Source organism: Tiliqua scincoides, chromosome 4 (genome assembly GCF_035046505.1).
Source record: "Tiliqua scincoides isolate rTilSci1 chromosome 4, rTilSci1.hap2, whole genome shotgun sequence".
Lineage (NCBI taxonomy): Eukaryota > Metazoa > Chordata > Lepidosauria > Squamata > Scincidae > Tiliqua > Tiliqua scincoides.
Genome location: NC_089824.1, coordinates 190,246,726 through 190,390,904, shown reverse-complemented (window position 1 = coordinate 190,390,904; position 144,179 = coordinate 190,246,726). Strand labels below are relative to the sequence as shown.

The 144,179-nt window shown below is 43.1% G+C and overlaps 3 protein-coding genes and 1 long non-coding RNA gene across 6 annotated transcripts; 1 reads left to right on the top strand and 3 right to left on the bottom strand.

Annotated features, from left to right (window-relative positions):
- Window positions 1–14,550: 14,550 nt before the first annotated feature.
- Window positions 14,551–20,596, bottom strand: LOC136649753 (uncharacterized). Its single transcript, XR_010794436.1, has 3 exons — window positions 20,511–20,596; window positions 18,263–18,459; window positions 14,551–14,800 (listed from the first exon to the last, which is right to left on the bottom strand). It is a non-coding gene; the product is annotated as an uncharacterized lncRNA (long non-coding RNA).
- An 8,245-nt stretch (window positions 20,597–28,841) lies between these two features.
- TLDC2 (TBC/LysM-associated domain containing 2) lies at window positions 28,842–45,413 on the top strand. Of its 2 annotated transcripts, none has more exons than XM_066626141.1 (6): window positions 28,842–28,990; window positions 35,791–35,955; window positions 36,458–36,610; window positions 38,748–38,843; window positions 40,937–41,010; window positions 43,340–45,413. In XM_066626141.1, exons 1-6 carry the CDS (start codon window positions 28,958–28,960, stop codon window positions 43,473–43,475), a joined length of 657 nt encoding a protein of 218 aa, XP_066482238.1. In that variant the 5' UTR covers window positions 28,842–28,957; the 3' UTR covers window positions 43,476–45,413. The 2 variants fall into 2 exon arrangements, with proteins under 2 accessions (XP_066482238.1, XP_066482239.1); XM_066626142.1 differs by lacking the exon at window positions 28,842–28,990 and adding an exon at window positions 29,090–29,141.
- A 2,759-nt stretch (window positions 45,414–48,172) lies between these two features.
- On the bottom strand, window positions 48,173–88,964 carry SAMHD1 (SAM and HD domain containing deoxynucleoside triphosphate triphosphohydrolase 1). Of its 2 annotated transcripts, none has more exons than XM_066626138.1 (16): window positions 88,685–88,964; window positions 73,830–73,896; window positions 73,198–73,270; window positions 71,162–71,322; window positions 66,545–66,660; window positions 63,740–63,810; window positions 61,795–61,950; window positions 60,179–60,279; window positions 59,653–59,761; window positions 58,777–58,868; window positions 56,608–56,723; window positions 54,156–54,292; window positions 51,880–51,975; window positions 51,692–51,796; window positions 51,252–51,389; window positions 48,173–50,332 (listed from the first exon to the last, which is right to left on the bottom strand). In XM_066626138.1, exons 1-16 carry the CDS (start codon window positions 88,890–88,892, stop codon window positions 50,201–50,203), a joined length of 1,878 nt encoding a protein of 625 aa, XP_066482235.1. In that variant the 5' UTR covers window positions 88,893–88,964; the 3' UTR covers window positions 48,173–50,200. The 2 variants fall into 2 exon arrangements, with proteins under 2 accessions (XP_066482235.1, XP_066482237.1); XM_066626140.1 differs by lacking the exon at window positions 88,685–88,964 and adding an exon at window positions 74,577–74,598.
- A 17,141-nt stretch (window positions 88,965–106,105) lies between these two features.
- Window positions 106,106–142,602, bottom strand: RBL1 (RB transcriptional corepressor like 1). Its single transcript, XM_066623235.1, has 21 exons — window positions 142,475–142,602; window positions 140,375–140,575; window positions 139,355–139,419; window positions 139,142–139,270; window positions 138,873–139,033; window positions 137,638–137,687; window positions 136,840–137,026; window positions 134,998–135,164; window positions 133,066–133,178; window positions 131,260–131,363; window positions 129,317–129,454; window positions 128,718–128,882; window positions 128,373–128,505; window positions 122,720–122,998; window positions 121,172–121,389; window positions 119,492–119,668; window positions 114,273–114,344; window positions 114,027–114,105; window positions 111,324–111,490; window positions 109,166–109,330; window positions 106,106–108,800 (listed from the first exon to the last, which is right to left on the bottom strand). The coding sequence occupies exons 1-21, from the start codon at window positions 142,525–142,527 to the stop codon at window positions 108,630–108,632; spliced, it is 2,994 nt and encodes a 997-aa protein (XP_066479332.1). The 5' UTR covers window positions 142,528–142,602; the 3' UTR covers window positions 106,106–108,629.
- Between the last annotated feature and the right edge of the window lie 1,577 nt (window positions 142,603–144,179).

Here is a 144,179-nt window from a genome sequence, read left to right as displayed (position 1 = left end):
TATTCCCCCTCCATTCACTGTCTTGTGGGGTGGAAGGCGCCACTGTCACCCATTGCCTGTCCCCCCCTAAACGTGGGAGAGCCGTGCATGGCTTTGATCCATCAGCCTGGCACTGAGAAGGCCTCTTTACAAAGGCATCCTTAAATTAGTGGTGGTCAACCACTGGGTGATCATCAACTCTAGGACATGAAGGATTTAAATAGTTTTGCAATAGCATTGTCACAGAGCAGGGATTTGATTCAAATTCTACTTTTCTTCAGCTGAGATAGGCCATGAATGGTGTAGCTCCCTCAACCACTAATGGATTAAAGAGGTTTACTCCACACCTAACAATAATAGCCCAGTTATTGGTGTGGGGGGGGGAGGGGAGAAAACTGTGCGTGTGTGGGGGGGAATTAACAGAGACCAACTTCATGGTTGACAGATCAGGTAGCAGAATGGTAAAGACTGCTCTTCATTCATGAGATGCATCATTTCCAGGGCAGCGTTCTCTTTTGGCAACATGACAGAACAGCAGCATGCCAGTTGGCAGCTCTCTCTGTACAGCAAGATTCTTCGAGAGCCAAACTTCAATCAAGTTCCTCAGAAGCAGGTGACGGGGAGAGGGAGAGCTTTGAAACCAGCAGGAGTGTATAGGATTTGAGGGAAATGATCTATCATTCGTAGAGACAAAAAGTTCTTTTAAAACTGCCTCAACTTCCTCAGAATGGAATTGAAGAAAAGGGACTCTCAGAAGTTGCCATTGAGCTGAAGAATTATAAGGCAGTTTGTGGAGAATAATCAGGAAAAGTGGATTACAACTGCAATAAGATAACTGAGCAGTAGACTTCAAAGTGTGAATACGGATTTCCGTCCTCCACTTCTCATAACTCTCTCAGACATTGAGAAGATTAAAATATTTGCTGATTCCTTAGTTATACTACATACTATATGCCTAGGGTGCCCATGTGCATATAGCACAGCATTCCCATTCAAAAGCATATGCACATAGTTCTGTTGGCAACCTTCAGTCTTGAAAGACTATGGTATCGTGCTCTGAATGGTAGTTCTGGAACAGAGTCTAGTGTGGCTGAAAAGGCCGATTCAGGAATGACAATCCCTTCCACACTGGGAGCAAGTGCAGTCTGTCCCTGGTCTGTCTCCCTGGCTATGGGCCTTCCCTCTTTGCCTCTTTGCCTCAGACTGTTGGCAAAGTGTCTCTTCAAACTGGGAAAGGCCATGCTGCACAGCCTGCCTCCAAGCGGGCCGCCCAGAGGCCAGGGTTTCCCAACTGTTGAGGTCTACTCCTAAGGCCTTCAGATCCCTCTTGCAGATGTCCTCGTATCGCAGCTGTGGTCTACCTGTAGGGCGCTTTCCTTGCACGAGTTCTCCATAGAGGAGATCCTTTGGGATCCGGCCATCATCCATTCTCACAACATGACCGAGCCAATGCAGGCGTCTCTGTTCAGCAGTGCATACATGCTAGGGATTCCAGCTTGTTCCAGGACTGTGTTGTTTGGAACTTTGTCCTGCCAGGTGATGCTGAGGATGCATCGGAGGCAGCGCATGTGGAAAGCGCTCAGTTTCCTCTCCTGTTGTGAGCAAAGAGTCCATGACTCGCTGCAGTACAGAAGTGTACTCAGGACGAAAGCTCTGTAGACCTGGATCTTGGTATGTTCCATCAGCTCCTTGTTGGACCAGACTCTCTTTGTGAGTCTGGAAAACGTGGTAGCTGCTTTACCGATGCGCTTGTTTAGTTCGGTATCAAGAGAAAGAGTGAAAGAGAAAGAGAAAGTGAAAGTGAAAGGTATCGGTAAAGAGAGAAAGAGGGAGAGCAAGGAGGAGGCAAATGGAAGTTTGTAGAGGGGGAGGGGGACAGGGAGTTGTGGGTATTGATGCACATAGTAACCATAAAATAAATTATATGGAGCCCTCCTTGCATTATTTTGAAGGAAAAACCCATAATTTATATAGATGGGCATCCTTCATGCAGCAGACATGATTTTGTTCTTGGAAATTGGTTCCAAAGTAGGAGGAACTTTTGTGAGGAGCTCCAGAAGGATCTCTCCAGACTGGCAGAATGGGCAGCAAAATGGCAGATGCGCTTCAATGTTAGTAAGTGTAAGGTCATGCACATTGGGGCAAAAAATCAAAACTTTACATATAAGCTGATGGGTTCTGAGCTGTCTGTGACAGATCAGGAGAGAGATCTTGGGGTGGTGGTGGACAGGTCGATGAAAGTGTCGACCCAATGTGCGGCGGCAGTAAAGAAGGTCAATTCTATGCTTGGGATCATTAGAAAAGATGTTGAGAACAAAACAGCTAATATTATAATGCCATTGTACAAATCGATGGTAAGGCCACACCTGGAGTATTTTGTCCAGTTCTGGTCGCCGCATCTCAAAAAAGACATAGTGGAAATGGAAAAGGTGCAAAAGAGAGCAACTAAGATGATTACGGGGCTGGGGCACCTTCCTTATGAGGAAAGGCTATGGTGTTTGGGCCTCTTCAGACTAGAAAAGAGGCGCCTGAGGGGGGACATGATTGAGACATACAAAATTATGCAGGGGATGGACAGAGTGGACAGAGAGATGCTCTTTACACTCTCACACAACACCAGAACCAGGGGACATCCACTAAAATTGAGTGTTTGGAGAGTTAGAACAGACAAGATAAAATATTTCTTTACTCAGCATGTGGTTAGTCTGTGGAACTCCTTGCCACAGGATGTGGTGCTGGCATCTGGCCTGGATGCCTTTAAAAGGGGATTGGACAAGTTTGTGGAGGAAAAATCCATTATGGGTTACAAGCCATGATGTGCATGTGCAACCTCTTGATTTTAGAAATGGGCTACATAGGAATGCCAGATGCAAGGGAGGGCACCAGGATGCAGGTCTCTTGTTATCTGGTTTGCTCCCTGGGGCATTTGGTGGGCCACTGTGAGATACAGGAAGCTGGACTAGATGGGCCTATGGCCTGAACCAGTGGGGCTGTTCTTATGTTCTTAAGTACCGTACATATTTGTAGAATGGCTCTCATTGTATTCAAAATCCAAAATCTGCAATAAGCATTCTGCTGAGGACTTTGTACTTCACATCCAGTGGTGTAGCAAGAGGGGGTGCAAAGCACTAAGTTTTTGCAGGGAGTCTCATCCCAGCATGCAAGCGGCCCCTCCCCCTTAACTTCGGAGCCATTCAGGGCAGAGGGAGCAAAATGGAGGCGATGGTGAAAACTTATTGCTTTGCACCCTCTCTAGCTACGCCACTATTCACATCTATTCATCATTTAAAACAGAGGTTCAGAGGTGTGATTTTTCAGTGATGATGAAATAAAATGCATAATGCTTTCTGCACTTCTCATTTTTGTAAAAAAAACAAAAACACCCCAAAATCTGCAAAAAAAACCACAACATTTTCTATTTTCTAACATCTAACTGACTGTAATGATTGTGTCTGAATCTGCTGGCACTATCCCAGCTGTATCACCTACCTACTACACTTTTAAAGCTATTATAATTCATAATACCCTTGGAATAAAACACATAATACTTCTACACTTTTGCCTTTTGGAATAAAACAAAATCTGTGAAAAAATAAAAGTGTTTCAGAACACATCTACTGGGGTTCAATCTTTCGGTTGGTATACATGGCATATGTGTGTGATGATATCCAAGCTTAAGAACAAACACATGCACATAGTCAGTTTGAGTCAATGCATCATTGGTGCAATATCAGATTTATTATCATATATTTTCTGGTCAGGAAGGGAGTAAGCAGTTGGAAGATTTGTATTGTTCCCCCTTTTGAGCATGCAGAGGGCCCCAGATTGTCCAGGATTAAACAGTGAAGGAAGATGGGGGAGCACTGAAAATGGAAAGCTCATTTTCACTTCCATATGGCTGGCATATCCCCACAACCCCCTTGGCCCCTCCTAACATGCAATAATTGTCTCTTTGAATCTCATTTAAACACCTATTGGGATCTATGCAGGGAGGTGTCAGTGATAGGTTGGGGCCGATGGAAAGATTTGTAGATGCTTGAGTAGCCAAGAGAGAAAGTCAGCATCCAGGTGAAGGAGGGAGAAGGAACAGTCCTACACAGACCATTTAACAGACAGAAAATCTATATATCAATTCCACAGAAAAATCCCAGTGAGAACTGATTAGAGGTTAGACATGCTTGAGTGGCACCCTGAACCAAAGGGGGACTCTTGTCACTGCAGAAGCAGGGAACACTTGGTGTTCTTTCAGTTATCCTTACAGTTATCACAATATCTGCAAAAAAAAGCAGGGAGGCAAAGTCTAGGACAACCAAACAAAGCAGAGCCAAGTAGGGAAAGAGGCCTTGCAGCAAGCAGCACTTGCAAACCTCTTTCTTTCCTTTCCTCATTTTAGTGGCCCATTTTGAAAGAGCTGCTCCTTGGAGTGCTGTTCAATAAACCCAAGTTTAAATGCAGGCGGCCAGCTTTCAAGGGAGTCTGATGAAAAGCAATGAACTTAACTACTTCCACTGAGCCCACTGGAAGTTTGGAAAACATCCAGACTAAAGGTTGGGGTAGACTTGCTAAAGCTTGCCGGCAGCTGCTGGAGAGTACCCTAAGGTTACAGTGAGTGGAACACAATTCAGCAGAGCAGTCCCATCTCACTGAATCAGAGAGCTCAGCATTCTCTTCTCCTCCACACATCTTCTTCAGCCCTCTCTTCTTTGTCCAATCCAGGGAGCGCCTGGCACATTACCATCTAAAGAGGGGCAGCACTTGGCGAGCTGCCTCACTCACCTGAAGGTCTTGGGCCAGGCCTAAAGCCCAGTCCTTAGAGCTCTGCATTGATTACCAGTTCATTTCCAAGCCTGTTTCAAAGTGCTGGTTTTGACCTTTGAAATCCTAAATACTCTTGGTCCAGAGTACCTGAAGGAGTATCTTCTCACATACACATCCCTATGCCTTGAGATAATCTGGGGAGGCCTTGTTTAGAGTGCTCCTACCCACGACCAGGCTAAGACCTTCTGACAACTGAGGCAGCATTTCAAATGTTGCTCCCCTTCCCTGGTGATGTGCCAGACTCTGCTCCTCTCCCTCTCCCTCTCCAATGTTCTAACTCAGTACTCTCCTTCCCTCCACAATTCCTCTTCCTCTTTATCCTTCTCTTCCTTTTCCAATCCAGGGAGTGGTGGGAGAAGAAGGAGCAGTGGCGACGACAAGTAGGCAGACAGATATGGGCGCCCTCCCCATCAATGTGCTGCCTGAGGCAACTGCTTGAGGACCCAATCCTATCCAATTTTCCAGGATTGGTGTGGCCATGCCAACGAGGCATGCACTGCATCCTGTGGTGGGGAGGCAGAGGCCTCCTCAAGGTATGGGAACATTTGTTCCCTTACCTCAGGACTGCATTTCGGTTGCACCAGAGCTGGAAAGTTGAATAGGATTGGGCCCTCAGTTGGCTTCCTGGACGGCCCTGCTCCTGTTCTGCTCCCCCTACCATCTGAAGGGGCAACAGGACTAGGTACTTCTCAGCACTGATGCCCTTATTATGGAACTACCTGCTTCAGGAAGTCCATCAGGCCAACTCTCTTTTATCCTTCAGTCAATAACATCATTTTTGTTCAGAAAAGTCTATGGCAGCTGAGTGTGAGAAAATTTTTTCCCAAGTGCTGATTGGTCTGTATTTATTCTTATTTTAGAAACCTTTGTGTGAACGCTTTGGCTTCATAAGCAGGGTATTAAATTTTAGAAATATATTCCTGTTCTCTCTCTCTTTCTCTGTCTCTCTGTACTCCCTCCCAGCTCTTCTTTATTATGATTAGCTGAAAGCAGAATTGGAGGGTCCTTCTTCCAATCCTATTATTGTTCCACAGTGACACAATGACTCCAACTTGGGTGCACTAAATCCCCTTTTTCCTACCCAGGATGCTTATTACCAGGCTGGCCTGCTTCTCCACATAGAGCCATTGCCATGGAAACCATCAGAGGCTCAAGGGTGCTGGGCTGAGGCAATAAATGATTTAACTATTGCACTGTGTGATGCTGGGACAAAGGTAGAGAATATGCTTTGTCTGAGGGTCTTCCCTTATTGTTTGTTCCCTGGCATGCTTTAAGGCTGGGATGTGAGATGTGATTTAATGATGTTATGTAACACCTGGGATTTGCTGCAACCCACATTGTACTGACACCTGGATCCTCCCCATTGCATCAATCCTCGCACCCTGGTCAGTAGGTCACTGCCATGACCACCACCATCAGGAAACTCTAGCAGTGATGAGACTCCCTGTGATGGGAGCTGAGTTGAAAGGCAAGTTGATCTGTGCATCACAGCCACTGCTGCATGGAAACAGATGCTGTACAGGGGCTATTTCAAGCAGCTGATTTGTCCCTCAGCACAAACATGAACAAAGGTACCAAAGGCACATACAATACAGCATCAGTCTGGAACTACAGCCTTTTCTCAATTCTCAGCACTATGTTTGCACAGTGAAAACAGACCTAGGGCCCAATCCTATCCAGCTTTCCAGCACTGATGCAGCCCTGCCAATGGAGCATGCACAGCATCATGCAGGGGGGGGGGGTGTCAGTCACAGAGGCCTCCTCAGGGTAAGGAAACATTTGATCCCTTGCCTTGGGGCTGCATTGTAGCTGTGGCCATGCTGGAAATTTGGATAGGATTGGTCCTTCAGTGATTTTGCCATTGCATCTATGCATATTATGTGCATTTGCACTTTCCTAATTATGGTATTTGGCATGCAGCATGGAATCTGGAATTCTGAATCTCTTAAGCTCTTTGAAAAGCAAAGCAGCACAGGAAGTTTCTATCCCTTAGAACGGGGGGGGGGGCAGTGGAGGTAGAAGACACTCATATGCATTGTCTGGTAAAATCACAGAAGCAACAGCAGGATCAGAGTTGCAGCCCTTTTCTTCCTCTTAGATACAAATGTCTGCCCCTGTTCCTACAGCCCTTTAATTTCTATGGCACTCCTCCTTTCATTCTCCAGTGTGATGATGCAACAAAATGCATTCAGTACTGAATGACTCAGTATTTACAACTCCTGTATTCTACATAATTATCAAAGAACTGTCATAGTTGATATTTCCAGATGAAAGCCTACATAGCTAATATAACTAAATTAGTCTTTCATTCATCACATGCCTTTGTTCTGCTTGCCTTCTCCATGCTATTAACAGCCATCTGTAGAGTTAGTTTTGTAACTAACAGAGTTTTGTAACAACAGAACTCTAGAGATGTCCACACCATCCAAGATAGATTATCACTGAGCTCTACTGCTTATTTTTCACATTTTTATACCACCCTTCCTCCAAAGAGCTCAGGGTGGTGCACTTCTTTTGTCCTTACAACAACCCTGTGAGGTAGGTGAGGCTGAGAGCTAGGGTCACCCAGGAAGCTTCATGGTTGAGCGGAGATATGAACCTGGATTTTTGAACCTGGAACTTGAGTCTTGGAGGTCTAAGATAAACTCCCAAACCAATACGCCACATATGCTATATCCTCCTAGAATTGGAAGTATGCTTTTTGCTTAAAAAGTAACTCATACCCCCTAGCCTGTATTGACATGAAGCCATTCTCCACAAGTTAGGCAGAACTGCAGAGTTAAAGTCAGACTTTAGAATCAGAACTCAGAATCAGAGAGATAAGCCAAGTCTAAAAACTGTAAGATTCTGGGAAGCTATGGGATAAGGGCCCAAAGAAGCAGACAAAAGTATACATTATCAAAAATGGGTGGGAGAAAACAGCAATCACCAGCTATAGACACAATTTGTACAATTAAGCCATTTCTGCCTAACGCTGCATATACGTGACAGGGATCAAATGTGTACACCTGTAGGCTGGGCAGAAATGGGTTAAATAATGGTGCTGATTCATTTAGATAGTTTACAACATATAACAACAGTGCAGATGGTTGACTCTTTCTTACTGGCTAGGCATTGGTGCCCTCTGTTAACAGACTGGGAGAACATGCAATATGTACCATTTCCTTATCTTACCATTCCCAGACAGCTAATCGCAGCAGGTCGACTTCCACAATGTGCTGCTTCATTTCTAAGGAGATAGGATCCTCCTATAAAATGACTTTAGCTCAGACTTCTGCTATCAAACTAACACACTGTCAACAGGATCTAGAGCCATGCACCATTTATTTTTAAATGTTTCCACAATGCAGTGCACAAAACAGTGGACAAAAACAGTTAGATGTGTAAAAACAGTAACATCAATAAACAACCAGAACAATGATCATCTTGAAGTCAGTCCAGTGAAGGCAACAAACAAAGGGAAATCAGAGCCAAAGTCAGGAGCCAAGAAGCCAGTCTGTCACAAAAGGAGAATCAGTGCCAAGGCAGAGAGTAGCCAAGTAAACTGTCCATGGGAGCAAAAAATGGGTCAAAGGCTGAGACAAGCCATATAGGTCCTAGAATACTTCTTGGTGTGAAGGGTCATGTTTTCATTGGCCCTCCACAGATGTGCTTCCCGGAATAACCGTTTTCCATGCAAAATCTCACACTTGACCCTTGTGGCAAGGACTTTTAAAGTACATCACCTTTTTGCTAGTCAGAGCCAAGCTAGATATTACAACTGCAGTTTCGTGTGCTTAAAACATGGAACGCCCCAACGAATCAGAGAGAGTGAAACTCTGATTTTAACAATAAAAAGGGTGTGCTGATCTGGGGTGAAGAATTCTCCTTGTTTCCTCCACTTACCTCTTCACAGCTTCTTTCCAGAGGCTTCTGTCCATCCAGGGCCACTTACTCTATTGAAACTCAGCTGCAGATAAAAGCATGGGGTGATGAGGATAAGTGGGTGGGAAACATTGTGATGAGGCAATGAGCACCATCAATAAAGGGAGGGTCCTGCAATACACACCAATGCAACCCCTTTTGGGCTGTCTACCCACTGTGTGATGCTGAGGTAGTTCAGAGTTGGAACAGGTACAACTTCTGCCACCATTTCTAGTCTGGTCCTCACACTGGAATGAGACACAGCTTCATCACCCACTTGACTATTATCACCTGTTACTTGCTTTAGGTTCAGAATATACAATCACCCCATGGCTTGGTAAGCAGGCAGGCAGTTCTGCCAAGATGGTGCTGAGCTTAACTGGAGTCTTCTGAGAACTATCTACATTTCTATATTGCACAATGACTGAAGATCCAGCTGCTGGACATTTTCAGATGCACTTGTTTGAGTGAGAGGCAGAGGCATGAGAAAGGAGTACAGAGCCACCTATTGACCTCTCTTCATTGTTGGGGAAAGAATAACAAGGACATGGGAAGAAAGGCCAAACTAGGGGAAAGATTTAAAGGAACAATTCATCACACAGACTAAAGAGTATATTTGGCTCAGCTCTTGATAGTCCTGTGACGTAACAGTCTTCTTGTAGACGGGCTATATTCAGTAAATGCGATTATGGATAACCAGATTAGCTCCTGCTTGGGTGAACCATGAAGTCAGCAAAAACAACCAAGAGCAGGATGGAATTAGGGTATGAGGCAGGCTAAGGCTCACAGCAGTTTGAGATTACATAAGCAGTGACAGAACCATTGTGCCCCGGAGAACTATGTCCCAGTCAAATGCATCCCACTAGTGGACATTTGCATCCATTCTTTTTGTGTCCTGAATATTTGTGTCCCACTATATATATCTTTGGATTACATGTACTTTTTATTTTTAAAACACAAAAGTAGGGTTAGGGCTGGGATAAGAGGCTTAGGATATATAACATGGGATCTGTTGTCCAGTTATAGGTATACCCAGAGAAGCAAATGACCAGGATGCTTAAAAAAAAAAAAAAAAAGACGTGAATGTCCAGGGACACCAATGACTGTGACGCATTTGGCCAGGACACAATTGTCCAGGATGCAAATACACTAGTTCAGTGTTTCTCAAACTGTGGGTCAGGACCCACTAGGTGGTTCATGAGCCAATTTCAGGTGGATCCCCATTAATTTCAATTAATTAGTAAACTTACTCCTGGGTAAGTGTGGATAGGATTGTTAAAAATTTTCCTACTTGTTGATATCACTTCTGGTCATTACATCACTTCTGTTGGGTCCTGACAGATTCTCATTCTAAAAAGTGAGTTCCGGTGCTAAAGGTTTGAGAGCCACTGCCCCAGTAACAAACATATAGGATGATGCACTGTCTTAGCACCAACCCCTATTTTGTCTTTTCAGTTGGTGTCATAACAAATGTGAGTTCAGAACATGAGCCTTGAGCCATTCAAACCTGCTGTGGCCTAGTTAGTAGTGCGTCTTTAAAGTTGCCATGCTATGAATTTTTGAAGGAGACATTTCTCTGCCAGGTACAATCGTGCAGTGCTGACAAGAATACTTTGTAGTGTTGGCAGCACGATGTAAACACATCATGCGTCATAAGACAGCTGTAACCCACTTTTAAAAAATGTTTTAGATAGAACATTTAGGTCACTTGGCTAGCTTATATGAATATTAGGTTACTACAGTTACAATATGCTTCCCTTGATCTTACCATAGCAACACTTATGCCTAGCAACAAGGCTGCATGTGTTACTACGGATTCTACACACACTTCTCTCTATCGTGGCAACATCTGCACCTAGCAACAGGGCTCCACTGTCTCCGAATGACAGGCTATTTTTGAGCCAATCTAATGCTGTGGAATCTTCTGCTTTAGAGGTGATGCTAACCTATAACATTCAGCGGATCAGTATATGAGTCACATAGTTCTCTCACCTGAAGCACTTGGAAATGTTTGCTCTTATTATATTATTATATTATTATATTAACAGTATTTATATACCGCTTTTCAACTGAACGTTCACAAAGTGGTTTACAGAGAAAAATCAAATAACTAAATGGCTCCCTGTCCCAAAAGGGCTCACAATCTAAAAAGATGCCAAGGAATACCAGCAGACAGCCACTAGAACAGACAGTGCTGGGGTGAGGTGGGCCAGTTACTCTCCCCCTGCTAAAAAAAGGAGCACCCACTTGAAAAAGTGCCTCTTACCCAATTAGCAGGGGTTAACCCAATTAGCAGGGGTTAGAAATGTCTAACATTTTAAGGGTCTTAAAATGTTCCAAGAAGCAAGGCATACTTCTCACAGCAAAGTAATAGGAACAACAGCAGTGCCTGAGCTAGGAAAGAGTGCTGAGGTAGAAGCACCCAAATAGTATGGCAAGCAGGTTGCACAGCTGGCATAGACACTAGGCAGGAATACAGGGCCGCTGTAGGCAGGTGTACAGCCTGTTTGGCACTCCCACAGCTGATTATCCACAAGAAGACATAGCGCTGTCTCACAAGAAATGGTTTCAGGGCATGGTCTGAAGGTACACAGTTGGTTTGAATGCAGGACAGGGCTACACCAGGTTCTACAATGCTCTCCCCTGGGGACTTGTACTGCCTCATCCCTTCTGACATTTGAAGGGATCTGACATGCTCGTTTTTGCCAGGCATTTGGGATCAACTGATGCTGTTGAGGTTTGTTTATTCCTTCTGTGATTTTATTTGTGGGTTTTTATTGGGTGTTTGTATTTCTTTTATCCTCTATGCTGCTTTGGGACTTAGAAAATGCAATACATAAATAAATATATAATGCTACAACCTCACTGAAGCTGGGTCTAGTCAGTGCTTGAATGGGAGGCTTGCCTGGGGGCCCCATGTAAGCTACCTTGATGTTCCATGATGGAAGAAAGGCAAGATACTCTTGAGCAGCAGTGGCAACGGAGACAAATACTCCTGCTCCCAAGGACTTGGCAATTTCCAGGAGCAGGGGGATTTCCCTGGGGTGACACACAGCTCTGCCCCTGTTAGAACATCAGCAGGCCCCCTTCCCCAGTCACTGCTATCAACAGAGGGTTTTTCATTTGCTTGCTGGGGCAGTGGGGGGGGGGGGAGAAGGAGCCAGTGACCTGAGAAATTAGCAGCAGTGGTGGCAACAATTTCCCATCATCATGGACTTAATTTCCAAGGAGGATTTCCCTGGACTGACTCGCAGGGAGTCACAGGGACCCATTGGTGGGTCACATCAAAAGGAGGAGCTCACCCCTTTCGGTTGTCTTTTTGGACAAGGGCACACATCCCTGGCCCATTCATTTTCCCCAAGTGAGAGGACTGGATAGGCATGAGGGATGGGCCGGGTTGGTTGGGAGGTTAGCTGATGGCAGACCCAACTGAGAGGCAGGCCATTATCTGAAGGCCAGTTGGTGGCAGCAATAGCAATGGCCTTCTCTAGAGTGGCACCACAGTTGTAGAACTCCCTCCCGGTTGAACTAAGAGTGGAATCTTCCTTATTGGTTTTACAGCTAGGGCTCAAGACACGTTTATTCCATACTGCCTTCTCCTTCATATGATTTCAGATTTTTGTCTGCTGCTCTGTTAGTGTATTTATCACAATTGATGTTTTTATAATTTTGGTATTTTAGTTTTTTTTACTCTATTTCTATATGTTGTTAGCTCCCTTGAGCCTTTAAAAAATGAAAGTCAGAACATACATACAGGCGTGCGTCGCTTAACAGACATTCGCTTAACGACGGACCACATATATGACGGTGGTCAGAGCACAATAAAAATGCTCTTAATGAGGCAATTGAATATCCCATAGCCTGCAGCAGAGTGTCTGATTACACAACAGAGAAGCTCTTAATGAAAAGAAGAAGCAATCTATCTCCAGCAGCCTGTGCAGCCTGCTAGTATATGGCAAGGAATGTTTGTTTACACAACAAAGGAAATAGATTGAAGTGAATGTCCACTTAAGGTGCAATCCTAACCCCTTATGTCAGTGCTTTCCAGTACTGACATAAGGGCAATGCAGCTCTGAGGTAAGGGAACAAACGGCATCTGGCCTGGATGCCTTTAAAAGGGGATTGGACAAGTTTCTGGAAGAAAAATCCATTATGGGTTACAAGCCATGATGTATATGTGCAACCTCCTGATTTTAGAAATGGGCTTTGTCAGAATGCCAATGCAAGGGAGGGCACCAGAATGCAGGTCTCTTGTTATCTGGTGTGCTCCCTGGGGCATTTGGTGGGCTGTTGTGAGATACAGGAAGCTGGACTAGATGGGCCTATGACCTGATCCAGTGGGGCTGTTCTTATGTTCTTATACTTTGAGGAGGCCTCTGTGAATGAAACCCAACTGCAGGATGCAGCACACGTCCCATTGGCACATCCCTGGAAAGCACTACCATAAGGGGTAAGGATTGCGCCCTTAGTGACCTAATTACATAACAGGGATCGGAGAACGTATCTCCGTTGTTAAGTGGCACACACCTGTATTTTAAAATAAAATAAATATCAATACAATAAATTTATTGCATTACTAGAAGCCCAAATAGTTGCAGTGAGAACTTTGCCTATTTGAAATAGTACTCACATCAGGAGCAGACAAAACAGGTGACCAGGAGCTGGGCCCTAGGTACCAGGCTGCAGAGGGTGTCAGAGGCATGCATGGGAGGGTGCCTGGAGCTATGTGCTCCCCCTCCATAGTGCTCTGGGTGTTTCCAGGGATTGTTGAGGGGGCGCAAGTGTAGCACTGCAAATTGGGCTCACCTGCCCTCCCTTGGCTCTAAATGGTTCTGAAATGGAAGTGTTCTGGAAGCAGGGGGCATATCCAGTGCAGAGTGGGGGTGATGTGGTGATGTGGGGGTGACATTTCTGTGTCACCGCATTGCCTGCCCCTGGCAGCCAGGAAGCTCCTGTAACATCCGAAGGTCGCCAGTTCGAGGCCACCGGCACCATGCGACCTTGAAGCAGCTGACAAGCTGAGCCGAGCTATTCCATCTGCTCTGAGCATGGGAGGATGGAGGCCAGAATGTGCGACCAGATCAAGAAAGAAACATCTGAATGTTGTGGTTTCTTGGAAGATAGAAACCTTCTTTCAAATTGTAAAAATCCCTATGGGGATTTAAATTTGCCTGCCTATGTAAATCGCCTTGAATAAACTCTAAGCAGAAATCTGAGGACCAAGAAAGGCGGTATAGAAATACCTGTATTATTATTATTATTATTATTATTATTATTATTATTATTATTATACCACTGATTCACAGCTGGAACTACTACTGTCAAGACACATCATGCAAATTATTGTATTTGTATTGATACCAGTATTTTATAGTTCCACTTACACTGCAAAACAGCATAACCATGTCACGCCAGATGCACAGACACAATTATGTGACACTACCACATGAGCAGAACTAGTAATAAGGATACAGGAGACTTTTCAAAGAATATCACATCCCCTATCTTAGCCATCTTTACAAAAAATCAGTACTGTCAATGGGTGTTATTACAGATGTAGTGCGAGAGGCTAAAAAAAGGAGTGACTTTTAACAGGTCCAATCTGTTCCAGTGCTTTCCCTTCATGCCATTGTCCCAGTGGAAATCCTTCTCCCCCACTAGCTGTTAATTAGCCTGGGTATGGAAAGTGGACTGGCACTGCAAGGTAGCCCATTGAGCTGGGAAGATTTTCATTAGAACTACTGCATGGGGGAAAGGGTTAACACCCCCTTTGCCACCACCATGGCCCCAATCCAGATCCATGACCACTGTTTGTGATTGGATCTCCTATCTCTTTCTATTCTGACAATCTCCTGCACTTCATCTAGTTTGGCCCTCAGCCCCTCTACCATATCAGCTCTGTCTACTACCATCCAGGCCACAATGGCACAGCTTTGCCCTTTCAGGTCTCTCCCTGAATCCCAAGGAGATCCTTCAGTTTTCCCCTCAGCAATCTAGGCATATCCGGCTAGGTTTATTTGTCAATTTTTGGATTCAAACAAATTTCCAGATGCTTGGAAGTTCCTTTTTCTCGGCATATTGCAACTTCTCGCCTCTGGTCCTATGAAGGCAAAAGAACATGAACATGTAATTAGAGATGTTATCATCGTGCCTTTATGAAAGGCAACCAAGATAAGGTTGCATGAGCAACTGTAGGGCTGTCATTTATTTCCTAATTTGTTTTAAATGCTTTTTGTCATGGATCCAGGAAATGCTCAAGCTGAGTTTTCCCACAGGCCCACACGCAAGCAGGAGCAAGTCAACTACCTTTGACTAGCTAGCCACCTCACACCACAAATCAACTTCCTTTCTGCTGAGTAAAAATAACCAGAAATGTTTTTTTCTTATTCTGCTCATGTATTACTGATTGATTTATTAAGCCTGGCTTTATTGATGTTATTTTTATGCATTTTTGTACTGATTTAGACTGTAGGCAACATTTGGCTGTCATTCCCAGCACCAACATGGCTTCGAATTGTGTAAATAAATACAATTTCACCACAACCCTGCTTTGCAATATGGATGTGTGTATGTGTGTGTGTGTGTGTTAATATACTTCAGTGCTAGTTTAAATGATATCATCTTCTATATTTGAGGTCAAACATGAGGGTTTTTGATTGGGGGATATGGTTCCCAGGCAAACTTAAACAGGGGCATAGCTCTTCATTACTTAATTAGCTTCATTAGCTCATTCAGCTACAAATTTGAATCTGGATCCAGAAATTGCTAATGATCTCACTATTGGAGCTTATTGGCCACTTCAACCTCTTCATTGTCTTGTACTTTCATGCACAAAAGGAGACTTCCTCTCAGACTGGTTTTATGCAAGGTGCAAGAAGATACTTGGTTAAGAGGTCTTGTGGAGAGTGTCATATGCTACCATTCATTTTGTTGGGTTAAATTCTGTATCAGATCACCCTGGCTTCAGTGGAGGGAGAATTCATGCTCATTCAAAGCAATGATGATTAAATGTCTTTCTTGTTTCAATATTCCTCTGGGCATTAGGGCCTTTAACCCTCCAAATAACAAGCCTATTGCAAAGGTTGAGTACTCCCAGTAAATTACACAGGGCAATGCACACATCCTTCCCCTGCCCTAGAGCGGAGCTGCTCACTCAGACAAGCCAGGACAGAGATGCTAATCAGTGTTTCCCTAGGAAGCCTTCTCCTTCCCCCAAAGTAAAGTGAAAGTGCCTTTAAATAGCCAAACAGGCCTCATTTCAGTGCCAGGCCAGAAGGGCTGTGACATCCTGTTCCCTTTTCCTTTTCATATCTGGTTTTGTGATTGCATGCTTGGATTCAAAGTATAATTAAAGGTCATGGAGACTTTTGAATGAGGTCCCACTGAAGAGTTCAATCTCTGATATTTCAAAAGACTGTGAAAGACATTCCCCCTCCCCCCCCCAAAACCCCTGGAGAGTCACTGCCAGCCAGTGTAGACAACATTGAGCTGAATTAACCAATAGCCTGGTCCTGCATGGGCAGCCTTATCAGACCTTATGTAGAGCTATATATCCTTGTCCTTGCATATGCTTTCATTAATATACTGCATATACAATGCAGTATATTAAATTTCACTTCCCAATTATGCGACAAGTGCAAGGAGCATAAGAAGCTGAGGAGCATAAGAAGCACCTTATCCTGGGGTCAGACCGTTGGTCCAACTAGTTCAGTATTGTCTATTATACTGACTGATTGAGGGACAGATTGCACTTGCTCCCAGTGTGGTAGGGATTGTCACTCCCTTCCCCTTAAAAAGTAGGAGCATCACTGCTGGCCAACCATGAGAAGAACTGAAACAGGTTGTATCAATAGCAGATTACAAGGGTTGGGGGGGATGGTTTTGGGGTACGCTTCACCTTAAAGCTGCCACCACCTCCTTCCAGCCCACCACTGACATGAGCCACAAGGATCTGTTTCCTGCTTGCTCAATCCTCGTCCTCCTTACCTTGCTTCTTGCAGAGTTTCCTTAAAGCCAGAGGTGCAGGACTTCTAGTTTTATTTGCAGGGACAGCATGAACAAAGGAGTCCTTCATGCATGCCATCCCTTTAAATAAAACTGGAAGTCTCATACTTCTGGGTTTGATGAAGCCATGTGAGAAGCATGGTAAGAACCCCTCCCCCTTTCTAGAACGTTGTTCCAGGTTGCACCTCCCTTCAGGGCTGGATTAAGCTAGTGTGGGGCCTATAGCCCCCTGTTATAAAGGGGGCTTCCCCCTGCTCTGTTATATCCCCCCCATCCCTGTTCCACTTCAACCTGCCAGCCCACATGGAGCACAACAAGGGTGGCCAAATTGTGAGAAGCTGATTTCACCAGAGTCAGCTTGCAAGCATTTAGTGCGGGACCCTCAAGAATATGGGAACCACAGCATGTGCTACTTTTGCTACTACATTAATCTGGCCCCCGAGGAGCACACACTTTTAACTTTACCAGATAATTCAAAACAAGATCCCCCATTAAAACCACCATGCTAAACCAAAGCATTCATCTCAGCATTCTTTTGTCAACATACATGCTTTGAATGCATAACATGAGAACATAAGAATATAAGAACAGCCCCGCTGGATCAGGCCATAGACACATCTAATCCAGCATCCTGTATCTCACAGTGGGTCACCAAGTGCCTCAGGGAGCACACAAGAGAACAAGAGACCTGCATCCTGGTGCCCTTTCTTGCATCTGGCATTCCTATGTAGCCCATTTCTAAAATCAGGAGGTTGCACATACACATCATGGCTTGTACCCTGTGATGGATTTTTCCTCCAGAAATTTGTCCAATCCCCTTTTAAAGGGGGCCAGATGCCATCACCACATCCTGTGGCAAAGAGTTCCACAGACCAACTACACGCAGTCAAGAAAAATTTTCTTTTATCTGCCCTAACTCTCCCAACACTGAATTTTAGTGGATGTCCCCTGGTTCTGGAATTGTGTCATCTTAAGTCCAATTCTTGACAGCACAGATTGAAAGGATCTCAGACACCAGGTGCTGGGATGGAAAGATCCCCACCTGAACAACTTGGAAACCTGCCCCCAATTCAAAAGCCCCCAATTACAGGGCTTGCTGGATCAACAGTCTCAGTATACGGCAGCCTCATATGTTCATAATCAGACTGGACTCAACGAGATAGACAAGCAGAAGGTGCTTGAGGGTGCTATTTCCTGCTAAATATCCCTGGCAACTGATTCCAGAAAATAGCAGATTGCACTCAGTAAATAGAGATTGCACTTTTGGTTATTGTGACTAATTGTCCCTCTTAGGTCTATCCTGTGTCTTTCCTTTTGTTTGTCTTAAATCTGTTGTTTGCTGTTTTCAGTGAACACCAAGTCTTTAATTCACCAAGAGTGAATAATATTTTTTCTATTTGTTCTCTACAACACCCATGATTTTAGAAACCCCCCTCTCCCTCATACACACACACACACACACACACACACACAGAGACTCTTTTAATTTTTTTTTATTTTTAGCTAAGCAGTCATAACTAGTTACAGCCTAATCTCTTTTTTCATGCATAGCACAAACCTGATGCGACCTTCAGAGTGGCACTACTTGGAAGACTGTAGTCTGCCACCATAGTCTCTGCTGCCTGATCTCCTAGGTGAGCAGCTGGTACTGGTTACCACGGTTATCTATCACCAAGGCCTCAAATGAGTTCTCTTGGACCAATGCCTAATTTATATTGGATCCAGTTCTGCTGCTTAATATCTTCAACTCTTTTCCTAAAGGTATAAGAACAGAGGTACAATTTTGAAATTGGTAATTATTTTAAGTGGAGTTTACATATACACACCAGTCCCTCCCACATCTGTGCTTTCTGTTTTAAATGCTGCTCAGTATTTTCTCCCAGCATAGCTGCCTAACAGCCCAATCCTAACTACAGTAACTTTCCAACGCCAATGCAGCCATGCCAAACAGGGTGCCCTCTGCATCCTGCAGTAGAGGGGCAGTCATGGAGGGCTCTTCAAGGTAAGCCTTAGTATAGTACAGTATATAGTGCAACTCTAATAATCCATTGCTGTGGACAGAAGCAATGTCAATGCTCTCTCTCTACAGGAAACCCAATTTCAAGGGATTCTGCAATAGCAGCAAAATGACCTTTCTTGGACAAAACAACATAATTAAGCTCTCCTGCTGACACACATCTCTACTTACACCAATTTCTGAAGCCAATTGACTGGATTGACAACAGAACAAGGAAATTTCAAGAACAGCTTTAAAATATGTGAGGCTGTTCATTCAGCATCCTCAGAAATTTTCTGTAACAGTAGGTGTAAATGCCCCTGTAGTTCTGGACAAATTCACATAAGGATATATGTGGTGTCATTATATCAGAATAGGCCCTCAGTTTGGCTGTACTTGTCGTAAGAGGCAACTAAACAGCCACCGGGTAGATGGGACTCGTCAGCCTGGGAAGGCAGCTCATCTGAGAGAAGGAAAACTCTGATCCCAAACCTCCACTGCCTTGTGGCTACATCCAGTTATGGAAAAGGCTTCAGGAGTCAACCTCGAGGCAAAATCCGGAGCCGGAGTCCCTGAGGCAGTTCATGGCTGAACACAGTCACGTTCTGGCAAATCCTGCGACGTCGCTGGAACCAACCGTATTGGCCTCTGCCTTTCCATTGGACCATTTCAACGACGTGGAGAGGGGGGATTTGCTGCATGGGTAACAGCCTATCCTACATACCTACTTTACCCAGGCTTCACGCACTGGAGAGGACACTCTGTTCCAGAACCACCATTCAGAGCGTGACACCATAGTCTTCCGAGACTGAAGGATGCCAACATTATATCAGTTTGCGAGTCCTTGTCAGGGATGTTCATGTCCATAGCACTGCACATCTTACTGGTGTACCGTATCCCATTTCCCTTCCCGGGCCAGATTCGCTGACACAGATCCACTCGGACTTGTAATACTGATTCAGCAAGCACAGGTTCAAGTAGGCCTGTTGCTGTGGCTGGGCCTTTTCCCAGGGCAAGCGGTCAAATGTCCCTTTACCTCAAGGAGACCTCCAGACGGCAAAATTTCTCTGCAGGATGCAGTGCCAACCATCCTGGCTCTGCTTCATTAGCACATGGGAATATCAATAGGATTAGGCTATTGGGGTAGTTGCTCTCAACCTAACCAACCTCACAGGGTTAATGATACAGTTGGGGGAGTGGGAAGAGAACTATGTACACCACCCTGTGCCTCTTTTAGGAATTATCAGAATTAATTAGAATTCATTGTATGCCTTGATGAAAGAATCATTATACTACATTTAATAATTTAGACATAGAGAAAATCACAGAGCAAACAGTAAAGGAATATAGACTTGGCAAATGCCATTGCGACAGAAAGTGGACTTTTTGCCACTGATTTTATTAATATTTGCACATCTCTAAAGAAGATGACAGATGGGATGTGTATTCTGCTAAGGAAATAGTTCCCTGAAGTCAGATGATTATTTCTAGCTACTGTAAACCTTTGCTTGGTAATAAGTGACTGCATTAGCACATGGGGGTGCGGGCCGCACTGGGTGACGGGCACAGGGAGGGTGACGCGCACTGGGGGGTGACACGCTAAAATTGCGGTGGTTAGGAGTAACCCCATCATATTATATACCGTTGGATGTGGAATTTCTAGCAGAATGCAATGCAAAATACCAGAGTGAAATATCTCCTTTCTATCAAAAGTTATGGCCAAAAAACCAGAGAATAAAAAATGCATGGAGCCCTATGGAAAGTGAAACTGAGCCATATCACGCGTTTACTTGTGAGTAGGGGAACTTACCTTAGTCCATCGGAAAGGACAGACTGAGAGGAATCCAACGACACCAGAATGGTCTGATCCAATGAATGCATCCCCCACCTGAGAAATACCTGAGAAGGAAGTTGTACAAATCGATGGTAAGGCCACACCTGGAGTATTGTGTCCAGTTCTGGTCGCCGCATCTCAAAAAAGACATAGTGGAAATGGAAAAGGTGCAAAAGAGAGCAACTAAGATGATTACTGGGCTGGGGCACCTTCCTTATGAGGAAAGGCTACGGCGTTTGGGCCTCTTCAGCCTAGAAAAGAGACGCCTGAGGGGGGACATGATTGAGACATACAAAATTATGCAGGGGATGGACAGAATGCATAGGGAGATGCTCTTTCACTCTCACATAATACCAGAACCAGGGGACATCCACTAAAATTGAGTGTTGGGCGGGTTAGGACAGACAAAAGAAAATATTTCTTTACTCAGCGTGTGGTCGGTCTGTGGAACTCCTTGCCACAGGATGTGGTGATGGCGTCTAGCCTAGACGCCTTTAAAAGGGGATTGGACAAGTTTCTGGAGGAAAAATCCATTATGGGGTACAAGCCATGATGTGTATGCGCAACCTCCTGGTTTTAGAAATGGGTTTTGTCAGAATGCCAGATGCAAGGGAGGGCACCAGGATGAGGTTATCTGGTGTGCTCCCTGGGGCATTTGGTGGACTGCTGTGAGATACAGGAAGCTGGACTAGATGGGCCTATATCCTGATCCAGTGGGGCTGTTCTTATGTTCTTATGTTATGTTCTAAGTCCCTCCCTCCAAGCAGATGAATATATTGAGCCCCATGGAAAGCGAAACTAAGCTGCACGGTTGACTACGAAAATGTGCCTTGGCTGGTTGTCAGGCCAGGCAAAGGGGAATGTGAAGCCACCAGAATGGTCCTGATCTGATGGAACTGGAGCTCAACAAATGCTCCAGAAGGCAGCCTCCCCCCTCCCTCACTAAAAAGGATCAAAACAGAGGCTTCAGCTGATAAGGTGAACTTTTTTGAGACTTGCAAAGCCAGGTGGATCCTGACAGTGATCTGGTTTAAACAGAAGTTCTTAAATTGAACTGGGCACTGGGTAGGGCTGAAAACCTTACTGACTTTGGAGGGGGGGTGTTATTGCAGGCAGGCTACAAAGGAAATTCACTTGGTGAAACAGGGCTGGCTTCTGCTTATTTAATTATTTGTTTTACTTTAATTATTTATACTTATTTATTTTAATTTGCCTGATGATGTCACTTCCACCATGACATCACTTCTGGTGGGTCTTGGACAGGTTGTCCTTCTAAAAAGTGGGTCCCAGTGCTAAAAGTTTGAGAACTGCTGTAATAAGGTGTTAGTAAGTTGACACCCTGGGGAGGGGGCAGTGTGACACCACTAGTGACCAAAATCACTAAAATCACAGTTTGGAGGAATAATGCCATCATGTTATATATCAATCAATGTGTTATTTCATGCAGAATGTGTTCTATCTTTGTTCTATCAAACGGTACAGCCAAAAAACCAGTGGGGGCTGAATGATGGTACATCACCACGCCCACCACCTGGGGGTGTTGCCCCGCTCACTGCATGGGGAGTGACGCGCTGGCATCCCACACCGGGTGACATGAACCCTAGTGTTGCCACTGTTGGTAATGGTGATTCCTGGTGATGACCATTTTCTCAGATGTGGAATTGCACAGATCAGTCCCAGCATCCCCACCTGTCATGTGTAAATATCACGCAATTATCAAAAGGGTATCAAAATTATTTAAAAAATCCTTCAAAAGGGTTTAGGGGAACACCAGCCAAAGACTGTGGTTGGGATATGGGTTAACTGATCTTGAGAAAAGGATTTGTATTCCGCTGAGTGTTTTGCTACTTCATGCTTAGTACTGAGCCTCTCTCATGCTTTTTACAGGAATATCAGGTTTTTGGTAATGCCAAAGAAAGGAGAGGAGGGGCCTTTGTAATGCAAATAGGTAACCTGGCCAATGTAGATTTTACTTTAGCCTTCCAAACCAATTGCACTCAGATTTGAAAGGACAGCAATACACCCAGAATACAGCTATATAGTTGCCTGCACTACCATCTAGTGTCCGTTTACGATATGGGCCTGGTCTAGACATTCTGAGAAAGAGATACAAATAAGGTGGTAGAATCTTGAGGTAGCAGAATGAAGACCATAGTGGAATATATTTATTCATCTGCAGTCTTACTTGGACTTGCTCTGATCACGGTTTTTCTGTCAGTCCTTAAACCCCACTGTACTATCTCAGCTCAGTACTATGATAGCTCTCCAGGGAGGTTAGATTATGTATAAAAGTACAATTTATTACCATTTGTAAAACACAGTAACTCAGACAGGTGCCAGCCCTACCAGCACCATTGTGGTCATTGAGGCCAGCTGGTCACCGTCAAGACCACAAGCCATCAGCAAGCCAGAAACTGCCAGTGCCCAGCCGCCTCTTTGCTGCTACCTGCCACTCACCACCATCCCACAGAAGGAAGGATAGCTAGAAGCATGCACTCCACTGAACAAATGGACAAGCTGAACAACCAGGCTCCTCCCCACTGTCACCACTCATAAGGTCTGAGAACAAAGAAAAGAAACAACTTCACAAAGCACAAGACATGGCAACTGCACTAGCTTACAGCCCAATCCTATCCGTAGGAACATAAGAACAGCCCCACTGGATCAGGCCATAGGCCCATCTAGTCCAGCTTCCTGTATCTCACAGCGGACCACCAAATGCCCCAGGGAGCAAACCAGATAACAAGAGACCTCCATCCTGGTGCCCTCCCCTGCATCTGGCATTCTGACATAGCCCATTTCTAAAATCAGGAGGTTGCACATACACATCATGGCTTGTAACCCATAATGGATTTTTCCTCCAGAAACTTATCCAATCCCCTATTAAAGGCATCCAGGCCAGAAGCCATCACCACATCCTGTGGCAAGGAGTTCTACAGACCGACCACACACTGAGTAAAGAAATATTTTCTTTTGTCTGTCCTAACCCTCCCAACACTCAATTTTAGTGGATGTCCCCTGGTTCTGGTGTTATGTGAGAGTGTAAAGAGCATCTCTCTATCCACTTTATCCTTCCCATGCATAATTTTGCATAATTCATACTCTCCTGGGTGTAAGTCCCATTGACTGTTATGGAATTTACTTCTGAGTAGACATGCATAGGATTGGGCTGTTAGACTGTGTTCTTTTTTTTAAGGCTAGATGGATTCATGAGGCAATGTCTGAAAAGCTATTTGCCACATCAGTGTCAAGTCCAGGGGAAGTATCGCTTTGTACCCCAGATGCTTAGGACAAACAATGGAGTGGCAGGCTACTTACCTTCTTGTGGACTTTCTAAACATATCAAACTGGTCTTTATTGGGCTACCAAAACACAAAGGAACCCTTGGTTCATTAGATTGCTCATACTACCTTATTCACCCACGTTCTGTGTGACCATGTCATAGCACAGCATGGGGTGGGTTCTGTCTGGTTTGGCACCTACCTATGACTACTAGGAGCAGAATAAATTATATAACAGATGCAAATTTGCTTAATTTGCATAATGTACAGGTTGCATAGTTTAATTCTTTGGGGCACATAATTTGGGGTAATTTTGGTGCAATTTGAAGGGGCTGGGCATATGCACAGCTAGCCAAGGATGTGATTAAGGTTAGAACTTGCATACCTCAAAGTGACCTTGAAAGCAGCCTCTGCCTAAAGCGTGCATACTTGTTTTGCAGAAGCAAACAGCCACTGTCTTCGTAAATGGAGCACCTCCCAGGAGGGCTCTCTGCACCTAGGAGAGTCAGTGGTAAGGAAAGTTGGATCACAATAAATACCAACCCCCTGCCCAGCAGCAGAAACATCAGAGGAGTCCTTGGGGCACCCATACAAGGCCCAGAAAACTGACAGCTCAAGCACCTTTCCTGAGAGCAAACATATACAGTAATGTATAAGCGCTGAAATGTAGGCCGCCATCAAGCAGGAGTCGTGACCTGGCAGGCCAACTCAATACTTGTGATGAAGACTACCACTTCTCACCAAAAGTCACATCCTGATCAGGAAGCCTTTACAGCCCTTCCTGATAAGAAGAGCCAATGATTTGGCTGGGTGGGTGAAATCACTCCAATATCTGATGTCCCTTTACTGCTTAGGGGGATTCTCCAGCCTGTACATGGAGCTGTCAGTTGCCAATGCTAGATCTCTCTTGGCATGCTTATTGAGAATAGTATCTATATTTTGCAACATGGTTTCCACCTTACATTCATCTCCATGGCAACTTTAGCAGGTAGATCTTGATTATGTACTTTCCTAGATAATTTTTTTGCAGAGGCTTTAGACAGAGTTACAACATGTATAAAACCAAAACACAATAATATGCTATAAAACACATGTAAGAGCAAACAATGTAACAAAACTCACAGGAGCTTGTTATCCTATGTCAAGGTGAAAAATCCTTGCTCTGGGCCAGCTTCTCACATTACAGTGTCTGTGAATGAGTACTTGTGAGTTGAAAATGTAGCCTTAATCTCAGCCAGACTAGTAGTTTATGAAGCACCGCTTCAGGTCTACATTGACCTGAAGCAATTCCTCAGGATTTCAGGCAGGGGGCTTTTCTTGCCTTACCTAGAAATGCCAGGTATAAAACACAGCACCCAAAAGCATGCTTTGCCAGAGTCATGACCTCATCCTGTGTTGCTGGTCTCTAAAAATAGATGCCAATATTATTCTGAGAGTTAAAATACAGTCTTAATGGGTTTTGGCCCTAATTAATTTAAAGTTACTCTTCAAGAACTTTCAACGCTTTTGCCCTTTATTGCAATCTATTTGACTGAACATTTTCATTTATTTTAAAACTATCTTTTGAAAGTTCATCTTTTTAAAAAACAAAGTATAGTATTCTTGTGTCTCATGCCTCACTTCTCCAAGTGGCGAGAAGTCCAAGGTATGCAGCATGATCTGGGTTTGGATTTCCAAATGAAAGAGCACTGGAAACTTCCAGTGGAATATTATCTCAATCTACAAATGTTCAAGTTGAAACATTCCAATGGAATTAGGTAGCATGCTCCCTAAGCTGCAGCAGTATATCCCAGCAGCCTTGGGGCCCAGTGGTCCTGGTTGTTAGCTTGTTTCCCCTGCTTTTCCATTCCAGTCTATCATTTCTCACAGACATAAAAATCTGCCTGATCCAGTCCGCCTCAAAACACACTCCCCACCCTAACCCCAAACGCTGCTATTGTTCTTTCTGCTGGTTTCCAGAGAAAGGGGAAGGAGGAAGCCATCAACTTACACTTCAGCTCCTCCTCCCCAGGTAGAGGTTCCATGACAGTCTTGTAAACAGGAATGAAATTGCCCACCCAGCACCATCAAGGAAGTTGTTAGGATCCATTAACTAGCTTCCTGCTTTATTAGCTTAACATAAGCAGTGGCTGGACAGCATCCTTGACTGCTAACCTGTAACAACAGTCTCTTTTTAATTCCAGATCCAAGACAATCACAGGGGGAGCTTGAGAATAGACAAGGTGATCAATTCAGAATGACACTTTCTCAAAGACTTCACAAAAACAGCATTAAATCATTTTATCCACTCTCCCCACTGTTTGTTGTGTTGTTTTTTTTAAGTTGTATAAAACTTGATTTTGAACTCATATGGCTAGGAAAACTTCATTATGTCAACAAGCCTTAATATTTTCTTGTCTGTCTGGGATAAATTTAAAGACAGGGATGACTGACGGGGGGGGGGGGAGGGGAGAGAAAAAAAGTGGAATCAGCCTTTGACTGTATTATGGCAGGAGGTTGACAGACAATATACACATTGCAACATCCTTGTTCCAACTAGCAACACCTACATGTTGATCCCAAAATAATGGCCAAAATGACAATCTGGCTGTATGTTTTGTATCCCCTGAGAACTTGGCATGCATGCTGACACCAGTGCGGGATTTGACAGGATGGACTAGATAGAACTAGATATCAGTTCACACTGTCCACATCAACTGAGTGACTATCCAGGGGTGCCTTCTTTCCATGGCAGAGTATAGTCAGTGAGGCTTCCATGGGACTTGTGATGGGGGAGTCCTCATCTCCAAGAAGCAAACAACATTGGCTGTTGCTCTACATGGAACCTGCACAGGTGTGCTGTGGAAGCATTACCAAGGGAAACCTATTTGTGTAAATGTGAGTAGTTTGTACATTATCTATTTTCTCTGAGCACATTAAGAGTTTTTCCAAGTTCCTTAAAATATGATAGAGTTTTGTAGCTGGCTCTTGTTTGTTTTGCTGTTCTTTTAAGTTAGTGTGATTCATGCCTGAAGGGAAAGACTGCTTCTTTGTTTGTGGAAAAAGAGAGTGGTGTTTGGTGGTCACCACTGCATGTTGGACATGGAAGTGGAGGAGCTTAGTCAAGATACATACTCTCAAGAAAGGAAGTAGTCCAGAACTTACCTACCTAACTAAGGGTGCAATCCAGAGCCACCCTTGGGTCACAAACATTCCGTAAAGCATGTCTGCACCTCCTCTAGAGTTGGCTGGGCCAGTGCGGGGTGCACGTCACCCCACAGAGGCTGAATCCAGCTTCTGCGCCGACTCAGGGATGGAGCTTTGTGTCAGCTGAGCTTGGCTGATGCAAGGCTCTGGGGTGGGCAGGAGGAGGCAGAAGGGAGGCATTCCGGGGTAGGGGGGAGGGCAGGCAGAGGGCGGTCCCAGGGGTAGGCAGGTGGGGAGCAGGAATGGGACCCTGCTCTTATGCCGGATCCCAGCCCCTGTTCCTGAGCAGCACGGAGCAGCTTCAAGCCAGTCTACTCTCCTCAGACGTATGTCACCTCTGGAGGTGGCACAAGTTCGAGGAGACCCACTGGGGCTGCAGTGGCTTACCTGGGGGTAAGGGGAAGAGTTTCCCCTTGCATCTGGCTGAACCATTTTAGGACCCTATCTTGTACTGGATACAGTGCAGGCCTCCTAGCCTGCCTGTTTCAGCGCAATAGCGGATTGCACTGCACCATGCTCAAATGCTCAGAGAGTGTCCAATGTCTACAAGATTAATAGCCATTTCATAGGTCAAAGCCAGCAGCTTGAATTCTGTCTTACTCTTAGGCGATAGGAGATGTGGTAACAGCCCAATAATCCTATACCCCACTAGCAGAAAGGATTTAGGGCTACCAGTGCAGCCTCTGTTAAATCTTGCATTCCATTAGGGCACCAGGTCAGCCATGAGAGGTTGGTAAAGAAAACTTGTACTTACCTCTTCTGCCTCTGCCTGGAACCCTATGGATGGGTTGGCCTGGAATGGGAACACTGGCAGATGTTGCTGCCACTGAGATCTGCCCCCATCCCACCCCTGATGTGCCCTCAACCCAGCCTGCTCCCTGCCTTGATTGACTTCTATAGTCTACACCTGCCACCAACATACCTGGATCAGTGGTCAATCTGCAGGGTGCTGCTGAAAGCGCATGGCCTCCCGGCTTTTGCACTGGCAGTTGCACACTGCAGACAGTCAGAGAGGTGGCTGCAATGGCAGACTGCAGGATATGCTGGTGGATCTTGTGGTTATCCAGAAGATAAGCTTGGGCTCCAGGTGAGTTTTAGGGAAGTGGGCTTACAAACCACCTCCCATGCCTTGATCCCAGAAGAGAGCTATCCCTGTGACTCATAAAGCACAGTCATTTGCATGTTACCATGCAGCCTCATGCATACACAGTAGCTACACCTCTTTGAGTCAATAAGTCACATCCCTTGCCTTCAGGAGACAAGATCAATCTGGAGTGCAGCCGGCTGGGTATTCCTGGGGTAAATACTGGAATGGGGCATATTTTTCTTAACAGAGCAATTTCATCAGAAGTGGAATGGTCCAAACCAGAGAGCCTTCTTCACTTCCCATATTTGCAGTTGGTTCATGTTCATCAACCTCTGCACCATCCTCATCCACGCTCCCAATAATGAGGAGGAATCCCAGCTTGAAAGACAGAAAATTACTGTACATCTCTCGTAATCCTTCAACCTAGTCTTGGTTTTCCTTCTTTCTTTAAGTTCTCTGCAATCATCTGTTTCTTTTCCTGCCTGTTTTCGCACAAAACAACAGCCACCTCCCTACTGGAAACCAGGTCTGATCAGTAGAATGTTCGTGGCCCCTCACGGCCTGACTGTCTCAAGAGGTGGTTTAGGCCACCTTCCCCACCCTGGGACTCACATGCCTGTAGCTATAGAATACAGGTAGAGTACAGCTAGACAGATTTCTGAGTAGCAGCCGTTTCCTTGTGCATTTCAGGTGATAGCAGCTGTAGAGCAATGAGAGAGCACTTGCTTGCAGAGAAGGAATAAAGTTCACTCCGTTGGTAGGGAAGTGTTCCCAACAGGCTGTTGGCAGACACCTGCTCTCCACTCCCCTACTTGCCTCGCTGCCAGGAAAGCACTTTTCTAACCCTGCCTTGGACAACTGCAGACACGATGAAGACCCCACGCTGCCGCTACACTCTTCTGGTAGGTGTCGCTGTGCATGCATTTGGGGTGGGCAGGAGGGAAGGGAGTGTTATAAAGTGAACACAGTGCACTGGTTTACTCACTCACCATTTGTTCCATTCACAAGCTGTCCAGCATCGTTGAAATGCATTACCACTGTGCATGGGGGCTGGTAGGTCTAAATAATATTCCTAGTGTACAAAGAAATAGTTGAAGAGACAATCCTTCAGGGTTTCAGAAGCTCTGAAATATGAACAATTGATCTAAACCTAACAGCTTGGATTAACACACTCACACACACACACAAAGCACTATGTCAGAATCTGCACAATCTAAATCGAAAGAGGAAGCAGCGATCTGGGTGGCAGAATCTGACCTCATTCCAAAAGATAATTACTGCACAATCAATTAACGATTATTTATTGAGTAAATTCACTGCTGGGTAATGATTTGTGACACGGCACATGACAAGCTGCTGTATGTTCAACCACACCGACTCACCACATCACTTTCTATGCAGAACGAAGCATCCCTCTCCCACTCACTCATGGCCTGTTAAAGTACGAGCAGGTGGCTGGCTCTCTGTTTACAGTCCTGGTGTTATGGGAGAGTAGTGGTCACCTGGCATTTGAAACCCACTCATCCAGGAAGCTCACTCTGGCAGGACGTGGGCCAGTCCCACACTCTGTGTAACCTACCTCAGAGAGCTGTTGAAAGACTAACTTGGTGGGTGGGAAGAACCTTGTATGCTACCCTGAGCTCCTTGACGGTGAGTTGGGATAAAAAACAAAAGTAACAACTTCATTGCTGGCTCGGAAATGATTGTGTGCATTATGGCAAATATCTGAAATAGGTTTTGCTGACACCATACCATCCAGCATCTTTAGCTACTTCTATCATGTTGCCACTAACAGTCGACAATAAGAATGGCTGTGTAAATTCTGTGTAAATGCATAATGTACTATGGGACATTAGAATTCATCACTCTGAGAACCTCAGCTTTTTTAAAAAAGCAAGTTCTGGGTCCTTATGGCTAAGAAAATTGGATTGAAAGTATATGGGCAATGCCTGGTGGAACTTCATTAATGGAACTCCGCAAGGATATCTGCCAAGCCCCTTCTTTCTCTGCTTTTAAGCAAGCAGTGAAAACCCTCCTCTCTGGGAATGTGTTGATTCTAGCAGCTATTTAATTAACTGCTGCTCTCCTGATTTTTTTACTGTTGTTTTTATAATTTTTAAAAATCCTATTGTTATTGAAAAGAATTGTCTCAATGGACCAGGCTATATGAAAGAAATCCATATTAGAAGGTTGACATGGAGCTGAGTTGAGGGACCAGGGTATGAAGCATCAGGAGAAGGCATAACTACTTCCTTCTCCAAGGGTAGCAAAAGCTGAAGGAATTTTGTGAAATGAGCCTGAGTGTATCTAATTGCAAGTTAAAAAATTCTGCTTTTCTTCATGCACAATTTGCATGAAATGGGTTCTGCATTTTAATTTTTCTTTTTGTCAATGCCGCATATGTATAATTACTTTCCATAAAACAAATGCTGTATTGCGTTAACATAAACGTTAACCATCCAGAATAAGCTTCACCTCCATGTCTTCCAATGTTAGAGTTATCTTGAGGTATTCTTATCAAAGGGTCACCAAATATCATTCCCAGGAACTGTCCCCCCAACTCCAGTCCAGCTATCATATGACAGCAGAATGCTATCCTCCACTTGCTGTTTTCATTCATTCCAGAGCTTGTCCTGCAATGGTTGCTAAAGCAGAGCATATTAATAGACTGGTCATGACAGTTCACTATCTTTAAGCCTTGTGTTTAATCTCGCAGTACTTAGTACTTCAGCTCAAACATACTTAGCAAGATCTACTGCATCAACAGGGGTTATGAGTGAGGTAGAATGGAAGCAGCTCACCAACATTTTGTGTTATGCATGTGCATTTACATGCAAATATACGAGGTGCTCCCTCTGAAACTTGTTTAAGCCATTTCTGCCCAATGTTGCATATATGCAACAGGGATCAAATGTGTACACCTGTGGGCTGAGCAGAAATGGGTTAAAAGGACCTGAGCTGAGAAGAAGCATCATGCTCAGCAGGAAGCACACTGAGAAATCTGCCTAAGGGCATAAGTGCCATCTTCATTGTCCTAGGTGTGGGAGGGTGGGTGGGCGGGCAGCCAGAACAGGGAGGGAGGAAAGGAAGAGATGCAAATGGATGGGAGAAAACTGGCTCATGCTCCCAGGGAGAGGAATGGTGACTTGTTTACTTCATTGTATTAGATGAGGGGCCCCAGAAGACAGAGGTGGTGGAAGTAAGTGACCTCTTAGTAAACACATATAGTATATTGTATAGTATTTATACTATACAATATGGTATGTAGAATATTTTATGTTCACCTAGGATTTTTAAAATTCCAATTTCAAGTTTAATTTCAATTTTTATTTGCTTTAAACCCACACCATGAGATTGGGATGAAATATACTTCATTTAAAGATATTGCTCAATAAGTTTCAAAGTAGAAAATAACTGACTGAAGAAGAAAGCACTCTAATGAAGGAACGTATAGTAGATTTTTATAAAATTGGATCATGCCTTTTACAGGGGAATGTAATGAGCCCCTCCTGCACTTCAAAATGTACCGCTATTCCACTACCTAAGAAGAACCTTGCTAGTTTACTTTCCAGCAGCAACAGCTGAAATAAGAGATATGCTTGTGAGACAGGAAAGCTTTATTTAGTTCTGTGGCCATAAGGTACTATCTTGGAAATGGCTTTCTGATATACCCTACAACAAGGTTAGAGCAGTATTTTGGAACATAAAAACTTAGTGAAGAGCTGAGCACTATGCTGGGCTCCTGTCCCTTGCACAACACTCCAAAGTCAGTCCTGCCAACAAAATTCCTACTAAACAATTGTATAAGGTCAAATAGGGATTGACACAATTTGCTGAACCATATTGGCTTCTGCCTTTCCATTGGACCATTTCAGCGACGTGGAGAGGGGGGATTTGCTGCATGGGTAACAGTCTATCCTCCATATCTACCTTACTCAGGCTTCGCGCACTGGAGAGGACACTGTTCCAGAACCACTATTCAGAGTGCGATACCATAGTCTTCCGAGACTGAAGGATGCCAACATGGATAAATTGTGCCCCAATTAAATCAAGCAGGTCATTGTCAGGAAGCGGTAACTACTAGTGTGGGCACATCAGATTAGATGTTACTTTCCTCAAACTGCTACATACCCAGAGATGCTTGGCAAAGGAGATTCTAAGGCTACTGAACTAGACCCTAGAGGTCACCCCCTGAGCCAGATCTAAAGAGTAACCAGGTTGACAACCAGTCAGGGCATGGGGATTAAGACACATGATTGAGCCACCTTGCTGAAGCTAAGCAGATCTGGCTCTGACTGTGTGACCAGCCAGGAACCCCAAGCTGTCTTAAATTCTAAGATAGAAAAAAGGTGGGATATAAATAAATATAGAAATCCCAGGCATGATCTTCCATGCTGTTTGAGTGAAGGAGCATTCACCAGGTCACCACTGCCTTCAATGTGTGTTTTAAAGCTTTTTGTGGATATTATGCAACGTTCATACACGTAAAGTGGCTCCATGCAATTTTCCCACAACCTTGCTTTTTTTACTCAGATAGGTGACAACTTTCATTATAAAGGGAGATAGCAAGAAAGTATAAGTAGGGTTTCTGCAGGACTAAATGCTACCATCACAGCCAGGTTGGAATTTAGGAAGTGGAAGTCCTATAGTTTCAGTAGAAGGAGAAGCAGAGGAGAAAGAGCCATACTGATTCTGGTCATTATGGATTTTGTCACTGCAACACCCCTTACTCGGGCTGAAGTAATATTCAGACAGGATTTCTCATATGCATACCCCACCACAAACTTTCCTATCTCTTTGGTAGTTGGACAGCCCAATCCTACCCAACGCCATGCACAGCGATGCAACGGGGCCAATGCGGCTTCGGTCATATCCCACAGGGGCATTTTGGCATGTTGAGGCCTCCTCAGGGTAAGGAAACATTCGTGGCTTATATAGATAGCTTATAAGTGGTTCCCAAGTGGTCATCCATCTAGACACTGACCAGACTTTGATCTGCTTAGCTTAAGCAAGATGACTATATCACATTGTTAGACTAGGGGTGTCCAAACATTTTTGCAGGAGGGCCAAATCATCTCTCTGACAGTGTGTTGGGGGGGAAAAGAATTAATTTACATTTAAAATTTGAATAAATTTACATACATTTATGTAAATGAATATATTAGAGATGGAACTCATATGAAAAAATGAAGGTCTCGCAATAGCTCAAGGTCTATAAAAGGCCTTGCACAAAGCAAGGCTGATGGTTCCTTTGATGATGATGATGCTTTCACAGGTGTGAAATAGCAAGCAGTGGAGGGAGCCCTTGGCCCACAGCTCATGTGAGAGGTCGAACAGTCACCCTATGCTGAGAGCAGTTGTGTCAGCCCAGCACAGGCTCCAGCAAGTCTCTGGAGGGCCAGAGGCTTATTGGAGACTGGGGGCTACCGTGGGCCAGACTGGGGGTTCCTGAGGGCCACAAATGGCCCCCAGGCCAGGGTTTGGGCAGCCCTGTCTTAGACCATGCCTTGGACTACAGTAAGGCTAGGCAGGAGTCTTAATACACCAGAATGAAAATCTCATTTTCAGAATTGAATCAATAAGGAATGAATTGTGCAGCCACCTCGCATTCACAATGGAGTCTTTTAATTAGCAGAATCAATGACCAGTGGTTCTGAAACTTTTAGCACTGGGACTCAGTTTTTAGAATGACAATCTGTCTGGGACCCACCAGAAGTGATGTCATGGCCAGAAGAGACATCATCAAGCTAATTAAAATAAATAATTAAAGTAAAACAAATAATTAAATAAGGGGAAGCCAGCCCTGTTCCACCAAGTGAATTTTCTTTGTATCCTGCCTGCAATAACACCCCCTCCATACACACACATCACTAAGATTTTCAGCCCTACCCAGTGCCCAGTTCAACTTAAGTTCTTATATTTAAACCATATCACTATCAGGATCCACCTACCCTTACAAGTCTAAAAAAGAAAGAAAAAATCACCTTACCAGCTGAAGCATCTGTTTAATCTTTTTTAATGGGGGAGGGGGCTGCCTTCTGGAGCATTTGTTGAGCTCCTCTTTCATTAGATTGGAACCATTCTGGTGGCTTGCATTCCTCTTTGCCTGACCTGACCACCAGCCAAGGCATGTTTGCTTACTCATGAGTAAACATGAACATGTAGGTTAGGCGGCAATCCTACCCACACTTACCAGGGGTAAGCCTCATTGACTATAATGGGACTTCTGAGCAGACATGGATAGGATTGGAGTGTTAGTTTTGCTTTCCATAGGGCCCAATGCATTCATCAGCTTGGAGAGGGGGACTTACTTCTCAGGTGTCTGGGGGGGGGGGCTGCGTTCATTGGATTGTGATCATTCTGGTGTCACTGGATTCTTCTCAGCCTGCCCTTTCCAAAGGACTAAAGCAGGGGTGGACAAACTTTCAACTTTAGGGATTCTGGATCTTTAGTGATTGTGTAGGAGAGACAATTTAAGCAGATGCAGCTTTTCCTCTGTGACTGCTGCATCTGCCGAAATTCTCTCTCCTACACAATTGCTAAAGGTCCAGAATCCCTAAAGTTGAAAGTTTGCCCACCCCTGGACTAAAGCAAGTTCACCTATTCACTAGTAAATGTGAGAGATGGTTCAGTTTTACTTTCCATGGGGCTCCATGCATTTACCTTAGCTATCAGCTTATCAGTAAAGCTTTGCAACCTACCAACAATCAGGTTGCGACCCACCAAGTTTGAGAAACCCTGCTCTAGATTTCATAGTCAGTTGCTGCTGGCAGCGTGTTCCAGAAAATTGCTAACACTGCTAAGGTGGTTCCTGATAGCCTGAGAAACAAACAGACCTGCCCCAAAGATGCACAGATGGTGATTTAAATGAATCATTAAAGACATTTTGTTCTCCCCTGTTATGAGAGAACTGAGGCTTATTGGAGCAAAAGATAAGTAGAGCTCATCCTGATTCACTACACCAGTGTTTCTCAAACTGTGGGTCAGGACCTACTAGGTGGGTCGCGAGCCAATTTCAGGTGGCTCCCCATTCATTTCAATATTTTATTTTTAATATATTAGACTCAATGTTACCAGGACATGTGAACAGCATTTGGGGAAATGTTACAGATCTATACCTTTAACAAGCTACTGTCTATATTCTTTGAACAATGTTAGTAAATGAGACTTACTCCTGTGTAAGTGTGGGTAGGATTGCAGCCTAGGATTGTTAAAAATTTTCCTGCTTGATGATGTCACCTTCCAATCATGAAATCACTTCCAGTGGGTCCTGACAGATTCTCATTCTAAAAAGTGGGTCCTGTGGTAAATGTGTGAGAACTACTGTACTAAACTATAACATATACTCCTGATGTTAAAATACTGCTTTGAACTCAACTACTGCTCATTTCGGTATTTTACTTTACTCTAGTAAAAAATATTTTACTTTGCTTCATTTATTTTTTACCTTTATCATTCTCTCTGAAGAGTATCCTTCCCAGCACTGCCTGGCAACCCCAAGCTGTCTTAAATTCCATGACAGAAAAAAGATGGGATATAAATAAATATAGAAATCCCAGGCATGATTTTCCATGCTGTTTGCATGAAGGGGCATTCCCAGCACCATGCTTTGCACTAACGGGAAATATTATGTGGACAAAGCAGGAAAACTCAGTAGTTGTATTATTGCTTCCCCTTTAAACAATGCCTGTCCTTTTTCCAGCCCAGTCTCCTGGAGGAAACCCTGTCTCTGGAGCCTGAGGAGACGGATGAACAGGAGAGCCACAACTGGACAGGCACAGACATCCCAGACGTATTCACAGAAGACTTTCATGAGCCTGTACTGAATGGAGAGAGCAACATCATGCACTTAGAAGAAATCCAGAAAGTGAGTTTCACAGTGTAGTTCTTCAGTTTCACTGTTGCCCCTTGAAGAACTGCATCTAACTAGGAATGCCTTCACCTGGAACATTAGCATTTCTGTTCAATGTGTGTTACTACTGTTGTCAAAGATACTCCTTTACAAGTGAAACCCTTGTCCTCATATATCACTGCCCAAAATTTTCCTTACCTAGTATATGTTCTGTTGAGTCATTCTTACCTGTAATACCCCAAATAGGTACATTTCTAGCAGGACGAAAGCATTCTTCACCAAGGGGTTAAGATCACTTCTGGCAAGACCGCATCCAGGAGCTGGCAAGAGTGTGAGGGGTTCCAATAACTGGGGCAATCTTGGATGCAGCTTGGATACCATAGCAGAGCAGATAGTGATGAGCAGGAGAAATAAGTTGGGACAAATACTGTATGTACAATGGAGGAGGTCTAAGAAGTAGAGAGGTTGCTGAGGGAGTAAGAACTGAACTCATATATATTTGTGTGGTCTTCCTTAGCTTGCCCCACACCTTCCTTTGAGAGTGACTGGACACCCATGGAACCTCATTTATGGTACTGCAAGGGATGGATTTAGCCTGAAGAACATGTACAGAAGCATGAATGACGTTGCCTCTCCTGTGCTGTTGGTTATCAAAGATACAGATGGCCAGGTAAGTAGAGTTCATGACCCTCAAAGGAAAGCAAACCATAACTTGTTAGTTCTTGGGCTCTTGTGGAAATTTTTCCTTACTACAATGTGGCTACCACTGATCCTTTCTCCTCTCCAAAGCTATCCTTTGTCAAGGATAGCTAAAACGGACATTAAATTAATGTCTCGGCATTGACACGTGTCTATTTCCAAACCCGGAGTAAAGTTATTAGATGAAAAATATAAAATAGTGCAAAGGTATGCAGAAAACAAGCTGGCAGTACTGGGATCATAGCTCAATACACTGCTTTGCATGCAGAAGGTTCCAGTTTCAATTCCCAGCCTTTCCAGATATGGATGGTAAAGACCCCTTTCTGGATACCTGTTGCCAGTCAGAGCACAGTATAAAGTACTGACTTAGTGGGACCAAATGTTTGACTTAATCTATGGCACTTCTATGCACCTAATGGAAGGACCCTCTGAGATACATAAGTTGCACCCCAGCACATGAGCGGTTTTGGTCTGTGTTGTTGGCAACCTTCAGTCTCGAGAGACTATGGTATCGCGCTCTGAAAGGTGGTTTTGGAACATCGTCTAGTGTGGCTGAAAAGGCCAATTCGGGAGTGACAATCCCTTCCACACTGGGAACAAGTGCAGTCTGTTCCTGGTCTGTCTCCCTGGCTACGGGCCTTCCTTCTTTGCCTCTTTGCCTCAGACTGTTGGCCAAGTGTCTCTTCAAACTGGGAAAGGCCATGCTGCACAGCCTGCCTCCAAGAAGGCCGTTCAGAGGCCAGGGTTTCCCACTTGTTGAGGTCCACTCCTAAGGCCTTCAGATCCCTCTTGCAGATGTCCTTGTATCGCAGCTGTGGTCTACGTGTAGGGCGCTTTCCTTGCACGAGTTCTCCATAGAGGAGATCCTTTGGGATCCGGCCATCATCCATTCTCACGACATGACCGAGCCAACGCAGGCGTCTCTGACGGAAAGCTCTTCAACCTGTCCAGACTGAGAGCAAAGGCCAAAGTCCAGCTGAAATGTCTGCGTGACTTCCTCTTTGCCGACGATGCAGCTGTCACTACCCACTCTGCCAAAGATCTCCAGCAGCTCATGGATCATTTTAGCAAGGCCTGCCAAGATTTTGGACTGACGATCAGCCTGAAGAAAACACAGGTCATGGTTCAGGATGTGGACTCACCTCCCTGCATTACAATCTCTGCACATGAACTGGAGGTTGTCCATGACTTTGTGTACCTTGGCTCAACAATCTCTGACACTCTTTCTCTCGATACCGAGCTAAACAAACGCATTGGTAAAGCAGCCACCACGTTTTCCAGACTCACAAAGAGAGTCTGGTTCAACAAGAAGCTGACAGAACATACCAAGAGCCAGGTCTACAGAGCTTGCGTCCTGAGTACGCTTCTGTACTGCAGCGAGTCATGGACTCTTTGCTCACAACAGGAGAGGAAACTGAACGCTTTCCACATGCGCTGCCTCCGACGCATTCTTGGCATCACCTGGCAGTACAAAGTTCCAAACAACACAGTCCTGGAACATGCTGGAATCCCTAGCATGTATGCACTGTTGGTCTGTGTATTTTGTATTCAAATAAGTAAAATAAGAATCCTGGCCAAGCATAATTAAAATTCTTCATCAGGGATTCTACAGCCTTTGTAAACAAGTGCATAATTTCTGCTAGACACAGCAAAGTGCAAAATCTTATCCTGTATTAATGACAAATCTTTGTTGAAGAGTCTCTTTGCAGCTGGTAAAGTGAAAGTAAAGCTCTAAATTAGATCACAATTTACTTCAATGTCACATCTAGTTTAGGATTAAGCAGAGAGAGGAGAATCGTTCCTCAGACCTTGAGATTTTCATATAGCCACAATATTTTGGAGGAACAAATTCTGTACTATTATGAGCAGTAGTCAAAGAACTCCAGATACAATGTGTAGGTCCAGCTTGAAATCCTAGGAAGCTTACCTAGGAAGGATATGGAACTTTATTGTAGGAAAGAACCCTTGGTTTTTGAAAGGACTTGGCACCTCTGCCAAAGGCAACAGTTCCAATAGCAACAGAATGAGTAGAAACTCAAGCACGAGTAGTTCACTCTCCAAGCAGCCCGTCTGCCTTGTAACATCTTGCTCTTCTGCATCCTTTTCAGATATTTGGGGCCTTTTCTTCTACAGCCATCCACGTCAGCAGCTGCTTCTATGGCAATGGAGAAACATTTCTCTTCTCTTTCATGCCACAATTGAAGGTGACTAAAGATATATTCTTCAAATACAGGGGTTCTGCATGCACGCATGCATGTTATTAATAGAGTTGTATACATCTTGTCTGCTATAGTCATGGCTGAAAAGTGACCCATGCACAATGATCCACAATTAAGGTCCAATCCACCATTTGGCAATTATTGTTCTACTACAGCGGCTCTCAAAGTTGTGCCCACTGCGCACTGGGAATAAGATCCCTGGCACAACCGCCACATTTAGTTTTGGAACGCCACAGGACTTCATGTTCCCAGATCAGAATGATGCGATGCCCCAGTTGCATCTATGGTGCAATGCCCCAGGGGGCATTACGCCCAGATTTCTGTGAAAATGTGACTGGCTGGAGTGTCGTGTCATCCCAATCTGTGGACTTGAAGTCCCACAGTGCTCCAGAACTAAAGGTGCCAGTCATGGGAGGAAAAAATTTGGCCAAACCCTGGATCCAGCCCTCAGGCCGGGGTTCAACCAGCCCTGTTCTACTATATACTGCACTTAAAAATTGTGATTGAAACAGTTAAATATCAATCACAGAAAGAGTTGGATATGCCTTCCTCTTTGACTTAGGAGTAAGACCACAATCTTAAGCAAGACATAGATACAACCAGAAATGACCTCAGTCCATATTTGACAAGTCTACAGGAATTTGTGTGTTAAGGCATACTAGTGCAGTGTTCAATATGTTCCTGTCATAGGAACATAGGACATTGACTTATACCAAAGTCAAATCATTGGTGCATCTAGCAGGGATAGGAACTCAGAGTCATGAAAATGCATGTTTTTTGCTGACTCATGGACACCCAAGTTGCGTGCATGGAAGACTCAGCAAAACAGTCAAGGGCCCCTTGACTCCGCACTCATCCCCATGCATGCAGACCTGCATCTGTCTGCGTCTGGGTGTGCTTGCTTACTTTTTTTGCAGCGTGAAAAAACTTGTGGGGCCATCATTCAGACCGGGTGTGTTCCAGCCAGGAGACAGGAAAGGGTTAATATTTGCTTTTGCATCCGAGCAGGAGAGAGGGAGGCAGGAGTGGGCTCTCTTGCCCATTTCTGACAGAAAGGAAGGAACCAATGCTCACTGGACAAAGGATGGGCGTTCTGGTATTTTCATTGGTTGAGGTAGGGCAGAAGGAGCCAAGGGGGTTCGTACCTTATGATTGGCTGGAGAAGCCCAGGGAGGGGACAGAATCAGGAACAGGCTCTTTTGCCCATCTCTGAAAGAACTGGATGCAGATAGGCATTCTGATATTTTCTTTGGCTGAGGTAGGGCAGGAGGAAGAGCCCAAGAGGTTCTTGCCTTATGATTGACTGGAGAAACCTGGAGGGAAGGAGGTGGGGGGGGGTTTGGAGAGGTAGTTCATAGCAATCATGCTTTCCAATTGCATGGCTGCTGAGAGCTCCATTGTTACTTGGGAGAAGGGAGCCTCAGTGAATGACCAGCAGCAATGAGACTACTTTTAATTGGAGTTGCCAAGAATTGGATCGTCCTGGTAAGTCTTGCAGCTGTTGCACATAGCCCTCTTGCCGCTTCTGTCCCTGCTCTCACGCAGTCCATCCTACCTCTCCTGCCCTGTATACGGATGGGATGGGATAGCAGGGAAGTGTTTAAAGTGAATTCCCACACACATCTCTGCAGCAGCCCTGTTTTTTTCATGGCTGGGTTTTTAAAGGGGGTGGCTCGACACAAGTTCTTTTGAGTCACAAAAAGGGGACTTGGCAACTCAGAACATGCCTGTTATGACTCTTTTTTCAGTTGAGTCACGGGGGGGGGCAGAGACTCATGACTTCTCAAGTCAAGTCACACTGGATTTGTCCATTCCTGCCATCTAGCAATTGTCCAGAATTTCAGATGAGGATCGTTCCCAGGGACAGAACCTGGGGCTTTCTGCATGTTAAGCAGATGCTTTTCCACTGGGCCCTCCAAGTTAATTGAATGGGAATGGACTGAGTTTCAAACAAGCACTGGAACACAAAGTAATGATTGTTTGCTGTAGCAGTACAGCTGTGACTTATTCCCAAGTCGCTCCGTTCTTTTAGTGATTGTTTGTCTCTATGTCCCCCCCCCCCCCCCATGTTTTCCTAGGTATTTAAATGGACTGGCAAAAACACTTTCTTCATGAAAGGAGACGCGGACTCACTAGCAATTGGTGGAGGCAGGTGTGTAGCTGGGAAAGGTAGCAGGAGGGGATGGAAGAGGAAGCACAACAGATATTTACCTTTGCATACTGTCTCATCGACGGTTTGTGGAGCCAAGGTTCTCAGCAGACCCAGCAAAGAACACTCAGTTTTTTTAAAGAGATGAATTCCCACCATTGTTGGAGCTTGTGGGGCATTTCACAACCAATCCACACTGTCAATTCTTCACCAAACTACAAAGGATGGCTCCACAACAGCAGCACCTTGTTTCTGTGTCCCCAGAGTTGTGTTCACTCCCAGTGTGAGATTCTTACAGATTAACAGACTACTCCCATCAGAGCTCCAGTTTGTTTGTGTGGCTGCTTAGCACTGGGTAGAAGTAAAAATATGTAATGGGGAGACTACTTTGAGAACTTATGCCACGGTTAACTTCTTTGATTATTCTACCCAGGCCTCTTTTAATTGCACCAGTGTCCAATAGATATGCCTCACTTACTAATTCTAAATTCCATTAGATCAGATGCATGGATTCCTAGCACATTTATTCTTTTCCTCCATCGACCCCACAACTACATAAAGCCAGATGATGCTTTCCATGCTTTTTAACTGGACACAAAAATAGGTATCCAGTTTGAGTGATAATTATCATTTAACCTGGAGGAGAACTTCATATTTATCTTCTATGGTAGTACTGCACTTTTCAGTTTCTGTGAACTGTTACATACACAGGTGTTGGACAAAGATTATTAAAAGCTGCAGGGAAAGACCAAGGCCAGTTTCCATTAGCATACACATCCTTAGTGTTTAAATGTAAAAAGAAATTGGGCCCAGTAGTACAAACCAACTGTGCTGCTGTAAAATCACAGCAATGCCCAGCACCAGGAAGACAGGAAAGACAAAAGAAGTTCTTCACATAATGCATATAGAATTTGTTGCCACTAGCCCTCCTGCTGACCACTAGCTTAGATGGATTTTAAAAAGGATTTCACAAATTCAAAGGATAACAGATCTATCAATGGCTATATGCTACCTCCAGGGTCGGAGAGAATGAGCCTTTGAATACTAGTTGCTGTGAAGTAGTAGCTGGAGAAGATCATTTACCTACCTACTGAAGGGGTCATGCTTCTGGGTTTTCTGGATAGATCTGGTTGGCCACTGTGAGAAGCAGGATACTAAGACAGGAAGAACCTCTACTCTGATGGAGCACAGCTCTTATTGTAAAGCCTTTCAGGAAGAAATCTGAATACGAAGAAAGCAAAAACAAAAACAACTCGCACATCTAATTCAGCTCTTGGCAGGAAGCACCATCCATCCAGAAGCTCCCCCACAGTCCTGATAATCCAGACTACTGGGCAGTAGTGTACAGCAAATGTGTGCAAGCATGCAGCAGTGATAAAACTGCAGACTGTTTGCTATAGTGTAGCGTTCTTCAGCCAGTGGGTTGTGACCCCATGTGGGGTCGCAAAGTCTCATTTTGGGGGGGGGGGTTGCAGCAACTTTTCAAAGTCTGAGCAAGAGAGGGCTTGGATCCAATCCATTAATGGTGCTGCCTTATCAAAATTGATATAATGCTGCAGAGCCTCTTCTTGTTTTCTTGCTCCATAGCTCTTAAGGCCAGCCCTGCTCAAACTGCTACATCACAGAGTTGTTGTGAAGACACAAGAGGTGGGGGAAATGGTGGTGGGCAGATCAGCTCCTGGGAGGGGGGTGAGACTCACTCCCGAGTCTTGCACTATATTGGCTTGCTTTTTGGGGTTGTGGCACAAAAAAGATTGAAGGGCACTGTTGTAGAGCAAACAGATCTATACAACTCAAGCTCTAAGACAGGGGTGCCCAAACCCCGGCCCTGGGGCCACTTGCGACCCTCAAGGCCTCTCAATGCGGCCCTCAGGGAGCCCCCAGTCTCCAATGAGCCTCTGGCCCTCCAGAGATTTTTGGAGCCCACACTGGCCCGACGCAACTGCTCTCAGCGTGAGGGCAACTGTTTGACCTCTCGTGTGATGGCTCCCTCCACTGCTTGCTATTTCACATCTGTGATGCAGTAGCAGCAGCAAAGGAAAGGCCAGCCTTGCTTTGTGCAAGACCTTTTATGGGCCTTGAGCTATTGCAATACCTTCATCCATTCATATAAGTATCTTTAATATATTCATTTATGTAAATTTATTCAAATTTTAAATGTAAATTAATTCTTGTTTTCTGCTGGCCCCTGACAGTGTCAGAGAGACGATGTGGCCCTCCTGCCAAAAACTTTGGACACCCCTGCTCTAAGATATTCTTCAACGTTAGAGATCTTGGGCCTATGGTGCTGTAGAATTTTCATCCCCTATTCTGTCTCTACTCTCATTTACAGTGGGAAATTTGGATTGTGGTTAGATGGAGACCTGAACCATGGAGGAAGCCACCCCTGTGAGACGTTCAACAATGAGGCATTGTCTCCAAAAGAGGAGTTTCTCATCCAAGACTTGGAAGTTTGGGCACTGGATTAGCACCTCAAAAAACAAATCCTGCCCCTGCTCAAACTTCTCTAGTGCCATGAGAACAGGTTTTGACCAGTAGTCTTTCTAAAGCAGCTTGAGATCCTCTTCAAATGAGCATAAATCTGCTGTGGACTCTCTCTCCCAGGTGAGAAGGGAAGAAAGATATTGGTGACCTGGTGATTCTCTACTATTTTTCCACTGCAATGCTGCCTGTCCCTCAAAGCTCCCTTGAAAGAGAGAAAATCCTTGGTTCGTTACTTGAGCTTGACCTTTGGGTTAATAATGTATTCCGGGGCAGGTCTACATGGTGATCCACACAAAAACAAAAGCCTTGGTCACTTTAAAAGTTGGTAGGTTACACTGAGTACTGGCCAACTTTTACCAGGGAAGGTAAATTTACATTTCCACTATTGACCACTATTGGCTATTGGTACCTGTAGAACTGTAGCTCTGGCTACTGGCTCGGCTATAAGAAGCCTCTTGCTCTCCTCAGAGTCCTGAGGCTCTCAAAGACTCTAATAGGAGTAGAAGATCAAGCAATTGTTTCATACGGACAGTAGAATGTCAAAACCTTGAAACCATTTTCACAGGAATGTACTCCTCCCCATAATACTTATGCTTGCTGCTTATGCTTTTGGTATAATTGTCAGAAGCACTGAATCTCTTAGAACAAACTAACCATATATTTATACAACTATAGAGCCATCCTCCTGCACTACTGCCCTCTGCTCACATCATCAAAAAATCCCTTGGATGGTGTTTCCTAGATGGTGTGGCCATGGGATTGCTTACCACAGTCAGCCTTGACAACCTGAATGTTGTCTACCAACAACATTCAATTCTACTTCAGAATAGGAAGTTTGCCAAGTCTCTCTCTCTTTTTTTTTTTTAGAAGGTTGCCCCCAGATCAGGAATAATGTCTGTATTAGTGTATTGCATATACAACAGAAGGTGTTTGATAAGTAACCAGTCTATTATTTCCTTATTATATACAACCTTGCTACATGACTCTTGTTTTGCACAATAAATGTGCAGTTTTTAGACAGATTCTGAGGGATTCAGCAGTCCAAGATAGACACTTCTTTTGGGGAAATATTCTGCTTTCTCCTGGTACTTAAATCACACTCTAGTATCCTTGGTGAAAAGTTATTCACTACACCAATGCCTACCACTTGATAAACTTTTCCCTTACTTTTTCCTGGTCGTTTTGGGATAGGTTCACATTCGCATGCTCATAATTTGATACCTTTCAAATTTTTACCTTTCATAATTTGATACCTTTCAAATTTTGATACCTGGGCCTTTCCCAGTTTGAAGAGACACTTTGCCAACAGTCTGAGGCTAAGAGGCAAAGAAGGAAGGCCCATAGCCAGGGAGACAGACCAGGGACAGACTGCACTTGCTCCCGGTGTGGAAGGGATTGTCACTCCCGGATTGGCCTTTTCAGCCACACTAGACGCTGTGCCAGAACCACCTTTCAGAGCGCAATACCATAGTCTTTCGAGACTGAAGGTTGCCAATACAATACAATAGTTTGATACCTGAATATCAAAACAATATTGGTGCCTGTGTGAACTAATTGGAGAAGATTGTGTACCAGACTGAGCTTTCATGTCACATCATCTTTGGCATACTTTTCAATGGAAGCATGTTCAACTGTAATTACAAACTAAGATATGGAGCAATGCAGGTGCACATGCAGATCAGCTCTTACATTTGGCTTTTAGTTCTGGTTCTAGAGACCATACATGAGCATTGCAGTGCTCATCTTCTCTGCAACAGCACACGTCCTGTAGCAATGCTGTGTATCGATACTACTACAGTCTAACATATTATTGGAACAATATTTGAAAAATCAGCACGATGCTTTTAGTGAGTATATGAATACTGTAATACTTATGAAATGGGGGAGTATTGTTAAATATGTAAAATAAATGGTAGAACATGCATTCAGATTGTTTCAGCAGAGGCTAGTCAGATTGGGACCTCCAATTGCCTGTGCATTGTACACTTCAGAGGTTTTTGTCATAGTGAGCTTTTCTATTCCAACAATATTATAATCCCAGACAGAGTAAAATAGCCAAATAAATATTTTGTGCTGTTGCTATACTTAAGATTTCAAAAGGTTCCAAAGGGTGAAATAGCGTAAACTGAAATGAGAAGCAGGGAGAGAGAACATGAAGAAATGTGGTGTGCAGTAGTTTGGAAATGTTAAGTACTGTATATAGAAACAGGGGTGAAATAAAGGAGGATTACTTTGGGGAAGGATATATAACTACACTACATATATCTGTCATGGCTCTCTACCAAGAACCTTGGAACCTGTAGTTACATGGAAAGATGGTTAATCATCTAAGTTTCAAGCATGCTTCCACAAATACTTTTTCCAAGTTTTTCCCGGAACAATAACTGATTTTAAGCAGCTTAAAGGTTGCAGTACATATGTTCTTGATCACTGAAAAACCACCCTTCAATTTCCTAATGCATTAGCAGAAGCTACAAAATGTTTTCAAACTCTTTCTACCACACACCTACACCCTATGAGTTAAACATACCCTCTGAAGCAGCTTAAATATGTCAGGAATATCCTTCAGCAAATATTTTTCAGGATACCTTATTACAGTCCATGAGGCCAGAGGCGTTCCTGGGGCTCCCTGGGCCCGGGACAACCCCCCGTTTTCCACCCCTCACCCCTCATTTTTGCCTCCCTCTTCTCACCCCCCCCCACTGCTGACCCGGAAGTAATTGTGGTGACGTCATTGTCACTGCAATTACTTCTGTGCAGCTACCTCCTCTGTTCCCCCTTAGAAAACAAAGGGGGAACGGAGCCTTCGCCACTGCTTGTAAGCGGTGCGGAAGGCTCAGTGGGGGCCAGGAAGCAGTATGTGTCTCCTCCAAAGTCGGAGGGAGTGCATGCCACTTCCCCTCCACCTCTGAGGGACGCCCTCAGGAGTGGAGGAGGCTCGCCCCGATGGAGCGTTCCGCGCTGCTTGTAAGTGGCACGGAGGTCTCCTCTGGAGCGCTCTGGAGCTGCTGGAAGCGGCGCCTCAGACAGGTGGGCTTCCAGTAGCCCCAGACTGCTCCAAAGGAGACCTCCTCTGCAGCCCAGGAAGTGGCATGTGTCTCCTCTGAAATTGGAGGTGCGCCGCTTCCGCTCTGCCTCTGAGGGACACCCTAAGAGGTGGAGTGGGGCGCTCAGGAGCACTCCTGGGAGGCAGCTGCTTCTCAGGCAGCGCCTCGGCGCCGCCTGGGCCGCCTGCCTCCCTTCCTCCTTTATAGGAGGAGACGAGATGGGCGCACTAGAGCACCAGTGCCTCTCTAGGGCGCTTGTCTCCTATCCTCCTATAAAGGAGAAGGGAAGGGGGGCGGCTCAGTCTGCACCAAGGCGCTGACGGAGAGGCAGGAATCTGCCTTTCCGCAGCACTCATGAGTGCTCCTCCTGGGGGGCGAGGGTCCGAGAGGCGCCCCTGGAGGGTCGGCGCTCGGGGCATTTGCCCTGTTTGCCCCCCTCTAGATCTGCCAGTGCATGAGGCAGAGCAACCACCCAGCTCTTTAAGCTGGAGGCCAACTTGAACTCATGCAAACAGGGCCACCTTCAAAGGAAGCACAAATTCCTTAGTTTGATCTGTTCTTAGGACAGTAGTCTCACCACTGCATATCAACCTAGTCTCAGGCACATTGGCCAGTGGGGGAGAGATCAATATGGTCAGAGGTCTGCAATGCTTCCTTGAAAAGAGACTACAGCCAGTGTGGAAGCTGCTGAAAAAAACTGTCTCAGTACACCGGCACCGCCTAAGGCTACACTCAGGGAGAGGGCATGCACACAAGCTCCCAACTGGGCTATGTACCAGGGCCCAGGTCTATTGTGACATGCAACAATAGAAGACACAGCAGGGTATGCAATGCAAATCTTAACTGTTAGGAGGATGTCATGTAAGAAAAGTCTTACACCTACACAGGTTCTGTGCAGGTGTAAGAAGGAAAGGAAAAGGAAAAAACTAGCACCTTGAATTGGGCATGAAAGCTAACTGGTACCCACTGCAATTGCTACACAATTAGTTGTATTATGCACCTACCTCTCCACATCAGCTAGGAGGCTAACAGCCACTGAAACTTCAGTTATCTTCAAGGGCAAACCCATGCACAGCACACCAAAGTAGTTAATCCAGAAAGAATGGATGAAGATAGCAAGATCCTTATCCTCCAAGAAGGGACACAGAACCAATGGGAACAACTCTGACAGTTGTGGAATCAGGTCCAGAAGTACCTCACAGTTTATGACTCTGTAGCCTAATAAGAATTATATCAGCTACAGGTAAAACCATCCCATCCAGAGGTCTTTTAACAGCGAGACAACAGCTCCTGCATGCTTAATTAATGAAATATAAACTTACCTGTGTCACTGATGGCTCCAAAGGTCTGGATTATTTCAATGGCTTCACAGAGATGTTGAACATGGGAGTCAACAAACCCCACAGAAACTGACATAACCCCCCCCCCAGTTCACCTCATACAACAGGAGCCCAACCCTATGCATGTCTTCTCAGAAGTAAGCCCCATTATAGTCAGTGGGACTTACTCCAAGGAAAGTGTGGGTAGGATTGCAGCCTAAACTTATTGCATAGTTCTGGAGTTACTTACTACGTTTGTTTATTCGATTTTCATGAAAGGATTCTCACTTAAAACAGACAGATTTTTCAAACCAATTTCAGAACATAGTAGGGACCAGCCACAGAAGCATTTATTATTGAGCTGAAATAAGAACAGGTAAGAGTTTGTGTTCAAGCACAGAGCATGTAGAATTTGTACTAATAGGTCTGACAGTTTGATACAGTTTCATAGACAATTGCTGCTTCTGTATTACTCTGCCCCTTTATATTAAGTATAAGATGCAACACACATTAGCATACAAGAAGCTCTGTTTTGATTCAAACTTAATCAATTGACTACTCATTCTGGAGCTCCTCCTTGCATGATGTAATCTATATCCAGTATGCTAAGTTGGGCCAACGGAACCTTCCTGCACAGCCCTTGCACATGAGAGGGCGGCTGAACAGGGGCAGAAGGGGTAGGGAGCAGCAATCAGCAGGAGTGAATTCCAGACACAGATACGCATATGGAGAGAAACTAAGCAGGACGGTGGACAACCCAGCACCCACTGTTGAAGGCTGCAGCCCCAAGTTTCAGAAGAAACTCAAAACACTTCCATTTTAAACTTAAAAGGGTTAAATTTAAAAGGGTTTACACTATTCTTCTGAAGCTTGCTCAGATTCATTAAATGGGGCATAAAGTAAAATAAAAAAATTACTTCCAAAATGAAATTTTGCTTCTCACCATCAATAGCCTGTTTCTGATATTCAAAAAATATTTTCAGCAGCATAAAGTGCACAACATAGAAATGCTTCCAAATCAAATATAACTTAAAGGAACAATACATTATTCCATACATAGACAATCATGGTAGCTGTGGTAACATGAGTCATTAAAATACATTCAATTGTTTTGAAACAGAGGTGGAAACCTGTTAGCCTGACAGGTGCTATTTCCTCAAAGGTTCTTAACAACAGCTACAGTATTTGTCTCGCTTTGCAAAATAGATTAGCACCTCTCCAGCATGTATTTCAAAAGACAAAACCGCAAGTTTGCCATTTTATTGTTGCCATTAATGGATGATAGAATGACTAGCGCTTCGGTTATCAATAACTCCCTCCAAAAATGTAAGGAACATTCTACCTACGCAAGGACACCTTCCACAAGTGAAACAGTCCTTCTGTTCCAATGACAGAAGCATCAGGCAGGCTGTCACCCATTAACTTTGACAATTAAAAATGTAAGCAGCAAGAGTTTAAAGAGTAAATAGAATATCTCCGATTCTTTCAAATGTGGATTCAGCTGAACGTTTACCAACTTTCTCATGATTCAGGGTAATCAGAGGTTTTTCTAAAGGACTATGTCATAATCAGTCATAAACATACATGAATTAAGGCAAAAGGCGCAAGTTCTCCTCCCTCCTCTCCACATATATTTTGACTATAGAGTTTGCAGATACAGAAATTGGTACAGAAATTATATTATTTTGATGACTTTAAGAAAATGAAGCGTGTCAAAAAATGAGTTCTTTATCTTGCTTAAATTCTTTATCCTGTTTTGATTTTCATACGTTAAGAGATTTTCCAAAAGCCTTTGAATTTGATTTGGAAGGGCAGTTCTGATTTTACTAACACATTTACACTAGGAACAGAAGGTCATTCTCAATAGTATAATCTTCCCATTATCTTGTGAAAACCACAAGCACAGAGCGCTCTCAGTTATCTATTCTGCCAAGTCATTTTCTGTCACACCTTTTCCAAAAGACATCATACAGGTTTCCTCTGCAATTTTATTGAATATTCTAATTTGAATCAAGCCTCATAAAAATTCTCAGTAAAGGCTTGAATCCAAAGACACTTTTCCATGAGAGAGCAAGCTCTCGTAGACAGGGAGGGTGTGCACTGGGGCAAATTTCCAACAACTCTCTCCTCAGTGTATCATACAATATTCCTGAGCATTCTCCAAACCTCAGGACTGGGTTTATAGAAGGTATTGGGAGATGCAAAATTGAATAAGAGCAGGAAAATCTCATTCTACAAATGTTACACTGCTTATGGTTCTCTGGATCCAAGTCAAAATGCTATGTATTTAAAAAATGGCAGCACAAAATCTTGAACTTGTCAACAGAAATTTAAATGGTTAAATCAGTCTTGAAAAAGTCTTGTCTTGGATTTTGAGGCTTCTCTGTGATCACTTAAACCTGGCTTTTCATCTTCTTCAGTTAGATTCCAATTTGGTTTCATTGGAGTAAGTTCGGGGGCAATCACATCCCCATTCTATCAAAGCATCAAGAGGGGGGGAAAAAGTCAGCCTTGCAGATTTAGTCAGTCAGATGTTAATACAACCTCTGTCATCTTGTTTTCAGACAACTGGAATAAAACATTCACAGAGCCTTTTGTTTAATATGTTCCAGGGGAGACTTAAATGAATCAACAGCATTGTGCCATGGTTATTTGTGGTAGTCCCCTCACCTTCCTCCTAGAAGTACCATCAACTAATTTTATATAACTTGTGGCACATACGGTGATAAACATAAAAGTTGCACATATGGTCATAAACATAGAAGCACCCAACTTCAAGTTGGAGGTAGCATTACAGTGGTTCCAGAATGCAACCAGAAGGGATGGTGCCTCCTTTTGTGTCTGGGATATTCAGAATTTTCACTAGTGTGAGGTCTCTCATGTCTTCTGGGTTCAAGCATGTAGGAACTGGCAGACTAAGGGTGCAGTCATAACTAACTTTCCAGCACTGACCTGGCCGCAAAGCAGACCCAAGGTAAGGTAACAAACATGCCCTTACCTTGAGGAGGCTCCCCTGACTGCCTCCTCACTGCAGGAGGCAGTGCAAGCCACACTGGCACAGTTATGTCAGTGCTGGAAAGTTGGTTAGGACTGCACCCTAAGGGCCCAATCCTATCCAACTTTTGAGCCCCAGTGTAGTCACAATACAGCCCCATGGTAAGGCAACACATGTTCCCATACCTTGAGAGGGCCCCAGTGACTGCCTCTCCACCACAGGGCGCAGCGTACACCCCACTGGCACAACTATGGCAGCACTGAAAAACTGGATAGGATTGGGCCCTAAGTCTGTATGTTGTACATATGCATAGGTTCACCACATTTTGGAGGTTCCAATCTATATCACAAGTGGACACATTTCAAGTGCAAAATCTATGGTCATGTAAGAATTTCTTACCGGGGGCTTAGTAAAATTTCTGTTTATACACCACTGAACGAAATATTTTCTGGCAACATCAAGATTCTTTCCATCTGTTTTCTTCCAGTAAACCCTGATTAGTTGTTCTGCAAACTTCTCTGGTAGGAAGTTTGAAACCTACAAGACAACGGGCAGACGGAATAAAACAAATGCATGCTAACATTCCCTTACTTTTAGGACCTCTTCAATAAATTTTTCAGGTTCCTCCAAAGAACAAAATGTTAAACTGCCACAGAATCAATACTCATCTACAAGCGCTCTACAATTGGCACAGAGGAATTGTACTTCACAACTACAAGACTAATATTAGAACAATCTCACCACAATTGGCTTGCCATTTCTCAAGAAGTATTTTAAAACATATTAACCAATATCCCAGCATAATAAACAGGCAATCCACATCCCAAACACCTACTAACCTGGTCTTTAGTAATTCTGATTGCATGAGTAATGTCAGATTTGCAATAGAAATGAACATTATCAATGGGATTCTTCTCTTTCATTCCATAATCCATGTAGATAACCTTTAAAGGTCAGAAATATAAAGTAAGTATTTTGGAGGCAAGCATAAAAACAAGTGCATTATAAAGATAAGTGCCATATTTACATCAACTATGAAGTCTTCAGCCTTCAATTCCATGTCCTGAGAGAGTGTTTTTGGTTTGGCGGCAGCAATTTCAGCAGGCAGCCCATCATACTCCTCCTGGAAGGCATAAAACCTTTTAGCTTTTTTGTACGATCCACTGAGAGAGTATCACACATTTTCAACAAGGATTAACACATTTTTGACCAGCCACAGGTGTACGTATAGGCCACACTGAGCAGAAATGGCTTAATCAGGCTCCTCCTGTGGTCCTCAGAATTCCTTTTAAAGGCATAAAACCTCTTCTGATTTTTCCTCTGAAAACCAGAAGTAGTGGGGTTTTTTCCCCCTCTAGGGGGCATTCTGAAGCCCACAGAGGATGCATGCAGTGTCCGTGGACATCAGACAGCCCTCCAGAGGCATTCTGGGGTGGGGGGAGGGCAGGTGGAGGGCGGTCCCGGGGGCAGGCAGGGAGCGGGAGGTGTGGCTGGGACATAGTAGTTATGCCGTATCCAGTGGCATAGGTAAGGGGGTGCAGGGGGTAGCAGTTGCACCAGGCATCAAGCATTAGGGGTGGCAACAGGTAGAGCTTGACACTAGTGACCATACTTGTGAAAATCTTGGTATGTATGAATAATACCATCATGTTATATATCATTGGAAAGGTAATTTAATGCTGAATGGAATGAAACAAACTACATTGGAATATCTATATTCTAACAAAAGTTATGGCCAGTTAACCAGAAAATAAAAACACAACTGCCTTATGGAACAAAAACTAGATTTCTTTAACTCAAAACTGTCCTATGATAACTGATTGTTCTGAGAGCCAATGACATGTTACTATAATACAGAATGGAACCAATAAGGTGTTAATATGAGTCAGCTCTCATTTCCATGTATCATAATACAGTTACCCCTGCTAACTGGGTAAAGAGGCACTTTTTCTTATATTTAGCAGGGGGAGAATAACCGTCCCTCTTCACCCTAGCACAGTGTCTCAAACCAATCAGGGGCACACTTTTTATTTATTTACTTAATTAAATTTGATTTTATCTTGGAGGGGGGACTACAAATCTTCTTTGACCCTAGGTAGCAGACAGCTGCCTTAGCTATGCCACTGACTGGGGGGAGGCAGCAGAGGAATCGGTGGCTAACCTTTGGGGGGAGGAAGAGGCAAGTTTTCCCCCAATTTTCACTTTTTAAAAAACCAGGGAGTGACGTCACTTCTGGTTGTGACATCACTTCTGGGGCATTGTTTTGAGCTTGGCACCGGACTACACAATCTTTAGCTATGCCACTGGCTGGATCTCAACCCCGTACCCTGACAAGCACAGACCAGTTTCAAGCCGCTCCGCTCTCCTTGGACTTGTGCCACCTCAGGAGACCCATAGGGGCTGCAGTGGCTTACCTGTGAGTAACGGGAAGAGTTTTCCCTTACCTTTGGCTGAGCCACTTTGCAGCCCTATCTTGTGCTGGACACAGTGCAAGCCTCCTGGCTTGCCTGTTCCAGCACAAGACAGGATTGCGCTGCACTGTGGTAGTGAATGGTTGGAAGTTTTCTTGTATTTATCAAGTTTCTTTTTAATTGAATTTTTAGTAGTTCTGTGAGTGGTGCTGCACTGATTTTATTTGTGTATTTTCACTGGATGATCCTCACTAGAGGTTGCTTTGGATATTTTTAACACAGAAAAGCCACATATAATTTTTTTTTAAAATTACAAGATCTCTCCATCAGCCATTAAAATTCCTTTCTTTTAATTGAGTAAGAAAGAGCTAAAAAACTTGGTCTCTGGAATCAGACTCACTTCAGCCTTGCCTGACAAAACAAGAGCTGTAACTCGCAGTGCAGAGGTTACATGGTGATGGCCATGAGTGATGTGACCCCTGCTTGGGAGGGTGACTCCCTCTGACAGCACCTTGTGCTTGGCACCAACAGTCCTGGACCAAGCCAAAGACACATTAGCGAAGACTAATGAGGAATAAAAGGGAAGAAACTGAAGAGGCAAGGGAAGGATGAAGAATGAGGCAGATTCCAAGGGAGGGAAATGTCCTATTCTCACTGCCGCAAACACTCCACTGGTGGGAGGGGGAGGAGGCGGAGGCCAAGTTCGTCCCTCCCCAGATTCTAGGGCTCCCCAAGTGAAGACTTAAAGGGGAAAGACCTGCAGGGTAATCACCTGTCTTGGGTGAAGACTCACATTTGGCTTTGGTTTGTATGACTCCAGGAAAATACAAGTTAGCAATATGACTAGAGCTGAGAAGATCCCAAGCAATGCAACTTTGAAAACTGTACCTACCTTTGTAATTTCCTCACTTCCAGGCTGAGTCTCTCCCACATATTTATAGAGTTCGCGACATTCTATTTTGTGCAAAATTTCCCGTGCTTCAGCCAGTTCTGGATCATCAGAATGCAGAATCTTCAGAAATATATCATCTGCCAAAATTAAAGAAGTCACAAATTATGCAAAAATAAACACAACTGAGAATTTTCTTCCACTCACCTGCATAATGTAATTCACACGTAGAGACGGTATTCAATTCTGGCCTTTCAACAGTTACATGAAAAAGTAATTACTATACCAACATCTTTATGTCTGAATGATGTCAACATCCAACCTAAATTGTAATCTCTCAAAATGCTTTGACAGTAAACAGAAGTTACTGGAAGGAAACGCCATCAATTTCTTCATTTCTGCTGTTGAGTGAGATACCATGAGTCATTTTGGTTTCAATTTAAATTACAATGTATCTTCTACACATAATTTGGCCAACAGAGCACTGAATCTATTAAACAGAAACATTCTTAAGTGGCCATGCAGTAAGCTCTTTAAAAATAGAAGCATGAAAAAACCTATGCAGGAGGGCAAAACAGCACATCAAAGAAGAGGATGTGCTGCCCGACATAAACTCTTCAACAGTCCCTGTAGTCTCAGAGAAAAACTCCTCTTGGACTTCCCCTCTGCTCTTTCAAACTGTAATGAAGCAACCCCCCCCCCCCAACTTACTGAATCCTTGGAAGGCGGAATGCATGTGCCATAGGTATCTGAAGGTATACATTCTCTGAGCACATTCCTATCACCCCATCCTTTAGGTCCAAGGCTAAGCAAAGGGTTCCCTCTTCAGCATAATTCTAAATTCTCGAGAGTAAGAGCTCATATGCCTGTGTGTCCTTGAGGTAAAAAAAAAAACTAGCTATGGTCTTAGCATCTCTGAGCATAAGCAAAGTTCTTGTATATTTCAAGCAGAGAAGATGAGTCAAAGGACTTGTGTTTGCTTGTTGCTCTGCCTGCCAACAGTCAGCATTCCAAGTTTTGCACTATTCCTACCAAGTAGTCAGCCTTATCAGTAGAGCAGCTTGGCCACACTTTTCTGCACATCTATTGTTTTAGTTATCTTCTGTTTACTGTTTATGGCTCACTATGGCTTCTGTCTGGTGGCCATGTGTCACCCCAGCATCCTGTTCCCACTATCTGTGTGCATTCTTGTATTTTAAGTACAGTGGATCCTCTGCACTCACGGATCATGTATCTACCGATTTAACCATCTGCAGTTGCAGAGGGTCCACATGGGTTCCTCCAGAGGCTCCCTGCAATTACTTACCTGGAGCCTCCAGAGGCCTCACTTGGGTTGCACTAGACCAGCAACGCACTCTATTGGCAACCGCAGACCTCAAAATGGCCCTCAGAAGCCTCCGGAAGCAACTTATGGTTTTCAGAGGCAATTTCTGAAAATTGGAAGTGGCTTCCTAAGGCTTATGTGGGCCATTCCAAGACCTGCAGAGGCCAACAGAGTGGGTCACTGGCCTGGTGCAACTCAGGAGAGGTCTGGAGGTTCCAGGTAAGTAATTGTGGGAGCTTCGGGAACGGACCCCAGAATCCATGGCAATCCTTATCCGCTGGGGCGGTGGGTCCTAGAACCAAACCTATGTGGACAAGGAGGGCCCTCTATATGCTAATAAAAACCTCTTTATGAGCAACCTTGAATCTCTCATATTTCCTAGGTACTCCAAAAATCTTCAAGTCCCCAGCCACAGCACACAGTAGTGTTGCTCTTTACCACAACTACTGGCTAGATGTAAGACAATAGATATGCACAGTCCCAGTCTCCCATCAGTGGGGAAGAGGTTAAAAAAAGAAGCATACAATTTTTTTGGAGAGTTCTTCCAGCCCTGATCATTCTCCTGCATGGGTGTCTATTACTTCTGGGTAGGGACACCTACTTTATAAACAAGCAGATTGATACTTCAGTTTCCAGAACAAAATCCTGGCTGCTGGATAGATGCTGAATCCACTACTTAAATTATAAAGGCAAAACTACCTCTTCAAATTGTGAGGAAAACATCTTGTTTCCCTCAAACGCATAGCAGAATGTAGCACATATCCACACCATTAAAAATATTTCAATAAAAACATTTCCAAAAGTTTGTGATTTATTAACTGAAAACCCAAGGGAATACGTTTCAAAATACCTATATCCCTAGATAGAGATCTTGAACTTGTTAACTGAGTAGAATCAAATTCCTGCTCAGCCATGGATCTCACTTATTGACCTAGACCAGTCACTCTGTCTTAATCCAACATAACTCACAGAGTAGTTAAGGATAAACACAAATTGAGCTCCATGTATACTTCCCTGAACACAAAAGAAATTGAGTAGGATATAAAAGAGAATGAGAAGCAAAAGAACCTTCTACTGAAATCAGCAAGATTTGTATCAGGTTGATAAACCAAATACTATGATTTCTCATACCTGTTAGCTTAGTATAGGCTTCCATATCATCCAGTGCTGTAGAGATCTTATATTCTTTCCCTCCAGATCCTTTTATTCGGATATACGGATCAGCTTTTAAAAAAGCATGTGTAATCCTGGTTTGAAATATTCAACATGAATGCATAAGAATTCATAACTTACAATAATTGCCTCCAATTGGGATTTGAGATGATTTTAAGAATCTCTGGAACTAGGGTTTAATCCAGGAGTGTCAAACTCATTTCATACAGAGGGCCGAATAGCATTCATGAGGCCTGCGGAGGGCCAGAAGTGATGTCATTAGGCAGGAAGTTATGTCATTAAACAGGTCAAAACCAGAAATAAGAATTTTTTCTCACTTAGGAACTCATTAGCTGCAAATGACAGAAGAGAAAATATGCAAATCTTCATCATATTTCAAGATATGGGAAGCCCAATTTTCATGTGGGCTGCCCTTCAGCACCTCAGTACTGCTCAGCAGCTGAGAGCCTGAAGGACAGATAAAAAGCTTCCTTAGACCACATCTGGTCCCCGGGCCTTATGTTTGACACTCCTGGTTTAATCTATTGGCTGATTTTTTAGATGAACTGCTCTAAAAACAACTTTGGATTAATGAATAACTAGACCACACACACTGACTCCTTTCCATCCCTTAGAACAGTGTTTCGCAAACTGTGGGTCGGGACCCACTGGGTGGGTCCCCATTCATTTCAATATTTTTAATATATTAGTCTTGATGCTACCATGGTATGTGACTGCATTTGGGGAAATGTTACAGACCTGTACTTCTAATAAGCTATTATGTAGATGCTTTTAACAATGATAGTAAATAGGACTGGGTAAGCGCGGGCAGAATTGCAGCCTAGGATTGTTAATAATTTTCCTGCTTGATGATGTAATTTCTGGTCATGACACCACTTCCATTGGGTTCTGACAGATTCTCATTCTAAAAATTGGGTCCCAGTGCTAAATGTGTGAGAACCACTGCCTTAGAATGATTGGGAAATATAAACTGGGTATGCCTGCATACACACAACCCCTTTAACATTCATTTGCTTGGTTTAAAGAGAAGTCTTCCTGTTTTTTTCAACCACAGTTTGCCATAAGGTTTGAACTGGCAAACTGTGGTTTCAGCAATCCTCCAAACCAGGACTGAATCACATTTTGAAGGAATCAGTCAAATAACAGTTTCCCAATTCAGTCATCGTGTCACATTGTGACTGGAAAAAACAAGAAAGACTTCTATTAAGTCAAACACATGACAGAAGGAAGGAAATGCACATGTGTGAACAAGCACAGGCTTCATTTCCTCCACTCTGAAGGAACCAAGAATGCACACTTGTAGGTAACTATTTCTTTAAAATGGTCTTTTTCATATAAGTAGTTCTAAGAACCAAGGGTGGCAAGCATTATCTTAGAACAGCCATTCCCTCTTCAGACTCAGGCAGAAGGGTCTTAACAACATTTTACATGGTATGCTTAAAAATCAAAACAGAGAGTGTAACTTTCCCCTCAAGTTTTTATTCTACTTATGTGTAACTTTATGCAGATACAACTAAGGGCTCAATCCAAATCTGTGCTGGAGCAGGCAAGCCAGTGGCTCAGCCAGAGGCAAGGGGAAGCTCTTCCCCTTACCCCTGGGTAAGGGCTGCTCGCCCCAATGGGTCTCCTTGGACCTGCGCCACCTCTGGAGGTGATGCAAGTCCGAAGAGAGTGGAGTGGCTTGAAGCTGCTCTGTTCTTCCCGGGGACGGGGGTTGGGATCCGGCATAACCGCTGGGTCCCAGCCCCACCCCTGGCTCCCCTGTCCCCAGGGCTGCCCATTGCCCGCCCTCCCCCCGCCCAGAAACACCTCCCTCCTGCCTCCTCCACGCCTAACTTTGCCGCTTGTGTCAGCGCAGGTGCGCTGACACAAGCGGTGGCACAGAAGCCGCCGCGGAGGCTTCTGCTGGCCTCTGTGCGTCGGCGCATCTAGATGCGCTGATGCAGCTTCCTCCCACGGAGGCGCAAATGTGCTTTACGGCACATTTGCTACCCTCCCAGGGCACCTGTGCTGGCCTAAGTGCTGGTTAGGATTGCGCCCTAAATGATTGAAATCTTCACAAATATTAACTAAAGTTTCTTTAAATTGAGAGGCAGAACTATCCAGAACATACCAGCAGATACTTACATGGTTTCAATGATATTGCCAATTTTGTGCTGGTAGGCTCTGCGATGCAGACAATTTCGGGTATGGAACATGTCATACAAATTTCCAACCTCCTAAAGTCAAAGAGAAAATGTGTCTGTAATTTATTGTCTACAGCTGCAAGAAAATGCATCATTCAGGGCAAGTACTAGCCACCACAATCACAAAGCCCTCTGGTAGCAAAAACATTTTGATCCCTTTACTTAGGGCCAAATTACACACTATGGTACATATATAATAGTGGAATAAGGGGTTGGCACCATAGCAAAAGTGGCACAACCCTTTCAGAAGAACAGGTACCTTGTGAAACATTTCAAGATCTCCACTAGCATGTCTGGAATATCAGGCCTCATTTATATGGGCAGAGCAGGAAAGAAACCAGCATGACCATGGGCTGACAGCTAGGATCCCGAGCATGGAAATAGCCAAGTAAACCCAGGAAATACTGAAAACCCTGTCCTCTTCAGACTGGAGCATCTGGGGAATGAGGGAGTCACTATGTTTCATTGTTACCTAACTCACAGGGTTGATATGAGAATAAAATTGGATACTGCTTCCCTGAGCTTCTTGAAAGAAAAGAGATATACATGCGAAATGTATTGGCTTCGATTCAAAGTGCTGATACCCATCGGGGCTCAGACAAGCACCCGTGAATTTTTTTACTTCTATCTGCAAGGCAGATCATCACACTGTATCAAAAACTGCTTTCCAAATCTTCCTCAGTTTCCAAAGAAGTTTGCCATGCAGCACTGGAATGGAGATGTTCTTTGGATTTGATTCTGAGTAATCTGCAAGAAAAGGCTTTCAAGCTTCCACTGAGAATATAATGTAAAGGTCATTGAAAAAGGTAGAGCTTACCTTGTCACGGGTACAAATGTGCTTCTTGCTTTTTACTTGACAGACACGAGCAAATTTAAGGAAACGTTCAAAATCAAAGTTATTTTGGATTCCAAGATGGTGACAGTCCCTAATACATTTCAAAAAAAGATGAAGATAAAGCAATTAATGATGATCTGATTCTTCAAACACACATGCATACAACGAAAATACACTTAATAAAAACTCTACTGACTGAGGTCAGGCCTTCATTCAGTAACGGAATCTGCTGAACTCCTCCCCCCTTTCTTCCCCTTAAGTACCTTATTAAACATTTCCCATTTTCCGATATACGTATTTTGATACACATACAAATATGTGACAATTTTTTTGTTCTCCAAATGAATTTCTAACATATTTTATCATTTATTTTTAGGAAATGATTTGAAAGTAAATTAGTCTTAGATAAAGTAATTTAGACTTCAGATAAAGCATTATCATGTTATTTATCCGTTACATAGTACAAATTGTACACCATCCAACTGCTTTTAAAAGGTCAGCACCATACCTGGCAAAATAATCCCATTTATCAACATCAATGCCATTTCTTTTGTTAGCCACTATCTCATAAAGAAAACTTTTTTCTTCAGTTCGCCCACGATAAGGCCACTAGAAGACAGGACACGAGAAGGAAAAGCAAATACTTTGATTCTCACAGTAGATTGATTTGCATAAGGTGGATTGCATTTTACAACTGCTGAAGCTTTAATGTTGAGGGAAAAAAGCTGGATTTCAAGATTGAATCCCACCACTCCACCAAAGATCAGCAGCCATACGTTAATAACAGCCCAATTCTGTGCTGTCTGGGGCACACTGCTGCAGCAGCGCCGAGAATGGCACCCGCCGCATCCTGCGTGCCTCAGCCTGCGCCTCGGGAGAAGGGGACTTTTGTCCCCTTTTGCTCCCTTCTCCCAGGTAAGGCAAACAGCCCCGCAATGGGTCTACTCACTTTACTGTAAAGTAAAGCGGTTTGTGTGGGGCACTGAGCCCTGCATGAACGGACAGGATCCGGTTGAGCTGAGTTCCACCGGACCCGCCTACTGCCTCTTCTCTCCCTCCACCCGGCACGCCTCCCGCCCACCATCTCTCCTCCCTCCCCGGAATGCCTCCTCCCTGCCCCCGCTTACTGTGCCGCGGCTTGGTAGTCCATCAGACCGCCAAGCAGCGGAAGACAGGCGCCTGCCTGGTGCTAGCCCAGCGCTGGGCTAGCATGGGTGCTGGCCTGGCGGTAAGCCTTGCAGATGTGCCTTACAACACATTTGTGACAGTGCACTCCGGTGGAAAGCCGAGCTCAGGATTGGGCTCTGTCACATTACTGACAGCAAATCATATTTAACTGGTCACAAATTTAATCATCTGTCAAACTGATCTAGTAGATCATAAGATTGCAACCTTATTGGAAGAGGGACAAAATGTATGAACTTGTGTTACACTGGGGTCATGACTGTTGATCCATTTAACCTGGCACTATCTATGCTGAATGACAATAGCTCTCCAAGGTCTCAAGCAGAGATCTTTCTCATCACCTGCTGCAAGGCATTCTTTAACTGAAAATGCTGGCAATTGAGCCTGGGACCATCTGCATGTAAAGCACATAATCCACGACTTAACTACAGACTCTCTAGAACAGGGGTCTCCAAACTTTTTGGTTAGAGGGCCACATCAAATATCTGGCATGGTGTGGAGGGCCAGGAAAAAAATTTAAATATAAAATTTAAATAAATAAATCAGAGATGGAACTTAGATGAGTGAATAAATGAATGAATGGGCTCATTCATTCAACCTCTCTGGCCCTCAGAACACCCTCCAGACACAATCAGAGCACAGTTCTGGTCAGTTGAGTGGGCCAGAGGCTTTCAGGGGACAAGAGGTTAGCCACAGGCTGGAAAGAGGCTGGCTGTGGGCCACATCTGCCCCCGGGCCAGGGTTTAGAGACCCCTGCTCTACAATACTGCTTTCTTCAAAATGCCCATCACAGCAAAACAAATAAGGAACAGCCCACAAAAAGATGGCTTAAATATTTTATCATCTTCCCTTAAAAATGACAATATAAAGAAGATAGTCCACTAAACTGAACAGCATTTCATTTAGATAACACCAGTTGAGGTGGATAATGGTACTCACCGAAGAACAACCCTTTTTTGTCTCAATTGGTCCTGCTATCTGTTCTTTGATAAAGTCCATATCTTCAGATAAGTTGAGACCATAATCCTCCATGACAGGTCTTAGCTCATTGGAATCAATCAAGTGTTCAAACATTTGAACTGAAGCCTTCTCATGCTGTAGAAAAGCGCACATTATTCAAAATCATGCCAGCCAAAGATGACTAAATGCAAAAACATTAAGGGCCAGATCTTACCCGACACATGCTGGCCCACCACCATTGTCGTAAACATGCCGTAAAGCATGCTCACGGCAGTCAGCACAGCCCAGCGCTGGAGTAGGTTCGGCATTAGCCCATGCTGGGCTGGCACCAGTCAGAGGCCGGCTGCCTGCCCAGCACTCTGCGTGACGCGCCAGGTGGCACAGAGGTGAGTGGGGGCATGGGGGGGAAGCTTCCAGGGTGGGGGGAGGGTGGGTAGAAGGCATGGAGGGGGAGAGAAGGGGCAAGAGGAGGTGGGACTGGTGGAGCTGAGCTCTGCTGGATCTAAAGCCCCATGTCGGGCTCTGCACTAGCTATTTAGCCAGTGCAGAGTCAAGTAGTCCCATTGTGGGGTTGCTTCTCTTACTCGGCAGGGAAGGGGATGAAATGTCCCCTTCCCCTGAGGAGGTACTGGGAGCAGCCCATGGCTGCCTGAACAGTCATAGGACGTAGTGGCAGCCATTTCAGCACCGCTGTAGCCTCGAGCGCTGGGCAAGTGCCCAGGACTGGGCTGTAAGTTAATAAATTTTGCAAATGCTATAATAGTATTTGGGCTGGCCTATGTCTCATTAAAAATACTTCTGTGCCTACAGAAGCACATTGCTAATATCAAACAAACTGCTTCTGAGACCATGAAAATTAGACTGAAGGCTGGGATGCAGCCTCTCTTACTTCCTTTCCCCACAGGTTGTGGCGATTAGAATTAAGAGCAGACATGTAAGAAGTACACACAACAGCACAAGAGCAGTTATTTTCTATCCCATCATTTTTATAAGAACAGCCCCGCTGGATCAGGCCATAGGCCCATCTAGTCCCTATATCTCACAGTAGCTCACCAAATGCCTTAGGGAGCACACAAGATAACAAGAGACCTGCATCCTGATGCCCTCCTCTGCATCAGTATCCTGACATAGCCCATTTCTAAAATCAAGAGGTTGCACATACACATCATGGCTTGTAACCTATGATGGATTTTTCCTCCACAAATTTGTCCAATCCCCTTTTAAAGGCATCTAGGCCAGATGCCATCACCATATCCTGTGGCAAGGAGTTCCACAGACCAACCACACGCTGAGTAAAGAAATATTTTATTTTGTCTGTCCTAATTCCCAACACTCAATTTTAGTGGATGTCCCCTGGTTCTGGTGTGTTATGAGACGGAAAAGAGCATCTCTCTATCAATTCTATCCTTCCTGTGCATAATTTTGTATGTCTTAATCATGACGTCCCTCAGGCACCTCTTTTCTAGGTTGAAGAGGCCCAAACACTGTAGCCTTTCCTCATAAGGAAGGTGCCCCAGCCCGGTAGTCATTTTAGTCACTGTCTTTTGCACCTTTTCCATTTCCACTATGTCCTTTCATATTCTCTCTCCTTCTCAATTATTGAAATTTTTACATGTTTTGTGACTTTTGATCAGCATTCAGGTTAACTTTAGGATGAACTCTGAAGTTACTCAAATAGCAAATGAAGCAGCAAAGACACTGAAAGAATGAGTTAAATCCACAAGGAGAATTTCTGTGAGAAGATAACCCACAGAATGAGAATCTTAGCAAACCCTAGAAATTTCAACTTTAAAAATAACATTAGCTGTCAGCAGATGGTTCACATATTTTACAAGCTAATATTGTCTGACACGTAGTTAGAGAAAAAAAAACAATTATTAGGCTTGCCATAGGCTTGCCATTATTCTGCATGTGTCACACCCACCTTCCATTTTAATCCTGGACGAGCAAGTGGGATGAATCTTCCATCGAACATATGCGAGAATGGCCCATGACCTAAAAGAAAGGATTGTGCAGTTTATCTTTGTGGCATAGGTAAGATATGTTCAATATACTAACACTGGTATCCTTTATAAGAATGGTTTCACTGAACTTGTATCTTAACCTGTTAGTCAGAAAAAAACCTTCAATCTGTTAGATGGGATTGTACATTCAACAACTACAGAATCTTCACAGATCCACTGTAAGATTAGATTAGACACCCCTGCAGATGATTTACTGATAAGAGATTAAGAATCTGTACTGGGCATTCAGTCTTTCTTCAAAATTATGATGAAAGCCATAGGGATCTCTAAACTTTTTGGCCAGAGGGCTGCATCAAATATCTGGTGTTGAGGGCAAGAAAAATAAATTTTAAATATAAAATTTAATTAAATACATTAGAGATGGAACTTAGATGAATGAATGAATGAATGAATGAATGAATGAATGAACTCTAAGTACCAGGATTTCTCCAAGCACCAACACACACCACAGAAATAAAACAGACACTCAGATGAATTCCCATTCCCACACCACACAAGTAGCTTACGTGTGCATGAGTAAATAATTCAGAACCAGCACATCACAGGAAACACCTGGAGCATTTTCTGAGGGCCATGAAGGCCTCTCCGACCCTCAGAAAACCTAAGGCCTACAGAGGGCCCAAAACCCCGGTTTTTGGGAAAACCAGGAAGTGATGTTTATAGACCTTTAGCTCCATTCACTTTCACTCAATTGGGCCAGAAGCTTGCAGGGGACCAGAGGCTTGTCACAGGTAGGATAGAGGCTCGCTGCAGGCTGCAGCAGAGACCCCTGATGGTAAGCCAAGATGGGGGAAAGGAACCCAGCACTTCTCTGCTTCTGGTTTTAATGAGCCTGGTCATTCTTGCTGCCATCATCCGAAGCTAGAGAGACCTAGGCAGACAAGAGACCCAAGCTTTGGAAAACTCTCTTTCCCAGGTTAGCAGAAATCTTCAAAACCCAGGAGTCCTTTAAAACTGAATGCAGACTGTCTGGAAAGCTAAAGCAAACAACTTCCTCCCAAGTAAACTGGGCCAGGCAAGTAAGACAGTAAAATAAAGCAATTTTACTTAAAAAGGAGTTGAAGGTACCAAAACAGGAAATAGAGGGAAAGAAACAAGGCACCTGCAAAGATGAAGAAGCCACATGGGGGTAAAAGTTTGGGCAAAAAGTGGGCAGAGGTTAAAAGGTTAGCTGAAATATAATGAAACACTAAGGGCACAATCCTAACCCCTTATATCAGTGCTTTCTAGCACTGACATAAGGGCAATGCAGCTACAAGGTAAGGGAATAAACATTCCCTTACTTTGAGGAGGCCTCTGTGAGTGGCACACAACTGCAGGATGCAGCACATGTCCCATTGCCACCGCTATGCCAGTGCTGGAAAGCACTGACATAAGGGGTTAGGATTGCGCCCTAACTCATTCTAGGTAATTTCTCTACCATAAGTGCTCATATTAGTTCAGGACCTTGGTCCACATCTAGCTGGGCAACCTAATCGACTTTCCAGTACCAAGATAAGGGCAATGCAGCTCTGAGGTAAGGGAACAAACATTCCCTTACCTTGAGGAGACCTCCATGACTACCACGCAACTCAGGATGTAGCACCTGCCCCACTGGCACAGCTATGACAATGCTGGAAAGCTGGTTAGGATTGGGCCTTAGGGACAAACCCCAACCAATTTTCCAGTGCTGGGGCAGCCGTGCCAAGAGGGCATGTGCCACATCCTGGAAAAGGAGGGCAGTCATGGTGGCCTCCTTCAGGTAAGCAAATGTTTGTTTCCTTTCCTCGGAACTGCAATACAGATGGTGAATCAGACTGTCCATAGCCCATTTTAAGACGACAGTGGTTATGTACTGCTTTGGTCATTAACTGCTCCACATAGTAGGCAAAAATTAAAGCAAACTTTGCTCAGCAGAAGTAGAGCTGCTGGAAGGGCAGCCCGCATGCTAACTTGGCTTTCTCATACCTTCTAAATATATTCAGGATCCTTATTTTCTGTCATTTGCAGCTAATGAGTTCCTAGGTGAGAACCAGAGATACTCTGGTTAGTATCACCTGCCTAATTATATCACTTCTGGCCCTCAGTAGGCACCATGGATGCAAACTGGTCGCTATATGAAAGGAGTTTGACACACCTGGTCTCGTTACAGCTTTGTGATAACTGGTATTTATGACTTCAAAATGAAAATTATAATGCAAAAGTTTCATTTTCCTTAGTTCTTAATAGGTTAGATCAGGGGTTCTCAAGCGGGACCCACTTTTTAGAATGAGAATCTGTCAGGACCCACCAGAAGTGACATTATCAAGCAGGAAAATTTTTAACTATCCTAGGCTGCAATCCTACCCACACTTACCCAGGAGTAAGTGCCATTTACTATCAAAAGCATATATATAGTAGCCTGTTAAAAGTACAGACATGTGATATTTCCCCAAATGCAGTCACTTACCAGGGTAGCATCAAGTCTAATATATTAAAAATAAAACTTTGAAATGAATGGGGACCCATCTGAAATTGGCTCGCAATCCACCTTGTGGGTCACAACCCATACTTTCAGAAACACTGGGTTAGATTATAACAGACCAGTTTTTTAAAAAAATTTACTATATAAAGATAAAATAAGGAAGTAATCATAAACAAATTACATGGGCATCTGTGTTAAAATATTTTAGATATGGGACACTATGTGGTACGAATCACTTTAATATAGTTCAGAAGGTTCTTACCCAAATCATGGCACAGACCAGCAATCTGTACACAAAGAATATCCCTCTGGTCAATCTTCAGCTCTGGTTGTCGCTCCCCCAGCGCTCGGACCAAACGGCCTGCCAGATGGCCAACCCTGTTGCAAAAGCATCATTTCTTGATTTTTGGGTTTACACACACACACGCCTCACAATTATGAACTAACGCCACTACAGTTATGAACTGGCACCATAGCTAAGAACTACATGCATCTACCTCTTATATTTCACCTGTTTTTCCATTTTTTCCTTGTGTTTTTTCATTATCTGCTATTGTTTAGGACCCATATTTAAAGTAATTTGTAGAAACACAGCATAAACATAGATACACTGTAAAAGGGAACGTATAATACATGTGTCTTCCAGGGCCACACTCCAACTTCTGACAGACATGAAGAGCGTTTCCACTAAAGACTGCAGGAGCACACCCAAGAAAGGGGATGTTTCAGGACCTCTGTGCTGCCAGGGGGAGAAATCCAAAATTCAATCCCGCCTTCTGGAATTCTGTCCTGGGCATGCAAGGCACATTCATCTGCTTGACATGCACGTTGGGGGAAGAATACCAGGCAAATCTCACAAAAACCCTTGACTTCCGACGGGCGGACTTCCCTCAAATGAGGAGGCTGGTTAGAAGGAGGTTGAAAGGGAGGGTAAAAAGAGTCCAATCTCTCCAGAATGCATGGAGGCTGCTTAAAACAACAGTAATAGAGGCCCAGCAGAGGTGTATACCGCAAAGAAAGAAGGGTTCCACTAAATCCAGGAGGGTGCCCGCATGGCTAACCAGCCAAGTCAGAGAGGCTGTGAAGGGCAAGGAAGCTTCCTTCTGTAAATGGAAGTCTTGCCCTAATGAGGAGAATAAAAAGGAACATAAACTGTGGCAAAAGAAATGTAAGAAGGTGATACGGGAGGCCAAACGAGACTATGAGGAACGCATGGCCAGCAACATTAAGGGGAATAATAAAAGCTTCTTCAAATATGTTAGAAGCAGGAAACCCGCCAGAGAAGCGGTTGGCCCTCTGGATGGTGAGGGAGGGAAAGGGGAGATAAAAGGAGACTTAGAGATGGCAGAGAAATTAAATGAGTTCTTTGCATCTGTCTTCACGGCAGAAGACCTCGGGCAGATACCGTTGCCCGAACAGCCCCTCCTGACCGAGGAGTTAAGTCAGATAGAGGTTAAAAGAGAAGATGTTTCAGACCTCATTGATAAATTAAAGATCAATAAGTCACCGGGCCCTGATGGCATACACCCTAGAGTTATTAAGGAATTGAAGAATGAAGTTGCAGATCTCTTGACTAAGGTATGCAACTTGTCCCTCAAAACGGCCATGGTGCCAGAGGATTGGAGTATAGCAAATGTCACACCTATTTTTAAAAAGGGAAAGAGGGGGGACCCGGGAAACTATAGGCCAGTCAGCCTAACATCCATACCGGGTAAGATGGTGGAATGCCTCATCAAAGATAGGATCTCAAAACACATAGATGAACAGGCCTTGCTGAGGGAGAGTCAGCATGGCTTCTGTAAGGGTAAGTCTTGCCTCACGAATCTTATAGAATTCTTTGAAAAGGTCAACAGGCATGTGGATGTGGGAGAACTCGTGGACATTATATATCTGGACTTTCAGAAGGCATTTGACACGGTCCCTCACCAAAGGCTACTGAAAAAACTCCACAGTCAGGGAATTAGAGGACAGGTCCTCTCATGGATTGAGAAATGGTTGGAGGCCAGGAAGCAGAAAGTGGGTGTCAATGGGCAATTTTCACAATGGAGAGAGGTGAAAAGCGGTGTGCCCCAAGGATCTGTCCTGGGACCGGTGCTTTTCAACCTCTTCATAAATGATCTGGAGACAGGGTTGAGCAGTGAGGTGGCAAAGTTTGCAGACGACACCAAACTTTTCCGAGTGGTGAAGACCAGAAGTGATTGTGAGGAGCTCCAGAAGGATCTCTCCAGACTGGCAGAATGGGCAGCAAAATGGCAAATGCGCTTCAATGTCAGTAAATGTAAAATCATGCACATTGGGGCAAAAAATCAAAACTTTAGATATAGGCTGATGGGTCTGAGCTGTCTGTGACAGATCAGGAGAGAGATCTTGGGGTGGTGGTGGACAGGTCGATGAAAGTGTCGACCCAATGTGCGGCGGCAGTGAAGAAGGCCAATTCTATGCTTGGGATCATTAGGAAGGGTATTGAGAACAAAACGGCTAGTATTATAATGCCGTTGTACAAATCTATGGTAAGGCCACACCTGGAGTTTTGTGTCCAGTTCTGGTCGCCGCATCTCAAAAAAGACATAGTGGAAATGGAAAAGGTGCAAAAGAGAGCGACTAAGATGATTACAGGGCTGGGGCACCTTCCTTATGAGGAAAGGCTACGGCGTTTGGGCCTCTTCAGCCTAGAAAAGAGACGCCTGAGGGGGGACATGATTGAGACATACAAAATTATGCAGGGGATGGACAGAGTGGATAGGGAGATGCTCTTTACACTCTCACATAATACCAGAACCAGGGGACATCCACTAAAATTGAGTGTTGGGCGGGTTAGGACAGACAAAAGAAAATATTTCTTTACTCAGCGTGTGGTCGGTCTGTGGAACTCCTTGCCACAGGATGTGGTGCAGGCGTCTAGCCTAGACTCCTTTAAAAGGGGATTGGACAAGTTTCTGGAGGAAAAATCCATTACAGGGTACAAGCCATGATGTGTATGCGCAACCTCCTGATTTTAGAAATGGGTTATGTCAGAATGCCAGATGCAAGGGAGGGCACCAGGAAGAGGTCTCTTGTTATCTGGTGTGCTCCCTGGGGCATTTGGTGGGCCGCTGTGAGATACAGGAAGCTGGACTAGATGGGCCTATGGCCTGATCCAGTGGGGCTGTTCTTATGTTCTTATGCTTCTCTATTGCCAGAGCTCAAATCAGAGGGAAGGTTGACCCACTGGGTAAAATAAGAGGTAGTCTACCTCCATGACAGACTTGATTCTCCCCCCCCACACACACACATCATTTCTAGACCTTATATTGAAAATCTTGGTATGCATAAAGAAGGGTGGTCTTAACATGAGCAATATGGATAAGTGAAAATCCTTGAAGTGAATGTTCTGATAAAGAGGGAAGAGCATGCTGCAGTTTATACAGGTGTGTGCCACTTAATGATGGGGATACCTTCGACAATCCCCGTTGTTATTCAATTAGGTCATTAAGCAAACATTTAGCCCAATCTATTGCCTTTGTTCTGTACACAGCCACTAGCTGGCTGCACAGGTTATTGGATATAGATTGCCTCTTCTTTGCATTAAGAACTTTGTTGAGTAAACAGACACTCAGCTGCAGGCTATGGGAGATCTGGCCGCCTCATTAAGAGCCTCTTTGTTGTGCTATGACCACCATTGTATATGGGGTCTGTCATTAAGCGAATGGTTGTTAAGTGGCACACATCCATATATATGCACAAGTACTGTATAAAGACCAATATAATTAAGGGAAGCAATGCTCTTCAGCATGGAGCCCCAAACTGCAGCCCGCAGGCTGGATTCAGCGCTCTCGCTAACCTCTTCCCTATGTGAATGGAGCTTACCATTCTATGGGGAAGGCTGCCACCAATCTTCTCCCATGTTCTCTCTGCCCAGCTGTTCCGCGTTCTGCCACCCCAGCAGGCTCTGCACCAGGACTTCCTGGTGGCTAGACAGAGCGAACATGGGGGGAGATTGGTGGCAATAATGGCAGCCTCCCCAGTGGAATTGTAAGCTCCGGACACATCCGGGAGGCTGTTTCCAGCACACAACAGTCTCCAGTTTGGAGACAGCTGCTCTTCAGTAAGACATCAACAAAAAAGTATAGACATTTTCTAACATCACTTATTTTGTTAATTATGTTAAATAATTGTGTCTTCTATGCCTTTAGCACCTTGTGTTTAAGAAATATCAATAACTGATAATATAATGCAAATATAGTTTACATATATTTTGGTTTAAAATACATTAAGTATTCTGGACAAGAAATACTGAAGAATTTATTTGCTGAATATAGCAGCCATAATTACGTCAGTTGTAAAACCTTGAGCCAAAGGCTCCAGATAATGCAAGGAACTCAGAGCCCAATCCTATCCAACTTTCCAGCTCCGGTGTAGCCACAATGCAGTCCTGTGGTTAGGGAACACATGTTATCATACCTTGAGGAGGCCCCAGTGACTGTCCCTCCACCACAGGATGCAGCATACACCCCACTGGCACAACGGCACCAGCACTGGAAAATTGGATAGGATTGGGCCCTTAATCAGTAAACAGGTCCCATGAGACTATCCCAAAACCAAGCCAGAAAATGTGTTTATCTAGTTGTGTGTGAAGTTAGTATCCCCTCCAAACTAAATACTAAACTTTTCAAATTACTGGACAACAAAAAGCAAACTCAGTATTTAAGATGTGCTAGAGATAACTTCAGTGGTGGAACTTCCTTGTATCCGTATATGATACAATGGAGTGAAGTTAATTTAGGATTACTGTAAAACTGGCAGTGCCCATGCGCAAGAATAGCACAAGAGTGGTGACCTATACCCAGTTCAAATGAAACAAAGACAAAGGAATTCTACAGAGAATGCCCCACTTCCTTACCCAATTGAATGTTCAAAGCGGTTGTTTGTTGCTCCTGGGAAAACATAGTAAGTGCCACCCAACTGTTTTATGTATCGGAGACGCTGAAACTGAGGTGTGTCAATTATTCTAACAAGGAGAGGATGTATTTCAATGTGACCATGGATTGGGTCATTAAATACCTGGAAAACAAAGGCCTAAATTAAACAAAGAAATTACTGCCTCCCAAAAAAAATTTTAAATCATGTTTTTCCTTAAAATAAGAGGGCTACTCTGAAAGTAAGTTCCGTTTGGCTGTTAAAAAAACAAGGTTAAAGGAAAACAGTTTAATACTGCTCAAAAATGACATACCATGCTAGTACTTCACTTTCATGTAATCTTCACCTGAACCTAGGCAATCCTTGTATCCTGTGACAAGCTTTAGTCTCACCTCATCAAGAAAGTTGCCACTGAGGAGTTCAGCCAGCTTGCATTTGTGTAAATAACAGGCTGATTCTTCTCCATGACAATGCACATGCTCAGGCCGCACAAGATCCCTGAGGAGGGGAGACAAAAGCTTGTCCCAGGATGCAACAATTGCCTCAATTCAGGTAGAGATTACGTGGAGAAGTAGTGTGGCCATGGTATGCAACTTTTGACCAGTATTAAATTGTTTTCCTTGGTGTTTGTTTTTTTTTAAACAGCCAAATGGAACTTACTTTCAGAACAGCCCTCATAGTTACGGGATAAATATGTAAAAGCTTAAACAAATTATAACTCAACTGCAGCCATACAGAAGACATACTGAAAATATTAAATGTGATGAGAATTTTCATTACAACTGTTCCTTCATTACAAATGAATCTTCTTTGTGCATTTGAAATGTGACACAACTGCTAGCGGTTTTCATGTACAGCAGACCCTCCTAAACTGTGGGCATCCACAGATCTGAGTATCTTGATCTGATGTCAAGCCCAGGGCTGGAGAGCTTCAGAATGTGACCAAAAGTGACTTACAACTGCATCTGGGAGGTAGTGTGCAGTCTCCCCTGCATCTCAGAGAAAGCCTCCCAGACCCAACTGGGAGGCACTTCTAATTTGGGCTGACGCAAACTAGAAGTACCTTCCAGTCACATTAAGGAGGCTTCTGAGGAGGCCAGGATATCACGTGACCTCCAGAGGGCTGGGAATGGCCCTCAGCTAAGTAACTGCACCATGAATTTGCTATCTGTGGGGGGGAACCTAGGAATGGATCCCCCGCAGGTACCAAGGGCCCACTGTACTTTTGGCTTGATTTCTTTCAGTACTTATCCTGCCCATGAAGAAAGAGAAGGTAAAAGAATATGAATTCTTCAAAAATAAAGACTAAATTTCATTATTATTTTAGACTGTACTTTTTACTCAAAGGGGGGGGGTCCCCAAGACCAAGACAGGCCTGCCCAGGCCCACCTGATTCTTGACTCCTGTCTCTTGGCTGCCTACAGGGACCGAGAGTGAAGGGTTTCCTTGTGCACTTCCCACTTCAAGGACCTGAGACAGTACCTTACGGAGGGGGTTTAGGCTACACCCTCAGGTCCTCCTCTCTGGCCACTTCACCATTCCTCAAACTGGCTAGCTGCTCACTAACGAAGTTCCTCCTTCACTGTGGAGTGGAACTGACCCTCCATACCTTTGTAGGCCTCCTTCTCCCAGCTCTGCTTCCCCGACTTCACCCTCCTCCAACTGGTTTCCAGAACCAGAAGGCCCTATCCTCATTTGTTCCCTGAAGGGATTGCTGGTCTTGGCTGCTGCAAGGGTGGAACAGCCCCTGTCAGATGCTGCTGGCATCGCATGCAGAGACCCACAGATCCCCACCCCCAGGAGCTGAGGCCAGTGTTTGGGTGAGCCCAGGTGGCAAAGCTGCAACTGCCACTGATGCTGTGGGACTGCAACCTTGCCCGACCCGCCTCCCCAGGGGCACACAAACAGGCCAATTGACCCTCTCTGCACTTCCCGACCTGGGCTACAGGATTCCTGCCAGCCTCCAGCCTCCCTGGTAGGTGGCCCCCTGACACAGATTAATGCAGATACTTTCCTCACCTTCATTATATCTGCACCATTTTGTTCCAACTTTCGGAGACAGTCCAGTAAACTCAGTCTTAAACCTATAGCCCTGAAGAAACCAATCGTATGATCTGGTTAGATTGACAGTTCAATATTTGATTCTACAACATACTTCATGTTAAAGCTAGGTTACTCTGGTAGACATTTCTACAACTGTTTTCAGTAAAGCAGCTGTAATATTTCAAAGCTATTTATTTTAACTGTAGCAATTGTGGGAATAAATCTGCTTCTCTTCATACATCAATGAATACTGGTATTAAATGCATTTAAGAACACCTCTACTCCCAACATATCAAGATGCCACACCCAAACTGGTTCTTACCCAAACTTGATATTAGTTAATAGTCTTGAAACCAAAAGTGACATAAAATACAAGAAACAGTATATCACACAAGAGACCAATAGTGACGACAGAAAATCTAATTTCACATATAGCTTTCTTACCTACTCAATTTATGCATAATTTGGGTTAAGATCAACAATGACAAAAGATCAAACACCAGAGTCACTGACTTGCTTTTTGTTCAGCAAATATTTTTAAACTAGAAAGTTTCAGTTTAAGTAACAGAACACTTAATCAAATTTTAAATATTTTAAAATTTCATTACCTAATTCCCATTTTTTCAAGATGAGATTCAGTGAGATAGGACAGCGATAAGCCGGTGATTTGATGTTCTAAGGACATAAAGAAACCATTATTAACTTATTTCTTTGTGCTTCCAAAATTCTTTATCCTTCAAAATTAGTTTTGCACAGGTTTTACAGGCAAAGCAAAATGCTGATTACTATGTAAGACTGCACTTTTATTCCAAGTTACTCCAAATTCCAGAAGAGATATTTTAATGCTGTTGTTGGAGGAATTTTTACTACTCCTCTCCCAGGCAAGCTACAAAAGAGATGAAACAGCTTGCAGTTTAAGATTCATTTTTCCTGATTATTCAAGAGATCTTAAAGCACATAGCTTATCATTCGTTCCCAAACTGTGGGTCACAACCTGATTTTTGCTGGGTTGCCAAAGGGTGATGGAAATACCAGATATCAAACTGCCTCTAGCCCCAAGGCTATTAAAAAATCAGATACTGTAGCTGCAAATTGCCCTGCAATGAGCTGAGATCCTGAAGTTTGCAAGCATCTGTAAATATAGGAAGGTAAATGTTTGAGGGTATTTTTTCTGGTTATTACTTATAAAGAAAATATTTCTTTCTAGCGCCTAGTAGGTTATCTCTGCCGGCCGCTCCTGTCGTTTCTACATTCTTTTCCTTCCCTAGATAGGACCTCTGGTTTACTTCTTCTCTGGGAGGTTCCAGTAATTGTCCCTGAACCAAAAGGCACAGGCAGCTCCTGTTTTTGCTTACAATTACACGTGGATTACAGTGGATGGTTATTCCAAATCTTGAAACGCGGAGACTATGGGGAAAAAGAGGAGACAGAGAAACCATTCAGAACATGGTAACTCCCCCGGCAAGTCCTCAAAACAGAGACGCCTGGATGAACTCTCCTGGATGCAGCATGTGAGTGAGCCTAATTTTATCTAATAAGTTTTCTGTCCTTGATGTCCAAGATACTGCCGTGGAGTCAGAAGGGGGAGACCAACTGCCCCCCTCCCCCCAGCTGGGAGATATCTATAACTCACAGTCGCCACATTTCCCCGCTCTACAAGACAAGCTCTCGCTACAGGAGGAGAGTGCTACCAGTAATCAGTTTTTAACTGTTTTAGGAGATTATTCCATAACAATGGGGAATATGATTGTATACATCTGCCGGCAGTTCAACTCTGTTTTATCAAAGCTGGACTTGCTTCATAAGGATATCCAGAGCCCTCCTCTCTCACCCCCCCATCCTGCACAGCATTTGGACACTCACTTCAGACACCCAAGAAACCTACTCCTGTCTGTAGAAGGGGTGAGCCCAGAACCCCCTGTGAACTCGGACCGTCACTTGGTGAGAAACCAACTGATGTTAGTGATCTGGCACATGCCCCTTAACTGGGGGAAATGGACAAATAAACCACGAGCACTCGACTCTCTATCCAGGCTACTCTGTCTCGACGTACACGACATTGATTTAATTGAATTGATTAGGCTCCCTCGGTGGCAGCAAATGCCACAATGTTCCCGCATCTTGTTGAAATTCAAGACTCATAGGATTCCTCGCTTGCTTCATGAGAGGAAGTACATTCTCGAAAAATACAATATTTTCCAAAACCGGGTGTTTCGTGAAACACATACTACTCCACTACTCCAGAGAAATCATTTGAAGCCTCCATTATCAGCCTCTTCTACAGTTCCAAGGCCGGCCAATTTTGGCCAGATGCCCAGCCCTCAGTCAGGTGATAAGTGTAATCAGCTTGCTGAAAACACAGCTGATCCCTGGTCCTCATTACACTTGGATGTTATGTTAACAGTCTCTGACCTAAAAGCGGCCACTGACAGCTTTGCTAGTCTACTACTGAAGTTAAAAGCCTCGCTCCCAGTGCAACAAGGCAAAGCACCCAAGGATGCATACAGCCCACCTAATGTCCAACACTCAAAAGCTGGGAACGGAATGCCTAAAAGGAAGAGCCCAGCATCTAGCAGCAGCCCCCGGGCTCAATCGCTGGTTCCCAAGCCTCCACCCAAGGTACCAGTAAATTTGCCATCACTGAAGAAGACCTTCAGACCCCAAGAGGACCCGCATGGGTCTCTGTACTCTGAACAGAGTACAACTGAAGCTGCTGTATCCTTGGAGCCAATTGCATCAGTAGTCCAAAATGGCCTTCTTTGCAAAGCATCTGCACCTTTGGATGTCAGCAGTGCACACACAGAAATAGACTGCCCAATGGAGACAATGCCTGCCATTCCTAGTTGCTCTGTGAGGATTACAAACTCATCCACAGAGGTACAGGATGAGTTGCCTGCCTCAGACACAGTGTGTGTCAGGAATCATCTTCTGAGGAATTCTGTGTTCAGCTCAGAGATCTCAGACACTAGTGATATTACTCAGTGTTTGCCCAGTGTTTCTTCACAAGCTACAACGTCTCCTCAGAATACTAGCCCTCACAGCGGTGAGACAAGCTCCCAGTCCTTGGACCTGCTGCTTCAACTGGATATAGACAAGGACACACTAACCAGAGAGGCTCTGGAGGCATACAGAGCTCTCCCTCAACAAAAGCAGTTACAGATGGTCAAGAAAATTGAGATGGTTTGGCAGGAATTAACAAACATCATTCTGACCCAATGTTCTTCTACATCTTTGGAGAGTTCACCTCCACCAGACCCTCAAGCATCATCTCTAGAAGCAGACCCCCTTCGGAAGCTGCCCATTCAGGCTGAGATCCATCAAGAGCCTCCAGGTGGAGGAAATTTGCCTCCCTCCCCTTCTCCAGAAGAAGATGAGATTGTGGAAGGAGCTATAAATGCCTTCAAGAGTCTTCCAAAGATGGAACAAGCAAACATAATAAAGTGCCTGGATAAAGTTAGAGCAGAACTTATTAGCCCTAATGAGGAAGCTCTGACTGGCAGAACGCATCCTTTGGTTCTTCCAGAGCAAGTTTTGGGTCATCAATCTGATTCAGAAATGACTTCACCCAGGGAACATGTTACTAATTCAAGAGATTCTGTGTTACTCATGGAGGCAAACTTAGCCTCATCTAGCTGTGTGTCTTATGCCCCCCTGGAAATTGAGAACCTGCCCATGAAAGAAGCTTGACTGATCAACCCTTCTCCTGACTTGGCCTCTCCCTTTTTGAGAATCCTTTCTTGGAATATTGCAGGATGGAGGAGCAAGAAAAATGACACCGATTTTTTAAGTTATCTTAGAACTTTTGATGTAATTATGTTGCAAGAGACATGGGTCCAGGGCCAATTGCACCTTAATGGATATAAAGCTTTTTTGCTCCCTGCTATTAAACCTAATTCTAGTGGGCGCCCATCAGCAGGTTTAGCCATACTGGTGGCAGAGCATCTTAAATCTTGCCCCCTAGTCACAACTTCAGGGTGTTGTAAGATGCAAGCTTTAATGATATCCTGTGAAGCTATTGACTTATTATGTATTAATGTCTATATTCCCCCTATACTTAACAGTTCTCAGAGATCCCAGCTCTGGAGTGACCTCTTGACTGGTATAGATGACCTCAAGAGGAATCATCCTCTAGCTGAGGTTGTTTTGCTGGGCGACCTGAATTCCAGGGTTGGAAACTCTAATCAAATCTATTCTAGAGCATGGATGGTGGATGAAGAAGATTCTTTCCCCTCATTTTGTAAGTTAGATAGATGGTCAAAGGATTCTCACTACAATGCTAATGGCTTGGCCCTTGCAAGATTTTCTGTTATTTCTAATCTGCTCTGGCTTAATGGGCTAAAGGAGTACCCCAATGCTGGTGAATTTACATACATGTCCCCCCGTGGGTCAAGCGTCGTAGACTATGCTCTCGTGTCCATGTCTTTGAAACCACATGTGAAAGAGTTTGACATTGGGGATCTTACTATTAGTGATCACCTCCCTTTAACCCTGGTGCTTGATCTACACTCGGGGAGAACACCAGCACACCCAGGGGTTGAAGTAAACACAGAGAGTAGTGGCAAAATCATAGTGAACAACACCCTTTCCCTAAATTTCCATCAGTTAATTAGAGAATCAACAAGTATAGATTCATTATCATCCATCTTGAAGGAGCCTGACCCCTTTGCCCAAATCCAGTCATTTGAATGCCTAATTTACCACATCCTTAGGACCCTGGGTTCCAACCCTAAGCGGAGCACTGTACATGGTGTATCCGATAAAAAGGACTGGTTTGATAAAGAATGCAGAGACCTCAAGGCATTGATCAGAACAACTTATTTGGCCTTCAGAAAGTCTAACGCTCCATGTGAGGCGGTTAAATATTTTTTCTACAAAAAACAATTTAATGCCTTACTGGTAGATAAAAAGCAGAAGTATACCCATGCTCAATGGATTAAGTTGTTGCAAGCAATACAGCAAAAAAATAACAAACAATTTTGGGCCGTGGTATCAGGCTCTCTTAGCTCCAAAATAGATGACCCAGTTGTAATCTCTTCTTCTGTATGGATTAAACATTTTTCAGAACTATTTTTTGATAAGTGCAAATCCCCAGATACCCAACTCGACTTCAATTCATCTGATCTACCTACCTGGCCCCCTGTGATGCCAATGGAGATCATACAGATAATAGATCAATTGAAATCAGGGAAAGCTGCCGGACCGGATCTAATACCTCCTGAACTTTTAAAATGTGACCCTGAGCGGTGGGCTCACTTGCTTGCACCCCTCTTCACAACGATCGATAGGACTGGCTTAGTTCCCAAAGATTGGGTCTCGGCAACAATCATCCCAGTTTTTAAAAAGGGTGACCCTAATCTCCCTGCGAATTACCGGCCTATCAGCTTGCTCTCTGTAATAGGCAAAATTTATGCGAAATACCTAAATAATAAGCTTTTTACCTGGACCAACTCTAAGGATATCCTAGGTCCTGAGCAATCAGGATTTTGTCGGGGCAAATCAACAATGGATAACTGTTTAATTTTATCTCACCTAGTCTATAAACAGATTAAGAAAGCCAAGGCAAGACTCTATGTGGCTTTCCTTGATCTAAGAGCTGCCTTTGATTCCATTGATAGAGATCTTCTTTGGTCTAAATTAGCCAGCATGGGGATTGATAAAAGACTATTGATGTTAATTAAGATCTTATATTCTAACACATCATGTAAAGTTAGATATACCAGGAGTGGTAGCCTCACACACCCCATTGCTATAAATAAAGGGGTTAAGCAGGGATGCATTTTGGCTCCCATGCTATTTAACCTGTTCCTGAATGATTTAGCCCCAGCCTTGAAGACAGTGGATAGTCACTGCCCGATACTTGGGTCCCATCCAGTGCCGCTATTACTGTATGTGGATGATGCGGCTCTTATTTCTCGAACAAGAATTGGCTTAAAACGTCTACTCAATCAATCTATAGAGTATTTTACATCCAACAAGTTACAGATTAACTACTCTAAATCTAAAATCATGGTGTTTGCCAACAACTGGAAACCATTTAAATGGTCATTTATGGGCAACAAAATGGAACAGGTAAAGACATTCAGATATTTAGGCATTAATTTCCACTATAAGCATTCGTGGGTTTCTCACCGTAATGCAGTCCTAAATGCATCAAAAATCTCATCCCTTGCAATTTCCCGGGTTTTTTTTAGCCAAGGTAACAGATATGTCCCGGCTGCTTTAGAGGTATTCAAGGCTAAGGTACTTTCGCAAGTTCTTTATGGCTGTCCAATCTGGCATAAGGCCTTGAATCATTCAACTGAGAGCATACAGGCATCCTTCCTGCGGAGGATCTTGGGTTTTCCCAGATGTGTTCCATACTCTGCTATGTGTCTTGAAGTGGGTTTTATTAGACTCAAAACATTGGCTTGGTTGAGATCAGTAAAATTTTGGCTTGCAATCCTCTTCAGTGCTGCCCCATATGGGCTAATGTATCAGCTTCTGGCTGATCCAGTACTGCCTGTGGAGGTTGCGGATTTACTCACCAAGCTTAAATCGATAGGTCTAGACACAGCAAGCCTGGGTATGATTGGTTTAAGCGAAGCCTACAGGACTATCAAGGAAAGATTGCTCGATATTGAGCGTCAAGAGCTACTCTGTGCAGCTAACACCATTTGCTCCCCTCTCCATCTGCACATCCCAGTCAGCTTTGGGAAGCCGGCTTTATCTGCAGTGCCCACAGGCTCACAGAGCATTCTCCCTTGCGAGATGCAATGCCTTTCCATCAGCTCTGCTAGCGGGCAGGTTTAGTGGCATTCCCTACTCAGAAAGAGGATGTACCTGTGACAGGAATTGTGTGGAGACATTACATCATATATTTTTCTACTGCCCACTCCATGATACCCTTCGTAAGATCTATCTGGCTCCACTGCTGAACAAAATGCAGGGCTGGGAGGATTCATTTAAATTACAAACTCTTCTTTCCATAGAGGAAACTGACTCTCTTGATAAGGTTGCCAACTTTGTTTCTGGGATTCTGGCAGGACGGAATTCTGGGTCTTCCGCTATATTATGGTGAATGGGGGGAGGGGGTATTGGATGATTACGAGTGCTTTATTTTATTGTGTGTTCTGAATGTTTAATGTTTGGTTGTTGTTTCGTATTTCCATTATCTATGCCAATAAAGGTCTTATGTATATGTATTTCTTTCTAGAACTTTTTTAAAAGTCTGGTAAACCTAGCTGGGTCCCTATAGAGTGATGTTTAAAAAAGTGGTTCCCAGTGCTAAAACGTTTGGGAACCATTGGCTTAGATCAGAGGTTCTCAAACTTTGAGGGAGCTTTACTCCCTCAGTAAGTTCTTGCGGGGGAGGGGCTGGGGTAGCAACGTGATCCCCAGGATCGCGTCGCAAAGGAGGGTGAGGAGGGGTGCTTTGCACTTACTTTCAGAAGGCAGGGCTGCAGCAGGCTACAGCAGGTGAAGGGAGCCCTGTGCAGGGCTCCCCGAGTCTTGGAATGTTTGCTAAAAGCGGGCGCGGAGCACTTCCTGCAAAATGGAAGTGCTTTGCACCCACTTTTAGCAAACGTTCCAAGACTCGGGGAGCACGGTGCAGGGCTGTGCAGGGCTCCCCACACCTGCTGCAGCCCTGTCTTCTTGAAGTAAGTGCAAAGAACCCCCCCTCACCCCCTTAGCAACAAAATCCTGGGGATTGCGTCGCTGCCTCCCTCCCCTTCCCCCACCCCTTAAAGGGATGGGGAAGCATTACACGAACAGGTGGGTCGTGACTCACCAGTTTGAGAACCACTGGCTTAGATGTTAGGTTAGGCTGCAGCCCACTTAAAAAGAGTGAATAATACCTTTATACAGGCGTGCACCACTTAACTACTGTTTTCTTAATGATGGACAGTGAAGCACAACAAAGAGGCTCTTAATGAGGCAGTCAGGTCTCCCCTAGCCTGCAGCAAAGTCTGTTTACACAACAAAGAGGCTCTTGATGCAAAGAGGCAATCTACTTCCAGTAGCCTGTGCAGCCAGCTAGTGTCTGACAGGGAGTGTCTGTAGACACAACAAAGGCAATATATTGGGCTAAATGTTCACTGAATGACCTAATTGCATAATAATGGGGATAGGAGATGTATGCCTATCGCTAAGTGGCACACACCTGTATTGTGCATTATACAAAACTAGCATATTCAAATTGACTACTTGGCTTTGTGCCCATATAGTCAAACATTTCTTTCTTCTAGCTCCTCTTGCACACAGAGAACAAAATTCTTGTTTTCTACATTCCATGCACACTGATAAGCATACATCTCCTACATATTCCTAAGTGAGAACTTCTTTCCCAAATCAGAGGAAACTGCCTTGTTTCCTTTCTGGCTTCTCTGAACAATGAGCATTTGACCTTTCTAGAACTGAGAGCTCAATGTAATTAGGTAGATAAAACAATTACATTAAATTGACTGAATAAAAATGAGTACGTATTAAAGACAAATAGAAAGTTACACTCAGGCTCCAATTCTTGCAATAATGTTATAAAATAATCTAATAATTTCACTTTTCTATACTAGCCAAAAGTGAAGGAACAATGTGAAACAAACTGTATTTAAAGTACAGTCGTGTGCCACTTAATGATGGGGATGCAGAACAGCATCCCTGTTATCAAAGCAGCGCTTGTTATCAAAGCTTCGGAAGGCAGGGTGCAGCTGCGCTCTCCTCACCTCTGGAGGTTTTACTGAGCCTCAGAGGCAGCACGCGGCCACTCAGAATGCCCGTTTTGGATGAAAAGACGCAAATTCTAATTTCCTGGGAAACCGGAAGTCACATGTTTTCAACCAAAATGGGCAGTCTGAGCCTTAGAGAGGCAGCGTGCAGTCGCGCGCTTGTCTCTCCAAGGCTCAGAAAACCGTGGGGAGCACGGTATCCCTCAGCTTCAGAGGGCCAACAGAAGCCAGCGGTGGCTGTCAAATATACAAGCTGTTGCTGGGTGGAACTTCGTTAAGCGGCACCCACCTGTATATGAAGAGACCTCTAAAGGAGGTGATTACAATGTCCACAAATGGTAATAACTGGGACACAGACTTCTTACATCCAGCATACTATATTAACGACAACAAATATATTTTTAACCAGTCCTTCCTTGAAAGAGCTCAGGGCAGCATACAGGGTCTCCTGCATTTTGGCCACTCAATAACACTGTAATGTAGGCTAGACCAGTGGTTCTCAATATGGGCCATATGCCCCCCCCCTGAGGTCACATAATACTTTGGGGCAGGCCACATGGAAAAAAAAACCAAAACATTAGAGGGTGGCAGTACATTTCTGAAGAACCTACCAAAGCTTAACTGCCAGATGTATGATGAATTTATCACAACTGCATAAAGTGCCAATTATCAGAATATTTTTGTTAACATGACTTCTGATACTATTATACATTTTATGTCTTTATTATGTAACAAAGGAAATTCTTAAACCACTGATTATTAGAACAATGTAACTGAGCAAAAAAGTTAAGAATCCCTGGGTTAGAGAGAGAGAAAGAGAGAGAGCATGCAACTGGCCCCAAGTCCAGCCCCATGGTTGTGGGAATCTGAATCCTGATCTTTCCACCTTCTATTGCTTATTGTGCCTTAATTAGTGGGAAAAATGCACTGCATCAAAATTAACCCAAGCACAACAAATGTCCAGACCTTGCAGAAAGCACTTGTGCTCGATTTCCAGGAATCCATCTCATCACTGCAGTTCAGGTCCTTCCCAAGTAACATTCCAATTCTCAGAAATGGCTTTCTTCTGACTACCCTCCTCAGGGAGCCAGAGCAGGGAGGATGGGTGAAATGATTACTTGGGTGAAAATCATTGCAGTCACACCAGTGATACTACCCATTGCATATTGTTTTTACACAATATTTTTTTCTTTGTAAGCTACTTTGAAACATGGGATAGGAACTTTGCCATTTTGAAACACAGGTAGTATTATTTCTACATGCTCAAATTAGAGAATCAAAATTAGGGAAAGTTATTTTCAAGTAATGATGAATTATGAAATATTATTGTCCTGAATATTGCTTTCCATTTCGTACATATTAAATTTTTTTAATTTTATAAATCTGCTGCTTTCAAAAAGCCTAAGATGAAGTAGTTAACTTAAGATGCAAGAGACCTTGTCCTCTAAACTTTGACTAAATACTCTGGAACTCAGGATGACATTTCTATTTCCCCAAAATTCTGGAATTCATTTCCCTGTTCTCACAGTCAAACTTTCAGTTTCATTTACCAGGAACAGAAACTTGTTCTCCTGCATTTCAGTTTCTGGGAACATTTAATCAAATTGTCTATTTATGTTCACATACAGAATTAAAAATTGTGGCTAAAAACTAAAGAACTACTTCATGCAGGGAGGGGATGGGGAAAATGAGTGAGTAAAGGGCATATTCATGGAAACCAAACAATAACATGATTGTAACATCTGAATCAAGCCAATATCACAGTGATTCTCAGCTTTTTTCATCCCATGGCACACTGACAAGGCACTAAAATTGTTAAGACACACCACCAGATTTTTGACAATTAACAAGGCACATCATGCTGCCAGTGGGGACTCACACGGGCCCTACTAATAGATGACCTTCCCCCAAATTCCTGTTGCACACCTGTGGACCACTCATGGCACACTAATGTGCCACAGCATAGTGGTTGAAAATGACTGCAATATCATAATACCATAATTAGAATAAACTAGAATACTAAGTTAGTAAATTTTCAAGTATCACAGAAATTTCCCTGAAGATTAGATATTAGAGAAAAACATTTAAGGGGGGGATAGATGTTGAAATAGGAACGCTAGAAGCCCCATCTACAATATGTTACATTCTTCAAATAGCACATTAGAAAACTCTTTGGAGACTACCTTAGGTTAGTTTGTTCCTAGTGCAAATGATGTCAGTTTGCATAAAGCATGCTGGAAGAGCCATAAGGGCTCTCTCTATTTGAAAATACAAGACCAGCAATTACAGGTCGTCCCTCATTATCCGCTGGGATTCTGTTCCAGAGGCGCTAGTGGATAAAAATTCATGGATAAAAAAATCAATGAAAAAAATAGATTTAAAGACCCACTTCCAGGTTTCTTGCCCCTCCATTGCTCCTAATAAGGTTGTGCCTGGACATCCACAGGGGTTTGATCCTGGGACTCCTTGCTGATACCATAAAATGTGTTAAATAAAAACAGCCAAAAAAAGTGTGTCTTTACAATTGTGGTTTAAAAACTGTTGTAGAGAGGCAGTCGGCAATTAAAAATGCAAAGGACCCCTTGCCTTTGCCTGGCTCATTTGAAGAATGGAATGATCGCTTGCATGACAGTAAGAAAAGCAGTTTTTTTAAACTGTGATTTTAAAGAGATCAATTTTTCCCCTTCTCCAGGATTAGCACATTCCTTCTCATTTGCAGTGGCCATTCATGCAGAGTCAAATCCGTGTATAAAAAAAATTCATGTATAACAAGGTTGGACCTATACTGTACTAAAATATATCCCTAGCATTCACTAGTACTCTTGGGTTGCTTGTCAGGCAGAGAGCAGAACAAAAATGTGCTAGTCCTTATATTAGCAAAGCTATTACACTGTGTACTATCTGGGATGTTTTGCACTGAACATGAAGTTGTCAAGTTAGCCTTGAATCAGTTTCCCAGAACAATTATCATTTTAAGACTAAGAAAGGGCAGGTTTATTTTCTATCATGCCCACATCAGCAACAACTCCCACCCGCCCACCCAGGCACTCTTTTTTTTAATGTAACACAGAACCCAAGGAAGAAGGCTATAAAACTGAAAAGCTAGCTCACTGCTTTGTGACTTTTAGCTGGTTCTGACAGGTGTTAAAACAATCTCATAAGATTATTTTGTTCCTCACGGGCCCGTACAGGGAATTCTCAATATTCTCAGAGCTGAATCCTCTATCCATCCTCTTTCCTTGGGGACTACTCCCTGGAATACCACAACAGAGTAATACAGTTGCCTAAGCCTTGAACATCTTTCCCACTCTCCAAGACTCAGATCTCCAAAGTACAAACTACATTTTGGTTTTGCCTTCCTAGAAGGAGTCCTTCTCAGATCTAAATCAAGATTGTGCAAATACTCTCTATACCAGTGTGTCATGAATATGTACAGTTTAGGCCTAGTAGCATGTAGAGCCTGAACCAAAGTAACCCAGTAACAGAGAAGTGGCTTGCAGTTCCTAGCTGCAAGGATGTGAGTAACAACAGCCAATGGAATTTACAACACCATGGAAGGTGATAATGTAGCACCTAAGCAGACAGAAAGGTGCCTATGGACCCCCAATGGGGAGGGGAGAGCTGAGAGGGCTAGCATCCAGCCCCACTTCGGGAAGATTCTGTTCCCAAGAGCTTCTGATTGGACAGTTGAAATGAGTACAGAGTCACCTCAGACCTGTTAGCATAAGAAGTATAAGAACAAAGCCCAAGGGGTGTGTGGGGGTGGAAAAGGTTGTGGGTACAACATCCTGCAGGCGGAGAGCCAGCGCCAGGGCCATGTGGCCTCATAGGTAACTTGGAGGAAAAAACTACAAAAGAAAGCTGACCCAGGTGAGAGTTAGGGAATAATAGAGATAGCCAGTTAGCTTTGTTATTTTAATGCTGATATGTTTCCTAGAAGTTTTATGCCTCTAGCATTTGCTGCCTTTTGTAACTTTATGTAACCCTATGTATTTAATAAAGTAAAAAATCCTTTTACTAAGTTGTTTCATTGTCTGTTGGGGACAAAGGTTGCCTAGCCGTTCAGCAAGCTACCAAATACTCATTGAGGACTAGTAACTTGATGACTGAGGCTTTAATTAAAGAAAGTGCTCAGTGCCTGCAAGGGATAGAATTAAGCCTAGAGAGTCTCAGTGTCCCTGGACTGAGACACTGGCACATACAGGGTGGTGGCAGTACTACCGACTGAGACACTGGCACATACAGGGTGGTGGCAGTACTACCGAACAGGGGTCCTTGAGGGCTCTAAGGTTCAAGAACCCTAAGCACCCCCAAGACTCTGGGAGCGTACGAAGTGTACGACACAGTGGTTCTCACACATTTAGCACCGGGACCCTCTTTTTAGAATGAGAATCTGTCAGAAGCCACTGGAAGTGATGTCATGTCTGGCCAGGGCAGGAGGTCTGGTCTAGAGGGTAGAGCCTCCATTTGCCTGAAGATTAACATCCACAAGGTCGCCAGTTCGAGGCCACCGGCATCGTGCGACCTTGAAGCAGCTGGCAAGCTGCAGCTGAGCTGTTCCATCTGCTCGGAGCGTGGGAGGATGGAGGCCAGAATGTTAAACCAGATCGGAGTGTAACACCTTGAATGTGGTGGTTCTTGAAAGAGAGAACCTTCCTTCAATTTGTAAAAATCCCTGCGTGGATTTAATAAGCCTGCCTGTGTAAACCGCCTTGAATAAAGTCTTGAATAAAGACGAAGAAAGGCGGTATATAAATACTGTATATTATATTATTATTATATGTCTGGAAGTGACATCATCACGCAGGAAAATTTTTATGTATCCTAGGCTGCAAGCCTTCCCACACTTACCCAGGAATAAGTCCCATTTACTATCATTGTTAAAAGATTATACATAGTAGCTTGATAAAAGCACAAGCCTGTAACATTTCCCAAATGCAATCACATACCATGGTAGCTTCAATATATTAAAAAGAAAACATTGAAATGAATGGAGACCCACCTGAAATTGCCTCACAACCCACCTAGTGGGTTCCAACCCACTGTTTCAGAAACACTGGTCCACACAATGCCCATAAGTATTAAAAAATCTTGTTACACAAATGTTCCAAGTTCTCTCTTAATAGCTCAAATTACAGTTGCAGTCTTCTGTACTATTCAGAAGAAAACTGAGTTAAATAATACTATTTTGAGTCAGCAATGTTTTCAATCACAAAAAAACTAGCATAACAATGCCATTTGTTCAGCACTGCAACAAATACACTTGCTGGGACAAGTTTCTAAGTTTTAAGGAAGAAAGAGAAGTGCCCCAGGATGGAGCTCATTAGTCTTTTGAGACTGAAGGTTGCCAACTGCAACTGGTAAGACATGCATCTGAGGCCACCATGAGTGCCCTATAATGTGAGAGGGGAAAGCTGGATATAAGTTCTTTAACTTAATACAGTGTTCTTCAGCCTTGGGGTGAGGACCCCAATGGGGGTCATGAAGCCTCAGTTGTGCGGTCACAGCCACTTACAGGAAAGAAAAAGCAACCTTTTTCTTTGACCACTGGACTAGCACACCACCAGCCAAAGAGGGAGGCACCTGTATACCATTCAGGTACCAGGAGATTGTGTCCCAGTATTGATTAGGTTCTAATCTAAGCAATGGAGCTAAAACAGCTTTCACTAAAGCCAGGCTTAACTTTTCCTGCTCTCTCTCTCTCAGAATATTCGGTCACAGTGAACAGTGCTGGGAGGGCATTTACAGGGGGGGTGTGTGGGTGGATAGGTTCAGTGCGGCAGGATTGACAGTGGGGTCCCCAGCCACATTTATATATTGGGGTTGTGGCACAAAAAAATTGAAGACAGCAGACTTAACAGATAAGAAGATCATTTGGGAGCTGCTTGCAGTTCGACCTTCACTGCATTGTAGCGTGACCAGAGAACATAAGACAGCCGTGTTGGATCAGGCCAGAAGCCCATCTAGTCCAGCTTCCTGTATCTCACAGTGGCCCACCAGATGCCTCAGGGAGCACACAAGATACCTGCATCATGATCTCACTCCCTTGCATCTGGCATTCTGAGGTAACCTACTTCTAAAATCCAGAGGTTGCACATACCCATCATGGCTCGTAACCTGTGATGGACTTTTCCTCCAGAAAACTGTCCATTCCCTTTTTAAGGCATCCAGGCCAGATGCCATCACCACATCCTGCGGCAAGGAGTTCCACAGACTAACCACACGCTGGGTAAAGAAATATTTTCTTTTGTCTGTCCTAACTCTCCCAGCACTCAATCTGAGGAGATTTCCCCTGGTTCTGGTGTTGTGCGAGAGGGAAAAGAGCATCCCCCTATCCACGTGATCACCATATCCTGTGGCAAGGAGTTCCACAGACACTCAGTGTGAGTGGACGTCCCCTGGTTCCAGTGTTGTGCAAGAGGGAAAAGATCATCCCCCTATCCACTGTATTTATCACCATGTCCTGAGGCAAGGAGTTCCACAGATACTCAGTGTGAGTGGACGTCCCCTGGTTCTGGTGTTGTGTGAGGGGGAAAAGAACATCCCCCTGCCCACTCTATCACCACATCCTGTGGCCAGGAATTCCACAGGCACTCAGTGCGAGCGGAGGTCCCCTGTTCTGGTGCTGAGAGGGAGAAGAGCACCCCCTCCCCACTCTACCCATCACCGCAGGGAGTTCCACAGACGCTCAACGGGGTCAAGGAGCCGGGATTCCCCTCAGCCTCAAGGCTCGCGGGCTCAGCACCTCCCTCCCCGCTCACCTCGGAAGCTGCTCAGCAGCTGCGGCTGCTCAAAGCCCTGGCCGCGCAGATAGGCGCAGAGCCGCTCGGTGTCCCAGCCGCGCGGATGGAGCCCGCCAGGATCGGCCTCCTGCCAGGCGACGGCGCGCTTCTCAGGGGTGCAGAAGCCGGGCGCTGGGCTGCCGGGGCGGGCCCGCTTCGGGGTGCCCTCCCTGGGTCGGTTCGACATGGCCCCGCGGCGCGGGAGCCGCCTCGCACCCGCTACCTCAGCCTCAGCGGCGTGGCCGAGCGGCGGGCGGCGCGCCTCCCACGGGTTGGCAGCACGTGACCGCGGCTGTCCTCTCAGGGCCGAGGCGGGAGCTGCTCTGAGGCTGAGGGGAAGACCCCCCCCTCCGGCTCCGCCTGCGACTCTCGGCCTTTCGTGTCTCCCTCAGCTCAGAGCGGAAGCCTGGCTGGCTGCGGGCCGCTTTCGCCACGTGTTGAGGGGGGTGTGTGTGTGTGTGTATGTATAATTTATAATTATATATACACGTATATTATAAAATGTGTGTGTGTATGTATGCATGCAGGAAAAAACCTCAGCCTTCAACAGTCTTTTGTAAACACACACACACAGACACACAAACACAGGTGTGCACTACTCAACGACAGGGATATGTTCTCCTGTCCCTATTGCTATGTGATTAGGTCATTAAGCAAATATTCAGCCCAATTTAGTTGTGTAAACAGACACCCCCTGCCAGAGACTAGCTGGCTGTGCAGGCTACTGGAGATAGATTGCCTCTTCTTTGCATTAAGAGCCTCCTTGTTGTGTTCACACACATAAGAACAGCCCCACTGGATCAGGCCATAGGCCCATCTAGTCCAGCTTCCTGTATCTCACAGCAGCCCACCAAATGCCCCAGGGAGCACACCAGATAACAAGAGACCTCATTCTGGCGCCCTCCCTTGCATCTGGCCTTCTGACATAGCCCATTTCTAAAATCAGGAGGTTGCGCATACACATCAAGGCTTGTAACCCGTAAGATTTTTCCTCCAGAAACTTGTCCAATCCCCTTTTAAAGGCATCCAGGCCAGACGCCATCACCACATCCTGTGGCAAGGAGTTCCACAGACCAACCACACGCTGAGTAAATAAATATTTTCTTTTGTCTGTCCTAACTCTCCCAAAAATCTTCTTGGCAGGCCTTGCTAAAACGATCCATGAGCTGCTGGAGATCTTTGGCAGAGAGGGTAGTGATAGCTGCATCATCGGCAAAGAGGAAGTCACGCAGGCATTTCAGCTGGACTTTGGACTTTGCTCTCAGTCTGGAGAGGTTGAAGAGCTTTCCATCTGATCTGGTCCGGAGATAGATGCCTTCTGTTGTAGTTCCAAAGGCCTGCTTCAGCAGGACAGCGAAGAAGATCCCAAACAAGGTTGGTGCAAGAACACAGCCCTGCTTCACGCCGCTTCGGATGTCAAAGGGGTGTGATGTGGAGCCATCAAAGACAACAGTGCCCTTCATGTCCTTGTGGAAGGATCTGATGATGCTGAGGAGCCTGGGTGGACATCCAATCTTGGGGAGAATCTTGAAGAGGCCATCCCTGCTGACCAGGTCAAAAGCCTTCGTGAGATCTATGAAGGCTATAAAGAGTGGCTGTCGTTGTTCCCTGCATTTCTCCTGCAGTTGTCTAAGGGAGAATACCATATCAGTGGTGGACCTGTTGGCTCGGAATCCACACTGTGATTCTGGATAAACGCTCTCTGCAAGTACCTGGAGCCTCTTTAGTGCAACTCGGGCAAACAACTTGCCTACAACGCTAAGGAGAGAGATGCCACGGTAGTTGTTGCAGTCACCCCTGTCGCCTTTGTTCTTGTACAGCGTGATGATGTTTGCATCCCTCATGTCTTGAGGTACTCCACCTTCTCTCCAGCAGAGACAAAGGATTTCATGCAGCTCAGTGATGATGATCTCTTTGCAGCACTTTAGGACTTCAGCAGGGATGCTGTCTTTTCCAGGTGCCTTGCCAAAGGCAAGGGAGTCCAGGGCCACGTGAAGTTCTTCTAGGGTTGGTTCACTGTCAAGCTCCTCCAGCACAGGCAGGCACTCAATGTTGTTCAGCGCTTCTTCGGTGACTACATTTTCTCTGGAATATAGCTCAGAGTAGTGCTGCACCCAGCGTTCCATCTGCTGCGCCCGATCCTGGATGACCTCGCCTGTTGCAGACTTCAGAGGGGCAATTGAACTGGAGGTTGTCCATGACTTTGTGTACCTTGGCTCAACGATCTCCGACACTCTTTCTCTCGATACCGAGCTAAACAAACGCATCGGTAAAGCAGCTACCACGTTTTCCAGACTCACAAAGAGAGTCTGGTCCAACAAGAAGCTGACGGAACATACCAAGATCCAGGTCTACAGAGCTTTCGTCCTGAGTACACTTCTGTACTGCAGCGAGTCATGGACTCTTCACTCACAACAGGAGAGGAAACTGAATGCTTTCCACATGCGCTGCCTCCGACGTATTCTCGGCATCACCTGGCAGGACAAAGTTTCAAACAACACAGTCCTGGAACGTGCTGGAATCCCTAGCATGTATGCACTACTGAAACAGAGACGCCTGCGTTGGCTTGGTCATGTTGTGAGAATGGATGATGGCCGGATCCCAAAGGATCTCCTCTATGGAGAACTCGTGCAAGGAAAGCGCCCTACAGGTAGACCACAGCTGCGATACAAGGACATCTGCAAGAAGGATCTGAAGGCCTTAGGAGTGGACCTCAACAAGTGGGAAACTCTGGCCTCTGAGCGGCCCGCTTGGAGGCAGGCTGTGCAACATGGCCTTTCCCAGTTTGAAGAGACACTTGGCCAACAGTCTGAGGCTAAGAGGCAAAGAAGGAAGGCCCATAGCCAGGGAGACAGGCCAGGGACAGACTGCACTTGCTCCCAGTGTGGAAGGGATTGTCACTCCCGAATCGGCCTTTTCAGCCACACTAGACGCTGTTCCAGAACCACCTTTCAGAGCGCGATACCATAGTCTTTCGAGACTGAAGGTTGCCAACTAACTAACTCTCCCAACACTCAATTTTAGTGGATGTCTCCTGGTTCTGGTGTTGTGTGAGAGTGTAAAGAGCATCCCTCTATCCACTCTGTCCATCCCCTGCATAATTTTGTATGTCTCAATCATGTCCCCACTCAGGCGCTTCTTTTCTAGGCTGAAGAGGCTCAAATGCTGTAGCCTTTCCTCATAAGGAAGGTGCCCCAGCCCAGTAATCATCTTAGTCACTCTCTTTTGCACCTTTTCCATTTCCACTATGTCTCTTTTGAGATGCGGTGACCAGAACTGGACACAATACTCCAGATGTGGCCTTACCATCGATTTGTACAATGGCATTATAATATTAGCTGTTTTGTTCTCAATACCTTTTCTAATGATCCCAAGCATAGAATTGGCCTTCTTTATTGCCGCCGCACATTGGGTCGACAATTTCATCGACCTGTCCACCACCACCCCAAGATCTCTCTCCTGATCTGTCACAGTCAGCTCAGAACCCATCAGCCTATATCTAAAGTTTTGATTTTTTGCCCCAATGTGCATGACTTTACACTTACTGACATTGAAGCGCATCTGCCATTTTGCTGCCCATTCTGCCAGTCTGGAGAGATCCTTCTGGAGCTCCTCACAATCACTTCTGGTCTTCACCACCTCGGAAAAGTTTGGTGTCATCTGCAAACTTAGCCACCTCACTGCTCAACCCTGTCTCCAGATCATTTATGAAGAGGTTGAAAAGCACCGGTCCCAGGACAGATCCTTAGGGCACACCACTTTTCACTTCTCTGTGAAAATTGCCCATTGACACCCACTCTCTGTTTCCTGGCCTTCAACCAGTTCTCAATCCATGAGAGGACCTGTCCTCTAATTCCCTGACTGTGGAGTTTTTTCAGTAGCCTTTGGTGAGGGACCGTGTTGAACGCCTTCTGAAAGTCCAGATATATAATGTCTACGGGTTCTCCCGCATCCACATGCATGTTGACCTTTTCAAAGAATTCTAAAAGGTTCGTGAGGGAAGACTTACCCTTACAGAGGCCATGCTGATTCTCTCTCAGCAAGGCTTGTTCATCTATGTGTTTTGAGATTCAATCTTTGATGAGGCATTCCACCATCTTACCTGGTATGGATGTTAGGCTGACCAGCCTGACATGTTAGACTGACTGGCCTATAGTTTCCTGGTCTTCAACCAGTTCTCAATCCAGGAGAGAACCTGCCCGCTTTTAGGAGTTTGGACTGTGGAATTTTTTCAGTAGTCTTTGGTGAGGGACCATGTCCACGGGTTCTCCTGCATCCACATGCCTGTTGACCTTTTCAAAGAAATCTAAAAGGTTCGTGAGGCAAGACTTACCCTTACAGAGGCCATGCTGATTCTCTCTCAGCAAGGCTTGTTCGTCTATGTGTTTTGAGATTCAATCTTTGATGAGGCATTCCACCATCTTACCTGGTATGGATGTTAGGCTGACCAGCCTGACATGTTAGACTGACTGGCCTATAGTTTCCTGGGTCCCCCCTGCTTCCCTTTTTAAAAATCAGTGTGACATTTGCTTTCCTCCAATCCTCTGGCACAGTGGCTGTTTTAAGGGACAAGTTGCATATTTTAGTCAAGAGATCAGCAACTTCATTCTTCAGTTCCTTAATAACTCTTGGGTGGATGCCATCAGGGCCTGGTGATTTATTGATCTTTAATTTATCAATGAGGTCTGAAACATCTTCTCTTTTAATCTCTATCTGACTTAATTCCTCGGTCAGGAGGGGCTGTTCGGGCAGCGGTATCTGCCCAAGGTCTGCTGCCATGAAGACAAATGCAAAGAACTCATTTAATTTCTCTGCCATCTCTCTGCTGAAGGCCATGGAAGACCTGACTGCCTCATTAAGAGCTTCTTTGTTGTGCTTTGACCACCACTATATATGTGGTCTAACATTAAGTGGTACACACGTGTGTGTGTGTGTGTGTGTGTGTGTGTGTGTGTGTAGTTCTTACACATTTAGCACCCACATTTTATAATGAAAATCTGTCAGGACTCACCAGAAGTGATGCCATGACTAGAAGTGACATCATCAAGCAGGAAAATTTTTAACAATTCTAAACTGCAATCCTACCCACACTTACCCAGAAGTAGGTCCCATTTACTATCATTGTTAAAAGCATATACAGAGTAGCTTGCTAAAAGTACAGGTCTGAAACATTTCTCCAGATACTGTCACATACTATGGTAGCATCAAGTCTAATATATTAAAAAGAAAATATTGAAATGAATGGGGACCCACCTGAAATTGGCTGGGACCCACCTAGTGGGTCCCAACCCACAGTTTGAGAAACACTGATTTATAACATTAAGGGCGCAATCCTAATCCCTTATGATGCAGAACAATGCAGCTCTGAGGTAAGGGAACAAACATTCCCTTACTTTGAGGAGGCTTCCATGAGTGACACCCAACTGCAGGATGCAGCACAGGTCCTGGAAAGCACTGACATAAGGGGTTAGGATTGCAACCTAACTGTATTTATGTACCACTTTCAACAGAAAGTTCACAAAGTGGTTTACAGACAGTCAAATAACTAAATGGCTCCCTGACCCGAAAGGGCTCACAATAGATTGTGATATACAAAGGTGCAAAAGAACACCAGCAGAGAGCCACTAGAAAAGACACTGCTGGGGTGAAGAGGGCTAGTAACTCTCCCCCTACTAAATAAAAGGAGCACCCACTTGATAAAGTGCCCCTCAGCCAGTTTGCAGGGGTTTATAGCCACAACCATCTTCATAGCCATCCGTTTGCAAGATTCTGCTTGCTTGGTCTTGCCTCTCTTGCCCCAAGGCTCCTGCACAGGGCCCATGAGAGGGGGGGTAAAGGGGGGTCATTTGTTTCCTGGTCCAGGGTCAAAAAGGGAGCCCAGGAGCCAAAGGAGGCCCAGAGGATTTCCTTGGATTTTACATCTTCCAATCTCACCTGGATATGCTGTCCGTGTGAGAGGCTGAGGGCACATGGCAGTGGCTACTGCCACAAGCCCTATATGCACCAGGCCCGGGAATGTATACTCAGTGGCATAGCTGGTGGCCACAGGCCGCCCTGGGTGCCAACCTCGGGGAGGTGACACCACTAGTGACCAAAATAGTGAAAATTGCAGTTATTAGGAATACCACCATCATGTTATTTAACATTTGATGTGTAATTTCTAGCAGATTGCAATGAAACAAACCAGTGACATATCTCCATTCTATCAAAAGTTATGGCCAAAGAACCAGAAAACAAAAATACAACTGTCTTATGTAACAAAAAATTAGATTTCCTTAATTCAAAACGGACCAATGAGGCTGATTGTTTGACAAGCCAATGATATGTTATTATACAGCACGGAATCAATGAAGTGTTTGTATGGTGACACCCTCAGGGAGGTGACACTACTAGTGATCAAAATTGTGGAAATCATGGTTTTTAGGAATAATACCATCATGTTATATGTCATTCAATATGTAATTTAATGCAGAATATAATGAAACAAACCGCACTGAAATATATGTGTTCTATCAAAAGTTTTAGCCAAATAACCTGAAAAAAAGAAAACAACTGATTTACGTAACAAAGTGGACTACCTTAACTCAAAACTGTCCAATGAGTCTGAGTGTTCTGAGACCTAACAAGGTGTCATCATGACACAGCACAGAACCAATAAGATATTATGAGTCAGTTGTATGTATTTCCCTTGTATCAGAATTAATACTCAAACTACTATTTAGTTGTGTGTGTGTGTGTGTCATCAAGTTGGCCACTGTTTTTTGGTTGGTTACTAATTGGTTGTGTGACCTGTACTTTCTATAGCAAAATAAATAAAGTTAACGGGGGTGACACCATGAGTTACCAAACTGGGCGACACCAACCCTAGTTATGCCACTGGTAGGAAGGTTGGGTGTTGGTCACTGGCTTAGATGACTTTTACAGTGGATTCTAAACATTCATGGTGGACTCTAGTCTATCAGGGATTATTAACCATGATGGCTCATTGAACCTCCAGATGCAGGGACAGTATGTTCTTTCTGCTTCCTGTGCAATGCATACATATGAATGAATTTATGCTACAATCCTATCCAAATTTACTTGGGGGTAGTGGGACTTGGAACTACAGTGGAACTTCTCTGTAGACATGCATAGGATTGGACTCTTACTCTAGGGGAGGCCCGAGATGTGTCTCTTGCCTCCAATAAACTAATCAAGTGTTATTGACACTAGCTTCCACCTGGCAAGTGAATGATTTAACTGCCTGCCTGTAGCCGTTGATTCTGACTACAGAATGCTACTCCCCATTACCTTTTACCAGCATCTAAACTTCAGGACCCTTCTAAGAATATAAGAACATAAGAACAGCCCCACTGGATCAGGCCATAGGCCCATCTAGTCCAGCTTCTGGTGCTCCTCACAATCACTTCTGGTCTTCACCACCTGGAAATGTTTGGTGTCGCATGCAAACTTGGCCACCTCACTGCTCACCCCTGTCAACAGGTCATTTATGAAGAGGTTGAAAAGCACTGGTCCCAAGACAGATCCTTGGGGCACACTGCTTTTCACTTCTCTCCATTGTGAAAATTGCCCATTGACACCCACTCTCTGTTTCCTGGTCTTCAACCAGTTCTCAATCCAGGAGAGAACCTGCTCGCTAATTTTTAGGAGTTTGGACCGTGGAGTTTTTTCAGTAGTCTTTGGTGAGGGACCATGTTCTCCTGCATCCACATGTCTGTTGACCTTTTCAAAGAAATCTAAAAGGTTCGTGAGGGAAGACTTACCCTTACAGAGGCCATGCTGATTCTCTCTCAGCAAGGCTTGTTCATCTATGTGTTTTGAGTTTCAATCTTTGATGAGGCATTCCACCATCTTACCTGGTATGGATGTTAGGCTGACCAGCCTGATATGTTAGACTGACCGGCCTATAGTTTCCTGGGTCCCCCCTGCTTCCCTTTTTAAAAATCAGTGTGACATTTGCTTTCCTCCAATCCTCTGGCACAGTGGCTGTTTTAAGGGACAAGTTGCATATTTTAGTCAAGAGATCAGCAACTTCATTCTTCAATTTCTTAATAACTCTTGGGTGGATGCCATCAGGGCCCGGTGACTTATTGATCTTTATTAATGAGGTCTGAAACATCTTCTCTTTTAACCTCTATCTCTATTCTCCCTTTCTCTCATATTGGTCTCCCCAATTTTCCTCTCTCTTTCTTCCTTCTTTCCCTCCATCCAAAACCCTCACATGTTCTTAACCCCAGCTTTCGGTGAAACCCATCTAAGACTCAATCCCATCCAACTTTCCAAAGACAAGGTAGCCTCAATGGGAACAAACATTCCCTTACCTTGGGGAGACCTCTGTGACTGACCCCCCCCCCCCATTGCAGGATGCAATACACATCCCATTGACATGGCTGTATCAGCACTGGAAAGTTGGATAGGATTGGGCCCCTAATCTCCCTACATTGCTTCTTGCTCTGCCCTCCCTTCTTTCTAAGGACTTCTTCTCTTTTCTATCTTTATATCAGCTTACATCTCAAGAGCTCTTTTGTGAATACATGGTCACATATAGCTTTCCTTGTGCAGTTCAGTATGCGAGCAATGAAGTTCAGTTAGACACCTGTTGAACCTTTCCTCTGTGCCTCTCTCTTCCTTTCCCCACCTTTCCTTCTTTTGCATCATGGTGTCATTGGCCATTACACAGAATTTGTGCATTCAGATTGCTTTTCCCTGGTGTGTGCATGCTACACACATTTTAAAAAGCACTGCCAGGGAACACATCAACACCGCACAAATGATGACAAAGTCAGAGACAAAAGAGATCTATACAGAATCTCCTTTCCCTTACCCAATGGAATGTTCAGAGTGGTTAGGTGTGGCTTCTGGGAAAACTTAGCAAGTGCCACCCAATTGTTTTATGAATCAGATTAAGAAACTGAGATGTATTAATGATTCAGACAGGGAAAGAATGGGCAATTTCCCTGGGTTGAGGCAGGTGTGGAAAGGGGTTCAGCAAATTACTAATTATAAAACAAAAAACGCTGCCCCCATGGATGGAGATGCTCTGTTGGCAGAGGAGCTGAATAACTTTTTTGCCCGGTTTGAGGTAAATCAATCTGAAGTTGCCACACCGCAGTTATTAACTCAGTACAGCTCCCTCCTTGTTGTGGGAGAGCATGATGCGTGGAAGACACTGAAAGCGGTAAATTCAAGGAAGGCCGCCGGACCTGATGGCATTTCCGGCCGGGTGGTAAAAGACTGTGCAGACCAATTGGCTGGGGTTTTGACTAAGATTTTTAATCAGTCTCTATTCCAAGCCATTGTTCCATTGTGTCTGAAAGCTTCCACCATTGTTCCATTGCCAAAGAAGTCCTTTATAAGTAGCCTCAATGATTATAGACCGGTGGCACTCATTTCTATTATTATGAAGTGTTTTGGACAATTAGTTCGACAGTACATCATCTCCTGTCTTCCAGACTCATTTGATAGATATCAGTTTGCATATAGGGCAAATGCATCAACAGAAGATGCTATAAACACCGTCTTACACACTGCTTTAACTCATTTAGAGCAGCGGGAGACCTATGTAAGAATGCTCTTTGTGGATTTTAGCTCTGCATTCAACACAATTGTACTGTACAAACTGATATCTAAACTTAAAGATCTTGGGTTTCCAGATCCAATTTGTATGTGGATCTTGGATTTTCTTTCAAATCGCCCTCAGAGGGTGAGATTAAGGAACTTTGTTTCTTCTGCCAGGATTCTCAACACGGGTACTCCACAGGGCTGTGTGCTGAGCCTACTATTGTTTACCATCAGACTGCACCAATATTTATCCTAGTAACAAGATCATTAAATTTGCAGATGACACCATGTTAGTGGGTCAAGAAGGCCCAACAACAGTTGTACTTTTTGAGACTCCTCAGCAGACAAAAACTGTCTGAGACACTGTTGGTAATTTTTTATCGCAGCTACATAGAACATTCTTTCTTATTGTCTCTGTGTTCGGTTTGCGAGTTGCACAGTGGTAGAGAGAAAAGTGCTCCAGAGGGTTATCAACACTGCTCAGAGGATTATTGGCTGTTCCCTCCCTTCTTTGGAGGAACTTTATAGTACAAGGTGTATGTCAAAAACCTTAACAATTCTGAGAGATCCTTCGCATCCCGGTTATCAGTTTTTTGAACTATTGCCATCAGGAAGAAGATATAGGGTGATAAGAACAAGAACGAGTAGATTAAAGAACAGTTTTTATCCCAATGCAGTGTCTAGATTAAATGCGGGGGGTACAGTGATATGTTGAACAGAGTTTTAGCAATGTGGTGATTGTATATGTAGTCTGCCTGACTTTGTTGTATTGTTGTTTTGTGTGAGTCTGTCTTGTTTTACCTTGCAGAAGCACCTAATTTCATTGTACTTATGTATATGGGTACAATGACAAATAAATTTTCTATTCTATTCTATTTCAATATGATAATGGACTAAGGAACCACTAAGGAGAGTGGCCATCTGATGGTGACAGAATTGTTGGTGGTGACGGCACCTCCAGGTTTGTGCAGCTGCCACCACAACCGATGAAGAATAAAAGGCTTTTTTGGACTTACTAGTGTTCAGTGGTGGTGAGAAACCAGGTTTTGCAGCATCTCCAACCACCACCAAACACAGATAAGTCCAAAAAGCCTTTTATCCTTCATCAGCAGCAGCGTGAACCCGGCAGTGCCATCACCACCCATTGAAATGGCCCCACATAGACTTGGTAGTTCCTCTTACCTTTTTATAAAGGTTGGGAACCACTGATTTCAGCCTTAAATACTTTATCCCCTCAATCTCAACTAAACACTTTCCTGCTTTGAATGATACTTTTGTCCAGAGAACAATCTGGCATAATGTTCTTTTTTCTCATCATCTTACTTTCAGTTTCATTTATTCTGAACAGAAACTTGTTCTTCTGCATTTCAGCAATCCTGCTTTTACATGTTGCACCACATCCAAGCTTTGGGTCAAGTAGGAGGACAGTGTGCTGATGATATTTTATAGTGCAGTTCACCCATAGTTTGGTGGCGGTGGAAGGACTTCTAATTCCAGTTTCTTCCTCATGTCATATGGTCAAAGGGAGCACAGAGGACAGAAGAGGGATTTCTTTTCAGTCTTCACCAATTCTACGTTCAGAAACTGAAATTGCCAGAAAATGTCTCCAAAGCACAAAATGATTTGTAGACATTGCCCATCCATATCTGCTTACCTGAGAAGCTACTCAGCAGCACAGGTTTGTCAAGGATGCCAGTTTGATATGAATGATTTAAAATGGGAAGCTTGACTTTCCATTAGAGTACTTTAAAAAGGACACAAAACATTTCTACTAGACCAGTGTTTCTCAAACTGTGGGTCGGGACCCACTAGATGGGTTGCGAGGCAATTTCAGGTGAGTCCCCATTCATTTCAATATGTATTTTATTTTTAATATATTTAGACTTGATACTATCATGGTAAGTGACTGCATTTGGGGAAATGTTACAGATCTGTACTTTTAACAGGCTGCTAAAGTGATTCTCACACATTTAGCACTGGGAACCACTTTTTAGAATGAGAATCTGTCAGAGTCCACCTGAAGTGATGTCATGACTGGAAGTGATGTCATCAAGCAGGAAATTACTATCCTAGGCTGCAATCCTACCCACACTTACCCAGGACTAAGTCCAATTCACTATCATTGTTAAAAGAATATACATAGTAGCTTGTTAAAAGCACAGGCCTGTAACATTTCCCCAAATGCAGTCACATACCATAGCATCAAGTCCCATATAATAAAAATAAAATATTGAAACGAATGGGGACCCACCTGAAATTGGCTCGCGACCCACCTAGCACAGTTTGAGAAACACTGGGCTACTATGTACATGCTTTTAACAATGATAGTAAATGGAGCTTAGTCTTGGTAAATATGGATAGGATTGCAGCTTTGGTAAGTTTGGGGATTTTTTAAAAAAAACACCAGCAACTGCTTGGGAGGTTTAGAAGGGTTCTTTATTTTAAATAAATTTTAAAACGTATACTGATTGTAAATTTTTAATTTTCTTAATTAATTTGCTTTGATTGTATCATTGGGGGTGTTAAAAATGTTCCTGCTTGTGATCTCACTTCCAGCCACGGCATCACTTCAGGTGGTTCCCAACAGATTGTCAGTCTAAAAAGTGGGTCCTGGTGCTAAAAAGTTTGAGAACCACTTTACTAGACTGATCATGTCAAATTTACAAAATAAAGAGTTTGAACTAAGTTGCCAAAAGGAGAAATCCCACCCTCAAAGTTTGTCATTTGCATTATCAAATGAACAAATCAATGCCATTCCCATGCTTGCTCCATTAACAGTCCCAATGAATATAAGTTTGACTGACAGACTATTAGGCAAAGAAAGGTGTTGAGTAATCACTACGGCTTCTGTAGCCAGTTACCACCTACTGTCAGGATAGGTTCTAGACTTTGTGACTGTAGCCTTAGAGTCTGAAAATGAATCTTTCCTTAAAAGGAGCTGAGCATTTCAGTCATATATAGGAAAGAACCACTGGCTGTCTTTCTCCATGGTTTATCTCTCTCTCTTTCTCTCCTTAGCAGCTAGTTTTCCCTAGGAGATGAGAAGAGCACTAGCCTGTGCAAGAACTATTCATGGTGGTAAATGCATCATGGGCTCTGACCCACCTTTAGCTATCTGCTAAAGAAACAAAGCTCCATTTGGTCCTGTTAGGTCTGCAGCCAGCCCCACATCCAAGTTTGAGTCTGGCCAGGGAGGAAGAAAAGGGAGTGCTGATTTAGGTCTTCCATTTCCTTTGCAGAAAGGGGATATTATCCACTCTGGGTAGAATCACCCCGAAACAGGTATCACTAATAAAACCGGGTTTAATTGATATAACACAAGATAATGCTAAATTATTACACACACTCTCACACCCACCCACTTAGATCTGGCTAGGAGATTATACCCAACACCTGAGCTAAAAGAAACCACACATGGTCTTCTGTTCCTTTCTCATTTGACCAAAAATAGATGGAAAGATTTTATTCTAGGGGTAGACTGAGGATAAGATGTGACGACATTGTCTTGGCTTTGTCTCTTATTCTCTGGGGGGGGGGGGTTGGTTTTATGCATCATGCACTTTGCCTCTCAACTGGAAATTTACACCCCCGAGTTGATTTGCTTCTTACACGAAATAAAGCTACATTCCAGACCCCCCTTCACACTACCTTGATAAGCCACAGTCTTCCACTGATCAGAGGAGCCTCTCTGTAATTTATAGCCTGTTCCTAAGCAGTTCTGCATACTTTCTCTGTGCTTTATGAAGTGCATCTCTTGAGAGACTTCCTGTTAATTGGTCTAACATAAGAACATAAGAACATAAGAACAGCCCCACTGGATCAGGCCATAGGCCCATCTAGTCCAGCTTCCTGTATCTCACAGCGGCCCACCAAATGCCCCAGGGAGCACACCAGATAACAAGAGACCTCATCCTGGTGCTCTCCCCTACATCTGGCATTCTGACTTAACCCATTCCTAAAATCAGGAGGTTGCGCATACACATCATGGCTTGTACCCCATAATGGATTTTTCCTCCAGAAACTCGTCCAATCCCCTTTTAAAGGCGTCTAGGCTAGACGCCAGCACCACATCCTGTGGCAAGGAGTTCCACAGACCGACCACGTGCTGAGTAAAGAAATATTTTCTCTTGTCTGTCCTAACCCGCCCAACACTCAATTTTAGTGGATGTCCCCTGGTTCTGGTATTATGTGAGAGTGTAAAGAGCATCTCCCTATCCACTCTGTCCATCCCCTGCATAATTTTGTATGTCTCAATCATGTCCCCCCTCAAGCGTCTCTTTTCTAGGCTGAAGAGGCCCAAACGCCGTAGCCTTTCCTCATAAGGAAGGTGCCCCAGCCCCGTAATAATCTTAGTCGCTCTCTTTTGCACCTTTTCCATTTCCACTATGTCTTTTTTGAGATGCGGCGACCAGAACTGGACACAATACTCCAGGTGTGGCCTTACCATAGATTTGTACAACGGCATTATAATACTAACCGTTTTGTTCTCAATACCCTTCCTAATGATCCCAAGCATAGAATTGGCCTTCTTCACTGCCGCCGCACATTGGGTCGACACTTTCATCGACCTGTCCACCACCACCCCAAGATCTCTCTCCTGATCTGTCACAGACAGCTCAGAACCCATCAGCCTATATCTAAAGTTTTGATTTTTTGCCCCAATGTGCATGACTTTACACTTACTGACATTGAAGTGCATCTGCCATTTTGCTGCCCATTCTGCCAGTCTGGAGAGATCCTTCTGGAGCTCCTCACAATCACTTCTGGTCTTCACCACTCGGAAAAGTTTGGTGTCATCTGCAAACTTAGCCACTTCACTGCTCAATCCTGTCTCCAGGTCATTTATGAAGAGGTTGAAAAGCACCGGTCCCAGGACAGATCCTTGGGGCACACCGCTTTTCACCTCTCTCCATTGTGAAAATTGCCCATTGACACCCACTCTCTGCTTCCTGGCCTCCAACCAGTTCTCAATCCAGGAGAGGACCTGTCCTCTAATTCCCTGACTGTGGAGTTTTTTCAGTAACCTTTGGTGAGGGACCGTGTCAAACGCCTTCTGAAAGTCCAGATATATAATGTCCACGGGTTCTCCCGCATCCACATGCCTGTTGACCTTTTCAAAGAATTCTATAAGGTTTGTGAGGCAAGACTTACCCTTACAGAAGCCATGCTGACTCTCCCTCAGCAAGGCCTGTTCGTCTATGTGTTTTGAGATCCTATCTTTGATGAGGCATTCCACCATCTTACCCGGTATGGATGTTAGGCTGACCGGCCTATAGTTTCCCGGGTCCCCCCTCTTTCCCTTTTTAAAAATAGGCGTGACATTTGCTATCCTCCAATCTTCTGGCACCGTGGCCGTTTTGAGGGACAAGTTGCATACCTTAGTCAAGAGATCTGCAACTTCATTCTTCAATTCCTTAATAACCCTTGGGTGTATGCCATCAGGGCCCGGTGACTTATTGATCTTTAATTTATCAATGAGGTCTGAAACATCTTCTCTTTTAACCTCTATCTGACTTAACTCCTCGGTTAGGAGGGGCCGTTCGGGCAGCGGTATCTGCCCGAGGTCTTCTGCCGTGAAGACAGATGCAAAGAACTCATTTAATTTCTCTGCCATCTCTAAGTCTCCTTTTATCTCCCCTTTCCCTCCCTCACCATCCAGAGGGCCAACCGCTTCTCTGGCGGGTTTCCTGCTTCTAACATATTTGAAGAAGCTTTTATTATTCCCCTTAATGTTGCTGGCCATGCATTCCTCATAGTCTCGCTTGGCCTCCCCTATCACCTTCTTACATTTCTTTTGCCACAGTTTATGTTCCTTTTTATTCTCTTCATTAGGGCAAGACTTCCATTTACGGAAGGAAGCTTCCTTGCCCTTCACAGCCTCTCTAACTTGGCTGGTTAGCCATGCGGGCACCCTCCTGGATTTAGTGGAACCCTTCTTTCTTTGCGGTATACACCTCTGCTGGGCCTCTATTACTGTTGTTTTAAGCAGCCTCCATGCACTCTGGAGAGACTGAACTCTTTTTACCCTCCCTTTCAGCCTCCTTCTAACCAGCCTCCTCATTTGAGGGAAGTCCGCCCGTCGGAAGTCAAGGGTTTTTGTTAGAGATTTGCCTGGTATTCCTCCCCCAACGTGCACGTCAAAACGGATCGCAGCATGATCACTGTTCCCCAATGGCTCAGTAACGTTTACATCTCTAACCAGGTCCTGCGTACCACACAAAATTAAATCCAGAGTCACCTGTCCTCTGGTGGGCTCCGTGACTAGCTGATCTAAGCCACAGTCATTTAGCACGTCAAGAAATCCGGTTTCCTTATCGTGACCAGAACACAAATTGACCCAGTCAATATGAGGATAATTGAAGTCCCCCATGATTACAACCCTGTCCTTCCTTGTCACCTCCCTGATCTGTTTCCTCATTTCAAGGTCCCCATCAGATTTCTGGTCTGGAGGACGATAGCACACCCCCAGTATTACATCGCTGCTCAAGCCTGGTAATTTAACCCACAGAGATTCTACGGTGGAGTCGGACCCACCTTCAATCTCTACTTTGCTGGATTCTATCCCTTCCTTAACATAAAGGGCCACCCCACCTCCAACACGCCCCTGCCTGTCCCTCCTGTAGAGTTTATAGCCCGGGATTGCGGTATCCCACTGATTCTCCGCATTCCACCAGGTTTCCGTTATGCCCACTATGTCAATATTTTCCCTTGTCACCAGACATTCCAGTTCTCCCACCTTTGCTCGTAGACTTCGGGCATTCGCATAAAAGCAATTATACACGGAATGCCCCAGGATGGGCTGCTTATTCTAACTGTTGTATGGTTATTTCAACAGAACCGTTGTCCATGTCCTGTTCCTCGGAAGAGTTTCTCCTCTGTATCGCAAAAGGAGGAGTGGCTAACAATTTATAACTTGTATGTGTCTGTCATCAGACTTGGTACTTAGTCTGGTCAATCTCTTCCTTTCATTCACTCCCCTCTCCCACCCTTTGTTCTCCTAATTATCAGCACTCTAGGGGACTAAAATAATGGGGTCCTAACAACCTGTAAGCTGAAAGGCACTTAATGATGAACACAAAATTCATGCCTAGCAAAACTAGTTTTTAACTGAATCCCATACAGCTGCAATTTGGTTCATTCAATGTTAATAATATTCTGAAGAAGAGGGGAAAGGAGCAGTGAGGAAAACTTTTCTAATATGCATTAATAACAGCATAATAAAAATATATGCATCATAACAAAGCATCATGCTACAGTATTAGGCATTAAATGAATGACTCAGAGTGCAATTCAAACAAGGCCTGCTGCTAGTGCAGTGATTGCTGCACTGGCCAAGAGTGTTGCAAACATGCCATAAAGCATGTTTACGGCACCTGTAGAGTGAGCAGCACCTGCCGGAAGGCCTATGCTGCCCTGCCAACACTGCATCCAGATGAATGGCCACCAGTGGAGGCAAGTATTGCACTGGCTGGCATGTTAGATCAAAGGCAGGCATTTCTGGGCAGGGGAAGGAGGAACAGGGGAGCAGATCAGGCCCAGGAAGTGGGGTGGGGATCCACAGAGCAGGCCCCATTTCTCTACACAAGAGGCCTTAAATCATTGGTTTAGGTGCAGCTGAGACAGTCTGGAAAGGTTAGAAAAATTATCATGAATGTTCTCACACACTTACATAGAATAATTAGTGAACAAAACAATTCAAGAACAATCAGAACAAATGTTTTTTTTTAATTTTAAGATTCATACTTACAAGCATACTCTAACACAATGTTTTCTAAGCAGTTCCTTTTCCAGAATGCTCAAAATTTACTCTATAGCACCACTAGCATCTTCTAGGTCAAGTTTAGTATGAAGTTTCAAGTTGGAGCAGTAAAAATTAGTTCATATGAACCATTAAATCATGATTAATAAAAAATTTCACACCAGACTTTTATTCTGTAACATTATAAATTTAATGCTGTCATGACATTTCATAAGGCAACACACATCTTGGTTGAAATCCTCATTGCTATGGGGCTACATTTTATAAAAAGCTTAATATTTAGATCCTGTGGCACTTAAGAATTTTCTTTTCACAACAAATTAGTAAAGCACAAATACAATGAAGTCCTATCAATACACCACCAACTATTCCTCAGCTTCATTTCCCTTGAAATCACAGTTCTAATGTTTGGTACTGAAAGTAACCTCTGATGTAGACTAATCTTGGGATTAAAATTAAAATCTATTAAATCTATGTATTAAAATCCTGGGAAATTGAAAACACCCAACATTGATTAGATGCTTATGAAAGGAAGTAAGACACAAAATATTTACAACTATATAAACTAGTAATATAAACAATAGTAACATTGTATGGCTCTTATCTTTAATTTTATTATTTGATGTGTTTTTAAAGAGTGGTCCTATGCACTACAGTTGAAATGTTAACTTTCCCATATTTCAACAAAGTACAGTACTTCTAATCAAACTGATTCTTTATAAACATTTCAGTTGAATTTTTGCTTGGCACACATGTTCAATGATAGAATATAAAATGTAAGTTCCTATGACTACATAATAATCTTATGTACAGGCCCATCTAATTTGATAAAGCTTACACTCTGTGTAGATACTACACAAAATATGCTTTTCAGGGAAAAATAAGTATATTAATAGGAATTTAAGAGCCTAGCTGTAAGTTACAGTTGCCCATGGGAAGCAGCAGGCTCCAACCATTTGGAATCCCAAAGAACTTCCTTCCTCAATGATCCTAACAGGCAGAGAAAGAGAGAGCAGCTTGAAGTTCTGGCTCCCCCTCAGCTTTCTCTGTAACTCAAAGAAGTAGGAAAAGCTTCTTTGCCTGAAAAAGGACTCATCCTCTTGCTGCCCCTTTTCTCTCAGTAGGAAGAAATTTAAGAAGTACTTAAATTACAGAAGTCCATGACTCCTCCGTTAAGCACTATATAATTAAAAACAAAAACAAACCAAAAACTAGCTAGCAATAAGGCAACCCCACATTCTCCCCAAGCAGGGTGCTTTTCCTACTCCTGACTCCCTACAGGTCTCTTTCTTTCCTGGGCATGGAGGAAAAGGCAAGGAGCATGCCAGTGCACTAAGTCACTCTTGCTTTCTATGCTTGTTGGGATGGCTGCAGGAGAGATCCCTGTGAATTTCTAGATAGCTGGAGTTAGCTTAGCTTCTTCCCACATAAGCAGCCCTAACATGTAGTTGGGGTCTAGGTTTAAGCAGAAGCTATGTTAACTGATGTACAGGACAACTTAAAAAGTATAGTGTGATACGCTTTCAATCAGTTTGCACTGTGAGCACTCCCAAAAGCTGAATTCATCATTTCGAGAGGAGAGCAAATCCAAAGACGAGGTAGAAAGAGAACACAAGTTTCCTCAATACGGGCTATGACAGAGAACCAAATACTGCTTCACCTCTGCAACAGTACCATTTACATAAACAAAATCCAGAAACAACCATTCCAAACCTTAATTCAGTTCACGCCCTGATTGGCGCATGTGGGCGTAATCTCCCTGTGGTTATTTATAATTAATTGATGGTTTGTATTGGTGTAGTTTATTTATTTATTTAACTAATTATGTATGTTGTGTGTATGTTGTAGCTCTTTTTCTTTTTGCTATGCCATTAAAGGTTGTTGAAACTGAATTGAATTCAGTTCACACTGTGAAATATATTGCCATTCTATCAGTACCAAGAGTACACCGCTTCTATAGTTATACTCATAGTTCTAATCAAACATTATCCAAGGATTTGATAAGAAGGTGACCCTTCCGCACTCTAAATTAAGGGGAGAAAAACATCTGGTTTTACTGAAGTCATGGTGAATTACCAGAGCTTCCAAACTTACTTGATACTAAAATAATGAATGGAAAACAGTAATTTTTCTGTTTTCACCCTCATACTTGTTTTCACCTCCCATTTTGTGAACTTCACACCAGGACAATTAGTACCATAAAGAATAATTGACCAACTTTTCTCTAACATCCAGTGTTTGTGCAGTCAAATCATTGAACCCTCCATAGTAGGAGTTCTGTCCTACAACTTCGAAAGCAACAAATTGCATTAAGAATGTTAGCTTTCTGCTCCTGGGATTCAAACCAACATCAATAAGGCCATGAACCCTCATAAGCCAAACTGCAGAGCTTAATTTGTCAAATAATTGTCAGAAAATAGATAATTTATCAAAAGGTTCCACTTCTCATATAATAATTTATGTAAAAAAAAAATCATAACAAAAGCAGTACATTTTTATACTCCGATATGCCTACCATAAGGAAAACCAAAAAACTGAGTGGGAGTCTTAAACTACTTGATGCAGATCTGCATAAGTGTTGGTCCTCAGGGTTCTCTAGCTGACCTAATGATTTGCTCTTTCGCTGACAACATCCTGAAGACGTTTAAGTAAAACATCATCATTCTCCTGGCACAACCTCTTTGCTGGCAATTCTGTGTCACTATCAATTGATATTGCTCTCTTCTTAGTTCTCTGTCCTCCTTGTTTTATCATGTTGTTGATTTCCTTCAAACTCTGTCAATTAATAGTAATACAATCAAATATTAGAATAATCAAAAGTCTTCAGCAGTTATTATAAAGGAACTAAACATACTTTATTAGAGGCTAAATTTTCAGAAGGTACCTACGTAAGAAAATGATTTTCCTGTTGTGATTTTATGCAGTAGCTTAACCCACACTCAAGTTTCCAGCACAAAATACTCAATCTTTTCCACTAGTGCTACTAGGCTCTTTCAGAGAAAGTTTAGCAAGGCTGTAGTGAAGCCAGTGATGAAAATCAATGAAATTTTATTTTAAACAAATTTATACCCCACTTTATCTCCCTCACGGCACTCAAAGTGGCTAAAGCCCCTACTTGTTAGAAACAGCATACATCTTACCTTTGAAGGGCTTCCATTAAATCTATATAACAGTGCAGTCTTAGGTGTCAAGCAAGCACCATTCTTATGGGGTGAAACATACACAGAACATGTATGGGATATCCGCCGAGGAGACACAGGCTGCTGTTTAATGCTGGGAAAAGGAGAAAGGGGAGGTGCTTCCACCTTGAAAAGAAAAATTGTACATTTAATATAACAAGTTTGTTATAAGAGTTTCCTTTGCTTTGCAGTCACTGGCAAACACAAGCTAAAAAATAAATGGTTAAGTATATCTGCCTGCATAAACGTACATTTGATCTGTATGATTTTCTAGGCCAGGTATGTTACACTCAGACTGGGTGGAGTCACCCTTTCCTCACCATTAAGGAGATCTCTAGAGACTACAATCTCTGTCATCATTATTTGTCATCAAAAATGCCAATTCACCATCTAATATCCACATGTTGCTTTAAAATATGATCCTGATGTGCAAAAATGGTTGGGCTAATTGAGTATACACTATTACTAAAATTTCTCATTTAAACAAATGTGATATGTGTAATAAATTCAGAATACCTGAAAAGTCTGATCATCAGACAATTTAACCTTTGACTTACCCAATAAACAAGTACTGTATATCTGAGATAGAGATATTGTCAGGATATGAATTTACAAGCCTGAACAGAACAGGACTACAGGTCAACCTGACCAGGTGCCTGTAATTAAGTTGAAAGTGCAAAGTCATGCTGAGTCATCAAAAGCTGATACACTGATGCAATGTAAAATCTGATTGGCTAAATGAAATATAAAGGTGGAGAACCAGGAGCTAGCTTCTGGGGCTGTTTTCTTCCTTCGGTCTGTACCATTTTGGACCGAACTGCTAAGAGACTTCTATGGACTTTTTTTGCTGCTGTGTATATATATATGTTAATTGACTTGGAAATGGCAGCTACTGTGTCTGCATCTTATTTGAACTACGAGGACCAGTGACCTGGAGTGCTGGTATTTTCTTTCTAATCTGCGCACTCTGACAGATATCTTCTCTTAAGGATTTTAAGAATACATCTCAACTGTGAATACATCTTTCACACCCCTCAGAATTTTGCATTGTGTAGTCTTTTACTATACTAAAATTCCAAAAGAGGTTGAAAAGGAACTCTCACCTTGACCTCTATTGAGAGTTTGGCTGGTAGTTCAGCTCACTCTATTTATCCTCCTTGCCATTCACTGACTATGGGTTCCCCTCTCTCTCTTTTGAAGAGGCCATGTCTGTGCAATGTTGGCATATTACAGCATCAGCAGCTGCCTCACTTAAAGGTCTGTAGAACTCTTCTATGGATTATTGTAGCCCCTCAACTCTATGCTTTTGCTTTAGACCACCACAAGGAATTAATAGTATTTAAAATCTAATACTGAAGACAGCTCCACTCTTCCCATGCCACTTTTCAGTCCCCTGAATTCTTCTGAATTGCAGGACAAAGACAAGCTGCCTACAATACACAGGAGATAAAGCAGTACGACTACAGATTTGCAGGTCAGACTGAAGATTTTTCAGGCCAGTTCCTTTCCATGTCCCTGTGTCTGACACCTCCAGTTCTAGGTAAAAAGTCGCCTACATTAGATGAATAGATTTTGTTATGCTGAATTTATGTATATCAATCAGGGAAGGCAACCACATGATTATTACTGCTTTGTTCAAGATGAAGCAAAGTACTATAAAATAGAGTCTTGCTATAAACCAGGGGTGGTCAAGCCGCAGCTCATGAGCAACATGTGGTTTTTTGACATATAATCTGCGGTTTGCAGAAATATATTGATTGAGCTCTTTTTTGCATCACAATTAATATAAAAGTAAATAAAATTTTTTAAAGTTTTATAACTATTTACCACATATAGTGTTCACTGGATTAAAATGTAAGTTTGATGTGAGTAAATATATTTAAGAATTTAAATACTTCTTAAATATTGCAGCTTTCAAATCTAAAGTTTACCATATGTGGTTCTTTTGTTAAGCAAATTTGGCCTCCCCTGTTATAATCCATATTTAGTATGGGTTAAAGATTATGAAATTGAAATTTTGATGGTATTCAAATGAAAAATTCATGCCATCTCATATCAGAGTTAGATATGAGTCCAAATCATGCCCCATTTCTTGAAATAGGAGGAAAGATCCACATACCACATGATCCTGATTGGCAGCATCATATTTCAGTGCAAAGGTTTTCACTCTCCCAACATATATGGTATTGTAAAACTTTATCAGATCTCCTCTCTCCTCCTTTTCCAACTCTCTGGAATTTTCTGGCTTTTCCCTTATAGGTGAACAATTCATCTTCCTGGGAGAGTCTTAATACCAGGAGGGGGGAGGAGTACAGAGGAAGAGAAGAAAAATATGATTTTAAATTTTTTAAAAGTAAATGGAAAATATTGTTTCTAAGAATACTTATATAATGCTTTTCAACAAAAAAGTTCATAAAGCAGTTTACAGTTAATATCAAATAACTAAATGGCTCCCGTTCAAAAAGGGAGCCATTGCTATAAACCAGGAGTCACAATCTAAAAAAACGTAGAACATTTTTCTGAGGGACACAATTGTGTGAGGGACACAATTACCCCGCCTACTAAATATAAGAGGAGCATCAATTGAAAAAGTGCCTAACCAATCTTGCAGAGGCATTTGGTGGGGGATTTCTTGTCTTCCCTAGAAGCCCCCAAAACTACATCCCATTTCATTTCTGAAGATCCCATAACCCTCAAAAACAGGTTTTTAAAAGGCTTGGGGAGGGAGCTGCCGTGGAAAGATCCCCTGCATGAACAGCACTGTGGGTGCAACACTTGGAGTTTCAGAAAGTGACCTTCAATGAAGTGCAATAAATTTCACTTGAAAGAAACAAAAGGAAACCTACCTGTTTTCAGGAAGCTCTAGTACACAAATGGAACTATCTGTGTGTGACTAACAGCCCAATCCTATCCAGGATTGGGCTGCCAGCCAGAGCACATTGCAACAGTGGATCACACATCTGCTGTTACAAAAAGGCTGCCAAAAGCACAGAGAGCACTCTTAATAGTGGCCATAGCGCTCTCCAGCCATCATGGGCTCTTGCCATACCTGCCAGAGCAGGAAACATGGGGTGGACGGGGCGAAACTGGGTGGGGAGGGGGAAGGAACTAGGGACAGGGAGGCTGTGGGAGAGAGTAGTTTCAGTGATGATGGCACATGTCAGATGCTATCCCCTCATTTTGCTGCCTCCCTGCCCCTTTCTTCTCCATTGACTGGTGCCACCTTCAGAACTAGAGCAAGCCCGAGGAGGCCCACTACAAAGTGGGTGGCTTATGGAGGAATAAGAGGAAATATTCCCCTTTCCTCTCCAAAGCTTTCCAATCCACCCCCCCCCCCCGGATATGGCACACTCATTGCATTGGCAGCAGGAGCAGATAGGATTTGAGCCCTAAGGGCATCTTTAGAGCCCCACATTCTTCTGGTCCTGCATCTTTAACAGCAGCCTAATACCCAGAAATTCAGCATATGCAGTTTTTTCTGACACAGAGATGAGTCCTGAGAAGAGCTTCACAGGCTTATTTTGCATGTGTTGGACTGCTGTTTAAGGACACTGAAAGAGGGTCAGTGAAAAGATGGCAAACCTAGTCAATGTGGCATTGCCACAAAACACCCCTCTGCTCTTTAAATTCAGAGGACACTAGCATGGAAAAACTGTAGACAGAGAAGAGGAATTGTCTCATGAACAAGTAAGTAATACTTTAAATAAAGAGATGAAAAGTATGTTGTTTTTGTTAAATATGTTAAATAAAGAGATGAAAAGTTAGTATGTTGTTGTATGTTGGGAACTATTCCCAAGCATTCAACATATTCAATGCTAGTATAGTCCCCTCTGGTGAACACATACTACGTTTATTGCAATATTTAAATATGTATTTTATAGAGTTATGGATTATTGTATTTATGTATACACTATAATATATGCATTATTGATAGTTATCTTGAGAAGTAAGGTACAATGGAAGTTTATATGAAATAAAGAAAAAAACCCTTCATACTGCACATTTTGTATGACTAAATTTAGAATTTTGGTCTATGAACTCCAATAGTCATAACAGGGGCCTGCAAGCACTACCCTGATTAAAATTAGGCAGGTATAGCAGTTTAACATTTTTGACTGCATTTTCCTATTGCACGGCATTGTTTGCAAGCATCACGCTGGTTGTATCTACACTGTACTCTGTCTCAGCACATGTTGTCCTCTCTCTTCCCACCCTGTTATGAGGTAATCTGTTAGAGGTGTGTATTTTAATTCAAAGAATCTTGCCATAATGAATTATATATCCTTCAAATAGTTTTCAATCCTATGATAATCAGATTAAAGTATACCACAGTTAGAGCCATATCCTTTTATCAGATTTCCAGGTATCTAGAAAAAACAAATCAGATTCTAAAAACTGCATGTTCAGAAGAACCTTATCCTGTAAAGCAGTATTCCTCAAACTGTGGGTTGGGACCCACTAGGTGGGTCAAGAGCCAAACAGGTGGGTGCCCATTCATTTTAGTATTTTATTTTTAATATATCAGACTTGATGCTCCCATGGTATGTGACTGCGTTTGGGGAAATGTTACAGATCTGTACTTTGAACAGATTAGTATGTATACGCTTTTAAGAATGGTAATAAATGGAGCTTACTCCTGGGTAAGCGTGGGTAGGATTGCAGTCTAGGATTATTAAAAAATTTTCTGCTTGATGATGTCACTTCCGGTGGATTCCAACAGATTCTAATTCTAAAAAGTGGGTCCCTGTTATAAAAGTTTGTGAACCACTGCTTTGAAGCAGTTCAATAATCTGTTAGAATAACACATTAAGCAACCACCTACCTTCTTCTGACATATCTTCTTGCTTTATATTTAATGCTACATTTGTTGGAGAGCTTTTCAATAAAACACTTCTGTAGACCTACAGCACATGGGAAATAATTTTTGTAACTATTGATGCATTGAGAAAATATGAAAAGATTCTCAAAAGCACATGTGATGTTTAAGTGAGAAACACGGTATTTCAACATAAAGCCCAAGTAAACTGTTTACCTAGAGCTGCGTACATTTGTTTGAAAATCTACTTACATGGCTATTTGCTTGTGGCTGGTTTCTATAGCTTTTCATTATGTCTTGAAAAGTTCTTTCTTCTTTGGACACCTGAAAAAAGGAAGCCAAATAGATTACACTCCTGTACACATGACTCATTCCAAGGGATTTGGGCAGACAGCTCCTAGAAGCCTAGCAGCTTTCTCTTCTTCCATCTGCAGCCCCTTATGCTGCCCAGTAAGCAATTCCTGAAACTTGGGATATTTTATAAACCAGTCAGATTTCTGGAAAATGTGATAGATTCAAGCTGCTGAGAGGAATTGGTGGTGCCCAGGTGTTCTTTAATGAAGAAAACACGCTGAATTCAGAAATTCAGTTTGCCAATTATTATACCGCACGTTTTGGCTACTGTATTAAAAATGGCCACCTTTTTCATAGGTTACTATGGAAGGTGATCATATCTGGGTAGAATTGGTAATAAACATGTGCTCCTTAATAGAAAAAGTGTTGAATTAAAAAATGTGGTTGCCAGATTTGGGCCACGGATCATGACAGCAATAAGGAAAAAGTGATCAATATTTAACACTTTTAGAAAGGCAAACCAATTTCTGTACAAATTGCTTAGCTGGTAGGTTGTCAGGATAGCAAAATACCTATCAATTATTTTGCTGAATGTTGTTCTGTAGAATCGAGTAGCCCCATTGTGTGCCTATTTGCCTTACTCGGGGAAAGATGAAAGTTCCCTTCTCCTGGGGAGGCAGCAGAGGCTGCTTGGGGCATGTTGGATGCAGCAGCAGTCATTTTCGGTGCCACTGCAGTCACAAGCACTAGGCAGCACATCATGTTATTATACAAAATATACAAGAAACACATCACAGAAACACAATATATTTTATCAGAGACAGTGCAACTTTCTTTGTAAAAGCTCAAAATTTGACCAGGACAGAATACATTCACAATTTTCCATGTGGAAGTTCAGTTTTTCTATTAATGCCTGTGGCTCCTTGACCACATTTGCAGCCAAACCATGGGGTATAAATCAGACTATATAGATTTTTAAATTGAGCATGCTTTTTCATTAAGAAACATCTGGTTTTCACAAATCCCCTCCCTTGACCCATCACTTTCTGTTGCTGATTATTAAATGGGGGGGGGGGACGACGGACATTTTCTAAGCTGGCAAACAAAGGGAGAAATCAGCAGGGTGGAAATCTGGCCACCTAGATTTTTTTTAATTCTGTGCATTTTATTCATTAAATAACTGGTTGCCACTAACTTCACCAACTTTTATAGATTTCTGACTAGTCCAGTGATTTTCAACGTTTTTCATCTCATGGCACACTGGCAAGGCACTAAAATGGTCAAGGCACACCATCAGCTTTTTGACAATTGACAAGGCACACTGCGCTGTCAATGGGAGCTCACATTCCCCCAATGGTCCTATTGATAAATGACCTTCTCCCAAATTCCCACAGCACACCTTGGGACCATTCGTGGCACACCAGTGTGCCATGGCACAGTGGTTGAAAATGGCTGGACTAGTCTATTAAGTGCACAATCCAACCAAGTGCAAGGAGCTGCAGTCAGAGGAGGGAAAAAGTTCAGGAGCATCTTGATGCATGCACATTACCTACCTAAGTAGCCCAAAGGAACAATTAACATCCTAACAACAGTATCTATCGTGACAATGTATGTAGCAACACACAATTGATGGGTGCTTTGCACTCAAAAGATTCTCTCAGTTGCATCCCAACTGGAAGAGTTGTGGAGGTATGGCTGTAATGATAGTAAAACTATAGGAACAGTAAGCAGAAATATTTAAAGAAATTACCGTATAAACTCATATGTAAGTCAAAAAATTTATGCCTAAATACTAACCCTGAAAACCTAGGTCAACTTATACAACAATCAATGCAGTAAATAAAGCTTCTAAGAGCAGCTGCCTGGTGAGGTGGGGTGGGACTGGGCTGAGCAGAAGGACAAGGGGGATGGGGAAAAAGGAGTAATTTTACTTACCAGTAATTATTCAGAGGCAGCAACAAAAAAAGGGGTTAGGAAAGGGTTAAATTACCTTTATTAGATGACCTAAGTTACAAGGTTAGGTCAGACATGCAGGATTACAGCATTCAAACAGTATTTAAATATTCAAACAGCTTAAAGACTGAAGATAAGTCCTGAACAGTTAAAATTCCCCTTGCCTCATAGAGGTGAGAAAAACAATGAAAATATATGCCAAAAGGATTAGGAAACTAGTCCTCTGGGAAATCGCTTGGCCTGGACACTTGTTTTGTACAAGGGTCATCATGTCCCTAGAAGATATGCTTATTGGCAGAAATAATGGAATAGGCCCAGTTGTGACATTGCAGGAAGAGGTGAGGTTTTTGAAAGTTTTGCCTAAGTGACAGCTTTATCCAGTACAGGGGCTGTACTCAGGTTGCTTAAGTAAATTGTTGTTCTAAGGCTATTTAAACCTCCCTTGGTTGGGTGGAGTTTTTGACTCGCTCCAGAACTGTATGGAAACAATATTTCTGCTTGTAGTATCTATAATAAAATGTAAAAACTCCAAGGAGAATGCTGCCTTTGATTTTAATCAATAAGTGGTCAGAGCAAGAACCAAATTTATCTCTATCGTAGCCATTTTAAGCTTCATCTCCCAACCGGAAGAAAAGTAAAGGCGCTTATGGGAATTGTAGTCTATGTGAGGGCTGCCACCATGGAAGTGCAACACTGTACTCCTCACAAACTCCCATAAGCACCTTCATCTCTCTTCCTGCTTGGAAAAAAGGTAAAATGGCCCCCCCCCTTTTTCGCTTCTGCTGGCTCAGAACAGTTCCTGGTAAGTCATTTTCAAAAAATTTCACACACCCCTAAGTTTTACCTCCCCCTTAACTTATCTGAGGGTCAAATTCCATGGTTTTTGGCTCAAAAACCGCCCTCGACTTATCTGTAAGATTGATGTATAGGCAAGTGTCTATGGTATGTGCTGTGGTTTCTGGTCTCAAAATACTTTGAAGTCGCCATCAGAGGAGGCTTCTCAGGCAAATTCTTTACACCCTCTCAATTTGATGTGAACAGCAAAATGTTATAAAAAAGAGACTGTTTTCTAAAGCCAAGTATTTCACAAACTGAGTTGGAACCACTAGGTGAGTCACATGCCAATTCTATGTGGGTCCCCATTCATTTCATTGTGTATTTAATTTTTAATATATACAACTTGCTGCTACATCATGATATGCGACTGCATTTGGGGAAATGTCACAATCTGTACTTTTGAACAGGTTACGATATGCTTTTAATAATGACATTAAATGGGACTTACTCCCAGGTAAGTGTTACCTGGGACTTACTCCCAGGATTGCGGCCTCTGGGGTGTTTGAGGAATTTTTTTTAAACAGATGAACACTTGTTTGAGAGGGTTAGGAGGGTGGTTCTTTATTTTAAATAAATTTTTAAACATGCATTTTGTAAACTTTTACTTAATTAATTAATTTGATTTTGTCATATTGGGGTGTTAAAAAATTTCCTTCTTGATGATGTCAGTTCTGGTCATGACATCACCTCCAGGTTAATGACATCACTTCTGGTGGATCCTGACAGATTGTCATTCTAAAAAGTGGGTTCCAGTGCTAAAACATCTGAGAAACACTGCTACAGCCTATTCAAGTACATGTCTATTTTATGCCATTACTAACTGCAAAAAAGCTACATACTTCCCAATTCACTTGACAGTCAGAAAGGCTGAAATCAGGCAGAACAGTTGTAATAAAAAAAAATTAGTCATATATAGTGAGAAACACTTTGGTATGAGCTGGAACAGGCCTCATAACACTCTGAAAAGAGGTGTTATGGTACAGAAGTGATTAAAGAAACAAAACATATGCTGTGGAAAGGAACTAGCTATGCAAAGACTAATCAGATGACTCTGTATTCTTCAAATTACTAAACACCATATGGTTGTGAAGGCTCGTAGGTTCAAACTACATGTTGGCCAATAAGTACATTATTGGTCCTTGGGTGCTTGGTTCTTTTTCCTAAACAGCAGCTATGGGGATGGGGTGGGTGGTACAAAATTCAGATTGGGAAAAGCGCTTGAGAGGCAGAGGCTTTAATTCTTTGGTCTTGTTATCATCCTTGTCTGGATGTTTCAGTCAGGTCCAGCATGCACTGGGCCCAATTTCAAGGGTACAGCCACTCCCGGCACTGCCATTGTTGGTTTGCACATGGACAACCACATGTCTGTGTGCAAACCACAAAGAAAGGCTGCCAACATCCCCTTTTACCTACAAGTCCCAGTCAAGGGGATCTGAAGAGTCCTTAAGAATTCAGAGCAGCACAAACCAACAAAGCTCTTTGCCCCCTGCTTCTAATTAGCAGCTCAACTTCTTCAGCCTTGAAGAGCCGTACCAGCAGATAGCACACAGGTGGCCTGTTGATAAGCCCTTCCTCACACAAGCACAGCAGGGTACAGCAATTGCCTGCTACCCAAAATGGACTCCAGATCAGAGATCAATTCCTGGTTTTCTTGACAGCATCCTTGCTCCATCTTCCTAGCTGCTATATAGGGAAGGAAAAAAAACCCCATACAAGAGCCTATAACATATTTATCAGAGGGTATAGTTTGGCTTTCACAGTATCAAAGTAGCCAGACTTCGCATAGCAAATACATCAGGGGTGTCAAATATAAGGTGGGGGGGGGGGGCTGGATGCAGCCCCTGTAAGCTTTTTATCTGGCCCTCAGGCTCTCGGCTGCTAAGCAGTGCTGAGGTGTTACTGCTAAAACAGCAGCCCACATGAAAATTGGGTTTTCCCATATCTTGAAATATGATCAAGATTTGAATATTTTCTCCTGCCATTTGCAGTTAATAAGCTTCTATATAACCAAGTGCTGATTTCTGGCTATCAGCTGCTTAATGATGTCACTTTCTACTTAATGACATCACTTCTGGCCCTCAGCAGGCACCCTGAATGCTCACTTCGGCCCTCTGTATGAAACAAGTTTGACACCCCTAGAATATATTTTATAGTAGTAGTGTAGACTAGAGGGATTGATAGTGTCCTCGTGAATAGCATTACATTCAGTGAACAAAAAAGAAAAGAATGATCAATAATATAAGGTCTGAAAAAAGCAAACAAAACCAGAGGTATTATTTATACTAGTATCATTCCATGCATCATTAAAAGACAACTGGAAAAGAGATAATGTTGATTCTGAAAAACAAACATTAAAAAATAGCATTGATCTGAAGAATATGCCTTACCTTTGCCATAATGTAAAAGGCGCATAGAAGGAGCTGATCCAGGTGCCTATCTTTCATTAGATCTGTACAATGTACTAATGTGAATTCAAAACATGTCCATATCTTCCTTCGTAAATCATTGGAAACATCCAGTTTTAAGCACAGATCACGCAACCGCACGCTTGCCAGATGATACACCTAAGACAAAGCATCACATGCCTGTTTGCATTACATGAAGTTTTTTTTTTAAGTTTAGGAACTCAAAGATAGAAGTGGTGGATGAAAATGGAAGTTCCTTAAAGTAGTGACATGAGCTCCAGTTAAGACCCTAAATGAGTGTTGGGCAACTTTCTTCCACACTGGGACCAGGTGAGCACGAGGGGGTACAAGCAAGGCAGGCCTAATGGTGTTGCCTAAGAGACATCCAAGGACTCTCCACAGCCACCACTAGCCAAGATTCCTACACACTCCCTGGCTGCTGAGGCTACTGCCCAGCTATCCCACAGCTGTTTTGCCACCATTCCTATCAGCGCATGAGGATTGATTAGAGCCCCACCAGGTCTGTTCCTACCATGCACTCCCAAGCCCAGCCTCCCTAGGTTCCTCTTCCTTCCTCCAATTTGTGGGGACAGCATTTGTGCCCTGCCCCTTCCTCTGATTTGTGGGGAGGGAGAGACAGAGAGGAAGGAGGGCCAGGGCAACCAGCTCTCTCCTCTGCCCATGGGCCAGATGAATTTCGGTGGTGGGCCAGATTCACCCCCTGGGTCATAGGCTGCCTATCCCTGTCCTAAATGAATACTAGAGTATTTGCAAACAGCATCCTTAAATGCTTACTGCCATAGTTCTACATCAGTAATAAGCCGACAATTCAAAGATGTCTTACAGTCCAATGCTAATTGGAACTTGTGTTCTGGTGGCACAGCAGCCTTTCTGGCATTTGTGCTCTTGAGTGCAATCAGGCCGCTGTTGGAAATGGCAAGTGGTGGTAGCCACACAAGTGGCCTTCCAGGATGTCCTGGTGCTGGTAAATTGGTGCAGGGAGTGGGAAGAACAGAGTGGTGGGGTGGAGAATGTATGTGTCAAGGGCAGGAAAGAGATAGTTACTGGCAGCAGGGCGTCACCAATATCCCATCCCCCTTCCAGGCCTTGATCTACCTTCTTGGTTCACTTGAAGTCTCATCAGCCAAAGAGCCAGTGCAGGTTCAAGTAAACCTATCAAGGAAGCAGAGGTGAGTGCCCATTTGGTATGGCTGCATCAGCAGGAGGATTTAGTTAGGATTGGGCTGTTTGTTGTAAATTGTTGTTTATCAATGAAACAATATTTTCAAATACATCACTCATAATTTTAAGGGATATTTCAAAAAGCAGCTCAGAACTGAATATCTGCTTATGCATATAGAAATACTTTTGGTTAAATAAAGTGAGGGAGGAGACATATCAATTCCACCCAAAATGCTATGACGGGGGGGGGGGGAGAGAAGGAAATAACATGTACATTCCTTGTAGGAAAGAGTACTTCCACTCACCAAAGTGAATCTTTAGATCTAAAGTGTGTTACGATCATGAAAACATTTATTTTGTGTGCCTTAAATTCTGACTGCAGTGTAGAATATTTCAAGTTTTATTCCCATGAAATATTTTTTTCCCCCAGAGAAGGGAGAGGTTTTTAAATATAAACCATCTGCTAGAAGCACTCTTTACCTTTCTGAAAAATAGTGCCAGGGATCCAGTTTTCTTTGGCTTGGTTCCTGCTGGCTGATATATCTCTTGCCCTTGTGTCATGTTAAGCTGATTTGGAGATACACTGATTAAGGCCTGAGCAGTGAGGGGAACTTGTCCATGGCTCTCCACTTTTGACTCTTGAGATAAGCCAATTGAAATAGGTATTAAGGTGATCCCTCCAGTATCATTTGCAATACCTATGATATATCAACAAATTTTTGTTTTAATTTACAACTTATTTATAAACTAAAAGTACAAACATTGTAAAAACTATTAAAAATAAAAAACCTGTTATTTTCACATAAGGGTGTAGATGTTATTTTCTCAACGGAGTAATTTACTCCTGTACATAAACAGTTGGTTTCTTGTAGCATTCTTGGACCGTGTTGTGATGTGATTGTTGTGAAGGAAAAAAGGAGAGATGAAGGCAGCTTGGTGCCAGGATGGCCATGGTGGGAAAGAGGCAGAACTGTAGCTTGCAGGGAACAGACCCAGTGACCAAGGAAGGGGAAAGAAGACTAGGAAATATCTCAATGGTTGCCCCTTGCAATACCAAGGAGCCAAAGAGCTACCTTTGCAGAGTCTGATGAAATTAAAAAGGTTAATCAAGCTAGAGCTTCAAAGTGGCTACAGCTTAAGATACAACTTAGAAACCAATTTAGTACCTCATTTGAAGATGAAGACAACAAAGTTGAAGGAAAATATGGGAAAATATTGGCCAAAACATATAAATCTTCTACTAATCAAAGTGATGGAGATGTTAAGTGAACTGGAATATACAAAGCAGTACCAAAATGAAGTCAAGGGCAATGACACACTTGATCTGCATTGTGTGAATAAAGAAACCAAGCTATCTGAAGTGGTTCCTGAAGTTTCCACATTATTTCATATGCAACACATTCAGAAATGGGCTAAGGGTAGCATTTTCTTAATATTCTATCCTTTGATAAATGATGCTTTTGGAAAGCAGGATTATCCATAGCAGGTTTCTAAGGCTTTAATCGGAAAGCTGCTTTATGAGTAATGCTTTAAAAAACAGAGAACACATATATTAAAACACCAATGGACCTGTGAGGTAGAAGAACAAAATATGTCATTTTTGAGTTTATATTTTTAATCCCCTCTTAATTCCCCTGCACAATTTTTTAAAAATTGTCTTCTAAGCTGTTTGAAGACAATACAATTAACTTATATGTTCGTTGTAATATATATATATAATTACAACTTATATATATTACAAATATATATATAATTACAATTATATATGTAATATATATATATAATTACAACTAACATATTAGTTGTGTGTGTGTGTGTGTGTGTGTGTGTGTGTGTGTGTGCGTGTAAATAATGCACATAAAATAATAAATAATGCTTTTATTATGGAACATTTATGGGAATTTTCTGCAACATTTAACCATTGTTAACTTCAGCAAACTGAAGTTCCTTGTAGCCAAAAATTATGCAACTATTACACTTCTCCAAAAATAGAATTAGCTGTAAGAATTTTATTCTAAAACCACTTACCATGCAATGGAATTGTCATTTGTTGTCCTGTTGTACCTGCGACAGAACCTGCTACTGTAGCCGCTGCCATGGTGAGGATTGTCTGTTCAGGTGAAACAGACACATTTTCACCCAAGCAGCTTGACACTGGGGCAATTTTCAGACTAGTTCCTTCACTCAGATTTTTTCCTGCTGGTATTTCTTTTGGGCTCTCATCTCCAAAAAGTCTTCTCTTAGCACTTCCTGCCATTGGAGAACTATAGCGATCATGAACAGAGATTGGAGACAATGGCTGCATGTCTAAAACAAAAGAGGAAATAAGCCATGACTACAGTACAGTAAGACATAGGGCTAGCTTTAAATCTCAGGAATAGATTCTTGACACACATGATTTTAGTCCTATAACTTCCAAATGATTTCTTCTGTTATATCATCAATCAGAAGTCTCTGTGTATAAGAGTTATCTTCTAGAGCAGGGGTGCCCAAACCTCGGTCCGGGGGCCACTTGCGGCCCTCGGGGGCTCCCAATCCGGCCCGTGGGGAGCACCCAATCTCCAATGAACCTCTGGCCCTCCAGAGACTTGCTGGCCCGACACAATTGCTCTCAGTGTGAGGATGACTGTTTGACCTCTCACCTGAGCTGTGGAATGAGGTCTCCCTCCACTACTTGCTGTTTCACACCTGTGATGCAGTAGTGGCAGTGAAGGAAAGACTAGCCTTGCTTTGTGAAGGCCTTTTATAGGTCTTGAGCTACTGCAAGACCTTCATTCGTTCATATGTATCATCTCAAATATATTGAGATGATGATACCATAAAGTATCATCTCAAATATATTCACTTATGTAAATTTATTCAAATTTTAGATGTAAATTAATTTTTTTTTCTGGCCCCGGACACAGTGTTAAAGAGATGATGTGGCCCTCCTGCCAAAATGTTTGGACACCCCTGTTCTACAGTCAGCACAAATGGGGACACATTTACTACTGAACAGAATTACTGAACTTTAACAATCGTCACTCAATCAAGATGTCTATAGGGAAAACTGATAGCCCAAGCATTCTACAAAGGAATGCAGTGCTAACCAAACCGATGCCTCTTAACTTTGATTGGAAAGCCAAGTTTCTTTGGAAAGCCATTCATCTATAAGTGAGCACAACTGAATTACTAACATGAACTGAAAGAGCATTCTCATCACCAAATAGAGCAACAGTTGCCAAACTTGCAAATGATGCGATGTGCTAAACCAGTCCGTTTGGACCAGTGCTTACCGTTCTGCCATGCAGCTCAGAAGAAGCCCTCCCACCTTTGCTGCGTGATGCTTTGGGCAGCTGCATCTGTAGCCCACTGTTCCAGCAGGCTTGGATTTCCGGGCAGATGCAACTGACCAGATAGTCGTGCAACAATGATGGAGGGGCTTCTTGTGAGCAGTTTGGCGGAACGGTATTATTATTATTATTATTATTAACAGTTTTTATATATAGCTTTTCAACAGTATGTGCTGTTCATGCAGGGCAGGAATTCAGCATTGCACCTGATCCAGCCCGCAGGCTGGAGCACTGAAATAGTGAGTTTAGTGAGCACTGAAATAGAGAGAATATTCCCCAGTGAACCATCTAGTCCAATGGCTCCCAAACTGTAGGTCAGGACCTACTGATGGGTTGAGACCTGATTTTTGGTGGGTCACCAAAGAGTGATGAAAAGATCAGATAACTACTGTAGATACTCACCTATAGTACGTAAAATTTTTGCCAAGTGATCAGGCTCCAATTATCACTTCGCCTTATCACTGGGTCAATCAGAGGGCAGAGCTTTTCAACTCTGAAAAATTTAGTTTCTTGCTCAAGCAGGTCATTAGAAGCAATGCAGAGATTAGTTTCTATAGTAACTTTGAAGGGAAATTCCAGCCAAAGTTAACTTTTTATTCTCCTCTGTTCCATTTTGCCAATGCTGTTGCTGGATCTGTTTTGCAAAGGCTTGCATTTAGCAGAGATCTGTTTTTTTTCAACACCAGGATGAGATCCTTCTTTCCATTTGAAGCAAAATTCCAGGCTATAATTCAACACACTATTACTTAAGAACAACACCCATGGAAAGTAGTGGGTCTACTTCTGAGTAAAAAGAGTTGCAAATATCTCATCTCTCTGCTGTAAATTGAATTGCACACTCTCAGTTATGTGTTATGGGTTGTATGTTGTATGTAGAGTTTCTGGCTTAACACGCCAGACACCTTAAAGGTGGATTTGATTCATGGTTCTCCTGCAGTGGTTCCCAACCTTTTTCACTTGCATATCCCTTGGCAGCCTATTTCCATAAATTGTACCCTTCATATTAGCAAAATGTTTGTAATTAATAATACAAGCCTTCATCTCCTCTATATGAAAACCCAGACTTCATGAATTTATCACAGTGTTTTCTCTTTTTATCAGTTTTAAGAACAGAAGACTCTGCCTTTGCACTGTTTTGCACCAGAAGTCTGCTGAGAAATTCTGGGTGATTGATCACTTTCCATATTATGTTTCAGCTTTTTTACTGTGCTGGTTTTCAATCACTGGTTCATACATGAATTGATGACCAAAAACTAGCTATTAGTGGGGCTTTCACAGCCAACTAGCTACCTTCCTTCTTGCTTTGCTGGCCCTGCAAAGCATTCTGCAGCATGACTTGCCTTTTTCTGCCATTATTTCATTCTTTTTCAAGCACCCCTAAAGGTCCTGTTGAGTGCCCCTGGGAGTACATGAATCACAGGTTGGGAACCACTGTTCTACTGATATGTTGTTTACAGTGCACGGATAGTGTTTACAAAAAGGTGGTGAAGACCAGAATTTAAAAAGAATTTAAAACTATGTTTTTAATAAATTAGTGATGGTACAGTTCTTAGGCAACAATTAGGGGTATGTTATTTTTCAGGATCTGGCCTTGGGTAAAATCAGTCAAAACTATAGTCAGACACCCCCCTAAGTTTAACCCAGACTTATCCAAGGGTCATAGAAAATTCCATGATTTTTTTGCTCAAAACCTGCCCTGCTTATCTGTGAGATCTACTTATAGGCGAGTGTCTGTGGCCATTGCCTCAGGCCCGGAGACTATTCAAAAGTCAGATATTGTAGCCTGCTAATTACCCTGTAAAGAGCTCAGCTGAAGCAGTTTGCAAGCATGTGTAAATATAGGGGAATAAATGTTTCTGATTATTACTCACAATGGGGAGAGGTGAAAAGCAGAGTTCCCCAAGGATCTGTCCTGGGACCAGTGCTTTTCAACCTCTTCATAAATGACCTGGAGACAGGGCTAAGCAACAATGTGGCCAAGTTTGCAGATGACACCAAACTTTTCCGAGTGGTGAAGACCAGAAGAGATTGTGAAGAGCTCCAGAAGTATCTCTACAAACTGAGAGACTGGGCAGCAAAACGGCAGATGCATTTCAATGTAAGTAAATGTAAAGTCATGCACATAGGGGCAAAGAATCAAAACTATACATATAGGCTAATGGGTTCTGAGCTGTCTGTGACAGATCAGGAGATCTTGGGGTGCTTGTGGACAGCTCTATGAAAGTGACGGTGGCGGCAAAGAAGGCTAATTCATGATCACTAGAAAAGGCATTGAGACCGCTAATATTATAATGCCTTTGTACAAATCAATGGTAAGGCCACACTTTGGGTACTGTCTCCAATTCTGGTCGCCACATCTCAAAAAGGATATTGTGGAAATGGAAAGGTGCAGAAGTGAGCAACCAACATGATTACAGGGCTGGGGCACCTCCCTTATAAGAAAAGGCTACAGTATTTGGGGCTTTTCAGTCTAGAAAAGAGGTGCCTGAGGGGGGACATGATTGAGACATACAAAATTATGCAGAGAATGGATAGAGTGGGGTAGAGAGATGCTCTTCTCCCTCTCACATAACACCAGAACCAGGGAACATCCATTAAAGTTGAGCATTGGGAGTTAGAACAGACAAAAGAAAATATTTCTTTACCGTGTGTGTAATTAGCCTGTGGAACTCCTTGCCACAGGAAGTAGTGATGGCATCTTTAAGAGGGGATTGGATGCCTTTAAGAGGGGATTGGATAAATTTCTGGAGGAAAAGTCCATCACAGGTTACAAGTCATGGTAGGTATTGCAAGCTCTTGGTTTTAGAGGTAGGCTGCTGCTGATTGCCAGATGGCGGGGAGGGCACCAGGACGCAGGTTGTGTCTGTTGTCTTGTGTGCTCCCCGAAGCATTTGTTGGGCCACTGTGAGATACTGGAAGCTGGACTAGATGCGCCTTTGACCTGATCCAGCGGGGCTCTTTTTACATTCTTATGTTCTTACACACTTATCAATAATTTTTTTTCTAGATCACCTTTTTTAAAAGCCTGGTAAACCTAGGTGGGTTCCAATAGAGGATTGTTTTAAAAAGTGAGTCCCAGTGCTAAAAAGTTTGAGAACCACTGATCTAGTCATAAATAAGTATTCCTCTCATGAAAATGCCCTAAATGACTGTGCTCTGCATATACTGAGCCTGACCTACGAATCTACCTGTCATATCTTCCATTCTGTTTGTAGACCTGGTTGACATATCACAATTAGTATTCTCCCTCAAATGTATCCTGGAGTCCCAGGACTGACTGGGACTGCTGGAAACAAAAGCCTCAATCAAAACCTTCCAGGTTCTCAAATGGGAAGCTCATGCTGACACTGATCCAATCAGCCCAATGAACTTGGACACGAGAACTTGGTCAAGAGAAATTTGGGATTCCATTTATTTCAAGCCAGGCTATTATTTCAGCTTGTGGAGCTGAAAGATTGGGTTAAGGTGTGGGATGTGAAAGAAATGAGAAGGAATGCCAGCCACAACAGGGTGATTTCCTAAGAAGTCAATTTCCACTCCAATTAAGGTGCTCATTGTAGGTGTATTTCTTTCAATCAGGAATGTTTTTAGTCAGAACCAGTTTCACAATTTTTTTAACTGACCTCAAACTTAACATTAACTAGTCTCCCCTTGTTCCATTTTTGTTCCCAATAAATCTTTTCCTTTGCTTTTGATTAGACAAACTTGCCTAGTTCGTTACCTTTACCTCCATGTCTCTTAAGCCTTATGTGAACAAATTTTAGGAAGGGTTTACTGAAAATGAATGCAAGGTGGGTGAATGAGCAAGGGGGGAGGAAGAGTGAAAGGGCAAGAAGGTAAGCAAGAACCTCAGTTGAGACACTCTTCCTCCCTTCTCGGGTTATTCAACTCAGGAGAGCTGTTAGCTAACAGACCATAGCTGCGAAAGAAAGCTTTTAACATGGCTATGTTGCTGGTAGCAGTACACAGCAAAATATATAAGACGCACAAGGATGAGTGGACTGTTTTCAGCTCCAACCCAAAATCTACTTAAAGTCTTCACAGTTTCTTCTCGACTCACAAGCCTCCGAAGGAACCAATAAGATTTCTAGAGATTGTACATAGGGATTAAGACATTTACCAAAGCATATACAACAGCAATTAAATGGACCTGTCAGAAAAGCACTGCATGAAAACAGGGTTTAGAAAGAATGCAATTCAAATGCTTTTTTCCCCTAGTTTCTACCCTAAAATCAAGTTAGTGATTCTAAGAAGTCACCAAGACTAGGGAAATATCTTGACTATCAATATTTTCAGAAATAAAATAATAAATTTAATATGGGGTGGAAGAGAGGAGGCACTGAACATACCCCGTCTGAGATTTCCATGATCTGTCCGAACCTCTTTAACTCGAGGGTGCACTATAGGAGATACTGGCATCATGGGAAGATGTCCCAGACCTCTTCCTCCATTTCCCATTTCAAAATTACATGGGAATATTACCTGAGTACGAAAAAGGTGATAAATGAAGACGTGGTAATACTGTTTTGCTATCCTTTATATATTAAAAAAATACAAAATAGCGAGCATTGATTCTTAAGCATTCCAATCTTTCATTCAAGACTTTAAAAAATTATTCTGAATTGTTTTTCAAAACCTCCTACATAAGACAACTCCTGTACATTCTACTTTAAATTATTTGCTGACCAACATACTTCTTCACAAGTAGGAATTTTGTTTTCTGACGCCTGGAGAGCACTCCACAATGCAGAATCTTTAGTCCAAGCCATGCTTTCAAGAATCTGTTCCTCAATGCTGTTGAGATGTTTTACCATATCTCTGGAGAGTCCTTCTTCTGATCGAATCAAAACTTCAATCACCTTGAATGATACAACACAGTTATGGTAACATACATACAATAAAAAAAACTGCATCATGGCCACCTTAACACATTTTAATGGCCAATGATCACTTTCTATAGTCCAAAATGTTTCCTTCAGTTTTCCTAATTGTGATTTCTGTGCCCTGAACTCTTTCAATACTTTTCCCCCTCCAAATCCCATCTCTACTGGTGCAGTCTTCAAAAGGCACTCATGAAATATTTGAAGTCTATAGCTAAGATGCTTTAAGTGTGCACTAAAATCTGTTAATATAAATTCAAAACAACATGTGCATTATTCATCACACTTTCCAGGGAGCTGCGATTACTGCTCCTCCCTACAAAATGTTCAGAAACAAACCTAGATTGCATAACGGGTGAAATTACACTTTGACCACTTTAGATATATTACACTAATGCTTTGCTTGTGCTTACCTTATAGAAATAGAACGGCCTAAGGTTAAGAACCTCTATGATCCAGGGAAAAGTTCTTGGTGAACTATACGCAAACAGCACAATCTCCAAACAACATGCCAGCAGGGAACGATGGAAAATATCTTGCTCTAAAAGAGCCTAGAAATATCAGGAAGAATGTAATTGTAAACAAAACACAACTGGTAAGTTTGAGAAGCATACTAACTGACCTAATGACACTTGAAATACTCAAGCAGTTTTAGCAAGAGAACTTGAGGCCATTAGGCAAAGGATGCTCCAATATTAGAGAGATCAATGACAGCATAACCCTCCTGTAAAGTTCTCCTATTTGGAGAAACCCTTACCCAAAGTTTTGTTTTTAAATCTTGAGGTTGAGCCTCATTATTTGCGTGGATTCCCTTCAAAGCACTCATGTGGATGGCAAAAAACACACTACAGCAAATCAATTTAAAAAACAAAGTTTCTTTGCTCAGGTGATTTAAAAACAGCCTTGCTGACTTTTGTGATGTAAGATAGAGTCATTAAGAAGACAATCCATCAATCAGTCGTCCTCCAAGAGGTTAGAAAGGAGCTTCACTCAGCCCCTCCCTTCACCAATGCAAAGTGATTGCATTTCTTTCACAGGGGGAAGGGAGGAATCGCTGGAGAGAGAAGGATTGTCAGCCAGCTGCCCTCTCTCTCTCTCTCATTAAGGAGGCTATTGTTAAAGGACTGTTCAGTTTTTTAAACTGATTTTAAAGGAATGTATTTTTCCCCTTCTCCAGGGATCAGCACATTCCTTCTCATTTGCAGGGGCCATTCGTGTTGAGTCAAATCCTTGTATAAAAAATCTGTGTATAAATAGGCTGGACCTGTAAAGCAGACGTTCTGCTTTACAGGTCCAGCCTATTTATACACAGATTTTTTAAATTATTAAAAAATTATTTAACCAAGGTAAATTATTTAACCAAGCGTGCATTTATCTCTAGTTTCCAGCAGCAGCATGATTTATAACTGACATTTATCCTGAAAATTTCCATTGCTATTTTCAGTAACAAATTCTGTACATTATTTTAGTATAGCACAGAAGACTGAATATTTCTCAGTTAGTTTAATGTCTTAAAATCTTGTTCGAGAAATTAGTAGAGGAGTGTGCCACTTAACAACCTTCTGCTTAATGATGAACCATATATACGATGCTGGTCAAAGCACAACAAAGATGCTCTTAATGAGGCAGTCAGGACTCCTATAGCTTGCAGCAGAGTGCCGGTTTATACAACAAAGAGATCCTTAATGCAATCAAGAGGCAATCTACGTCCAGTAGCCTGTGCAGCCACCTAATTTCTGGCATGGAGTGCCTGTTTACACAACAAAGGCACTAGATTGGGTTGAATGTTCGCTTAACAACCTAACTGAATAACAACAGGAATAGGAGAATGTATCTCCTTCATTAAGTGGCGCACATGTGTACTTAGATTAGCAGTCTTGCACGTAGAGAACTTGCTAGAAAGCTAACACGGTAGTTACCAACTCTGACCCCACCTTTAAAACAAAAATTATGCCTGCATTCCTTTCTCCTGGTTGGGCAAACTAGGACTAATCACCTCTCAGAGTAACTCTAGCTAGCAACTAGAGGAAAAAATAGTACAAGAGAAGAGTGAATATATGAGTTGACTATTTGAGGCAGATTACTGGTCCATCTAACTTAATATTACTTACAGACTGGCAGAAGATTTCCAAGGTCTCCGGCAGAGGTCATTCCCAGCATCTCCTATCCAAGAATCTTAGCTAGAGATGCTGGGTATTGAATCTGGGATCTTCTGCATGTAAAGCATGGGCTCTACCACTGAGATGCAGCCCTACCTACAAGAACAGGAATGTACAGACATTCCCGTACAATCAAATTCTATCTTCAGAATGAAAGATTACGTAAACATCTACCCACTTGTCCCTTGTCTACTTACAGACATGTCTTTCCCATGAAGCCTTCTCATTTCCTGTACCATTACGGTCTCCAAGATTTTATAATACAGAATTTCTGCTAATTTTAATCGGTTAACAGCAAAATCTGCAATTTAAAACAAAGCGATCATGATGCTAAATCTTACAAAGCTTATCTACAATTATATATGGTAATTATATAATATTTTACACAAAGCACAAAGTATGATGCTTTATACTGAAGAAGAATGAAAGGATGCAGGCTAGAGGTTGTCAAACTGAACTGTTGCAACCTACTTCATTCTCTGTAGAAGTTTGCAACCTGATGCTCCCTGCAGGGCTGCAAAGCATTACCAAGAGCTACCAGAGGCTGCTTCAGGGTTGTGCTAGGCCCACGATCCACTCCATTGACTTCCACAGGCCCCAGAGTGCCTTGTGGAAGCAAACCAGAACTTATGAAAGCAAATCAAAAGTTGTGGATAAGAAATGGAAGTTGCTTCTGGTTGCTTCTGCAAGGCATTCTGGGGCCCATGGAGGTCAAAAGAGTGGGTGGCTCCCATTAATACTTTGTTGTGACCCACAGTTTGTGAAACGCTGATGCAGACATGATATGCACAATCCTGTGCCGAAGGACAAGTACTACTAAATATACCAGGACTTACAGGTGAGTAAACATGTATAGGATTGAGCCATAAACGCAACATACTTCATATGCCACCTAAAAATTCTAGCATTTGAACAGATACATATTTATGGTATTTCCCTGGACAATAAAGCTATCAGTACTTATTATAAAAAAACCTAACATAGCTTTACACTAGCAATTAGAATTTTTGCTTCTGACTTCTGTAAAGACACCTGTGTATCAAACAAAAGGTCAAAGAAACCCAACAGTATCTATATCTACAACTATAAAAGAGGTGCTCATTTCTCTCATTGAAATAGCACCAAGACAAGTGCTCAATACTTCTGAGTCTTATAAGAATGTACACATGGGTAAGGGGAGATCTTGGACAGGAGGTTTGGTCTAGAGCAGGGGTGCTCACACTTTTTTGGCTCGAGAGCTACTTTGAAAACCAGCAAGGCCCGGAGATCTACCCAGGGGGGAAGGAAGCGTCTGACAGACACCCCCTTTAATGTATGGAGCCCCTGCTGGAGTCTAGTCAGTTTCATCAGTTTTGTTGCTGCATGCCTGAAGAGCAGCTAAAGTGTCAGTTTCAGTGTCAGTTTAGTGTCAGCTAAATATGTCAGTTTCATCTAGTCACTAGACAAAACTGACATATTAAGTTTGGAGAGACAGGGCTCCACGATCTACTCATTTTGCCTCGCGATCTACCGGTAGATCGCGATCCACCTATTGAGCACCCCTGGTCTAGAGCCTCCATTAGCCTGAAGATAACATCTGAAGGTCGCCAATTTGAGGCCACCAACAGCTCCACGAATGGCGAGACCTTGAAGCAGCTGACAAGCTGAGTTATTCCACCTGCTCTTTGGTGTGAGCAAAGAAGTGGCTGACCTTCAAGTGAGAGATCTAGTGTGGAAGGCAACTGGGGGCCAGAAGTGATACCAGACTATGAGAGATCCATCTGAAATGTTGTGCGGTATTTTGAAAGATAGAACCTTTCTGTTATTGTAAAAATCCCCTCGGGGGGTTAGAGATAGCCTGCCTATATAAACTGCCTTGAATAAAGTCAGAGGAGTAATCTGATGACCAGAAAGGCGGTATAATAATACCAGTATTATTATTATTATTTATCTTCCACCATCCCCCTTTTACAGATTTCAAGACCAAACCTGTACATGCTCTATGTTTTTTTGTCCATTCCTACCAATGTGAGATCCTGGTTGGTCATCAGTTGACTGAGTATAGCTCCGACAGAAAGTTTCACCTATCTCTTTCACTCTGTTCACAATGTTTTCCATAGGATTATGAACGCAAGACCTATAGTAGAATCCAATGAAAAAATTCTTAAGTTTCCATAAATACATACTAAGTTCCCTACCTATGTACCAGTTGAGTTCCAGGGGTCAGTACACAAACTAGAGAGTACACTGCTCAAAACATCTGGTTCTTACTGGCCCAGCACTATCACAGTTGCTCAAAAAAAGGAAAGGATGTCTTGTTCCAGGATAAAAGCACCAAAACAGCCATTCATAACATGGGGAGTCAGTGTATATGCAATTTACTACAGGACTTGCCACATATTTAGCAACTGCAGTAAAGAAAAGGTATTAACAAAATAGAAAAACATTCTAAAGGCTTACAGTTGAGGAAGGGTAAAGGTCTGGAGTGTAATTTTTGGGTTGCTACTCCCCATTCTGAATTGCAAACTGTCTTATTTTAGACCATTTTCTGCAATTCCAAATTTAAATAGTGAACGATGTTACAGCTTGTAGAATTACAAAATCTTCCAGCTGATAAATCTGTTACAATAATCTTAGCATAGCATAACTGATTTACATGTTCTACATGTAATGAGTAAGTCACAAAACAAACATTTCACAGTACTAACACTTCCCTTCCTCCCTACCATTGCACTGAGCCTTGGCTAAACACAAATATGCCTAGGAATGGAAGACATAAAAAAAGTCCTGCTGGATGAGGCCAAAGGTTTGTCTAGCCCAGCATTCTGCTGCTCACAGTGGCCCAGTAGCTGCCTTTTGGCAGGCACACAAGCAGGAGAAATGGTTACCTTCTGTCCCATCACTGCAGCCCTGGCAACTTGTAACTCATCGGCATACTGCCACTGAAACTGGAGGTATTAAATAGCCATGATTAGTAGTAGCCTCCACGAATTTATCCAAACAAGCCTGCACGCTACAGAGAGACTAACAAGAAGCAGGAACTATCCTGCTTCCTATTAGTTGCCCTCTAGTGTGCAAGATGGTTACCTGCACGTTTGGTTCTTCAGTTCAGCGAGAATGTTGAGGAAGAAGCAACAGTGCTGCAAATTCTACTACTACGGTAAAACAAAGCTACTTGTAATGGGTGCAGGAGGAGGGAATCCTCTGATCCACAGATAAATGAAACCACAGATGCCGGATTTGTGTATATGTAATTACATTTCTTAGCTGAAATCCAAAGAACTATTCTAGTTCAGTGGGTTAAAATCCAGTGCAATTTTTGACTTGTTTTTTGAACTGCAAAGACACACGTGCTATATTACAAACTGCTTTTGAAAATGTTCTTAATTTCAAAAAGTGGTTGCCATGTAACACGAGGAGGAGGAAGCCTGCACTTCAGAAAACACAACATGATTCTTTAGATCAGCGATTCTCAAACATTTTAGCACTGGGATCCACTTTTAAGAATGACAATCTGTGATGGAAGTGATGTCACAGTCTGTGATGGAAGTGATGTCATAGCCAGAAGTGACAACATCAAGCAGGAAAATTTTTTAACAATCCTAGGGTGCAATCCTATCCACACTTACCTAGGAGTAAGCCCAATTGACTATCATTGTTAAAAGCATATACACAGTAGCCAGTTAATAATACAGATCTGTTACATTTTCCCAAATGCAGTCACATAACATGGTGGCATCACGTCTAATATATTAAAAATAAAATATTGACATGAATGGGGAACCACCAGAAATAGCTCATGATCCATCTAGTGGGTCCTGACCCACAGTTTTAGAAACACTGCTTCAGATATTAGTCCCCAGTTCAGAGCAAAAAATTACTTGATAAAAATCAGAAAGTTAGGGAGATAAAAGATACAGATCTGAAAAGAAAATGAAAATACATTAACCACTTACTCAAAAATAGTAACAAGCTGCTCACTTGGTGCATTTTTCAGTCCTGCCACAATGCTTTGCAACCGGCTGACACTTTGTGTTGCAGAAGCAACTGGAGTAATTACTGGTTCCTTCTCTCTCAGGTACCTCCTGCCAGTCAAGGGAGTTGAGGGAGCAAATGATCTTTTCTAACAAATGAAAATTTCTTTCAGTTGATTTAGGCCTATAGTTAACTGCACAAATATGCACAACTGCACTTTATACATAGTACCCAAAAAGAAGTTCAAACAGGGCTGTAGCACTAGTTAGAAAACTGAAAAAAGCACAAAATGTCAGACTTGAAGGTATCAGGGTTTGGTCTCAACAGAGTGGCATTGAAACATACACAAAGATAGTGACTACTATCAATACAAGATTTATGTACTGATACTTATCCCAACCAATCTCACAAGAAGGTGCTTCCTTGTATTGCTCTCCAATACTCACCACAACTTGAGCAAAATGGTTCCTACTCCTCTCTGAAAACCAGAGTAGTGGCACCTTTGTCTACATCACAAACCAAGGACAACTGAAGGCCCAATCCTATCCAACTTTCCAGCACTGATGCAGCCACAACGCAGACCTGAGATAGGAGAACAAACAATCCCTTACCGTGAGGAGACCTCCATGACTGACCCCCATAATGCAGGCAAACCCTGTTGGCATGGCTGCATCAGTGCTGGATAGTTGGGATAGGACTGGGCCCTGAAATAGCTAAATTTCTTCTTTGATTATGTTAATCATTCAAGACCCATAAACAGATATAAAAGCAATGATACACAATGGATTTTTATGCATATTTAAAAAGTATGATTAGAGTATGAAAATAAATTATAGTGGATCCCCACTTTACTATGGTAATCCATTTCAGGACACCATGTAAATCCATTCCTTTTAATTAACGAATTAATTAATTAATTTAATTAATTAAAAGCAAAGCTTTTAATTGCTGACAGGCTGGCGGGCTTTCCTTCTCTTTTTTCTCTTTTATATTAGAATCCACGGGGCTTGTTTTAGATTTTTTAATTATGTGCACCTGTTTTAATTATTGTTTTTAATCGCTATTTTTGTATTTTTAATTGTTGTAAGCCACCTTGTGTGCCCATGGGGCAAAAAGGCAGGATATAAATTAATAAAATAATAATAAATAATAATAATAATAATTCCAAACACACCTAGAAGGTTTGCATTAGCATTGGCTGTATCCTTCCCCTTAGACACATAGCCCTGATGTTAAAAATGCTGTAGTGATTGAGATGCGTATTTGCATCACTGATTGGCTTATCTATTACCCACAATGTCATGTTAGCAGCAATTGTGAGCCCACTGTAAATCATTTACCTGGTGTTTTAATTCTCAGCAAGACAGCAGTGCTTCTAACCTATCAATGAAATTCTTTTTAAGAGATATTTTGAAGTGTCTTTATTTTTTTTATAGCAGTAAACAGCCTTAAATATAAATGTGTCCATTGATACACATGAATGTACTTATTTCTTTTGACCAAGAGCTGTACTAAAACGAATCTATTTCAGTTATTTGTTGAAAACGCAGTTAAGCACAGAATGGAACCGCTGTATTAAAAAATAGTACACATTTCGCCTTTGGAAGCCAATATATTTTTTTTATCCAAAAATATATTGGCTTCCAAAGGTAAAGCATTAGAACAGAAGCGCATCAGAGTGGTTCACTCAGAGCATCATTTTAAGAATTCTGTCAGGAAATCTCATCATCACTGCTTCTTTTTTCCAACATCATCATCATTCTTCTCTCAGAGACTACCACAGCAAACACACTGCTCTAAGACAACATGACTAATTATAGTACCTTCTCAAAATGCTGTTGAAGATGGCACTCCACGTGAGCTCTTGTCATCACCTTTCCCACAGGCATATCAGTAGAATACTTTTGAGGAGTTCCAATTTCCTCTTCAGCATCAGCTCCCAAGAAAACTCTCTCATCAAAGTCACCTTCTGTTAGAACATATTCTTCATATTCCTTATTCAGTGCTTTGCTGGAAGAAAAGATACACTATTGGAAATGTTAAGAGACACAAAATTGATTTTACCTCAATTTTATCTATTTCCCCCCTCCCAAACTACTGACTCTAATTGATTTATATACACCTACTCTATACAAATAAGTTGAAACCCATAAACAATTTGATGAGATATAAGTAGAAAAATGCACTGCCTATCAGTGGTGCTTTTAAATGGGTTCCATTTTTACAACTTGATTCAAGTTCAATAGGGACCCAAATAAAGCTTCAGGTGCAGTTGTATGTAGCCTGTGACCTACTGATTGCCCATCACTGTGCTATACAATTTGAATGACAGTGCCTACAAAGGAACCTTCTCATATCACATCTCTAAGTTGTTTAGGGTTTGATCACATCTTTCAAGATCCTGTGTGTACTCCAGAGTAATACAGCACTCCACAGGGAACGCTAATTTATTTTAATATTCCAAACAGTATTTATTCCTGCAACTGTTGTACTTGCTATTCATCAGTAGTACTCTCATTACATACAAAAGAGCAATTTCCAAAATATTTTATCACTGGATGCTAAAGAGATTGACAAATTAGAAATTAGCTGAATGCCTTTATTTCAAACACAACACTTACTTGTTGTCTACAAAATTACTAAGATCCAGGAGACAGTCTCCTTTTAAAATCTGAAAAACACACCCCAAACAAACATGAGAAAAGCAGCAATCCATATAACAAGCAAACAGACCAAATTCAATAATTGCAGTATTTCCTGCACTTGCCAATTAAAGGAGAAATACAGAAGTATTATATTGCTCAACGTATATAAAGCAGGTATCTTTTCCTTCAATAATTTCTGCAGACACCCATCACTGAAATAAATCAATAAATGGAGATTCTCTTCCTTTTGATTTCCTGGAGATTTCTCCCTCCCTTCATTTATTTTGCCTTCAGAATACCACATGCACTGCAGTGCATATTCTATTCACCAAGGCAAGTACTAGATGACAAAGCCTCTTATGTAGTAAATATAACAAGCAGACAAGTATGGTGTCTGCAGCGGAAACTGGGGCAGATCTGCCAACCTTCTTAGTAAGTTTCCTTTAAAATAAACAATAATAAAGTAAGTTTCTTATTGTAAATAATAAAGTAAGTTCTTAGTAAGTTTCCTTTAAAATAAACAATAATCCTCTTGTGCACACTTCACCACCATTGTTGCTGCTATCTCCTCCTCCTCACCCACCTGGCTACTCAGGGAAGCAGCAGGTATACCCAATCTGCCCCATTCATTCTGCTTGTTTCAAAAGGATGGGGCAGAGCAAGAGGGAGGAGGCAATGCCAGAGCTGAAGGTAAGAGGAAGGAGGTTTGCAAAACCTCTCACTCCTTATCAAAAAGGAGAGCAAAGCAATTCTGATTTCTCACGAAAGGTGAGAGATCAGAAATGGATTGCTCTGCTGCTGCTTCTTGTGCTGGAGGAAAAGATGGGTGCTGCTGTCCCAATCATCTTCCTGATCACAGTCAGTTCACAGCTTCCACTCAAAGTGCCCTCTTCAGACAGTCTAATGGCTAGGTCAGCCCGACAAGCAGAAACAGTTGCAAAAGCAAGATTGCCCAACAAAGATGAGGAAAAAAAGTCCTTTGTAGCAGAGCAGAGGATGAGGCTATCAAACCATCATTTCACTTAAAAGTAAACAAAAATGTATAGCAAAGATATACTTAGGATAAGCCCCATACTTTTTCATCAAATGTTCCTCAGTTCAATTCTTCAGGGAAAACATAGCCTTCACAGCATGATACAGTCTTTCTCCATCAAGAGCAATTTGAGTCCTATTACTTTATCAATGGGTAAACATTATTTGTGAATGCATACCTTCCTATCAAAGAGCTTTGAGATATAGGGTTTAAAATAATATTCCTTTATGCCTTTGGCTTCCACCAAAAGACCATCATGTAATTCACAGAGTGTGGCAATAATGCACGGAGGTCCTCCAGGGGCCCTGAAGTCAGCTGTGTGGAAGTCTGCTGGTAAACCTTAAAAGGAGGGCAGGGGAGAGAAGGAGAATCTATGATGAATAAATAACCCCTTTCAAAAGTCATATGAAAAATTCATATTTTAGTGAAAATAAGTCAGGAACATACCTCTGAAAGATGGGTTCAATAGATCTTTTTTATATGGACACAGAAGAGCATTTGCAAAAATCAGATCCAAGCAACACAGAAGTAAATGGTAGGAGTTTACTAAATCATCTCCAATCATACTGAAATTACCTTTGGAAGAGATCATATTGTCAATTAAAACCAAACGCCAAATCATTAAAATGGAACATTTTAGAAATAAAGACCACTATGTACCTTTTGTGTAAACAAACAATGTCCAGCAGAAGTTGAACAGGTCTTTAACACTGCATGGCACTCGCCTGTTGAAAGACGGGAAATTTCAGTTTGAGAATACTATTATACAAAAACCACTCAAAACTACTTTCAAATTGGCAGTATGCAGTCACCATGTAAATATGTGATTTTCTTTCTAAATACACTGGTTCAGAAAGATCGTTCTTATTTGTTTACTTATTTTGTTTAGGCTTGCCTGTTATTAAAGAAAATTTGTTTTTCATCACTTTTCAACAAAAAGTAGGAAAGTATTTTAAATAGCTAAATAAATGATTCCCTGTCCCCAAAGGGCTCACTATCTTTAAAAAGGCAACAGCAATGGAAAGAAATGACATAATGGGGGAAGGGGAATAGTTGCTTCCCCTGCCCCATTAAATACTGTATAAGAAAACACCACTTTTAAGGCGCCTCTTTGCCCAAACAGCAGGGTTCTGCCACTATTCTTTCCTGCTAGCTTTTTCTTCATCTTCTTAGCAGGAAGACCAATACTGGGAGGTGGTAGAACCAAGCCATCTTCCACCAATCCTGTCCAGAAATTTTCAGGCCTCCAATAAATAAGGTGTGCCTTCTGACAGGAAGCCTAAGGAGGCTGACCTGTACCTGCTGAAGTATACAGAGAGCACTGAATTCTAGCTAACTAGTTTGGTAGCGAGGATTAGCTAATTAACTAGAGCAAGTTTGTGACCAGATTTACAGTATAAACTCCTGTATAAGTCGACCCAAGTTTTTTGAATCAATTTTAAGACCTACATCTCTTATACATAATTATACATGGTAGTGTCTCTTTTCCTCCACTAACTTTTCTTGTACCCTTTTCCTCATGTCTCTTTGTAACTAGATTGCAAAGCTACTGCCAAGTTTTTGTCATTGTTCTTGATGTTGATACTGTACATCTTATCAGAAAGCTAGCAATCAAAGTTACTAAAACTTAATTTCGTTTTACATCATAAAATTCAGAATACCATCAATGAACAATAGTACCTCTGTTTCCTGCTTCTTTGTAGCTTTGGTTGGTCTTCATAAGGATTTTTAAATATATCCAAAAATATTGGTGTGAACTTCTTGAAAATCACTGTGGACACTTCAAAGTTTCTTTCCAGCCTCTCCACTCTCTCTCGAAACTCCTGAGTCAGATTGGACATGTCCATCCACTTTTTCATTTTACTAAAAAACTGAATTAAACTGAAAAGAATAAATTGAATTACAGCTTTTTCTGTCATAACATATTGGCATACAAGGTATTTTGCCGTTTATTATTTCAGACTGATTTACAAACATATGTATATCTCTTGATTCTAAAATACTTAATGAGTCACAGTTGGATGTGTGAGCAACTTCAACAAAAACTGCTATGCTGAGACAATATGCAAATGCTATGCAGTCACTAAGGGCCCAATCCTATCCAATTTTCCAGCACCGGTGTAGCCACAATGCCACCCCAAGGTAAGGGAACAAATGTTCCCATACCTTCTGGAGGCCTCTGTGACTGCCTCTCCACCACAGGATGCAGTACATGCCCTACTGACATGGCTGCACCAGCACTGGAAAACTGGATAGGATTGGGCCTAAGTTAACATATACAGTATTTGTGAATCAGTGTCATAACCACCATGCAAAATAGGCTACTGAGATTGCCTGACCAACCTAATAAGCAAGGACTTGAATCTAGATTCTCCGCATCCATTTTTGACTTGCCTGACCAACCTAATAAGCAAGGACTTGAATCTAGATTCTCCACATCCATTTTTGGGTCACAAAACTGAACATTGGTTGCAAAAACTGAACATACTGCTGAAGCCAGTAGTAAAGAGACATATTATGTCTGATCTCATAGGGCTAAGCGTTCAACAGTGCGCATGTCTCAAGTCACCACTTGAAACAAAATAAGCTTGCTTCAGAGCTAGGAGAATCCTGTTAGTTTGTCCGTTGGCAATATGGAAGAGTCCATTCTGGCTCCTCCAACTCTCACCTGCAATAAGGGAAAGTCCATTGAGGCTCCCCCAACTCTCACTTGCAAAAACAAGACATTACCACTTCAATCATAAACATAGAGCAGCGGTCCCTAAACTGTGGAGCCATGGCTAATTCACAGGGGCACTGTGGGATTTTTCCAGAAGTTCCAGCTGTAAGCAGGCCCTATAGTGACGGAACTGTAGGGGTGGTGTAAAAGAATTACTGAGACACTAAGGGTGCCATAACCAGGGTAAGATTGGAAACCACTATTAAAGAGCAAACAAAAGAATATCTTCTCAACTCAAGAGACTACAAAGTACAATCTTCTCCAAAACCTCACCATGGTATAAGAGACCACACAAACGCCTCCCACACTCCATCAACAGACCTGTGCTATGCCTTTTTAAGCTGCCATTAGTGTCTTCTGTTTGGGTTTCCAGGAGGTGAGGCATGGGGAGGTTGCATGTGGCCTCCCCTTGCTTCAGAAAGCCTACCAGATGCTTCAGAGAAGCACCTCCAGTTTGCTCACGTGGGCCCTCCACTGATTTAATTATCTGCAGAATTCTGTATCCACGGGGGGGGGGGGGGCGTGTCTGGGAACAGATCCCCCATGGATTCTCAGGTCCCACTGTAATCTTAGCCTTATGCAGCAAAATGTTCTGCATTTGTAAGGTACACATAAATACTTGTTCCTAAATCTATTGTCTAAAGTTCATAGGAAGGGAGGAGGCACTTGTCTAGAATCTTCTAGTAACTCAAAGTAACTGCACTTGAGTAAAAAACTTTTAAAGAAACATTTCACATCTAAGGGCACAAAATCCAAATAGATAGCATGCAAATTCCACTGAACATAGCACAACCAATTTCCTAGTAAAAATGTTTAAGATAACATATTTAGCGCAAGTCACATGCATGCTGCTTTACACAGCCTTAAAAGAAAAGTTCCTAACTTGAAGGCTCACAATCTAAAACACAAGGGAGACAAAGGATATACGTCTTCATTGTGAACTTGAGAAACAGTAATAATAAGTATACCATATTAGTTGCCAACTCCGGAAAAAAAGAAAAAACCGTGACAACAGGTATAGACATTCATTCACTTGTAAAACATAAATAAACTAAGAATACCTCAACTTTGCTGAACGCAGTATCCTGGTCAGTGACACACAATTTCCTTCCATCAAGCCACTTCCTACAGTGGGGATTATACTTTTACGGCAAGCGACATACAGAGCACAAGCCAACCAATGTACAGTTTCCCCCTGTCAAAAAGAAATATCAGTGGCTTCAAAAGCAAGAATTCTCAGTTTGATCTCAATATGAAAAGATCTGAAATAAACTTTAAAATTTATATTCCCTAACTCATTAGTTTTTGAAAGATAGAAAGAAATGAATTGAAAGAGGTCACATTTGCCCAAAGCAAAACATTTTATTACGCCAAAAGCAAGTAGGTCAAGGGAGCCATGGGTCGAAAATGTTTGGGAACCACTGTCTTAATCTGCTGTTAAGGGTATGAATTGTGGCAGTCCAGGAGCTTCTGCATGATACTTTAAAAAATAAGAGAAATCTGTAGTAAGCATTCACAGGACAACAGACCTACCATCTCCTCTTTCAAACTAGAGGTTTAAGTAAACTCAGAAAACACAACTTCGCAATGTAAGGGTTAAGTTAGGCTTAACTGCAATTAATTTTGACAAAAATGATGCTAATGAATAACCTGATCAAGAAGGGGGAAAGGCTGCAATTTTAAACCTAGGCAGAACTTCATATTTCCATATTGTATAGCTCAGTGGTTCTCAAGCTTTTAACACTGGGAACCACATTTTTAGAATGAGAATCTGTCAAGACCCACCAGAAGTGATGTCATGACCGTAAGTGACATCATCAAGCAGGAAGAGTTTTAAGAACCCTAGGCTAAACCCACTTACCTAGGAGTAAGTCTCATTGACTATCATTGTTAAAAGCATCTTCATAGTAGCCAGTGGTTTTCAAACTCTCATGGAGAGTTTGAGCCACTGTATGTGCTGGGGGGGAGGCAGTGGCACCTCAGAGGGCTGCAGGGGCTTGGGTGCACTTATCCAAGCCTCCTGCAGCCTCCTGAGGGTGCGGGGAGCCCAGCACAACCTTCGGCAGGGCTCCCTGCAGCAGTGAAAGTGGAGCTTTAGCGGAGGCAGGGCACGATAGCTCTGCTTTCACTGCTGTGGGGAGGCCTGCCAAAGGTTGCGCCGGGCTCCCCGCAGCCCCGGGAGGATGCAGGAGACTTGGGTAAGTGCACCCAAGCCCTTGCAGCCCCCTGAGCAGCATGATCCAGGGCCCAGAGGCTGGGGCATCACGACACCCCAGTTTGAAAAGCCCTGTAGTAGCCTGTTAAAAGTAATTTCCCCAAATGCAGTCAAATACCATGGTAATAACAGGTCTAATATATTAAAAATAAAATAATGAAATAAATGAGGACCCACCTAAAATTAGCTGACGATCCACCTAGTGAGTCCCAACCCACAGTTTGAGAAACACCAGTATAGCTCTGCCCGCTATATCTGCTAATTGTGTAAGAGGCACTTTTTCAAGTGGGTGCTCCTTTTTTTAGCAAGGGGAGAGTAACTGGCCCACCTCGCCCCAGCACTGTCTGTTCTAGTGGCTGTCTGCTGGTATTCCTGCTGGTATTCACTGTGGAAGTTCCACAGACTTCCCAGTGAGATCCTCTGCACCCACTCAGACATAACAGGCACTTTTTCAAGTGGGTGCTCCTTTTTTTTAGCAGGGGGAGAGTAACTGGCCCACCTCACCCCAGCACTGTCTGTTCTAGTGGCTGTCTGCTGGTATTCCTTTGCAT

Bases quoted from the DNA above. Each gene is read 5' to 3' on its own strand.
- TLDC2 (XM_066626141.1), top strand. From the start codon at position 28,958: ATGAAGACCCCACGCTGCCGCTACACTCTTCTG. The intron at 28,991-35,790 runs GTAGGTGTCGCT...TCCTTTTTCCAG, and splicing joins GCTGCCGCTACACTCTTCTG to CCCAGTCTCCTGGAGGAAAC. The intron at 36,611-38,747 runs GTAAGTAGAGTT...CATCCTTTTCAG, and splicing joins TCAAAGATACAGATGGCCAG to ATATTTGGGGCCTTTTCTTC.
- SAMHD1 (XM_066626138.1), bottom strand. From the start codon at position 88,892: ATGTCGAACCGACCCAGGGAGGGCACCCCGAAGCGGGCCCGCCCCGGC. The intron at 58,869-59,652 runs GTAAGCTCTACC...CTTTGACTTTAG, and splicing joins ACATTTGTACCCGTGACAAG to GAGGTTGGAAATTTGTATGA. The intron at 51,797-51,879 runs GTAAATATGGCA...TGACCTTTAAAG, and splicing joins CTGAAGACTTCATAGTTGAT to GTTATCTACATGGATTATGG.
- RBL1 (XM_066623235.1), bottom strand. From the start codon at position 142,527: ATGGAAGGAAATTGTGTGTCACTGACCAGGATACTGCGTTCAGCAAAG. The intron at 139,034-139,141 runs GTATGTTCCTGA...CCTCCTTTTAAG, and splicing joins ATTGAACCCATCTTTCAGAG to GTTTACCAGCAGACTTCCAC. The intron at 133,179-134,997 runs GTAAGTGGTTAA...ATTCTACTATAG, and splicing joins CAGCTTGTTACTATTTTTGA to GTCTTGCGTTCATAATCCTA.